Raw genomic sequence first — 144179 nt, forward strand, 5'->3', positions numbered from 1 at the left:
TTCTGAGTAACCTTTCAAGTAAAGTCACTTAACTAATTCTATATCAATTGTCCAAAGAGTAATATCCAAAATCATTAAAAAAGTGAAGGATAGAGTTTTGTTAACCTAAGTTGCATAAATTGTCTTGGTAGTAATTACCAAGCCAACTCACAGAAATTGAGAGAGTATTTGCTTTGTAGAATCACCTAGAATGATCAGAAATAGTAATATTCAAAATTAAGTTTAAATTCAACTCAAGCCGTTTCACTTTGAAACGAGGCAAAAATTGATTTATTCTTTTGCTCCTTCAGAGCTGGCGACCGTAGTTATAAGTATTTTCAGGAGGATTCGATGGTAAGTCTGCTGCTCTCGTCGTGCTGATAGGATTATCCACTGCTGCTAGCAGTGGTGATTGGATACATAGGCTCACTACCAAGTTAAGTGGGTCAGGTAGGCAGTGTTACCGTATGAACTGTAGGGCACTGTAGGCCGTGGATCGAACCCGTTCAATCATCACAGCTCTTTCGGAAATAGTCCGGTTAGGAGTGTACTAATCATTAGGTAAATACTAGCGAGTAACGGTCAAAAATGTATACGCAAGTGAATTTAGCAAGGTCCATGTCGCACCTACTTAATGTGGTGCAATGGCGAGGGTAGGAGTGGAGTAAAAGTGAGCTGAGCTTGTGGCAGCTGCGCTGTATTCGAAGATTAATAACGTGAATTCACTACTACCTCTTACCATTAGGACTGAGCTATTTACGGTTAAAATACGTAGCAGTAAGCGCAAAGGCGTGACAGCTACAAGTCCGTATTGGCTTTATATATACGGAAGTAGGAAGCGGGTCATTCCGTCAGTGGAGGGGGTTAAAACAACCGAGTCAGTTGAGAACTGATGGAAAGATTCGGCGGTTCGGTCGCAACTTCTTCTCCTAGCAGTAGCCTCGTCCCAGTAATAAAAGTATCCTACGTTATTGGAGCAATCATGAATGCTGAGGTTGCAGCAAAACAGTTTTCTTTTGTGAAATGCAGGTCCAGTAGATGATTATGGAATGGGCAACGCCTGTTGGAGATCAAATGTTAGAACAAGGGCTTCTTTGTCCTTTGGGGCAACTTGCAAAAATTTTTGGCCGGCAGCAGCATGTAGGATAAGTCTCTCGATTTTGTGTCCAAATTGGACTTTGGCGTCATTTTTATCGTTTTCGGCTTGTCGCAGTTCAATTGTCACTGAGTCGCAGTCCTTACATGTGTCTGTCTTAGGGGACTTGAATCCTATATTAAATTCTTCCGTAAATATTCTTCTAAACTTGTCTGAAGATACAGGATCGCTACTACTTTCTGAACAGAACTGAGTATATTCTTCAAAACAACGTTCAACTGTGTATTCCATGGACATAAATATCTTATAAGGATTTTTGCACTTGGTGTAGTGACTTTCGTATTTGGGAAGTTTTGATATAAAAGCATGAACATTTTTTATATCGTCTTCTGAATACTTTTTCTTGTGGTGCCCATGTGCACCTCTTTTATCTGATGGTGGAGTATGAGCGCCATTGGTGTTGTTTTTTAAACCAAAATTTCGACTCTCCCCCCACGTTTTTGCAGTCGGTGGATGTTGAGGAAAGCAGTTTTACATACTTCTACTTTTTGCCCTTCAACCAGGATATTGTAAGTAATGGTAAATTTTCTTCGAGAGGGACTTCCACTCTTTTTCGTACTTCTGGTAGTTTTTTTAACATCTGTTAGACCAAATAGATAAGCGTTTTGGATGTTGTAGTTTCCCATTCTATTGAACTCTTCAAACACCGAGTGTGCTTCGTGAGCATCAATCTTTGAAAAACATTTTTTTCTTACAAAGGCAATCTGGGCCTGCTTCTCGAGGTGCTTTACCCCACGTTTCCTTTTTCTACCTTTTTTGTTTGATTTTTACTGATCATCTACAGTATCCTTTTGTTCAAGAGGTACCGACGATCCTGCATAACAGACTCTACTAGGCGGATTAGATTTTCTAGAAGCAGTAGGTGACCTTGTTTTCATCATGACTGTTGGTTGTAGACCTACTGGTACATGGTTCCGATTCACAATCCTGGTTGATATTGAGCGCGGTCGATTTCTGAAACAAAACAAGGAATACTTGTATCGAAAAGCTCAAGGGATAATAATAAAAATCTCGTGTGTCTCCCGATTCTGTTGCTAGTCTATCGGGGAAGCCGAACCGCGGCTTTATCTGGCGTAATTCGTATCTTATTGAAAACGATCGGTCCGAAGATTAACTGAAAACGCTTCGTGATCCAACCAGGATTCAATCTCGTGACCTTTGGCTTGGTAGTCAAGCGCTTAAGTCGCTACACTACAGGACGTAAGGTAAAAGTGTTGTGTTTACGTTTCAGGTGGACATTTCTTCTGAAGAGCTGAGTTACACCATGGTAATAAAAAAAATCCTGAGTGATTTAACCTAGTGAGTGTAAAACATGGTAGCTCTAGTAGATACCGTGGTCACCTTCGCACATATTTATAATTTGCGAGTCAAAATGAAACCTGTTTCGGTTATTTCTATATAATGCATTGTGTTTATGTTTTACGAAGTTTTGTTACCACGTACTCAGTTCATATTTGATGAAAGGAACGTTCAGAATTTCCGTTTTTGAAAACTTTCAATACGGAACAGGCAGTAAAACTTGGTAAGTGCGGCCGCGGTGGTCTCGCGGTTCTAGGCGCGCAGTCCCAAACCGTGCGACTGCTACGGTCGCAGGTTCGAATCCTGCCTCGGGCATGGTTAGTTAGGTTTAAGTAGTTCTAAGTTCTAGGGGACTGTTGACCACAGCTGTTAAGTCCCATAGTGCTCAGAGCCATTTTTTTTGGTAAGTGCAGTACATACCATCTTTTACTTCAAACAGATTAAGAAATAAAGGCATCTGTTCTTACCTTTTTAAGGAGTAATTTGCATCCGATTTGTTTGCACTCACAAACAGGATAATACTCTGGGCTTTCATCTTCGTCATTACAGGAAGAACTGTAGTCAGAATTATTGTTAGCGCTCGAAACTTTCGATTCAAGTTCCTCATCACTACGGAACAGACTGTGTCGGGCCGCCATGTTTGTTACTTGCAATGTTTTACCTGCAGCCAGCTGTCACTTTCCATAACATAATACCAACATAATTTCTTACAATGTACACATTTCCCGCAGATTCCTTCACCAACCTATGAAATCAGCTCTAAGGAGTCCGACGTTGCCAAAAACGCCAATTGGCAAAAATTGTTAGATACCATGTTTTACGACCGAGTGCCTCATTTGTCTCTGCTCCGCTAACGTATTTTCCGTGCCGCGTCATATGCCTGCAGCGCCACTAAGCGACATTGAGTCTCGGGTTGACGGTGGTAATAATGTTTTGGCTGATCCGTTTATTCCTGTACAACACTTGGCAGCCAATGAAGGTATCCATCAAGGATGGGCGTAACAAAAAATGGTTCAAATGGCTCTGAGCACTATGGGACTCAACTGCTGAGGTCATTAGTCCCCTAGAACTTAGAACTAGTTAAACCTAACTAACCTAAGGACATCACAAACATCCATGCCCGAGGCAGGATTCGAACCTGCGACCGTAGCGGTCTTGCGGTTCCAGACTGCAGCGCCTTTAACCGCACGGCCACTTCGGCCGGCCATGGGCGTAACAAGACTACAATAAACAGAATACGTCTGTCGCAAGCAGAGCATTTATCAACTGTGCACTGCCCTTCACGCGATGGTGTACTGCTGCGTGGAGCTGTTATTTTTCTCCTTCATTAGTTCTATGACGGACTAGTCGGCGGTGACTGTTTGTTGCTATATTCTGTTGATGTTTATAGGGGCGTACAGCTATGATTGGTATTGCAACATAATCATTCTCTTTCGTTCAGTGATTCAGCAATGTCCATCAAACTGTTTTTTGATGGTCCCAAGTCGTAAATGGCAAAACAAATCTTGTAATTTTATGCGATCAGAATCGTAGTTACATAAGCTCGGATGGCTTTTTAACTTTCCAGTGATACGGAATCGATGTCATTATCACTGAGATTACAATATCTAACGAAATAATTGTAGTGCAAAATATTTAAAAATGAATACTTTTGCTATTGAATGGGTGATTTTTAATTCCTTATTTTGCTCACTGAAACTTCATTACTGTTGCTTAAGATAATATCAAGTGAATGGAACTAGCAGCAATCGATGTTTTTCTTATTAGGAGTCACAGTCATTTATGCGACAGTCGACGCCGGGTTATACATATAAATTGATGTTTCAGCATCTTTTGTGTACTTCATGAGAGCAATTTGATGAATATGTTGAAGAGATTCAATATATATCTGCCTGCGTAGCTTTACGGATGTTTGGCTAAATGGCTAGCTTGAACTGCGGAAGAAAAGTTTTCTAGATCATTTTCTGTCAGTCTGAACAGACTGAGTATGTATTTATGTATTTAGCATCTCGCCTCTTTTCTCTTTATTTCTTTTCGGAACTTCCCTACTCTTTCCCATCATCCTCGTTTATCCTTTTTTGACGATAATGAAACAATCTCTGCAGCGTACTCTTAATTTTCCATCTCTATTACAGGGTGTTCATTTTAACTCAAGACATAGAAAACTGCACATCCGATCAAAAAAGTAACAATTCCAATTGGTTTGTCTCGGAGTGGGACATCCAGTAATACCATACTCGACCCCCACCTCAACCTGTGCGTGGATAGTGGGTGGCAACTTAAATGGATACCCTAATAATAACTTAACGACATGCTTATTACTCGATGGTCCGTGAATATCCAATGGCACGTGGGACCTCACCTCCCTTCTGCGAGGTTAGGGCCGGCTAGTGGTTCATAACGTCTAATTGGAAACTCTATTCGCAAGACTATTCCTCCAATATATCAACGTGCCACTGTTGCCGTGTAGCGAACTACGACGTATCATAACAGGCAGTACACTGCCACCCGAGCTCACGTGTCGTGCAGACGTAGAGAAAATAGCCGCTCTAAACATTACAAAACGTGCGCAGAGTTTATTGCTTTCATACGTACCTATCATTTGGGGAACAAACGCGCAGGTGGACGATAAATTCTATCAACAGAAGAAAATATTGAAATGATCCTGATTTACGGAGAATGTAAGAGAAATGGTTCAAATGGCTCTGAGCACTATGGGACTTAACATCTGAGGTCATCAGTCCCTTCACTTAGAACTACCTAAACCTAACTAACCTAAGGACATCATAGACATCCATGCCCGAGGCAGGATTCGAACCTGCGACCGTAGCAGCAGCGCGGTTCCGCACTGAACCGCCTAGAACCACTCGGCCACAGCGGCCGGAGTAAGAGAAATAGTCTCAACATTTCTCTTTTGCCTTGTACGCCGAGCGTTCTCCAGAGAAAACTCGCTCTCGTTCATTCTTTTACAAGTTTTGTGAACGCCTTTATATCTGATAGTAGCGAACAGACCGGAAAAAGGAAATGGAGGTGATGTACGAGAAGCTAATGAAATACCTATACTAGCGGCAGTGTATCACAACCCACGGATAAGCATCCGGGAATTACAGTGCGATTCCGATATTTCCGTAGGTAGTATTGTCACAATATTGTATCGTCATGAGTATCATCCTTGCCACGTGTCACTGCATCAAAAGCTTCATGGCGCCTATTTCCATAACCGGATAGTGTTTTGTGAATGGGCACGTCAACAAATGCAAACAACCCCCACGGAAATTGCCGAGATACTATTTTCCGTTAAGTCTATGTTCACAAACAATGGTAGCGTTAACAGGTAAAAAATGCATTACTGGAGCGTAGAAAATCCCAACTGGCTGCGGCAAGCCATCAACGTTAACGTATGGTGTGCCACGATGGGGAACAAATTAATTGGTGTGTATTTTATAGATAGTACGTTGAACGGACGCAAATATTGAACGTTTCTGGAGCAGGAACTACCGGTACTACTGCAGGATGTTGCCCTGAATGATCGACAGCGTACGTGGTTTTAGCATGGCGGTTGCCCAGCATATTACGCGAGAAGCACTGGAGGTATTAGACCGTCTTTGGCAGTTCAAATGGTTCAAATGGCTGTAAGACTTAACATCTGAGGTCATCAGTCCCCTAGACTTGGAACTACCTAATCCTAACTAACCTAAGGACATTACACACATCCATGCCCGAGGCAGGATTCGAACCTGCGACCGTAGCAGCAGAGCGCTCTGTAGCGCCTAGAACCGCTCGGCCACAGCAGCCGGCGTCTTTGGCAGTGGATCGGCAGAGGTGGCCCAATTAATTGGCCCGCATGGTCGCGGATTTGCCGTCGTCGGACTTCTTTTCTGTGGGGATATTTAAAACAATAGGCAAAAGCAAGTGCCAAAAAGCTGAGAAGACGTTGTCGACAGCATCAGAAACGCCTGTGCTGACGTTCCCGGAGATGCTTATATCCTGTGTATGGTCATTTGAAAAGCGGATGGCTAAGTGTATTGAAGTTGACGACACTACGTTTGAACATCTACTCAAATTGGAAAAGTAGAACAGCGCTCACTTAGAGCCAAAAAATACATATTCAACTAAACAACTACTAAAAAAATCTGTGCAGACCATTTAGTCTTCACGAGCGAAGCAGTGGGCGCTAAGTTAGAGCTTTATAACCTTTAATAGAAATATGTTGGCCTCGGAAAAGCTATGGCTGTCCAGGTCTACAAGTTATTAGCGTATAATCCAGAGCTTAAAAATGTCTGGCTTACTAAAACAGATTACTTTAGCTATTCCTACTATTCCATCAGGGAATAAAGATTCTGTTTCCTGTTCGTAAACCTGTGACAATTAGTGAAATTCCTATGCCACATATCTTGTTACAGGCAATAAAAACCTAACTGCCAAAGACGTAATTTACTTATGATGCCATTATATAATTGTCTTCCGTCCTTAGATATAACTGTTGACAAGCTAAATGATACTTTCACAAATCAACAATTCATGGTAGACCAGTAATTAGTTGGACCAGTTAGTTTGCACCGATCAGTACTGTATAAAGTAAATTAAAATGCTACGCAGATGAAGATAGCAAAACCTCAAGTGTGTAGTAACAAAGCCCCGTAGTACCACAGTGTTACGTTATTTACGTCCTTTCTGTCTCCCTCGCTCAAAATTCGTGCTGTCACAGCAACTACAAATCTGGAGTTCAGTCACACAGAATATGTTCTACTAGAAGTTTGTGGACCTTAGATGGCTATAGAAGTACAGCGTAAAATGCCTACATCTACATTTTTCTACATTTATTCATCAATTTACATTTATATGCCTGACAAGGGACTCATCGAATCACCTTCAAGCTATTTCTCTACCATTCCACTCTCGAACGGCGCGAGGGAAATCAAGAACTTAAATCTTTCCGTGGGCTCTCTGATTTCTCTTATTTTATTATGATGATCATTTCCACCTATCATTTCTACTTATGTGGGTGGACACCAACGAAATATTTGCACCCTCTGAGGAAAGAGTCAGCGACTGAAATTTCATGAGAAGGTCCTGCCATAGCGAAAAACGCCTTTGTTTTAATGACTGCCACCCTAATTCACGTATCATATCCGTAGAACTCTCTCCCCTATTTTGCAATAATACTAAACGAGCTGCCCTTCTTTGAACTTTATCGATGTCCTCCGTCAGTCCAATCTATTGCGCATCCCACGCCGCCCAGAAATACTCTAGCAGAGGACGAACAAGCGTGGCGTAAGCAGTCTCTGTAATAGATTTCTTGCATTTTCTAAGTGTTCTGCCAATAAATCTCTGTCTCTGGCTTGCTTTCCCCACTGCATTATCTATGTAATTATAATCCCTAAGTAGTTTTTCAAATTTACGGCTATGGGATTTGTGTGATTTATAGTGAGACCGAAATTTAGTGGTTTCTTTTAGTACTCATGTGGATGTCTTCACACTTTTCATTATTTAGAATCGACTGCCACTCTTCGCACCACACAGATATCTAGCATAAATCAAGTTGCAATTGGTTTCGCTTATCTGATGACTTCACAAGATGATAAGTGACAGGATCAACATTTCCCTTGGGCAACGCCAGTTACAACTTCGGTTTTACTCGATGACTTTCCGTCAGTTAACATGAACTGCGACTGCTAGGAACTCGCGAATCCAATCACACGTTTGAGGCGATGCTCCATAGGCACTCAATTCCATTAGTAGATATTTTTGAGGAACGGTGTCAAAAGGCCTCTGGAAACCTAAAAATATGGAATCAATTTGAGATCCCCTATCGATAGCAATCATTACTTTGTGAGAATAAATAACTATTTGTGTTTCACAAGAACGATATTTTCTGAATCCGTGCTGACTATTTGTCAATAAATCGCTTTCTTCGAGGGAATTCATAACGTTAGAACACAGCACATGTTACAAAATCTTAGTGCAAATCGACGTCAGTTATATAGGTCCGTAATTCAAGGGAATACACCCGTTTCCTTTTGTTGGTCGCTGGGTATGACATAGTCAACTTTCCAGTATTTAGGTACGGATCTTTCGACGAGCGAATGGTTGTATATAATTGCTAAATATGGAGCTGTTATATCAGCATACTCTGAAAGGAACCTGACTGGTATACAGTCTGTACTGGAGGCCTTGTCACACCTAGGTTATCTATTTCTGTGTTACTCATCGTGGTGTTTTGAGTCGAATTTAAAATATTTACTTCTGCAAACGGTGTTTATTAACTCTGCATAGTGGTATTGTTTAGTGACATCATCATTGATATCGCGCATTGTGATTGCGTCTTGTTGCTGGTGTGGTTTACATATTGCCAGAATCTCTTTCGGTTTTCTGCCATATTTCGAGACAGAGTTTCGTTATGGAAACTATTAAAAGCACTTCGCAGTGAAGTTCTCGCTAAATTTCGAGTTTCTGTAAAACTTCCCCAATCTCGGGGTTTTTGCGTTCTTTTAAATCTGGAAATCTTTTTTCATTGCTTCTGAATCAGTGTTCCAACCTGCTTGTGTACCGGGGGTGATCAGTACCATTGCTTATTGATTTACTTGCTATACACACTGAAGAGCTAAAGAAACTGGTACACCTGCTTAATATCGTGTAGTAACCCCGCGAGCACGCAGTAGTGCCGCAACACGTCATGGCATGGACTCGACTAATATCTGAAATAGTTCAGGAACGAACTGACACCATGAATCCTGCAGGGCTGTCCATAAATCTGTAAGAGTACGAGTGGGTGGAGATCTCTTCCGAACAGCACGTTGCAAGGCATCCAGAATTGCTCAATAATGTTCATGTCTGGGGAATTTGGCGGCCAGCGGAAGTGTTTAAACTCAGAAGAGTGCTCTTGGAACCACTCTGTAGCAATTCTGGGCGTGTGGGTTGTCGCATTGCCCCGCTGCAATTACCCAAGTACGTCGGAATGCACAATGAACACGAATCAATGAAGATGATCCTACAGGATGCTTACGTGTGTGTCACTTGTCAGAGTCGAATCTAGACTATCAAGGGTTCCATATCACTTCAACTGCACACGGCCCACACAATTACAGAGCCTCCACCAGCTTGAACATTCACCTACTGACATGCAGGATCCATGGATTCATAAGGTTGTCTCCACACCCGTAAACGTCCATCCGCTCAATACAATGTGCAACGAGACTCGTCCGAACAGGCAACATGTTTCCAGCCATCAACAGTCCAATGTCGATGTTGACGGGCCCAGGTGAGGCGTAAAGCTTTGTGTCGTGCTGTCTTCAAGTGTACACGAGCGAGCCTTCGGGTCCGAAAGCCCATATCGATGATGTTTCGTTGAATTGATCGCACGCTGACACTTGCTGATGGTCCAGCATTGAAATATTTAGCAATTTGCGGAAGGGGTTCACTTCTGTCTCGTTCAATGATTCTCTTCAGTCGTCGTTGATCCCGTTCTTGCAGGATCTTTTTCCAGTCGCAGCGATGTCGGGTATTTGATGTTTTACCGAATCCCTGATATTCACGGTACACTCGTGAAATGGTCGTACGGAAAATCCCCCCTTCATCGCTACCTCGGAAAAGCTGTGTCCCATCGCACTTGCACCGACTGTAATACCACATTCAAACTCAATTAAATCTTGATAACTTGCCATTGTTGCAGCAGTAACCGATCTAACAACTGCGCCAGACACTTGTTGTCTTATGCAAGCGTTGCCGACCGGAGCACCGTGTCCTACCTGTCTACAAATCTCTGAATACGTATGTCTATACAAGTTTCTTTGGCGCTTCAGTGTATCCCGCCGATACAATGTCTTTGAATTTAAACCATATCTATATACGCCTACACAGCCAGATCGGAAGATAGAAAGGCGTCAAGAGAATTTTTACCTGCTCTTTTAAACGGATATACACTCCTGGAAATGGAAAAAAGAACACATTGACACCGGTGTGTCAGACCCACCATACTTGCTCCGGACACTGCGAGAGGGCTGTACAAGCAATGATCACACGCACGGCACAGCGGACACACCAGGAACCGCGGTGTTGGCCGTCGAATGGCGCTAGCTGCGCAGCATTTGTGCACCGCCGCCGTCAGTGTCAGCCAGTTTGCCGTGGCATACGGAGCTCCATCGCAGTCTTTAACACTGGTAGCATGCCGCGACAGCGTGGACGTGAACCGTATGTGCAGTTGACGGACTTTGAGCGAGGGCGTATAGTGGGCATGCGGGAGGCCGGGTGGACGTACCGCCGAATTGCTCAACACGTGGGGCGTGAGGTCTCCACAGTACATCGATGTTGTCGCCAGTGGTCGGCGGAAGGTGCACGTGCCCGTCGACCTGGGACCGGACCGCAGCGACGCACGGATGCACGCCAAGACCGTAGGATCCTACGCAGTGCCGTAGGGGACCGCACCGCCACTTCCCAGCAAATTAGGGACACTGTTGCTCCTGGGGTATCGGCGAGGACCATTCGCAACCGTCTCCATGAAGCTGGGCTACCGTCCCGCACACCGTTAGGCCGTCTTCCGCTCACGCCCCAACATCGTGCAGCCCGCCTCCAGTGGTGTCGCGACAGGCGTGAATGGAGGGACGAATGGAGACGTGTCGTCTTCAGCGATGAGAGTCGCTTCTGCCTTGGTGCCAATGATGGTCGTATGCGTGTTTGGCGCCGTGCAGGTGAGCGCCACAATCAGGACTGCATACGACCGAGGCACACAGGGCCAACACCCGGCATCATGGTGTGGGGAGCGATCTCCTACACTGGCCGTACACCACTGGTGATCGTCGAGGGGACACTGAATAGTGCACGGTACATCCAAACCGTCATCGAACCCATCGTTCTACCATTCCTAGACTGGCAAGGGAACTTGCTGTTCCAACAGGACAATGCACGTCCGCATGTATCCCGTGCCACCCAACGTGCTCTAGAAGGTGTAAGTCAACTACCCTGGCCAGCAAGATCTCCGGATCTGTCCCCCATTGAGCATGTTTGGGACTGGATGAAGCGTCGTCTCACGCGGTCTGCACGTCCAGCACGAACGCTGGTCCAACTGAGGCGCCAGGTGGAAATGGCATGGCAAGCCATTCCACAGGACTACATCCAGCATCTCTACGATCGTCTCCATGGGAGAATAGCAGCCTGCATTGCTGCGAAAGGTGGATATACACTGTACTAGTGCCGACATTGTGCATGCTCTGTTGCCTGTGTCTATGTGCCTGTGGTTCTGTCAGTGTGATCATGTGATGTATCTGACCCCAGGAATGTGTCAATAAAGTTTCCCCTTCCTGGGACAATGAATTCACGGTGTTCTTATTTCAATTTCCAGGAGTGTACTTTGCGTTTAATTTTGGTGAGTTTGGATATTACGGTATTCAGTCTCGCTACAACTGTTTTGTGGTCACTAATACCTGTGCTCTCTATTAGCTCAAGATTGTTTGAAGGTAATAGGTCAAGTATGTTTTCCCAATCCCTTAATCTTCGAGTGGGCTCCTAAACTAATGTTCTAAATAATTTTCTGTGAAATCTTTCAGGATAATTTCGGATATTTTATGCCTACCACAGGTTTTAAACATACAGGGTGTACATTGCATGGGGGCTTAATTAAATATATGAAAATAATATTTTTTTTTTTGTAGCTGTATGTCCGATTACGCTGTGACTCGTAAACGGTTGGCCCTGACTAGTATTATTACGCAATCTGACTGCATAGAACAACAACAAAGAATGAAATGAAAATTTTCGTTAACACAATTAATTACTTAAGTCCCCAGCAACTATAAAACCTACAAACCCAAGGCACAAGTATAACTGTTCTGTGTGTGGAAGTATGACTCAACGTACACATCTGGCACGGTTCTTCTTCAATAGGACAAGAAATTTCAAATACCATCTATACTGACGTGATAAAAAAAATTAGAAATACTATAATTGCGCAAGAAACCCAGAATTACACTCTAATACAAGAACACACGCCAGATGCTTTGTTGACTGAACCTGTAATGACGCATTATTCAGGACACTGAAATAATGAGAGAGAAAACAAAATTTTCTTTTTTTTTTACCTTCGTTTATATTGATGAAAAGCACTCTAAACATTACAATCTCTTCACACCGACTCGCTACTACCACATCTCAACAAGAACTTTTCAGTATCACATCTCAGCAAGCACTCTTCACTACGACATCTCAGCAAGCACTTACTACCACGAGTTCTCAACAAGCACTGCCAGTGGAGGCGGCTGAATAATACTCTTTGGCGCAATCTCTGGCGCTGTGGCTCAGTGTAGCCACCTTTCATATGCCCCTCCTCCACAGGCCAGAATTTGATGGTATTTTTGCCAGCATTGGTGGTGAAAATACCACCAAATTCGTCCACAAAAATACAGACAAAAATAAAAGATAATATTAATACCTAAATATCACATAATTAGTTAAAATTTTGGCTTTGCACTGACCTTTCAATAACCTAATATATAAAATACAGTAAGCAATACAACTTCTTTTCATACATGTGACTTTACATAATAGTTCACACAATACACAAAAAATCAGTTTATGCAAATGTTCACAAAAAATGCTTTTAATTATACAAAAAAAAAACAAGTAGTTGATAGTTCCAGCTGTAGCACCCAGCAATGGTCAACAGGTGCAAATACCAACAAGTGACATCATTTTAGTAGAATCAGTCCATTAGTGGCACCTAGCAATGTTGAACAGGTGCAGACACCAACAAGTGACATTATTTCAGTAGAATCAGTCCATTAGTGGCACCTAGCAATGTTGAACAGGTGTAGACACCAACAAGTGACATCATTTCAGTAGAATCAGTAGAATCAGTCCGTCAGTGGCACCCAGTAATGTTGAACGGGTGCAGACACCAACAAGTGACATTATCTCAGTAGAAGCAGTTCATCAGTGGCACCCAGCAATGTTGAACAGGTGCAGAAACCAACAAGCGACATTATTTCAGTGCAAGCAGTCCATCAGTGGCACCCAGCAATGTTGAGTAGGTGCAGACACCAACAAGTGACATTATCTCAGTAGAAGCAGTTCATCAGTGGCACCCAGTAATGTTGACAAGGTGCAGACACCAACAAGTCATTATTTCAGTAGAAGCAGTCCATCAGTGGCACCCAGTAATGTTGAACAGATGCAGACACCAACAAGTGACATTATGTCAGTAGAAGCAGTCCATAAGTGTTCCAGCAATGTTGAACAGGTGCAGACACCAACAAGTGACATCATTCAGCAGAAGCAGTTCCATTAGTGGCACCCAGCAATGTTGAACAGGTGCAGACACCAACAAGTGACATTATGTCAGTAGAAGCAGTTCATTAGTGGCACCCAGTAATGTTGAGCAGGTGCAGACAGCAAGAAGTAACATCATTTCAGTAGAAGCAGTTCCAACAGTGGCACCCAGCAATGTTGAGTAGGTGCAGGCAGCAAGAAGTAACATCATTTCAGTAGAAACAGTTCTAACAGTGGCACCCAGCAATGTTGAGTAGGTGCAGACACCGACAAGTGACATCACTCAGCAGAAACAGTTCCATTAGTGGCACCCAGCATTGTTGAACAGGTGCAGACACCAACAAGTGACATCATTTCAGTAGAAGCAGTTCCATCTGTGGCACCCAGCAATGTTGAATAGGTACACACAGCAACAAGTCACATTATTTTAGTAGAAACAGTCCATCAGTGACACCCAGCAATGTTGAGCAGGTGCAGACAGCAGTCCATAATATTCCCTATCACTGATCACACTGTTCATCAGAGTTTATAAGCAGAAATTAAACATGTCCTAGTGGAACCAACCATGTAGAAAAAGTACAAGTAACGGTCCATAATATTCACTATCACTGATCACACTGCTCATCAGAGTTTATAAGCAGAAATTAAACATGTCCTAGTGGCACCAATCATGTAGAAAAAGTACAAGTAACAGTCCATAATATTCACTATCACTAATCACACAGTTCATCAGCAGAAATTAAACATTTCTAAGTGGCACCCATCAATGTTGAACAAGTGCAGGTAACAGTTCATAATATTCACCATCACTAATCAGACAATTCAGGCATGAACAATAGTTTGAATACACACACAAATGCTTTTACACACTAAACATATAAATTCTAATAAACACACAAATGATATCAGATAATTGTCATATTAACTATTACAAATACTCAAATATCAGTAAACCTATAATATTTATGGGTGTCAGTGCAAGCCACTACAAACAAATAAAATAATATTTAGGAGATAGGTGAGTAGGATTAGGAAAGGAAAACACACAAAACACACTCACTCATCTTTCATCCACATTAAGTACTACTGTGTAATTGATTAGTGTTAACTGTGTAAATGCAATTCTGTCAAAATTTGATGTTCATCATGTGTATCAAGTAGTAGTGGCAGCAATGTATAACAGTCAATAATAGTTAGTCAACGTCATAGTCATCATGTCAAGACCAATGTTTGCCAAGCCAAATCAAAGTGTACGGTTGCTGAACAACTGTCAGTGAGCCAAGATATGCAATTACTTCCTCTCTCCAAAAAAAAAAAAAAAAAAAAAAAAAGTATATACTGCTTAGTGATTTAACAAAGTGTGTGTAGACAATCTTCCTTCCACTTCAGTGTTCTAGTCTGCTATCTTCATCCTCCTTGTTCCATATAGACCAACAAAAGAAAAATGCACCTCACTTACTTTACCTCTTATACACCAAAACTCCAATAATCATCAGCATCACATAATCTCAATACTTCAATAATACCTCTTACGTCGATACATATAAATCTTATCATCAATATCATTTACCTTACCTCTTGTCCACAAAAACTCCAATAATCATCAACTTCACATAATCTCAATAATACATCAATAGTACCTCTTCAATACGTCGATACATATAAACCTTATTACCAATATCATTTCACTTCCATAACAACTCTTTCCACTAGTCAGTCTCCTCGAACAAGTACAGATAAAATCCTAATACAAACCTCATCATCCCATACAATCCGAAGACACACTGTCAACACACTCCCTCTGTGTAATCCATCTGACGCAAATCTTCTATTCATTATGAATTATAAACAAAAGAAATGCATACATGACCTCTAACAGTCTTTAGTTCGAATAACTCTCAGTAATTAAGTACGATTACGGAGTGTGAATGATCATAATATTTCACAGTGTGTACACCACTTCAAGAATTATGGCAAACAGAAGCAAACATGTGGAGTATTTCTGTGTCAAGTGTCACTATTTCAGTTGCTCACGAAGAATGCAGTGTAATAACTGTCAATGGTCTAAACCTAGTGTTGGTATGTCATGTCGTTAGCTTCCTTTCTATTAGCACAAATTTATACAGATTCCATAAAACCTCCAGCTCATGTGACTTCTATGAAGTTTCTTGTATTAATGTCGTTCGTCGAATTATAGCAGTTCATTTTCTTATCTTAAAATATAAGGCACTAAGCGTAAGCAAAACATGCAATAGCGAGTAAATATACCAGTAGAGAACAGAATGTCAACAAGTGGATGCAGCACAATTCTTACAACGAGGCTCTGCCAAGCGAATAATCTATAATTAATACAATAGTGTGACCTAAACTCTATGTTTGTACACAGTATATCAGCATTTCTATACACCAAATTAAAGAGTAGTTATGACAACAAACAGAAATGTATAAATATGCAATCCATACGCATAGCAGTAAACATATATCTTACGTAATAAACAGGTCATTAGCATCATATCAGCATAAGCAAATAAATGTTCATATGTAATCTTAATAAGTAAACATGAAGGCGCAAGCAGATAAATGACAAAGTGTAACCTACATACATAACAGCAGAACTAATCAGGTGACAATTATAATTTAAATAAATAAGCACAGCAGGCACATAATAAAAAAAATATGACATCAGTGAAAAAGCAGTGCAGCCAAGCGATGCATAATATATACAAATAACAACCCTATTCAATCATCAATCATTGTCAAAATTAGTTAATGTACGCAAGCACGTCGCTTCACAAGTAAATTCATAGAACATGAAATTAGCACAAAGTATGAATCACGTAATTGCGAGCAGCAAATTACGTCTAAAGTACGTACCTAAGTGGAAATATGTTACCTGAAAAATAAACTCAATTAATAGTTACCTTTTTTAGTTTATTAGTTTCTTCTTCGAAATTACATTCTTCCTGAAAATTTCTCGATAGCAAGTCATCTTAACGTCAGACACGCACAGAATTTACCTGAAGTTCTTAAATATTTTATAGAACCGTATCCTGAAAAATACTGAATGTTAACAACATAATTCATGAAGTCACTATGGCTTTATACTGAATTTAATCGGAGAAATTAGACTGTGTATTTGTTTACGGCTGTCAGTGCATTCGCACTGAGCGCTCGATCAGCTGTAGGCGCGTGACGTAGGAAGCAATTGTTTGCGGTCAACGACTGCCTTGTGCAGCGCGCAGACTTGACTGTTGCTTTGAGTATATGCCGCCGCCAAAACACAGCGCGGTATCCTTGTATTCTCTGCATGTTTACATCTAGCTGTTAGTTTCTCAAAAGTATATCATTCTACAAAAATTTTAACGTTAGATATATGATGTATTCCCTTAGAGCGTCGTGATTTAAGAGTTTCTACTTCAACAGTGTTATCATGAATAATCTTGCGAATTCTATATGGACCGTTATAAAGCAGAAAAAATTTGCGACACAAGCCCTTTCCTTTGTGAGACAAACGGTGAGACTTAATTAACACTTTTTGGCCAACTGAAAAAGTTTTTAAACGACCAGGACGTTTTGCTGATTTCTCTCTTCTAGCAGCCGCAGATGCAATATTTTGTACAGCCAGGTTGACAACTTCAGAATGCCGCAGTTTCCGTGAAGGCGGAAAAGGAACGATTTCAGATATGCGATTTGTCGGTGCTTTGTTTTTTAATATCAGTATAGGCGGTAAAGAAGTTGAGTCATTAGGAAGTTCATTCAGAATGTTTTGAAAAATATGAAGATACTGATCCCAAGTTCTGTGATTCTGATGACAATAAAGACGACACAAGTTATTGATTTCCTTCATCCATCTCTCTGAAGCGTTAGATTGAGGGTGAAAAAGTGAAATGAAGATTGGTTTAATTTTACGACGCCGTAGAGTACGAAGCCAAATTTTAGAACGAAACTGTGATCCATTATCTGATATAACCTTATTAACATGACCAACTTCTTTAAGAAAATGGTTAATGAAAGCATTAGATACTGAACGAGCTGTTGCTTTGCGTAAAGGTGTAAAACACACATATTTTGATGTCAACTCCACTGCTACGAAAATGTACGCAAAACCATTAGTAGAACGAACCACTGGACCGAACAAATCGACTGCAGCCATCTCCTTTAATTTCGCTGGAATGATAGGAAACAACGGTGCTCTGTGAGAAATTGTTGGCGGCTTAGCCTTTTGACATAATTTGCATTTGGCAAGAACAAATCGAATACGTTTTTCCATATTACTGAAGTAGCAATTTTCTCGTAATTTATGAAAGCATTTTCTGGGACCAAAGTGTGCGTAACTGAAATGCGTATACCAAATCAGCTTATTAACCCACTCATCAGGAATACAAACTAACCAAACAGAGTTTTCGACCGATTTTCGTTTAAAAAGAATGTCATTGCGAACTGAATAGCATCTAGTTTCTCTGGATCAGGAAGAATACCTTCTGTGGAAATAATGTGACCGAGAAATTTCACCTGAGAACGACCAAATTCAGATTTTTCTAAGTTCACTGTAATGCCAACTCTTGCAAAAATACGTAATAATGAATCCAAAATTTTGTTGTGCTCACTCCAAGAACGTTTAGCAATAAGAATGTCGTCAACATATGAAGTAATATTGTCATGAAGATAAACAGGTAAAATTTCGTTTAAACTACGAATGAATGCTGCTGAAGATACAGTAAGTCCAAACGGTAATTTCCGAAACTGGTAACAGTTACCAAAGGCTAAAAAGGCAGTATATTTTCTACAATCAGGGTGGAGTTCTATTTGCCAAAAACTTGCGCGCATATCAATCGTGGATAAAACTTTAATTCCATGGAAATGTTGAAGAAGTTCATCTAAATTTTGTGGACGGTCAGTTTCAGGAATGATGATATTATTTATCTGTCTGGAATCCAGAACCAAACGAATTGACCCATCCTTTTTAAGAACAACGTGTAATGGGCCGGTATAAGGACTGACTGCTGGCTCAATAATGCCCTGATCTAACATGTACTGAAGTTCATTCTTAACCTTGTCTCTGTAAGCCAAAGGAATAGCGTACGTTTTCCCGCGAAATGGTGTGTGTTCTTTTACTTTAAATAAATATTGTAAGCCTTGTATAGTTCCTGTGTGATGACTGAACACTGTAGTATGTGAAGTCAAAATTTGGTGCAGCTCTTCTCTTGCAACGTCATCTGGCACTTCAGCTTTCTTAACCTTTTCATTAATTAATTCTTCGCTATTAATTATATCATCCATCGCGTCTCTGTATCTATTGTCATTGTCATGAATAAACACACCGTCGTCATAATGCTCAACGAAAACATCAGAAGTAAGAAACCTTAAACATTTTGTATCTGATTCAGATCTTGTTAAACACTCGAAAAATTTCAAACATTTCGGCATTCCGGCAACAGTCAAATTCACACTTCCTTCTTTAAAGTTCAAAATTGCCTTATGTGCGTTAAGAAACTCCATACCTAATATAATTTGTGTACTGAGTAATGGAACAATAATAAAATTAGCAGAAAATTCGTATCCTTGACAAATGAAATTTAAGTTGGTCTGTTGTTTAACTTCCACACTTTTTCCAGAAATAGCGCCCCGAATTGTAGTTTTAGAAACAAGTAACACAGGACAGGCAATAGTTCTTTCACATATACGAAAAACTGGTTCACTAATGACATTCAGTGGGCTCCCAGAATCTAAAACTGCAGTGAACTTATTCTTACCCACACATACTTCAATAACAGGATGTAAAAATGCGTCTACATTATTTTCCTTTTCGTCTAGCAAAATGTCTCTCATGTCTTCCAGGCGTACGTAGTGTAAGGTCGTAGTGTCATTACTTTCTGAACCGTCTATATTGCTGCCAGAAGCCGAAGTTACAAGTCATTGTCGATTGTTTGCGTCACGTCTTTGAGTATTCGCGTCATTTCGCGGATCAATTTCTACGATTTGCACTTGTCTCTCTGAAGTTCTGTCACGTGGAGGATGCCAATTAGGTCCCTCCTGTCTGTTAGATGCAAATTCTTGGTTGTGTCTGTTATTAAAATTTCTATTTTCCTGTCTGTCTGCATGACTACTTCTTGTGTAATTTCGACTGTCACTTCTGAAATTATTGTTGTATCTACTACCCTGGTTATTTCTGTAGTAAGAATTTCTATTACTGTATGAATAATTTCTGTCTTGATGATACCGATTACTGTTTCCGTATGATTGATCATTCCGATACGAATTACCGTTATTATAATTGTCTGTGTAATTTCTGTTAGAACGTCTGTTATTGTCATAAGGCTGGTATCTATTGTCCTGTCTGTTACGTCTGTCATTCTCAAAGTTACCCATATAACGCCCGTTCCGATCACTATCTCTTTTCTCTGAAAATCTATTGTAAATACTGTTACTGAAAAAATTACAAGAAATCCCGTCGTCGTTGTCATACTCAAGTTCTTGTAGCAACGTCTTAAAAGTCTCAATGTCGTCTTTACATCTTCCGGCTAAAGCAATTTGTCTTATGGATTGTGGCAGCTTAGTTAAACAAATGCGAATTAATTCAGTCGGGCTATAAGGGTTGGACAGGAACTGATTCTTTCGAATCATGTCTTCAAAGTATTCTGCCGGCGTGCGGAACTCAGACTGTTTAAAATTACGCTGCATAATGAGACTGTGTTTGACTCTGTCTTGCGTGTTTTCGGACCAATATGCCGATAGAAATGCATGATAAAAATCATTTAGATTATTACAATCTCTAATAAGTGCACGCATGCGCGTCGCCGGTTCGTTTTCTAAATTTCCACACATAAATTCCAGTTTGTGACTTAGTGGCCAATTTGGTGGAAGTGCGTACATAAATTGATCTAGCCATGAACATGGATGTATGTCATTCTTAGAATTACGAAAGATCTTAAATTTCCGAACAGTCAAAAAGTGTTTATAGTCAAAGTTTTCGCCTCGTGGCGACAAAGACCTACCGCGTCTGTCCCAGTCACAATGACGATTATTGTTAAATTCACACGCCTGGCGCTCTCTTGTTGCATCCCGTAAATGAAACAAATTATTTTCTTCAAACCCCTCTGGTATCTGTGATTCTAAATTTCTTTTGCCGTCTTTTCCTACGATTTCGCCTTCAATTTGTTTGACTTGCTTTTTTAATGCCTCAAATTCCCTTTTCACGCGTTCATTAAATTTTCCTTGATTTTCAACATGCTTATTTATGTTCTGGTACTCTTCGGTTTCTGCAAATGGCAATGGTGCTGTATCATCTGAATCTCTGTCCCCATTTAAACTAAGACTTGTCAATTTATCTGAAATCTCCTCAACTCTTTCCGCTAAGTCACCTATTTTTTCTTTCTGTTTATTTACGTCTTCCGTAAGTGTCACGACTCGGGTTTCAGTATTAACACATTTGGTAGTTAACTGTTCATATTGTTGTGTTAGGTTATTTATTCTGTCATTTGGTACGGATTCCTCGATTCTCTCAAATATTTCTTCCTTATCGTGTGCGCCTTGTAAATTTAACTCTGAAAATTTCTGTACTATCACGCGATCTCTTTCCTCCTGTTCTCTATCCTGTTCCTTTTGTCTGATTTCTACTGCAATTAATCTATTATTATGAGCATTCAAAATCGGTTGTACTTCTTCTCTGATTTCTTTCTTTAATTCATCTTTCATATTTTTGAAACTCGTCCCTATTCGTGAATCCAACCGCATTTCTATTGTTTCCATCTCTATTTTAATTGTTCCTATTTGTGATCCCAGTGAGTCTAACCGTGTTTCCATTGTTCCCATATCAGTTTTAATTTCAGATCCCAAGTTCCCATCTATGTTTTAATTGTTCCTATCTCTGTTTTAAATTCAGATCGAAACTGTTCCATTGTTCCCCTATCTGTTTTCAATTCAGATCGTAACTGTGATCCCAAATTTAATATTGCACTCATCAGCTGCTCCATATTAACTTGCTCGAAATTCCTTTCGCCCCTAACATTTCCCGCAAAACCAGTTTCCTTCGTCATAGCTGTAAAGCTATCTGTGTTCGATACTATTCCAGAATCTTCTATCGTTAATCTCGCATTCTGTGAATTTTCTGATTGAGAAAAATTTTGAAATGGTTCCGGACTATCTTCCCGACTTATTACATTGTTTTCCACTTCATTATCCATCATACTGTTTTCCTCTGTTGGCGAGTTCGCCATGTTAACAATTTCGTCATTCTCACTATTCATCATTTTCGCCTTTTTCATCGATCGCGTAATCATTTACAAAACATACAAAACTCGTCACTGTACGAAAATTACACACAATGCCTCCTTATCTCCAACAATACCATTCACACGAAATGTTTCCCTCAAACACGATTAACGATCAATTGAAATAATTGCACTAAATTGTCAAACGCATATACAAGACAACAAAATTAAATTCTGAAAAAAAAATACCATTAGAAGAATGACAATTACCAAATCTACACATGCAATATAGACTACAATTACTAAACTACAAATTACTACAACAATACTACTGTCTACTATTTTTACAATCAGAAGATTCCAAGGGACGATCCGAAGCAGCGGTCGCCACGTGCATGGGGGCTTAATTAAATATATGAATATAATTTTTTTTTTTGTAGCTGTATGTCCGATTACGCTGTGTCTCGTAAACGGTTGGCCCTGACTAGTATTATTACGCAATCTGACTGCATAGAACAACAACAAAGAATGAAATGAAAATTTTCGTTAACACAATTAATTAATTAAGTCCCCAGCAACTATAAAACCTACAAACCCAAGGCACAAGTATAACTGTTCTGTGTGTGGAAGTATGACTCAACGTACACATCTGGCACGGTTCTTCTTCAATAAGACAAGAAATTTCAAATACCATTTATACTGACGTGATAAAAAAAATTAAAAATACTATAATTGCGCAAGAAACCCAGAATTACACTCTAATACAAGAACACACGCCAGATGCTTTGTTGACTGAACCTGTAATGACGCATTATTCAGGACACTGAAATAATGAGAGAGAAAACAAAATTTTCTTTTTTTTTTACCTTCGTTTATATTGATGAAAAGCACTCTAAACATTACAATCTCTCCACACCGACTCGCTTCTACCACATCTCAACAAGAACTTTTCAGTATCACATCTCAGCAAGCACTCTTCACTACGACATCTCAGCAAGCACTTACTACCACGAGTTCTCAACAAGCACTGCCAGTGGAGGCGGCTGAATAATACTCTTTGGCGCAATCTCTGGCGCTGTGGCTCAGTGTAGCCACCTTTCAACATAAAGTCCGGGAACACTTTCAATTATTTATTTCACAAGAACTGAACATTGTACAGATGTCATATGTATTGCATTTTGAATAGAATCCCCGAAAGTTTTTTTTTTTTTTTTTTTTTTTTTTTTCAAACGTTCGATATGCGAACCACTAGTGACCCGGCAGACGTCAATGCGGTAATCGAATTCTTGCCATACCCGTTCCAGCACGGCATCGCCGACTGTGGCAGTCGCTTCCCGGCTTCCCGTATTCTCTCCCGGAGCTCTGCTACATCACGTGGTAGAGGCGGTGCATACACCAGGTCTTTAATGTGTCCCCACAGAAAAAAGTCACACGGAGTGAGATCTGGTGATCGGCGAGGCCATTTCATGAAACAACTGTCCCCTTCTGTAGCACTGCCGATCCATCAATGCGGCAGCTCCGTGTACCCACGAACTTCACGATGAAAATGGGGTGGAGCCCCATCCTGCTGAAAGATGAACGGAAAGTCCGATTGCATTTGAGACATCAGCCATTGCTGCAACATGTCCAAGTAGGAATATCCAGTGACAGTGCTGTCGGCGAAGAAGGATGGTTCGTACATTTTTCGACGTGACAAGGCACAAAAAACGTTTACCTTTGGGGAATCACCCTCAAATTCAATGCATTCGTGTGGATGCTTTGTACCCCGAATTCGACAGTTATGCCTGTTCATTTTCCCATTACTGTGAAAAGTGGCTTCGTCGCTAAAAATTAAGCGATCAGCAATGTCATCCCCATTCTCATTCACTTGTTGCAACTGCGAAAAAACTCAAAACGCTTGTCTTTGTCGTCGTCATTGTACTTCTGCACTAGCTACAATTTGAATGGTTTCATAAACAGCTTCTGTCGTAGGACTTTCCACTCTATCATTGGAGCCATTTCGAGTTCACGGGATACACGACGCTCCCATATCTTTGGACTCCTTATGAATGTCTCCACATTCACTTCACGCACACTGGAACGTCCGCTTCTCTTTGCCGGGCACAAGCAACCCGTCGTAACGAATTTGTTGTGCCAGTGGTAAATGGCCTTCCTTGTAGGTGGCTTCTTACCGTACTTTGATCTAAACATCCGCTGAACAGATGTAGCACACTTGTTTGTGTCGAACGCCAACACTCAGAAAGCTCGCTCCGCACCTGAACTCGCCATGTTTGTGACTATCGCTGACTATCGGCAAATTATCGAACTACGCTGTGGCGGTATACATGGAAAAAACTTTCAGGGTTTCTCTTCAAAATGAAATATGTATGATGTCTGTGCAATGTTTGGTTGTTCTGCAATAAATTATTGGAAGTGTTCCCGAACATTATGGACACCCTGTATATTATTGCCGACATATGGGGATAGATGGAAATTATCACTAACTTTAATTGTATCAGTGGGGCACCTATTTGAAATGAGACTTAAGTTTTCTTTGAACTGTTCAGCGACTGAATCATTTGAGCCAGGGGGTCGGTAAAACGAACCAATCATTAATTTATTCCGGTTGTCAAGTACAGCCACTACCCATACTAACTCACGGGAACTATATACCACTGTTTCATTTCTGCAATTTTTAAAAGACGGAATCGCAGTAAGTAATTAATTAACGGGAAACTTAAAGGCGTTATTTTAAATGAAAGGCAGGAAGTTCCGCCAGAAAGACGGACATCACGTCAAAATAATTGTAGGAGGTATACAAAAGAGAAGAAGATATAGAACGAAGGATGGAAGGTCACTGTCAATGATCATTACGATCTTTGGAGATGTCTGTGTCTACCCAACGCGTAGGCATTGCGAGGAGGGCGTTGGAAGGCGAGTCCTGCGGCCATCAGTGAGACGCAAATATCTGACGGTAGTATTCATTCCGCCGCGTGTGCTATCGCTGTTTTCTGGCATCAGCGTCACCAGTTCTGCGGCTGTCACTGCCGCTGTTGCCCGCCACGCTTGCCGCGTGAAGGCGATAATTACGGAACATGCGCCTAACGTCCCGTGCATCGACCTCACTGCCCTTAGTTTGCTGCGTGACTTCCAGCCATTCTTCCACGCGCACATGGTTGCCTACACGCACGGCGCTCTTCGTGAAACGTAAGGCGTCTTACAAACGCTACCCGACAGACTACAGCGTCTGCTCTATGGCTTTGTCAGTGATAGGGGTATCGCTTCTTCTCCATCTGTTGTTTTGGTATTTACCCGTCACATTTTCTATATTTTTTGCCCTCTGTCATTGGCTTTTTGCGCAAATGAGTCACTATCTGCTAACTGGAAGATACAATTGCCGTGTAGACTGTGCATAGATAAGTTGTTGTTCCAAAGAATTTTCCTAAAATCATGCGTCGTTGCTCACATAAAAGACATTTTGTTGTAAACAATCGGGACAAGCTGCTAAAAAGTATTGTTTTACGAATTTGTAACCAGTTTCAATTTTGAGATCACCATCAAAACGATTCCAATGGTTGAAACTGGTTGCAGAAAGGTAAAACATTAACTTTAAACAGCTTGTGCCGCTTATTTACAACAAAATATAAGTTATCGTTCCATACAAATGACTACTTCGCTCCTTTTCTGTATGTGATTTATAATGTTACGAACGTGTCGTGGAAACCATGGATGAAGAGCAACAGACAGGTTCCATATTACTAGGTTTCCGGAAAGCGTTTGACAAGGTGTCCCTCTGAAAACTGTTAACGCAGGTAAGTGAGTGGTTCTAAGACTTCGTAAGTAGCAGTACGCAGTACTTTGTTCGCGAGGGCGAGTGTTCATCACAGAAAAGGGAATCGTCAGAAGCACGCCAGTGACGCGTGATAGGACTGTTCTTGTCCTCTATGTAAATAAGACGTGATCTGACGGATGGAATGCTATCTGCGGCTGTTTGCTAATGACGCTGTGGTGTACGGGGAAGTGCATCGTTGAGTGACTGTGGGAGGACACAAGATGATTTAGACAATGTTTCTGGTTGTTGTGACGAGCGGCAGCTTGCTCTAAATGTAGAAGAACGTAAGGTAGTACAGATGAATAGCAAGATCAATCCCATAATGTTCGAATACAACATTAGCAGTTTGCTGCTTCACACAGACAAGTCGATTAAATAGCTAGGCATGCCATTGCAGAGCGTTACGAAATGGAACGAGCACATGAGGAAGGTGAATGGGAGGTTTCAGTTTATTCGGAGAATTTTAGGAAATTGTATTTCATCTTTAATGGAGACCGCATATAGGAAACTAGTGCGACCCATTCTTGACTACTGCTCAGGTGTTTTCAATCCCCACCACGTCACATTAAAGGAAGACTTTGAAGCAGTTGAGAGGTAGGCTGCTAGATTTGTTATCCGGAGTTTCGATCAACATGCGAATATTAAGGAGATGAATTGTGAACTCAAATGCAAATCCCTGGAGGGAAGACGACGTTCTTTTCGCGAAGCACTAGTGAGAAAATTTGGAGAAATGGCATTTGAAATTGACTGTAGAACAATTCTAACGCCGCCAACGTACATTTCGTGTAAGAACAGGAAGGTGACAGAAATTATGGCACGTACGGAGGCATATAGACAGTCGTTTTTGTATCGCTCTGTTTGCGGTTGGAACAGCGAAAGAAATGCTACGAGTGATACAAGGAAACCTACGCTTTTTTGCGAAGTACGTGTATAGATGTAGATGCAGATGTACACATATAAATGAAAATTTGTGCCAGACCAGGGCTCAAAATCAAGACTGCTGGTTTTCATGAGTTGTTGTCTTAATCATTAGGCTATCCGAGAATGCCTCCACGCCGGACTCCTCCGCTGATGTTTCCAGCTATGAGTTGGAAACATCTAGTGTGTGGGAATAGCAAAACTAAGGGAAAGTAATTCAACTGATTTACGGCGAATGTAGAAAGGTCATGGGAGGCATTGGATGTGATGTCGGTCGTCTGCTGCTGAAATTTATGCGTTTCATCTGTCTCCACACAGTCCTGGTGGAAATACACTCCTGACACCCCACAATGAGACGGGCGGCTATCTGAGTCACAGTAGACCGTCGTACGTCCATTAGGCTCTGTGGTGGCGACGTGATGTCCCGTACGTGCGGCGGTTTATGTGAGAAGCAACATTCTCTCTGCGATGTTGTAGATCCACCGTGAACAGTGTTGACCTGTACAATCCTAATTCCACAAGCACTGGCCTTTGCGACACGCACCAATTATCATCACACGTTCAAAGTCGATTAGCTCACAACCTACTGCCGCGTTCACTAAACATCGATTTGTAGCGAACTGTTCAGATGTCGTGTCTGCCTCACACGCCGCAGCAAGGTCTCACCACCACTTTAATGTGTCTGTGAAAGTGTTCACCATGCTCCTCGCTGACATCACTTGATCTTCAGGTAATAAATCGAAGGTAGCTGTTTAAGTGTGTATCTCGAAGCTCATTAGACTGTCTGTTGACTACAGCAGAAATATAACATGGGTCCCTTTTGCGTCCTAAGAACTTCACCTCCTTGAATGATACCAAAGACCCCTGTGTCACTGCCATCTTTTATTATAATTTTGAATTGAACTATTTTTTTTAAATTCAGGTCCAACAAACACGCCCTCTTTCAATTTCACTTCTGACAGAACAGCACAGGATAACTTCAAATATTCTCTCTCTTAACAGATTTTTTTGTATTTCGCAAGCCGGTTTTCTCTAAACCAATGTTGATCCTTACTATCTCATTTTTTTTGCAACAAAGGAAGGCAGTTAATATAGCCACTTTTCTGGTCAAGGAGTAAACAGGGCAATTTTAAATTACCGGAAACATTCCAAGTGTGAGCGGACTAATTTATTTTAACTATAAATAGATTTTAGTAATTTTCCTTCATATTTGCAGCATGTGCAATACTACTAATTCATACTCGTATATATTACCATTGTGAAATATAACAGCCTTTAGACAACATTTAGAAGAATCCAGAAACAGTCCCCATTCCTTTGATTATATTCAGTTGCAAAGTCATTCATTAAACCGATAATATCTGAGCTATGCACCAAATCCTCTTTGAAACATTGACAAAAGTCTGCTTTTTTTCTGTGAATATAAATGTTCCAACAACAAATATTTTTCTTTGAGTCTGGAACCGAGTTGTCGTGCTTTTCCCCTCATTACGTCCGAATTCCTTAGTCTAGGATAGTTAAATGTATACAGCTTTGGTTTTAAAATGTCAGAAGTGGAAGTCAACTACTTATGAGCTTGTTCACGTGTATGAAGTTTGATGCCGCTATAGTTACACAAGCTATCACTGTCAAGAACTTGTAGTGCTTTAGGAACAGGATTACGTGTACCATTACCCGCAAGCCAAATGGCAGTCGAGAGATTTGGGTACCTTGTTACTTTCTCTTTGTTTTCTGAGTTGTAAAACCAGTATCATTAACGCTGCAAAAGTAGTTAATCACTGGTATGGTTTTTCTGTTTCTCTCCATATTATTGGAGCAGTAAATCAAAAGGTTTGTTTCCTTCATCATTTTCTGCGATCTTCAGTACACACGTCGCGATCTGGTACCCACAGCTTATCCCGATCACTAAGTTTATTTCTAAAGTGACGAAATTATACTTTCTATACCAAATATGTAATATTCCTCTGTCTTTTCTTAACAGGAAACTCACTGTAAACTTAACAAACTGTGAGGACAACCACGACTAGCCATTGTGCTAAATACATGCAACAAAAGATAGGAAGTAGAGTTATATTGTTAAAAAATAAACAGTTGTAAATAAACTACAAAAAAGAAGGGGCTTGTCATAGTCGTTACAGTCGCTACGAATCAGTGTACTCCATGCCACTGTAAATTACCATTACTAACTGAAATATGTACCATTAAAATAGATCACAATGGTTTTTTGAAACATTAGATGTTGATTAAAAATGGTGTGTAGTAGATCAGGAAGTGTCAGCAAGTCGACTGTTTCTACTAACATGCAATACCCAACTTGCAGCCGGCCGATTTGGCCGTGTGGTTCTAGGCGCTACAGTCTGGAACCGCGCGACCACTACGGTCGCAGGTTCGAATCCTGCCTCGGGCATGGATGTGTGTGATGTCCTTATGATAATTAGGTTTAAGTAGTTCTAAGTTCTAGGGGACTGATGACAGCAGTTAAGTCCCATAGTGCTCAGAGCCATTTTGAACCCAACTTGCATCTGGAAGGGCGCTGTCAACGCCAGCTGCTAAGTTGTTGCAGCATAATTTAATCATTGCTACCTAGCTACTGATAGCACCTAGTTCGCAGCCATCTACCTCACTTATGGGAGCATCGAATGATAAAGAATGTTGTTGTTGAGTAAGCATTTTTGACCCAGTTCTTGCCGCAATACCCACAGCTTCCCGCACACGCCACTCTGGAGTCAGAAGTGACCATCATGAAACACTTAGGCGCTGCTGCTCCCCACTCCCTCCCCCTTTCCGCCTGCCGTAGCATTGTACACATGTTGGACAGTGTGCAATGATAGGCCAACAAGCTAAGCAGCTTTATTTGCTGTGTAGCCATGGACACGTTCAAGCAGAATAGTTCTTTTCTGGCATTCTATCATGTCTCCAGGTTGATCCATCTTACTGTACTGATTCCATGTAATCGGCTGGCACATTCAAACCATTTCACAGCTGTTTTTCCAGCAGTGTAAGGTCACACGAACGATTCTACATAATCTACGGCGCTCCAAAATGACCAGTGTTCTGTTTTAAGGGGGTGTCATGTTTTATGGTGTGAAGTGACTATACATGTATCTTTCTAGAGTACACAGTTGGGTGTAACATGTTTGCGTCTGCCGTGTTGCAGCCTGGCCGGCATGTCGCGGTCTGTGACGGTGGCCGTGGCGTACATCATGAGCGTGACGTCACTCTCCTGGAAGGAGGCGCTCAAGGTGGTGCGCGTCGGGCGCGCCGTCGCCAACCCCAACTTCGGCTTCCAGCACCAGCTGCAGGAGTTCGAGTCCTACCGGCTGGCCGAGGTAAGCGCAGTCCGGCCTCGTCTCGACCGGCTGAGGGTGCGTTTGGTCCGTCACTATACTGGGTTCCCAACACACACAGTAAGTCCGCAGTCCGGCACCAGTGCTAGCCTAAAGTTGGCGACTTTTTATTCCTTCTCTGAACTAAATAGTTTCATGCTTGTGTTATGTTGTGTGAAAGTTTCACTCTGTAGACTTGAAATTCCTTTTTTTCGCGAATATTTGTGTTTGATAGACACTGCCAGCACAGTTTAAAAACAAAATAGTACAATGTCACCTAAAAGTCTTTTAAAACTGGAAAATTCAATACTTCACGGAAATGATGTGAGGTTTTATTGAAATAAAAAAAAGTGCACAACATTACAGAAGTAATAATTATCATAAGAGTATAACAGTTGATTTTTAACAAAGACAATGTTCTTGATAACAAATGTTCAACGTGTCGGCAGTCATTCATGACAACACCGTCCGCCCCTGGTAGCTGAGTGGTCAGCGTGACGGAATGTCATACCTAACGGCCCGGGTTCGGGTCCCGGCTGTGTCGGAGATTTTCTCCTCTCAGGGAGTGGGTGTTGTGTTGTCCTTATCATCGTCATTTCGTCCTCATCTACACGCAAGTCGCCGAAGTGGCGTCAACTCGAAAGACTTGCATCAGGCTAACGGTCTACCTGACGGGAGGACCTCGCCACACAGATATATATCAACAACACCTGCAGTCGAGGGACAATGTTGTGAGTAGCACTGTAGGTATGGTGAGAAATTGCCGTGGGATTTTGTCTTTTCGCATCCCTAATGAAGTCGGACGTTCGCGGTAGACTTGCTACTTCACATAACCCCACAGCCAATAATCGCACAGACTGAGGTCTAGGGACCTGGGAGGCCAGGCACAAAGAAAGTGGCGACTCAGCATGTGATCCTCACCAAACGATGTGCGCAAGATACCTTGTACACGTGTAGCAATATGAGGTGGAGAGCCATCCTACGTTAAGGTCATACCTTCCAGCAGGTGTTTATCAGCCAGGCTAGGGACAATGTAATTCTGTAACATTTCGGCGGACCTCGCACCAGCCACACTGACAGTTTGAAAAACACCACGCCGCATTCCTTCGAAGAAAAGGTGTTCTGTCACAATTGATTTGATAATTCTGCGCTACACCGTGACTTTCTCGTCATGCAATGGCGTTTCCACGACAGTACTAGGATTTTCGGTACCCCAAATCCTGCAGTTGTTGGTGTTGACTGACCATCGGAGTGTGAATGGCTATTCGGGCCACAACGCATTAGACAAACAATCGTCATCTTCCCCAATTTTTTGAAGTGCCACGCTGCAAATGCTCTCCGCTTCACAAGATCGGTGGCTAATGGTTCAAGATGACGCTGGATTTTGTACGGATATCGTTCGAGGCAATGTCTTAGCGCTCTCCAAACAATAGTGCGTGGAATGCCGCTGACGTCACCACGCTACGCTGCACTGCTCCATTGCTTCCTGAACTGTCCGAGCAGAAGTAGCACTTGTGTCTGGTCACTCAGTAAGGAGCCAATCGACTAAACAACCCTTGGCTTCGAACCTTGTAATCATTTCCTTTACAGTGACGGTTGTCACAAGACCTTTATGCGTTCGAATACCCTTTTTATGGCGATATCGTAAAGGTGCAGTATCGGACTGTCGATTCTGATAGTAAAGCTTCGCTAATAGAGCTTTTTTTTGGTAAAATCAACATGCCACGATTGCTGGTGCATCTGACTCCCTCTCTCACTGCAGGTGACTTTATACGCGATTCTCATACAGCATGATTGAACTGTTGCTGTCCAGCACCACCTGTTGGCCGGTTTTGCACTCGATTTTGGTTTCAATAAAACCTCATATCGTTTCAGGCATGTTTTTCAACTTTTACCTCTCTACGTACATTATTCCGTGAATTAGAACATTTTCAAATGTTAACAGACTTTTGGGTCACACTGTGCATAGGAATCTAGAATCGTGTGTTGTTGAAGACGATACAAAAAAACGGTTTACAAATGAATGCAGCTTCTAATTCTAAAGTCTTTATTTCATTTCTCACAAAACAGTCACACACAAAATTTGAAATCTGTCATTTCTCTATGTAGTCTTCCTGCAACCGTGTACAATATTCACAACATCGACACCACGATTCAGTTGGCACTGAGATCGCTTCCCGAGAAGTCTGTCTTGACCACCACTAGAATATCGTTGATGGAATAGCAGCACGACTGGAGGATGTTCCACCACAGAATGTGTCAGTCATCATCCGATAAAGTCATAAATCTATGTGAGCCAGGTCAGGTTGAACAAGGAGCGTGAGAGACAGTTCCAGAGTTGTTTTCACGAAGAAACTCCTGCGTCGCGTCCGCCTGATGCGTCAGTGCGTTGTCTTGACCAAAGATCACATTTGCAGCCTTTTTACGCAGTGCCGGCAAAGTCCTTGTTCATAAAATCATCGTGGGAATCGCACCTGTCACTGCATGCCCTTTGAAGCACAGTTGACTAAGGATTACGCCAGTGTTCCAACCCTTTTTTGGGCATTAGTGTTAGCCCGAAATTTTTTTGGTGGTGGTGCTATAGGTGTAATACGCTGGCGCCTATGTTCAGGTTTCAGAAACGGCATCCATGTCTCATACATAGTCACAATTGTTGAAAAGAAAATCACATTCACGGTCAACATCATCTCGCAAATTTACACACATGCAGCCGTCAGGTTGTCCATCAGGATTCCTGGCCCACATTTGTAGTACCCTTTCAGTGTTTTCGGGTCGACATGCAGGATTTTGTGTTACTAAAACGTACACCTACACTCTTCATGGTGAAGCACCCTGGTCACACATTTCAGCAAGATAATGCCCGCCCACACACGGTGAGAGTTTCTACTGGTTGTCTTCGTGCTTGTCAAACACTACTTTGGCTAGCAAGGTCGCCGGATCTTTCCCCGATTGAGAGCGTTTGGAGCATTATAGACAGGGCCCACAAACCAGCTTGGGATTTTGACAATCTAACGTGCCAATTGGACAGAATTTGATGTTTTAATCTTCAGGAGGACATCCAAAAACTCTGTCAATCAATGCCAGACCGAATAATTGCTTGCATAAGGGCCAGAGGTGGAGCAACGCGTTACTGATTTGCTTAACTGGTGAAGCTCTTTCTCTTGAATAAACCATCAAATTTTTCTAAAGTTCTTTTTTTTTTTTTTTTTACAGCGTGTGTCGTCAGACTTGATGGTGTTTGATGGGGACTGGGAGATTGTTTTGATTCGTTGTCTCATTACGTTCGGCCTCCTTTGAATTGTCGCACCCACGAACGCACGCTTTCACGTTAATAACGCCATCACAACGCAACTTGCAACGAATGTAGAGAAGACTAACGTTTACTCTTGTACTGAAACGGTCATCATTCGTGGTATCAAAATCACTCATCACTCTCCCCAGAGTTGCTACAGTTCTCAATGAGTAAGGCTTTGCCTCAGTGTCACGCGTATACAAAGAATGCCCGCATATTTTAAGCCATATCGCATGTTTCTAGCTGCTCCTTGTTTTCAGGAAGGAAACCGGATATCTTAGAAACAGTTCAGAGGTGGATTATGACTAAGCACTGTGCAGAATTCAGAGACTGGAGGGACACCAGGGGTGACCACAGAATGGTAGGCTGGTGGGGTAGTTGCACAAGTAGTACAGAGTGGGAGAGAGTAAGAGGAATATGCGCAGGAATTATGACCTCTGACCTCACGTATTTAAGACCCCGCCAGCACGTGTGTTGTGTGTTCAGTTGGCATTTTGCATGTGCTACTAGAGCGCATGCGTTTCTACTGCAGATCTGTGAGCTGCACTGGGCGCCATCCGTGGGCAACTATTGCCGTATCGATACCAGCTCGATTGTCTTCGTACGATAAAATCACAGAACGACGGTGGTAACTCAGAGCATGACATGAACCCATGCAGAATTTAACAGTAAGTCGCCGTCCCGATTGATAAGGCACTCAGACAGTCGTATTTCCCCTGATTCATTGATGATGGAGCTCCAAAAGTTTGACATATGGCCAGACTTTCTGTTGCATTGTATTTCTTCAAATGATCAGTGGAAATGCAATGTTTGGTAATGGCGGACTTGTTGAATTGAAGGAGACGAGTATGCCGTTGATGATCTACAAAGCGGCCCTGCACGGTGCGCGCCGTGTTTTCTATAAATGATGTGCCTCATTCGCACGGAATACTGTAAATGCGTGCCTTGTGCAACTCTTTTAAATCGTATTTGACGGTGCCAAAAAGTGGCAATATTTTGGAAGGAGGACGAAAGATTACTTTAACTTTACGTCTTCTTAACACCTATTTGGCACTTGGGTTTTGAAATGAGGAAATATACTAATTTTGCCCTAAAATAATAGACGCGATCAGGAAAAGACGTGTTACAAAATGGCCATCTAGATAGAATGAAGGAAGACAGATCAACAAAGGAGATCCACACCCTCATCCAAAACAGGCAAAGATAGTGGGTGGGGAAGGAAGACGAAAAGGACGTAGAGGAAGTGTAGATTGTATGGGAGACCTTAGTCAACACAGACACATTCAGATTAGAAGCAAAGATATTCAAAAGTTTTCATTACGATAAAACAAACAGAAAAGTAGCTGGCGTCAGATGGTTAGATGAAAGGAAAAGAGCTGAGGCTGAGAAAATGAGACAGCGTTGTAGCAGGATGGCGTAAAATAGAAAAAATAGTTATCTTTTTGAGGTCCTTAGTTGGCCTGTAACGAAATAAAAAAAAAATAAATTACGTCTCTGCTTAGAAAAAAAAAACTTGCCTCAATATTACTGCAAGTGTTTCTTCTGCACCAACATAATCACATAACTTAGTTTTCTTTCTTTTGTTACTTTTAATATTGGATAACAGTAAGCCGAAAGGTGCTACAGACATACATTGATATCAAAGAATTTATGCGCTTAGTCCCTAACATTCTTCTCTGGCAACACATACTTTCCTTTACTCAGACGATTCATAACAAAATCTATGAATCCAAAGTTTTCGTAGACGATTATGTCTTCTGCAACGGCGAACAACGTATAAAGCTACTGTAGGTAAGTATTTAAGTCGAGAGCCGGCCGGAGTGGCCGTGCGGTTCTAGGCGCTACAGTCTGGAATCGAGCGACCGCTACGGTCGCAGGTTCGAATCCTGCCTCGGGCAGGGATGTGTGTGATGTCCTTAGGTTAGTTAGGTTTAATTAGTTCTAAGTTATAGGCGACTGATGACCTTAGAAGTTAAATCGCATAGTGCTCAGAGCCATTTAAGTCGAGAATGGCGCTCAAATTGCAAGATGTGTGTCGTACATTGATTATAGCACAACTGCTAAAGGCTCAAACTTTTGTCGCAAGTGTGACGTCCAATTTTCAATTTAGCGCTACCCTACCAGCCGCAATTTTGCAATTATAATACTTTCAAGTATGGCACTTTTCAATTTAGGCCGCAAATATTGTCTAACCGTTAAAATCGCCTAATGTGGCATTAACTGGCCTTGACAGTGTGTATTCCGGGACCGGATTATGGACGTGTAGGCGCGTGGTCATGTTAAAGACGTGCAAGTAGAAGTAATACAGTTCGTTAACAGGCGAAAGACGAAATGATATTGAGCGTCATAGATGTATCTTGCGTTACTATTATTATTATTATTTTACTATTATCCAATCGCAAATACAGAAGCAGTATCATTCTTAGTGATGTCCTCATACTTTTGATCAGAGAGCATCTGCAAAATATATGGAAAAAAGTGTTAGGGGTGTGCGATCTGTTGCAGTTAAACGTCGTAATTAAGCTGGGTGCCACAGGGCCGAGGAACGACAACAATGCACCTGCTTCGGGCAGAGAGGCAGGAGGCACGACTTCATGTCACATAAACTCGTCATAACGGCGTCAATTGGCAGCAGCAGAAGCAGCGCTGTGAGACTACAGCCGCCATCGGAACTCCACGGTTCAAAATGTTTCAAATGACTCTGAGCACTATGGGACTTAACTGCTGAGGTCATCAGTCCCCTAGAACTTAGAACTACTTAAACCTAACTAACCTGAGGACATCACACACATGCATGCCCGAGGCAGGATTCGAACTTGCGACCGTAGCGGTCGCGCGGTTCCAGACTGTAGCGCCTAGAACCGCTCGGCCACTCCGGCCGGCGAACTCCACGGTGTGGTGTTTGATTAAATAAAGACGTTGCTATTACTCCTATGTTATCCGAACAGTAAGGGAAATTGTTAAAAAATTTAAAATAAATATCACAAGTGCAAGTAATGTTTTCTAGCGCGCACAGTCGTTCCTACCATTTTAAAAAATTCTTGCTTCATCACTAAAAAGTGTGTAGTTGTATGACGCTGAAAAAGCAGCCGAAAATTATGTTTAGATGTAAACTGCTCTGGTCTCTATTGGAGATGGGAGTAGGCTGTGAACTGTTTGAACGTAGGATACCAGTGTAAATTCTTAAAATAATGCAGTGTGATAACCATTAAACATTTAAACTGCTACATTTACGATCTACGGAAGTTTGTACACTACTGGCCATTAAAACTGCTACACCACGAAGATGACGTGCTACAGGCGCGAAAATTAGCCGACAAGAAGAAGATGCTGTGATATGCAAATGATTAGCTTTTCAGAGCATTCACACAAGGTTGGCGCCGGTGGCGACATCTACAGCGTGCTGCCATGTGGAAAGTTTCCAACCGATTTCTCATACACAAACAGCAATTGACCGGCGTTGCCTGTAGAAACGTTGTTGTGATGCCTCGTGTAAGGAGGAGAAATGCGTACCATCACGTTTCCGACTTTGATAAAGGTCGGATTGTAGCGTATCGCGATTGCGGTTTATCGTATCGCGACATTGCTGCTCGCGTTGGTCGAGAACCTATGACTGTTAGCAGAATATGGAATCGGTGGGTTCAGGAGGGTAATACGGAACGCCGTGCTGCATCCTAACGGCCTCGTATCACTAATAGTCGACATGACAAGCATCTTATCCGCATGGCTGTAACGGATCGTGCAGCCACGTCTCGATCCCTGAGTCAACAGATGGGGACGTTTGCAAGACAACAACCATCTGCACGAACAGTTCGACGACGTTTGCACCAGGCATGGACTATCAGTTCGGAGACCATGGCTGCGGTTACCCTTGACGTTGCATCACAGACAGGAGCGCCTGCGATAGTGTACTCAACGACGAACCTGGGTGCACGAATGGCAAATCGTCATTTTTTCGGATGAATCCAGGTTCCGTTTACAGCATTATGAAGGTCGCATCCGTGTTTGGCGACATCGCAGTGAACGCACATCGGAAGCGTGTATTCGCCATCGCCATACTGGCGTATCACCCGGCGTGGTGGTATGGGGTGCCACTGGTTACACGTCTCAGTCACCTCTTGTTCGCATTGACGGCAGTTTGAACAATGGACGCTACATTTCAGATGTGTTACGAGCCGTGGTTCTACCCTTCATCGATCCCTGCGAAACCCTACATTTCAGCAGGATAATGCACGACCGCATGTTGCAGGTCCTGTACGGACGTTTCTGGATACAGAAAATGTTCGACTGCTGCCCTGGCCAGCACATTCTCCAGATCTCTCGCCAATTGAAAACGCCTGGTCAGTGGTGGCCGAGCAACTGGCTCGTCACAATACGCCAGTTACTACTCTTGATGAGCTGTGGTATCGTGTTGAAGCTGCATGGGTAGCTTTACCTGTACACGCCATCCAAGCTCTGTTTTGCCTCAATGCCCAGGCGTATCACGGCCGTTATTACGGCCAGAGGTGGTTGTTCTGGGTACCGATTTCTCAGGATCTATGCACCCAAACTGCGTGAAAATGTAATCACATGTCAGTTCTAGTATAATATATTTGTTCATTGAATACCCGTTTGTCATCTGCATTTCTTCTTGGTGTAGCAGTTTTAATGGCCAGTAGTGTATTTTGAAAAAAAGTTAACAAAACTGTAAGAGACTCCAATAAGGCTGCCAACTGTTCAAACCTAGATTGTCAGAGTAAATTGTTCAACAACGCACCGAGGTAATTCGTAAACATTTAAACTCTCGTATTTAAGACCTCAAAACGTCTGCACTTTGGAAAAAAAACAGCAAAGTTATAACAAACAGCCCCAAAAACTGTAAATAGCAAGATCATAAGTTGGAACGCGTGCAGAAATGCTTTTGGACACAATCATCAGCTTTAAAGAAAAAAAAACAGTGAGAGAGAAGAAAAGGAAAAAACTGGAAGAGGGGCAGCACCCATTTTCAAGGTCTAAATAATGGGAGTGCAGATGGGTTTGTAGACACAACAAGAGAGGGAAGGAATTGTAAACGTTGCATTTGCGATTTCAAAAAATTTTATTTTTGGTAACATCAGTGAAGCTGTAACAAATAGCTCCGAAACAGTAGCTAGCAACGAAAGGAAGCTGTGAGGTGCTTGTACAAATGTCACGGGGAACGACACTCTGATGAAAAAAAGTGAAACAAATATCCAGATAGAACATTAGAGGGGAGTCCATCTGAAGGTTAGTCGGAAACCCGGCGCTATGGTGGACAGAATACAAGTGATGAGATTAAGACAACTGGTCTAAAATTATAGGTGTGCGTTTTTGGATGAAAAATCGATGTAATTGGGTAATAAATAACGCTGATAAACGTGATATGTCATTAATTACACTAATTAGACAATAAATTATGACAGGGAGTTAAAAAAGTTATAGGTCAAGTGAGTCGGTTGCAGAGAACAGTGGACCCCTGTGCGTTGGAGGACGCCGACAGAGGAGAACATTGACACCTGATCTTGAAGATAAGTCACGCATCTGCCACAGAGAGGATGGCATTGAAGCCCGTCCTTTAAAAAATGGCTCTGAGCACTACGGGACTTAATATCTGAGGTCATCAGTCCCCTGGAACTTAGAATTACTTAAACCTAACTAACCTAAGAACATCACACACATCCATGCCCGAGGCAGGATTCGAACCTGCGACCGTAGCAGTCGCGCGGTTCCAGACTGAAGCGCCTAGAACCGCTCGGCCACACCGGCCGGCCCTGTCCATTACCTTTGATCTTGCTGATAATGGGAACAAGAAGCCCTTTATTCTCAGAGGAACATTTCTGCACTGCTTTAATTTTCCAGTGGAGAGCTGTATTACAACTGTTTGAATGTTACGTATTAAGCAAATCTCATAAAACTGGTGAAATGAAGCAGTTTATTATGGCAAAAACGCATGAATAATATTCAGTAGCTTAAATTGAATTTTTGAAAAATGTCGTCACTAGCTTCACTGCAGTTTACAATCCTCTTGGGGAGATTACCATAAGCACTTCAGATAATTACATGCAGTCGATCTGTCGGATAGAGAATGTAAAATTTAAATGATGTGTTATTTGACGAATAGGATAGACGGATTCTTGTTATCTGAACATATAGTATATACAGGAATCTTGTATCCTGTCTCTAATAGTCATAGCTACAGCCTATTATAACTTAGCAGTAATAGCACAGTTTGCAGTAAATCTCCATATATGAGAGCCCTTTTGGAGCATTCGATAAGGCAGTAGGTCAAATGATCTGTCTATCGGTTAGTCCGTACTACACATATAAGGGGCAGCCAAATGAAAAGGAGACACATGGAAAAAAGTAAGTAAACCGTTTATTACATTAAACGTAATCCCCTTAATTTTACATACATTTATCCAACTGTGAGACAAGATGGAAAAATGTTTTGCGGCTGCATGGGGAACCATGACTGTACCCAGGTATTAACCGTTATGGTGATTACTTTAGATGGAAGAAACAGTTTCCTTGTTTCTTTTCCACCTCTTTCATTTTCATTTGACACCCCTTTATACTCACAGAGACGCTTTGCGTCTTGTTGCCGCCTAGAGCGAAAGTAGTTTGATAAGTGCATAGCATGAATGAAATTCATGGACGATTAGTGAGTTACTTACAAAGTTACTATCGTCGAGCTTCGTGACATACAAAAAGGTGTTTTAACAGCCAAAGATGCAAGGATACAATTACTGTTAACCAATCCTTGCCATATTTTTCATCGTGAACATTGATTGTGGCCCAATTCCTCGTATGCAATGCTTTAAATGGTTCCATTGCTGCAGAAAATTAATTTAATTTGCAGGTTCGAGAAAGTCAGGGAGCTGTGCCAATGTTTTTTATCAGTCTTATGCATGGCCATGCTGTTTTCTTGTCATTTGATCAATTTAGCCACACCACTACGTCTCAAAGTTTTAGTTTTTAACGCTTTGGAAAATCATGAAAAAGTTGTCTCGGCCCCTTTAACAAATACCAGCACCTCAAGAATATACATGAAGTATGGAGGAAAGCGGAAATTGTAGCTTCCCGACAACCTAAGAGACTTGGCTGATCCTGGGACCTACGGCCAATTTCGTTGCTTTGTCATCCACATACATCCTTCAACAGAATAACTGCTAGAAATTATGCACTTCTTATTTGAGAACAGATGAATTTAGGCCAGGGAACTGGTGTGCATCACAGGCACTGAGTTTAGCCTAGTATTCGAAAATGGATTGAAAAACAAAAATATAGGAGGAGCTGTCTTCGTTGACATACCGACCGCATACGGTATAGTACATTATTACATTTACTTTTTGTTGCTTTGAAAAACCAGTGCGAATACTGTAAAAAGAATCAACTTCTAGTGAACTCCACACAGGAGCTTGTTTTTGCCTCCCATCTGAAAAACGGGTATGTTGTAAGGAGACTGGAAAATAATTCGTATTAAGGTGAGTCAGAACATAATTTTTCCCCAAAGTATCTGGGCATATTCCTGGCCTACAAGACATTCTACCTGAACACAAAGAAAAGGTTGCAATTAAAAAAATTCATCTAGTGCTGTCGGTGACCATTTGGGGTGCACATCCTCAGAGTTTGGAAATATATTTATCCTTACGCTATTCAGCAAGTAAACATCTCAACCCTATGAGGCATCAGCTTGTACACGCACACCAGGATAATTTTGCATCATATGATTCACGCGGATTTATAAATGGATGTCTGAAAGCTAAATCCGCATACAAACTTTGTTATAAGGCCAGCATAGTGCCATCTTGTGTGTGTTATAATCTTACGTCTCAATATGAGTATAGCAAGGCAATGAACAGTCAGGCACATCTTTTTAGACACGAACATCTAAGGACACAACTATAATCCCAGAAGAGCTTTAAGAAGACTTCTCAACAACCATTAGCCAAAGAGTGGCCAGACTGCATCTTGGACAATTTACAGCACACAGTGAATGTTTCAAATTTAAGGAAAATCTCCCTTCTGGTATAGATACGAACTGGGAGCGTTGGAGGGCTCTCAATGAACTCTTTTGTGGCGTTGGAAGATGCATTGCATATCTTCGAAACTGCCTGTTTTCAGAATAAGATGGTTTCTGTGAAAGCAGGAAACGTAGACAATGGAACACCTCTGTAAGTGCCCATGAACGTACTTTGCAGAAGATCTGATACAGTGTCACAACAACGATGATGATTGGGTTAAACACATATGACCTTTGGTGTACTTCTTAACTGCAGTTTAAAATTAATTGTTGAGATTTCGTTATTATGTAGACTTCGACTGAATAGGCTAGTCTTTCTTTTGTATTCAGTTTTGTTTCCTTATTGTGATTTCAGCCAAAGATATTACAATGGTAAAACAGAGAAGACACAAAAGACACATGAGTTGGAACAAAACGGCGGGGAAAAAACAGTAGACACACGAACATAAAAAACATGAAGCCGTTCACACTCGATGACAATCCACGCTACAAACTGTTGACACGACGCACAAGCACTGATGACTTTGATGGTACACGTGAACGATGGAGCGTGACGGTGAATTTGTATTCAGTAATGCCTACTGATCTTTGTATCGGTACACAAGTCGCTTCCGATACAAATACAGAAGCATTTACTGTATATGATGTCAGATCAGTCCACATCAGGACTGAATACATTAAATTCAAACAGCTGTACCATTACACCCATTGTAAATTGGACACATATTTACACGAACTTGTCGTTGAATTCTGATTCCTGAAATACTTTTTACTAAAGCCCGCTAGTATGCTCGTAACAGCCTCGCACTCCGTATCTCTCGCTTGTTACACCGTGTAGTTCAGCCGGCCGCCGCCGAGCGCTGCCTGCCGATTGTTCTTACAGGCTCTCTAACTGTTCCCAGCTTCTACTGTGTGGACTGTGGAGCGTCTATGACTCTATGTGTTAAACACGCCGCACATTTCGAGTCAGATGTTTTAGCAGAAGAAGGTACCTGCTTCAGTGAAACTGGCACACATCCATTTACACACTGGAGCACAAAGAAGTAACGGATGGTTTCGCCAATTCTGTTTATTGGCGAAAAAAATTACAACTTCTCTATAAAACAGTTTAAATCAGTTTTTACTGGTATTCTACATATATGTGTGTGACACTAATTTTCTACATGTCATATTGTATGGTGCTATACACACAGCACCTTTCGGTTAAGTGGTTTGGAATTCAAGAACTTTGGTTTTTCGTATGCTTCTGTGGTAAATGAAGCTATCTGCTTCAGCACAATTGGTAAAAAATATTTACACATAAAGTTTCGAATGATTTTCCCTACTGTCACGACATAAACAAGCTGCTTTTTCCTAGTTGTGGCACTTTATACATTTCCAAATGTTTTCTCACACCATTAGATCCCAAGTACGGTAGAGCACTTGCCACAAAATCTGACACAGTATTTAGCAGAGTCACTAAGAATTCCTGTGACGTCACGGGAATATATTAAAGCGAATAAGGAAGATTTGTGCGAACTCGCTGAAATACAAAGTTCGCAGGACGTACAGAATATTTCATTTAATACTTTCTTTACGACATGTCCACCTATGTCCACACGCCATTTATGATAATTTAACAGTATTAAGCTGTGTATCTGGAAAAATATAAAACTCATTATTAGCAAGCTTAGGTAAAAAATCAATCTTAGCAAAAGTGATCGCAGGCAGGAAATTTTACTTTCTAAGAAGGTTGTGCTAGATTCCTCTAATGACGGTAGGAGCATAAGAGAATTTTAATACACACAAAGACTTACGTTGCATTTCGCGCGTGGCAGCTAGTATCTGGATAATATGACCACGCAGCTGTTCTTTCTCCTTGTCTCTCTCTGGACTATTGGAAAATGGTTCAAGTGGCTCTGAGCACTATGGGACTTAACATCTGAGGTCATCAGTCCCCTAGAACTTAGAACTACTTAAACCTAACTAACCTAAGGACATCACGCACATCCATGCCAGAGGCAGGATTCGGGCCTGCGACCGTAGCGGTCGCGCGGTTCCACACTGAAGCGCCTCCGCTCGGTCACACAAGCCGGCGACTGTTGGATGTTGATGGTTTTGCTCGTGAATTTCTCCATACTGGTAGTGCTTTTTTGTCCGTGTCTGTGTTGGTACACGAATGTACCGATAACACCGCTGTTTTGCTCTGCAATCCAACATGTCGTTATTGTCGGCTGTTAGTTGCAGCCCACTGAAGAACATTTCCACACAGTCGCTGTTAAAACTGCGACTGAGGACAAGTGAAAGCCATTATTTAATAAATATTTGATGCATTCGACTGTTGAGATGGTCGTTAGTTTTACTGCTTCATATGTTTCATTACTTAGGCATTGCTTCTCAGTTCTAGGGCTTTCGTTTTTAAGTGTCTAGATACGGCAGAAATTGATTTTGTAGCCATTCTAGCGTTTCATCGTCAATTGCAACGTATTTCATTCCGTCATCATTACGAGTAAGTGTATGATGTGATGTACTGCTAACATCTTGAAGTGTATGCCATTTCAACACGTGCTCCACGTATTTTATCATAGATCTCGAAGAAATGAAATCCGAAGCTTTCTCGTAAATGTGACTATTGTCTTTAAGAAGCTTTAGTGCAGAAGCTATTTCTGGCGAAAATATCTGCTTGGCACGCTTAACGTTCATTTTTTCGAAGTTAGTAGGATCAACGTGCTTCCTAGAAAGAAAACTGACAGGTTTTGTAATTTCTGTAGTTCGTACAACTGTTTCACGTATTTCCCAGAAATCACTCCCTCACCATCAGACACAGCTCTTTCGAAAGAAAGAGCTCTCAGATTCTTAAAACTTGACACTGATCGAAAGCTAGAAACAGCGGCCGTTCACAGTTTTCTGGATGTGGCACTCTACGAGACAATGATTTACTTCCACACAACTTTTCCATCATTGTGACGTTTGTTTTACGATTATCTGTTACGATGCGAAGCACAAAAAAGCCACATTGAATCACAGACAACGTAGGTTTATGCAGCTGTGCACCAGAAAGCTGTTTGGTGAAAAAATACGCTGCTGGAAACCTGAATTTAGTTGTAAGTCCACTTATTATGAAACATAACAAGCGATTAGCCAGAACTGGTCATTTTCTTTGCCCACATTATTTTGACTCGCTACCATTTTCAAGCCGCTGCGCCTGCATTGCATTTCGTTCTCAGTAAAATGCATCTAATTCTCTGTCGTGCTGGAGTTGTTGCTTAATTGACATTTCATCAACTACTAAGCTACACAGCAACTCCGCCTTGTTTAGGCAGGTAGCTTCTGCTTCCAACCTCGAATTTATCAGAGTCGTAACTCCTGTCTCCTGTGAAATGCCACCAAGAAACCGAGAAAGAGTGCGGTTACTGGGCAATTTCAGCACAAAATCTCTGCATATTTGTAACCTTTAGGAGAGCAGTATTGACAAATGACGCACTGTATTACTACATTCTCGCCCCAGCGCGACTACTTTTCACCTGCATTGCTCTAGCAAAAATTCTGTTTTAAAAGTCTTACTTTCTTGTGATATTAACGACCCCAGGGTTTTATGATACTCATTATTTTCATAGTGTGAAAGTCGTTCTGACAGCACGCGGATGTTAGGTTCCTGCCTCTTCAGTCTGCTCGTTAGTCTCCATGCTTTAGTTTTCTGTGACCTTAGTTCTTTTTCTAACAGGTTCAGTCTGGAAAGCGCGTCGTCTTCTGTCTGAACTCCAGCTGACGTGGCTTCATTTGATGGAACATTTGTGCAGGTTGCTTGCCCAGAGTCTGAATTTCTTTTGCGTTTACGGGATAGCTCACTATTTGGACGCTCCTTTTCAGTTTATCGTCTCGATATTACTGCTACGGGAATTTTATGGGAAGGATAATCAGGAAATCAGCTAGGAATGCTACCTGTTTTGAGAATCTTTGTCTTGGAGCTTGATTTATAATCTGCCTCCGTAAAATGTTCATTGCAAACTACTGATGAGTTTGACAGTGTATTAGGTATGAAGTTATCTCGAGAAATCAGTCTCAACCACGTTTGAAACTCGTGGTAACTTATGCCAACCGTTTTTCCTCCTTCGTTTTTGCAGAACGGTACACAGCAGTATGGCATCTGTAAGAAATTAGTGCTTTTCAGACTATTATACGTCGCAGAAGCGTAGTAGGTACGTACTTTTATTTCACATATTTCTGCCTATCAGCAACATGTACAACTGCGGTACGAGTGGAAATACTACAACATTTTAAATAGTATATGCTTTCTGTATCAGTTACTGTATCTTCGTTGAAAGATGACTTCAGGTAGATCATAATCCTCGAAAACAAATATGCAGCAAATCACTGTTCACAGACAGATAAGATCACCCACTGTTCACGTCCTGCACAAGCACAAGTAATTCCAACAATAACAATTCCTCAATGCGGTCCGATAATGCCTTCGTGTAGCATACTATTAGGCTGGGAACAGTTAGAGAGCCTATATATATATAGAGAGAGAGAGAGTGGCCAATGGTGATTGCGTCGTTGATTGGCTGAGAGCCGAGGACGCCATGTTTTTACCAAACTGACGCTGACTTGGTACGAGTATAAATAGATACTGTGTGTGGTTCTGTACTACTGGTTCTCTTCAACGCTTAGAACGCCAATTCCATTGTACAGTTATGTACAGGTTGTAATACGGTAGGTATTGAAGGACTTTAGCATGTCCTCTGTCGGTTCTATTAACGTAAATTACCTTACAGTCACTCTGTTGGTCTCGGATCTATGACGATACTTTTAGAACTTCACAGCAATTTTAGAGGCAAAATTTTTATTTAAAGTGATTTACTTAGCGTCACTAATAGTATGAATTACAAAATCATCAAGGACAGTCAAGAGGGATGCCTGGTTGCTACGTTGTTGGTTGCAAAAACTCTGGCGATTCGCACTGGCTCTGTAGTCTTGGTTGTTCACATTCCTGTAAATTATAATTATCGTGTGGATATTCAATTAACTATTTTCAATTACTTTCTGGGTTCGAATCCTGCCTCGGGCATGGATGTGTGTGATGTCCTTAGGTTAGTTAGGTTTAATTAGTTCTAAGTTCTAGGGGACTGATGACCACAGCAGTTGAGTCCCATAGTGCTCAAAGCCATTTGAACCAATTACTTTCTGCTGTTTCAGTATAGTACCTAATTGTCGACATTTTTCCAGTTTTCTGTGGTATAGAGTTCCTAAAAGCGTGTACAGAATGACGTTTTATGCCAGCATAAGAAAATAAGATCGACACACACTTAAAATGCATTATGTGGGGACGGAAAGAGACAAGAGTTTACCAATTTCAGCAATGAATATCCGCACGGAAAAATCTGAAATAGCACCATGTACTCTGAGATACATTAAATGAAACTTCTCTTTCTTATTAATCAGTTGTCAATGTTTATATGGCATCATAAAATACAGCTGTTGAAATTCGGAAGACATACACATTGCTTCACGATACTTCCATTTGCTCACAAATTTATTAGGCATATATAAACATAGACGAATGGCATTTGTTTTAATCGTGTACCGACTATTAAGCTAGAAGATCTGCTTAGGTCTCATGCGTCAAAGACATGCCTTATTTTTCTCGTGAAGTGGCTAGCTTTCTGCTTGCATCGTTACCTAATTGCACGTCCCGCGCAATCTGGTAAAAACATGGCGGCCATGGGCTAATTGGCCACTCTCTCCCTACACAGGCTCTCCACGAACAGTCGGCCAGTGGCGCCGCTTGCGGCAACAGTGGAAACTTCCACAGACACCTTAAATCCCATTAGATTCTGTTGAGCTGTTAAGAGCATACTAGCGGCTGTGTTTTAATGACACTGCAATTACCATGTATATTTTTTTATGCTGATTCATTGGTATGAATATTTACCGCTCCATGTCTCATGATGGGCTTCGAAATAAAAAATAAAGTTTGGAAGGTAGGAGATGCGAGTGAAAATTCATGCTGGAAATAAATGCAGCAGTTTTATTCATTGCTATTCCCAAAGAGCACATGCTGCAACGTATTTCATTGTTAGGATGGAAAAGACACTTCGTCACTTAAGGGGATTAAATTCTTTAAGTTACGTAGTTTGCAAACAAAATGGTTCAAATGGCTCTAAGCACTGTGGGACTTAACATCCGAGGTCATCAGTCCCCTAGACTTAGAACAAATTAAACCTAACTAGCCTAAGGACAACACACACATCCATGGCCGAGGCAGGATTCAAACCTGCGACTTAGCGCCGCGCGGTTCCGGATTAAAGCGCCTACAACCGCTTTCTTTAATTCTTTGTTGATCTCATTTTATTCTATTTTGATCGTTGTATATGTCCGGGGCGGACGCCTCATGATACCCGTTCATGTTGATCGTTGATCCGTTCACTCAGTTTTTTTATTACAGAGGGTAGTGAACCCTCTGAGTGAACACGCTGAGCTACGGTGCAGGCGTGAACCGCTCGACCACAGCGGCCGCCTAGTTTGCCAACACCACCTCCCATGGTAACATACACTATTTCCTGATACTTTTAATTAGATACTGGAAAGTGGCGATGGTACAATGTATCTCGTACTGAGATGCTATTTGTTGTGCTGAGATAATCTGTGCTGTGCTGAGACACTGGATGTCGTGCTGAGAGCTGTATGTACAGTACTGACCATTAAAATTGCTACAAAAAGAAGGAATGCAGATGATAAACGGGTATTAATTGGACAGATATAATATACTAGAACTGACATGAGATTACATTTTCACGCAATTTGGGTGCATAGATCGTGAGAAATCAGTACCCAGAATAACCACCTCCGGCCGTAATAACGGTCTTGATACGACTGGGTATTGAGTCAAACACAGCTTGGATAACGTTTACAGGTACAGCTGGCCACGCAGCTTCAACACGATACCGCAGTTCATCAAGTTAAGTGACTGGCGTATGGTAACGAGCCAGTTGTTCGGCCACCATTGCCCAGACGTTTTCAGTTGGTGAGAGATCTGGAGAATGTGCTAGCCAGGGCAGCAGTCGAACATTTTCTGTATCCAGAAAGGTCCGTGCAGAACCTGCAACATGCGGTCGTGCATTATCCTGTTGAAATGTAGCGTTTCGCAGGGATCGCATGAAGAGTAGAGCCACGGGTCGTAACACATCTGAAATGTAACGTCCACTGTTCAAAGTGCCGTCAATGCGAACAAGAGGTGACCGAGACGTGTAACCAATGCCACCCCATACCATCACGCTGGGTGATACACCAGTATGGCGATGACGAATACACGCTTCCAATGTGCGTTCACTGCGATGTCGCCAAACACGGATGCGACCATCATGATGCTGTAAACAGAACCTGGATTCATTCGCAAAAATGACGTTTTGCCATTCGTGCACCCAGGTTCGTCGTTGAGTACACCATCGCAGGCGCTCCTGTCTGTGATGCAGCTTCAAGGGTAACCGCAGCCATGGTCTCCGAGCTGATAGTCCATGCTGCTGTAAACGTCGTCGAACTGTTCGTGCAGATGGTTGTTGTCTTGCAAACGTCCCGATTTGTTGACTCAGGGATCGAGACGTGGCTGCCCGATCCGTTAGAGCCATGCGGATGCCTGTCATGTCGACTGCTAGTGATACGAAGCCGTTGGGCTCCAGCACGGCGTTCCGTATTACCCTCCTAAACCCACGATTCTGCTAACAGTCATTGGATCTCGACGAACGCGAGCAGCAATGTCGCGATACGATAAACCGCAATCGCGGTAGGCTACAATCCGACCTTTGTCAAAGTCGGAATCGTGATGGTACCCATTTCTCCTCCTTACACAAGGCATCACAATAACGTTTCACCAGGCAACGCCGGTTAACTGCTGTTTCTGCATGAGAAATCGGTTGGGAACTTTCCTCATGTCAGCACGCTGTAGGTGTCGCCACCGGCCCCAACCTTGTGTGAATGCTCTGAAAAGCTAATCATTTGCAAACCACAGCATCTTCTTCCTGTCGGTAAAATTTCGCAGCTGTAGCACGGCACCTTCGTGATGTAGCAATTATAATGGCCAGTAGTGTAATATGGCGCGCTGTATGTTTATTTATTTATTTATTTATCAGGTTGCGCGGGACCATGAGATCTCCAGCTACTTGGTCATGGAACGAGTCAGTACATAGTTTACGGAATGTTAATTAGAAAATTTATAAACAAAAGAATTAAAATTAATGAAACACAAAAAATTGTGAGAGACTGTAGAAATTAAAACGACATTACTGCGATAATTTCTCAACTACTGCAAGGGACTCATGTACAGAATAGAAGGAATGTGTCACAAGAACATCTTCCAACCTGGATTTGAACGCTTGTGGTTTGCCACTCAGGTTTTTCAGTTCTATTGGAAGCCTATTGAAAATGAAAACCGCTGAACAGTGCACAGCTTTTGTGTACAAAGCGTAACAAACTGTTATCCAGGTGAATTTTCTCCATCTAGAGTGCACTGAATGAATGTTGCTGCTACTTCTTAATGACTCTTGAATGTGAAAAATATTCCCATGATTGGAAGCGGGTGTTAGCGGGTATAATTACAAATATTTTGATTGGTGGCTGAGGACAGTGTACTGAACAACGGTACATCAGTATTTACTTCTTTTGCAGACTAATAATTACAGATATTAGGAATAATATGTTCTGAGGTTAGTTAGTACCTACAAGCACGTGTGGCAAGAGCAAGGCATTAATACTTATTTACTCCTGGGAAGGAGGAAACGTCTTAAAGTGTAGACGCAAAACGATGAATCTGTACTGACTTAGTGGTGTAGTTATGTCCATGAAGAAAACATCAGGTAGTAAATTATGTGAAATGTTTGCAGCAAGAGCCGGCCGGAGTTGCCGAGCGGTTCTGGGCGCTACAGTTTGGAACCGCGCGAGCGCTACGGTCGCAGGTTCGAATCCTGCCTCGGGCATGGATGTGTGTGATGTCCTTAGATTAGTTAGGTTTAAGTAGTTCTAAGTTCTAGGGGACTGATGACCTCAGAAGTTAAGTCCCATAGTGCTCAGAGCCATTTGAACCTTTTTTTTCTTGGTTTTTTTTTTTTTTTTTTTTTTTTTTTTTTGCAGCAAGACTCTTAAGCGCAGAGAATAAATAATTATCACATTGACGTGGGTACATATTCAGGTACCAAGATCACTATTTCAGCTCTTACACCTCTAACACCCCTATGTACAAGGGAGCTAGAATTCTGAGACACCTAACTAAAGCCCTGCACAAGGTTCGCGAAAGGTAAAAGCAGATCTGACTGACCGCCCATTTCTGGATTAAAAATATTCTTTTTGGACACACAGAGATACCTCCAAATATGATATCACACGAGATAATAGAGAGAAAGTAATCAAAGACTTCTCACTCCAGTTTCAGAGACGATATAATTTTATTGTGAAGATAGCAGCATCCAGTTCCTGCACAACGTCTTGTACACGATACTTCAAAGAAAGCCTTCCATCTACCCTCAGTCCTAGACATTCAAAATGATCGATTTCACCAAAAATTTTTTGTTATTTGTATGTGTGTTTAGCGGCAGAGTATTAATATGTATCAAGAAAATCAGTGGACCCAGAACAGAACCCTATGGTAATCCACACTTTACATGACTGCAGTCACATTCAAACCTCTTCCCTAATGACTGATACTGGAGGACAACCCTCTGCTTCATCCTTTCCACATATGACGTAAACTATTGTTGAGCTTTTTCGACAATCCAACACTGTTAAAACTTATGGGGACGTATTGTGTGGTCTGCACAGTCAATGCTTTTATTAAATCAAAGGAAACACCTGCTGCCCTCAAGCTATCGTTTAGACCAGCTAATGCCACACACACAAAAGAAAACATAGCGTTTTCTGTGGATACTTCTTTCCTCGAGTCAACCTGCGTGCCTGACAGCAAACTGCGTGTATTAGGATGTGCCCCTACACTCCTATATACTTTTGTTCGCCACGATTTTTGAAAACACTGGTAGCAAGAAATTATCCGGCCTCTTGGCGTGCTGTTCCAGGAGCGCCGCCGGCTGAAGGAGCGCTTTCCCAGCCTGGCGTTGGTGGCGCAGGACGAGCAGCAGTGCCGGGCCATGCTGCGCTCCTACCAGTCGCTGGTGCTCTCCAGGGACATCTGCGAGGGCGACTGCCCGCGCGGAACCGTCTGTCCCACCGGCCTCTGCAACACGCCCACCAAGAGGTAACGCCGAGCCGTACTTTTATTTTACTTTATTTGGTTTCAGGCAGAGCCCTTTCCACCAGGTACAATTATTCCACATAATGCTACAAACAGGACATTGGTCTGATTTCCTTACAAAATATAGTATACAATTCATAAGAAGTCAACACCTTGCCGCAGTGGATACACCGGTTCCCGTCAGATTACCGAAGTTAAGCGCTGTCGGGCGTGGCCGGCACTTGGATGGGTGACCATCCGGGCCGCCATGCGCTGTTGCCATTTTTCGGGGTGCACTCAGCCTCGTGATGCTAATTGAGGAGCTACTCGACCGAATAGTAGCGGCTCCGGTCAAAGACAACCATCATAACGACCGGGAGAGCAGTAGGCTCACCACACGTCCCTCCTATCCGCATCCTCAGCTGAGGATGGCACGGCGGTCGGATGATCCCGGTGGGTCACTTGTGGCCTGGAGACGGAGTGCTTTTAAGGAGTCAACACAGTACATTAGTTTGATTGCATCATTACAATAAAAATGCAAGAAATTTTATCATAAAACCCAATTTTATACGTACATAATGAAACATTAAAGACATCATCAAAATTTAAAGTTCCCTTTCACAAAGATGAATGAAATGTCAAATGTTTTTGGTTGCGGATCTATTTGTGTAACCAAGAGTTACCCTGACAGAAAAACAGTTCTTAATTTTTAAAATATTGTACTGAGTAATTGTTCTTGGATAATGGTATTTATCGCATTGTATGAATACATGTACAACAGCATCGTCAATGAGGCAGCAATCACAGTTTGAAGAAGGAATGAATTTTAAACACTTGTCTCGTTTTATTGGTATTCATATGACCTGCTCTTAGTCTGTTAAGATCAATAGTTTCTCTTTTCGTGAGAGCTAAGTTGAGAAGTCAAGAGTAGCTTGGAATCTGTTGTTGAATCACCTAACAGCATGTGGCTTTGATGTTGTAAGTGTTTTCTAACTTTGTCCAATCCGCTTTTGCTCGTCTGGTGAATCTACTACGAAAATCACTTTATGGTAGGCCTATGTCGATGGGAAGTAGATGCTGCACCACTTTCTCCAGTTGATCTAATTCCAACATGTCTCAAGATGAACCCATTGACGCAATTCCATTCCTCGACTGAGACTTAGCAGTATATCGTGTGCCAAAGGATTAACACCTTTTTCTTCGACTGCCCTCATAAGAAACTATAGGGCACTCATCGATTCAGTACGTACTAGCACCTTGTCGTCTTGTAAGTCGACTATGTAAAATACAGCTAGATGGATGGCCTACACCTCCGCGGTTAATATCGACAGCTATACCTCAATATTAAATGACACCTCTGAAAAAAAGGTGCTGCTACAAAGTAGTGGATATGAAATCTGTATTGCCAAATTGCAGATTCCTAAGATTTGGTGCAAAGTCAAAGTAGTAGCACTTCGAAAACCTGGGAAAGGGCCAACGGACATACTCAGCATTCAGGAAAATCAAAACGACCTTCGGTGGCGTTAAAAGCAACGGTGGTAACATTAAGAATCTAACGGGAATTCCACTGTTAAATGCAGAGGAGAGAGCGGATATATGGAAAGAGTAAACTGAAGGCCTCTATGAGGAAGAAGGTTTGTCTGATGGGAAAGAAGAAGAAACAGGAGTCGATTTAGAGGAGATAGGGGATCCAGTATTGGAATCAGATTTTAAAAGAGCTTTTCCATCAGAATTTCTAAAATCATTAGGAAAAGTGGCAACAAATCGACTATTCACGATGGTGCGTAGAATGTGTGAGTTTGGCAACATATCATCTGACTTTCGAAAAAATATCATCACCCAATTCCGAAGACCGCAAGAGTTGACAAGTGCGAGAATTATCGTACAGTCAGTTTAACAGTTCATGCATCCAAGTCGTTGACAAGAATAATATACAGGAGAAGCGAGTAGGAGCAGGAGAGGTGAAGCACTTCGGTACTGCATGTAACTTTAACACGTTTAATAAAGTAAAAAAACACAAGTAAATATCAAATGCATACATAACTTTGGCTAGGACGAGCACGTAGGCGTGAAGCCGTAGTCCATGTCTAATCCTGTGAAGTTAGGATGACTGTTCTGTCTTATCTCAAAACTAACAAATACTCGTTGCTGTCCAAACTTTAACTGAACGTAACTAATACAAAGTCTCAATATCAAGCTAGCCACTCGGTAGAGAAGCGATATTTCCAGGCCGTCTTCTCTTGACGAAATGGGCCGAAATCAAGACGGCACTCCCTGAGCTCCACAGCGTCGGCCAGAGGGCGCTGTGGTCGGCGTAGTTAGTCTTTTCTCGTAGTGCCAACTTACGAGAGCGTGCACCTACGTTGTGGCATCGTAACTGTTGACGCCACAGGTAATATACAATATGTACCAGAGCCAAGAGGGAATAATAAGAGTGGACGACCAAGAACGAAGCACTTGGATTAAACAGGGTTAAGACAGGGATTTAGCCTATCCCCCCTACTGTTCAATCGGTACATCGAAGAAGCAATGATGGAAATAAAAGAAAGGTTCAGGAGTGGAATTAAAATTCATGGTAAAAGAATCTCAGTGACACGATTCGCTGATGACATTGCTATCCTGAGTGACATTGAAGAAAAATTATATGATCTACTGAATGGAACGAAGAATCCAATGAGTACAGAAAATAAACTGAGAGTAAGTCAAAGAAAGATGATAGTAATGAGAAGTAGCAGAATAAGCGAGATATTTAACATCGCGATTGATGGTCACGAAGTAGATGAAGTTAAGGAATCCTGCTACCTAGGCAGCAAAATAATCAACGATGGACGGACATCAAAAGCAGACTAGCTGTGGCAAAAAGGGCATTTCTGGCCAAGAGAAGTCCACTAGTATCAACATAGGCCTTAATTTGAGGAAGAAATTTCTAAAAATGTACGTCTGGAGCACAACATTGTATGGTAGTGAAACATGGACTGTGGGAAAACCGGAACAGAAGAGAATCGAAGCATTTGAGATGTGGTGCTACAGGCGTATGTTGAAAATTAGGTGGACTAATAAGGTAGGCAATGAGGAGGTTCTGTGCAGAATCTGAGAGGAAAGGAATATGTGGAAAACAATACATCTAACATGTACTCGTAATATCCAGGCTTATGCGTAAATGCTTTTCAACAGACCTAGTGAACACATGGCAAGGGTTCTAGGGTCATCGCGAGGGTTCTAAAATCAACAAACTATCTTTTTAGTCATCATTTCTTCACCAATAAAACTGTAACTCGCTGTTTCTTTATTATGGGTACTTCACGCCTATACAAATATGCCCAAAGTGGTACTGCAGTGACAAAATTGGCTAAAAAGGGTCTTAATATGCATGAAAAGAACATAAAATGAATGCCAAAAAAGATGTAAAATTGGAAACACTGCAATTTTAGTAAAATATTGCTAATAACTTTTCACTCTTTTAAAATAAAAAATCATAAGCCGGGCGTTCTCGATGAACTGCGATCAAGGAGCAAAAGTATCCCGGAAAAATCTAAAGCAAACGATTTTGTGTCAGCTTGATATTATGCGTACTTTTTGTTGTTTCTTTGTGTCAAAGTATGTAAATGTCTCGAAATATATAAATAAACCGTCAAATCTTTGCTGACCTACAGAATTTTTTTTACGTAAGCAGCACACCATGCTGTAGCAGGGAAAAGCAGGGAATCGGCGGACAAATGCTGCTGTCGGAGCACAAAAAAGGGTGGATATGTCCCTCCTTAAAAGATTCTGGAAGACTAGTGGGAACGTTTGGCCAGCGAACATATTCTCGCTTTTTTGTGCTGAGAGACAGTAGCAGTAGAAGAGAGGCTGAGGGCGAAAGAGAGAGGAGACGGTGATGGTGGGAGAGAAAAAGGGACAGTAAAAAATAAAGGGAAACATATGAAGACAGTAGCAGTGCAAATCACAAAGAGAAAGAGAGAGAGAGATGAACGGAGATAGGAACAGTGGGAGCAAAAGAGGAAGGAGACGAGAGAGAAATGAAAAATTCGTATAATAGGAGACCAAACATAGGAGGGGTAGGGGATGTACAATCTAAGACCGGCAAACTTTAACACGCTGGTACATGAAAACCCGTGGTCTAGGGTTGCCGGCACGGTAGCTCAGCGTGTTCGGTCAGAGGGTAACGTGCCCTTTGTAATAAAAAATCTGAGTTAACAGATCAACAACGAACTGAAATGGATGTCTTACGACGTCCGCCCCGAGCAGATACAACGAACTAAAGCGAACAAAATGAAAACTAAAAAAAAAAAGGGGTAGCGTATTGGATTCATAATCAAAACGTCTTCGGTCATGGGTTCGATCCACGCTACTGCCTAAATTTTAATAAGTAATCAGCAATGGCGGCCGAAGACTTCCGGCATAAGAAGTCAGCCTCATTATGCCAACGGCCTTGGCAAAGAGGGCGGAGGAGCGGATAGAGGTTCAGGGCACTCTCTTGTCCTAGGGGTGGGAAATTGCCCCTAAAGGCGAAAGGATCAGCAATGATCAACGACATGAGGATGCAGAAGGCAATGGAAACCACTGCATTAAAGACACGTAACGTGTATCTACAGGACATGTGGCCTGTAATTGAAGAAGTATCATGATGATCTCTCCATTGGCAAAAGATTCCAGAATAGTCCCCCATTCGGATCTCCGGGAGGGGACTGCCAAGGGGGAGGTTACCACGAGAAAAAGATTGAATAATCAACGAAAGGATGACGTTCTACGAGTCGGGGCGTGGAATGTCAGAAGCTTGAACGTGGTAGGGAAACTAGAAAATCTGAAAAGGAAAATGCAAAGGCTCAATCTAGATACAGTAGGGGTCAGTGAAGTGAAGTGGAAGGAAGACAAGGATTTCTGGTCAGATGAGTAGCGGGTAATATCAACAGCAGCAGAAAAAGGTATAACAGGTGTAGGATTCGTTATGAATAGGAAGGTAGGGCAGAGGGTGTGTTACTGTGAACAGTTCAGTGACCGGGTTGTTCTAATCAGAATCGACAGCAGACCAACACCGACAACGATAGTTCAGGTATACATGCCGACGTCGCAAGCTGAAGATGAACAGATAGAGAAAGTGTATGAGGATATTGAAAGGGTAATGCAGTGTGTAAAGGGGGAAGAAAATCTAATAGTCATGGGCGACTGGACTGCAGTTGTAGGGGAAGGAGTTGATGAAAAGGTTACAGGAGAATGTGGGCTTGGGACAAGGAATGAAAGAGGAGAAAGACTAATTGAGTTCTGTAACAAGTTTCAGCTAGTAATAGCGAATACCCTGTTCAAGAATCACAAGAGGAGGAGGTATACTTGGAAAAGGCCGGGAGTTACGGGAAGATTTCAATTAGATTACATCATGGTCAGACAGAGATTCCGAAATCAGATACAGGATTGTAAGGCGTACCCAGGAGCAGATATAGACTCAGATCACAATATAGTAGTGATGAAGAGTAGGCTGAAGTTCAAGACATTAGTCAGGAAGAATCAATACGCAAAGAAGTGGGATACCGAAGTACTAAGGAATGACGAGATACGTTTGAAGTTCTCTAACGCTATAGATACAGCAATAAGGAATAGCGCAGTAGGCAGTACAGTTGAAGAGGAATGGACATCTCTAAAAAGGGCCATCACAGAAGTTGGCAAGGAAAACATAGGTACAAAGAAGGTAGCTGCGGAGAAACCATGGGTAACAGAAGAAATACTTCAGTTGATTGATGAAAAGAGGAAGTACAAACATGTTCCGGGAAAATCAGGAATACAGAAATACAAGTCGCTGAGGAATGAAATAAACAGGAAGTGCAGGGAAGCTAAGACGAAACGGCTGCAGGAAAAATGTGAAGACATCGAAAAAGATATGATTGTCGGAAGGACAGACCCAGCATACAGGAAAGTCAAAACAACCTTTGGTGACATTAAAAGCAACGGTGGTAACATTAAGAGTGCAACGGGAATTCCACTGTTAAATGCAGAGGAGAGAGCAGATAGGTGGGAAGAATACATTGAAAGCCTCTATGAGGGTGAAGATTTGTCTGATGTGATAGAAGAAGAAACAGGAGTCGATTTAGAAGAGATAGGGGATCCAGTATCAGAATCGGAATTTAAAAGAGCTTTGGAGGACTTACGGTCAAATAAGGCAGAAGGGATAGATAACATTCCATCAGAATTTCTAAAATCATTGGGGGAAGTGGCAACAAAACGACTATTCACGTTGGTGTGTAGAATATATGAGCCTGGCGACATACCATCTGACTTTCGGAAAAGCATCATCCACACAATTCCGAAGACGGCAAGAGCTGACAAGTGCGAGAATTATCGCACAATCAGCTTAACAGCTCATGCATCGAAGCTGCTTACAAGAATAATATACAGAAGAATGGAAAAGAAAATTGAGAATGCGCTAGGTGACGATCAGTTTGGCTTTAAGAAAAGTAAAGGGACGAGAGAGGCAATTCTGACATTACGGCTAATAATGGAAGCAAGGCTAAAGAAAATCAAGACACTTTTATAGGATTTGTCGACCTGGAAAAAGCGTTCGACAATATAAAATGCTGCAAGCTGTTCGAGATTCTGAAAAAAGTAGGGGTAAGCTATAGGGAGAGACGGGTCATATACAATATGTACAACAACCAAGAGGGAATAATAAGAGTGGACGATCAAGAACGAAGTGCTCGTATTAAGAAGGGTGTACGACAAGGCTGTAGCCTTTCGCCCCTACTCTTCAATCTGTACATCGCGGAAGCAATGATGGAAATAAAAGAAAGGTTCAGGAGTGGAATTAAAATACAAGGTGAAAGGATATCAATGATACGATTCCTGATGACATTGCTATCCTGAGTGAAAGTGAAGAAGAATTAAATGATCTGCTGAACGGAATGAACAGTCTAATGAGTACACAGTATGGTTTGAGAGTAAATCGGAGAAAGACGAAGGTAATGAGAAATAGTAGAAATGAGAACAGCGAGGAACTTAACATCAGGATTGATGGTCACGAAGTCAATGAAGTTAAGGAATTCTGCTACCTAGGCAGTAAAATAACCAATGACGGACGGAGCAAGGAGGACATCAAAAGCAGACTCGCTATGGCAAAAAAGGCATTTCTGGCCAAGAGAAGTCTACTAATATCAAATATCGGCCTTAATTTGAGGAAGAAATTTCTGAGGATGTACGTCTGGAGTACAGCATTGTATGGTAGTGAAACATGGACTGTGGGAAAACCGGAACAGAAGAGAATCGAAGCATTTGAGATGTGGTGCTATAGACGAATGTTGAAAATTAGGTGGACTGATAAGGTAAGGAATGAGGAGGTTCTACGCAGAATCGGAGAGGAAAGGAATATGTGGAAAACACTGATAAGGAGAAGGGACAGGATGATAGGACATCTGCTAAGACATGAGGGAATGACTTCCATGGTACTAGAGGGAGCTGTAGAGGGCAAAAACTGTAGAGGAAGACAGAGATTGGAATACGTCAAGCAAATAATTGAGGACGTAGATTGCAAGTGCTACTCTGAGATGAAGAGGTTAGCACAGGAAAGGAATTCGTGGCGGCCCGCATCAAACCAGTCAGTAGACTGATGACAAAAAAAAAAAAAAGAAAGGTGGGAGGGCGCATTTTAAACACCTGGCTATAGAGGCAAAAGTAAGTTGGACATCCCAGAATTTTTGAGCTGCCGAAGTATGGTGGAGACAGTGGCACTGGGAAAGAAAAACAAAAAGAGAATGAGAGTGAGAGAGGGGACAATGGTAATGGGATATACTGCAAATCAATGGGAAAAAAGGTGACGGTGGAATAGAGACGTACACTAATCAGACATAACATTATGTCCACCTATCTAATAGCCGGTTTGTCCATCTCTGGCACGGATAACATTGGAGACGCGTCGTGGTATGGAGGCAATGAGGCCCTGGTAGGTCGCCACATTCAACCACATCCGACATTTGTTAGATCAGATTCAGATCTGGCGAGGTGTGTGTGTGTGGGGGGGGGGGGGGAAGGGGTCTTGTGACATGGTGCATTATTTCGATGAAAAATGACACTGCCGCCAGGAAACATGATCGTCATGAAGGGGTGTACGTGGTGTGCAACCAGTGTACGACACACCTTGGCCGTCGCAGTGCCTTCCACGAGCTCCACTGGACCCACGGATGCGCACGCGAATGTTCCCCAGAGCATACCGGAGCTCTCACCAGCTGGTCTCCGTCCCGCAGTAGAGGTGTCAAAGAGCTGTTCCCCAGGGAGATGAGGGATTCGCGCCCTCCCATCGGCGTGATGAAGAAGATATCGGGATTCATCAGATCTTGCTTCGCTCCGCCACCGTTCCAACGTCCACTGCCCATGGTCACGTGCCCATTTTAGTCATAGGTGTCGATGTCGTGGTATTAACATTGGCACATGCATTGGTAGCTGGTAGCAGAGAACCGTCGTTAGGAGTGCTCGACGTACTCTGCCCAGCATTAAAGTCTGATGTTAGTTCAGCCACAGTTCTCCGCCTGTTCTGTTTCACCAGTCTCCCAGCCCACGACGGTCGACATCTATAATGAGGGGTGGCGCACAACCCGACGACGTTGGACATGGTTTCACCTTGGTTTCGACACGCGTTGAAGACAATTACCACAGGTCTCCTAGCACATCTGACGAATCGTGCAGTTTCCGAAATGCTCGTGCCAAGCCTCCGGGCCATCACAATCTGCCCTCGGTCAAACTCAGATAGACCGCTCGCCTTTCCAATTCTACATATGGATAGCTCGCTCACTGATACTACACTACATGCATCGTGCGTGTTTCTGACCAGCAATCATTCCTATCCATGTGACACTGCTATCGCCTGGACGGGTTTGTATCGACACTACGTTGGTGATCGTAATGTTTCAGCTGCTCAGTGTATATAGAAATTGGCATTGAGTGGAAGATAGTGAGAAGCCTTTACTATGAAGAGAGACTGTGTAGATGGATTTAGAATGTTCTGTGTTAAAAGAGCGCGAGTACGTTCGCTCGGTAACCTTTTTAGTGAGGAAGGCGGAATGAGGATTGGAACAGTTTGGCATTGAGGATCGGTATGAAAGAGGTCAAGTTATCGATGTGGCTGTCATTGATCCCATAGTAGCTTATGATACAGTCATATGCTAAAATCTGTTTATAAAAGTATCTCCAGTCACAAAGGAGAGCCTCTTAACCCAGTTCACCTAGTGTCCGATGCAAAATAGCAGGTACTTTGTCAGCCTGCAAATTAAGAAAAGCCGGTGGAGGACTTGCAAAGATGGCCTCCATCAGGGAACTGTGCTTTCCCCTCTGTTGTATAACATTTACACAAACGACCAAGGAATTAATAGTGGAACAGAAGCGTTTATTTGTGCTGATTATACAGCGACTGATGCCCGAGGTAAAATCTTTGAGAAGGTAGAAATGGATGTGGCGATAGCTCTCGAAGACCTGGCCAAGAATTACGATGATAAATATCTTAAGGCTGGCTCTGAGCACTATGGAACTTAATGTTGTGGACTGGCAAGACTGCCAATCCACTATCACAGGAAGCCGGAAGGCACGCGTTTAAGCTCACGCAGGCTGGCGTGAGGTCTGGAACAGGACACGGAAATGAGGCTAGTAAAAAAGGTACGTAGCTTCTGGAATACTTAACTTTAATCCATAATTGGTGAACATCGCTCTTGACGGTACATGTTTTACAGCATCAATAGTAACTGGTAATGGGGCCTTGCTAGGTCGTAGCAAATGACGTAGCTGAAGGCTATGCTAACTATCGTCTCGGCAAATGACAGCGTAATTTGTCAGTGAACCATCGCTAGCAAAGTCGGCTGTACAACTGGGGCGAGTGCTAGGAAGTCTCTCTAGACCTGCCGTGTGGCGGCGCTCGGTCTGCAATCACTGACAGTGGCGACACGCGGGTCCGACGTATACTAACGGACCGCGGCCGATTTAAAGGCTACCACCTAGCAAGTGTGGTGTCTGGCGGTGACACCACACTTAACATCTGAGGTCATCAGTCCCCTAGAACTTAGAACTACTTAAACCTAACTAACCTAAGGACATCGCACACATCCATGCCCGAGGCAGGATTCAAACCTGCTACCGTAGCAGTCGCGCAGTTCCAGTGTGTAGCTCCTAGAACCACTCGGCCACTGTGACCGGCTAAATATCTTAAGGAAAATCCTCGAAAGACACAGACTTTTGCATTTCATCTAAAGAAATAGGAAAGCTAAATGGAAGCTGGACATCACTAGAAGAGGAGAACAACTGTTCCACTGCAATACTTCCAAATACCTTGGATTAAGATGGGTCGTTTCCTTATATTCAAAACGACTGTGAGGAAACAAATTCAATCTACATGGAAATCCACTAGCCGCAGACTTACAGGAACCATCTGGGGCACTCAAACAAAAGTGTTTCGTATGTCTGCTCTGACACTGTTTCTCCGCAGCAGAATATTCTGCACCAGCTTCTCAAAATTCTGTACATGCCACACTGATTGCTACAGCTTTGAACGAGACTGGGTGCGTCGTGACAGGCTGTCTGCAACTAACTCCAGTCAGTAACCTGTACCAAATTACGGGTATAGCACCACCAAATATTCGTAATAAGTAGAGAAGAATAAACAGGAAACTGATCGCAGACATCCATTGTTAGGGCACAAGCACCAACGACCGAGACTGAGATCGAAAAAGAACTTCACGTAGATATGTACAATAGGTACTTCATCTCGTGGAAAGTTCCGAGTGGCACATTAGCGAGATTCTTTGCTTGACGCACAGCGCACGGATCGCGGAAAGGAACCAGCCGCAGGTTCACACTCGCCTTACATAAAATGGAGGACGCTGAACAGACTGCGCACTGAGGTGTCCTGATGCAAAGTCAAACTCAGGAAACAGGGCTTCCCAGTAATGGTGACGAAATTTATCAGTGTGATGACCTGCAGGACCAACAACAACTGCTAATCTGCAGGAACATTCAGGATACCTCTACTACTATTATTCTTGCTGCAGATACAAAACAGCAGTCAAAACCACCGAATACTGGGATTTTCGTAAAAAAATGGATAGAGTTATTTTACTGTTTATTTTTTTTTACTTTCCTCTCCGTATTTTATAAACTCTTGCTGTAAATATTAATCCTAGTACTATTATTGTTATTACTTTCTCTCTGCGTTTGGCTGAACTTTTTCTCTAACTCATGCTTTGTGTGTAATTAATCTTCGTGTTTACATTATTAATGGTCTACCAGTATTGTAATCCCAATACTCATCCCTTTTTTGCCACTGCGCTAACAAGAGAGCACATACAAAGTGTATCCTGAATAATAGCGAAAAATGACATGGGTGTAATTATACGATAATATACTGACAGAAAAAAATCGCAATACCAAAAAATAATTAATGTACAGTAATGAAATTTTGGAAATACGTTTGCCTAGGTAACATATTCAAGTGAAAAACATTTCAAGATCACCGTTTTACGTAAGTGAAAGATATGTCATTGCAAATTTAAAATGCTGGTACATTAATAACCGGCGCAACCGCCGGAATGTTGAACGCAAACGTGCAAACGTGCATCCGTTGTGTTGTACAGGTGCCGGATGTGAGTTTGTGGGATGTGGTTCTATGCTTGTTGCACTTGCTCGCTCAACACAGCGACGGTTAAAGCTGTTTGTGGATAACGCTGGAGTCGTCGTCCTTTGATGTCCCATATGGACTCAATTGGAGACACATTTGGTGTCTGAGGCCAAGGCAACATGTCGGCACTCAGTAGAGCGTGTTGGGTTACAACAGCGGTTTTTGGGCGAGTGTTATCCTGTTGGAAAATACCCTCAGGATGCTGTACATGAGTGGAAGCACAACAGATCGAATCACCAGACTGACATACAGATTTGCGCTCAGGGTACACTCGATAACCACGAGATTGCACCTGCTGTCATACTAAATCGCACCACAGACGATAGTTCCTGGTGGGACCTGCGTGTCTAGCAAGCAGATAGGTCGATTCCAGGCTCTCAGCTGACTTCCCTCTAAGAAACGTGCCATCACTGGCACCGAGGCAGACCCGGTTTTCATCAGAAAACGCAACCGACCCCCACCCTGTTCTCCAGTGAGCTCTCGCTTGATACTACTCATACTCATAAATTAATGATAATTGCAGAATGTGGTGCCACACAACGTGGCACTACACAAAACTGGCGCTAATAGCATAGGCACATAGGGAACACACACGACACAGATCTGTAAGTCCACGGTATTAGTGATAAGTTGAGAAAACCGTCCCGAAACACATGTGCTACAAAACACCACTGTTTCTTGCGCATGTACTCCGACATCAATATGAGATATGATCACCATGCACACGTACACAGGCCGCACAACGGGTTGGCATACTCTGGATCAGGTGGTCGAGCAGCTGCTGGAGTATAGCCTCCCATTCTTGCACCAGTGCCTGTCGGAGCTCCTGAAGTGTCGTAGGGGTTTGAAAAAGTGCAGCGATACGTCGACCGAGAGCGTCCAGACGTGCTCGATGGGGTTTAGGTCTGGAGAACAGGCAGGCCACTCCATTCGCCTGATATCTTCTGCTTCAAGGTATTCCTCCACGACGGCAGCTCGGTGGGGCCGTGCGTTATCATCCATCAGAAGGAAGTTGGCACCCCTGAAAAGGCAGACATACTGGTGCAAAACCACGTCCCGATACACCTGACCTGTTACAGTTCCTTTGTCAAAGACATGCAGAAGTGTACGTGCATCAATCATAATCCCCCCCCACGCCATCAAACCACGACCTCCATACAGGTCTCTTTCAAGGATATTAAGGGGGTTGGTATCTGGTTCCCGGTTCACGCCAGATGAACACCCGGCGAGAACAGACTATATCTGGACTCGTCCGTGAACATAACCTGGGACCACTGTTCCAATGAAAATGTACTGTGTTCTTGACACCAGGCTTTACGAGCTCTCCTGTGACCAGGGGTCAGTGGAATGCACCTTGCAGTCGTCTGTAGAGTGCGTGTCTGGAAACAACTGTTCCAGTGGCTGCGAAAGGTCCCGAGCAAGGCTACCTGCAGTACTCCGTGGCCGTCTGCGGGCACTGATGGTGAGATATCGGTCTTCATGTGGTGTTGTACACTGTGTACGTCCTGAACTGTAGCGCCTGGACACGTTTCCCGTCTGCTGGAATCGTTGCCATAATCTTGAGACCACACTTTGTGGCACACGGAGGGCCCGTGCTACCACCTGCTGCCTGCTGTGTTTGACCAGCCTCCAGTCGCCCTAGTATTCCACCCCTCATAACGTCATCAATATGTGTTCTTTGAGCCATTTTCAACACACAGTCACCATTAGCACATCTGGAAACGTCTGCACACTTACTCGCTGCACCGTACTCTGAGATGCACGAACACACCTCTGCGAATGTGGATTGCTGCAGCGCCACGGTGCGACGACCGCAGGTCAAATGCACCGTCTGGTCATACCCCGAGGTGATTTAAACCCGCAAACCGCACACCACGTATCAACTTTCTCCTTAATTTATGAGCATGAGTGTACTTACGTCGTATATGGCGGCGGTTTGGGGTCGGTGGAATACACACTACACGGGATCTGTATTGGAGCCGTCTTTGAAGTAACCGATTTGTAACAGTTGGCTGTGCCGTTGTGGTGCCAACTGCTGCTCGAACTGCAGCTGCAGACGAAGTAAGATGCGCCAGAACCATACGCCAGGCACGATGGCCTTCCCTTTCGGTGGTGCCACGTGGCCGTCAGTAGCCCGGTCCTCTTGCGCCCTTCTGATTCTCGTGATCAGCGCTACCAGAAATTATGTACAATGGCTACATTCTTGTCAAGTCTTTCTGCAATATCGAAGAAGCAACATCCAGCTTCTCGTAGCCCTGTTACCGGTGATAATAGCGCCATTGTCGCCTTAAAAGCATTCTTGCCTAACACAAATCACCACGTCCGCTCTCAAACGCAACTAACGCTCACGACCGTTACGGCAAGCAAACCTGACTTATATCCTCGTAGTGGCGCTACCAACACCAGTTTTAGGCGTCTGGCGAGAAATCTGAATAGACATCACCTTTCGGATGTAGGAAGATGCCTATCCTTCTCGGTATTATGATTTTTTTCCCGGCAGCGTTTGAGCAAAAACGTTCCAGTAAACACAGACCCACAGACGAGCCGCTCAAGATTTATTTACGAAAGCGTGGTTTCGAGCAGCCCGTGACTTCACTCTGAAATAGTGTTCTAGTTAGTGCAAATATACACAAAATGTGAAATTTTAGATTGAAACCGGACACTATTAAGCTTTAGTTTACTGATGGACTATCTTAGTAAGAAATATAATATTGTTTCAGCGCCATCCCGTGTTGTAATTTACTATTAATGGAAGCATTTCACATGTCGTTCTCACATTTAGATGCACTCGTCTCTCCACTGAGTTTCGAATTCTTTCAGACACCCCCAGATCATCGCGTAGATTCTGACAAGCCAATAAACTTCGCTACTTCAGTTCTTCAACTGTATCAACGAGCGTGATGCACAGTACACTTTTAAACTGATTCGAGAGAGAAAAATGTTGAGGATCCATATCAAGTGATCTTGGAGTCTAACGCACATCAGCAACAACATGTTCTATCATGCATCTGCATTATTTCCCTACCGAGGGCCCAGGATACAATTTGGCACCCAGGATACAATTTGGCACAAATTAGATGGGGACTAAAACGGGAAGCTTATATTTCACATACGTCTGTACTAACTAGGACACTATTTCGTACTACAGCATATTCGTAGTTATCTCGAGAATGCCTCCTTTAATAATTTTACTGGATTTTTTATTTTGCTTCCGTTAACATATTCTTTGAGCTGTGTTCATGTTCTCTATTAATCATGATATACAGTATAACGCATAAATTACGACACACATGCACACACACACACACAAACACTCTCTCTCTCTCTCTCTCTCTCTCTCTCTCTCTTTCACACACACACACACACACACACACACACATACACATACACACATATATACAGGGTGGTCCATTGATCGTGACCGGGCCAAATATCTCACAAAATAAGCGTCAAACGAAAAAACTACAAAGAACGAAACTTGTCTAGATTGAAGGAGGAAACCAGATGGCGCTATGATTGGCCCGCTAGATGGCGCTCCCATAGGTCACACGGATATCAACTGCGTTTTTTTTTAATAGGAACCCCCATTTTTTATTACATATTCGTGTAGTACGTGAAGAAATATGAATGTTTTAGTTGGACCACTTTTTTCGCTTTGTGATAGATGGCGCTGTAATAGTCAAAAACATATGGCTCACAATTTTAGACGAAAAGTTGGTAACAGGTAGGTTTTCTAAATTAAAATACAGAACGTAGGTACGTTTTTAACATTTTATTTCGGTTGTTCCAATGCGATACATGTACCTTTGTGAACTTATCATTTCTGAGAATGCATGCTGTTACAGTGTGATTGCCTGTAAATACCACATTAATGCAATAAATGCTCAAGATGATGTCCGTCAACCTCAATGCATTTCGCAATACGTGTAACGACATTCCTCTCAACAGCGAGTAGTTTGCCTTCGGTAATGTTCGCACATGCATTGACAATGCGCTGACGCATGTTGTCAGGCGTTGTCGGTCGATCAAGATAGCAAATATCCTTCAACTTTCCCCACAGAAAGAAATCCGGGGATGTCAGATCCGGTGAACGTGCGGGCCAATGTATGGTGCTTCGATGACCAATCCACCAGTCATGAAATATGCAATTCAATACCGCTTCAACCGCAAGCGATCTATGTGCCGGACATCCGTCATGTTGGAAGTACATAGCCATTCTGTCATGCAGTGAAACATCTTGAAGTAACATCGGTAGAACATTACGTAGGAAATCAGCACACATTCCACCATTTAGATTGCCATCGATAAAATAGGGGCCAATTATCGTTCCTCCCATAATGCCGCACCATACATTAACCCGCCAGGGTCGCTGATGTTCCACTTGTCGCAGCCATCGCGGATTTTCCGTTGCCTAATAGTGCATATTATGCCGTTTTGCGTTACCGCTGTTGGTGAATGACGCTTCGTCGCTAAACAGAACGCGTGCAAAAAATCTCTCATTGTCCCGTAATTTCGGGCATGGATGTGCGTGATGTCCTTAAGTTAGTTAGGTTTAAGTAGTTCTAAGTTCTAGGGGACTAATGATCTCAGAAATTAAGTCCCATGGTGCTCAGAGCCATTTTTTGAACGTCCGGTAATTTCTCTTGTGCCCAGTGGCAGAACTGTACACGACGTTCAAAGTCGCCGCCATGCAATTCCTGGTGCATAGAAATATGGTACGGGTGCAATCGATGTTGATGTAGCATCTCAACACCGACGTTTTTGAGATTCCCGATTCTCGCGCAAGTTTTCTGCTACTGATGTGCGGAATAGCCGCGACTGCAGCTAAAACACCTACTTGGGCATCATCATTTGTTGCAGGTCGTGGTTGACGTTTCGCATGTGGCTGAACACTTCCTGTTTCCTTAAATAACGTAACTATCCGGCGAACTATCCGGACGCTTGGATGATGTCGCCCAGGATACCGAGCAGCATACATAGCAAACGCCCGTTAGGCATTTTGATCACAATAGGCATACATCAACACGATATCGACCTTTTCCGCAATTGGTAAACGGTCCATTTTAACACAGGTAGTGTATCACGAAGCAAATACCGTCCGCACTGGCAGAATGTTACGTGATACCACGTACTTATACGTTTGTGACTATTACAGCGCCATCTATCACAAAGCGAAAAAAGTGGTCCAACTAAAACATTCATATTTCTTTACGTACTACACGAATATGTAATAAAAAATGGGGGTTCCTATTTTAAAAAACGCAGTTGATATCCGTTTGACCTATGGTAGTGCCATCTGTCGGGCCAACCATAGCGCCATCTGGTTTCCCCCTTCAAGCTAGACGAGTTTCGTTCTTTGTAGTTTTTTCGTTTGATGCTTATTTCGTAAGATATTTGGCCCGTCGCAATCAATGGACCACCCTGTATATTATCTGATTGTTCGAGACTGTCCCTGTCATCTTATTCTTTTCTTCCCATTTCTGCATGCGCACTACGAACAAATAGCTCCTCAGTCAGATCAGAGATACTGTGCTGTGTCGACTAAACATAGTTTCTGCCATTTGAAATGTTACTACTCGTCTGTTTCTCGAAGCTTCCGTGGCATCGCGAAAAGCCTCCCTTGCGGTTGTGGCCGGGATCAACGCGTTCCAGGAATCTGTAAGGCGCGCGGAACTAATTAGACTACGTGTTGCTCAGGAGACATAAAAGGAAAGGTTTATTGGCGGATCTGTATTAATTCTCAACACGGCAATATTACTGAAACCTAAATAAAAGTAGGCTGCATCCCTTAAACTTATGACTGCTGAAAAACCAATAATTAACTATCGGGACTAGCGAACTTCATCCAGTGAGATTCTGAGAAAAGACCACTGGACTAGAAAATAAACCCCCTGCACATGTATGCAAAAGTGTATAAAAAATTTCAGTGATTTAAATAACGCACACGTTTCTCCACCAGTGGCACATGATACACAACTTCCCTGCCGCAACGAATTCAACGACGAGAAAAATAAAATAATCCACCTGCATATGATGGCACAATCATCGACACGCGTAGTGGTGTTAAAATTAAAGCGAGTGAAGCATTGTACATCAATAATTGTTTGTATCTAATCAGCTACAGTCCATTATGGACGACATGTAAGTTAGCAATGTTTGTTGCTCTTGATTAAACAGCTATTTCCCATAGCTAAAAAAAATCGCACACATTCTCCAAGAAGAACGTTTCTTCTAAATCATTCTGGAATAACGCTTATTTTATTGGCGGATCTGTATCGACGTCTAACCCAGAATCTGCAAGCTTAGTGCGTAGTAGATCACAAGACGTCTTGTTCTAAAGCTTTTCCATCGTCCATCATCGCTGAACCTGCCGCACCTAGGATGGCTTTAAGCGCTGTCTATAATCAGACCTGTTCTTCTAGCGACTCACTACATTTATCACACAACCTGATCATTCCAGTCGGCACTCCTCTTAAGCTTTCTTTGTACCATTTCCTTTTCAGTTTCATTGCTGTTCTTGAAATATATTTATCTTCGTATGATTCAGACAAGCTAAAAACGATCCACTAAAAACATGTCGTCATAAAGCAGTGTCACTGACTCCACAAAAATCCATCTTTTTGTTCCGATAGCATAGCAGTAATTTCGAAGTAGTCCCATTCTTTCCAATATTTTGATACTAAAATACTGAGCTGGTAATACATTCTCCAGTTATCAGGAGTAGTTCTATTACCACAACAAACCTCTGTCAAATCCTGTCAGCTGGCTTCTGTGAACGAGCGTTTCTAGGCGCTTCAGTCCGGAACCGCGCTGCTGCTACGGTCTCAGGTTCGAATCCTGTCTCGGGCATGGATGCGTGTCATGTCCTTAGGGTACTTAGGTTTAAGTAGATCTAAGTGTAGGGGACTGAAGGCCTCAGATATTAAGTCCGATAGTGCTTAGAGTCATTTGAATCATTTTCAAATCCTGTCACTTTCAATGTCAATTATTATTTCCCTTGATTTCCTTGCCAAGTCCTTAAGGTTAACTGATCTCCCAAAGTACACAGGCAGTCTTTGTTTGAATATGCTCATATCATAGCCTGATTTCACAGTCGTAGATTCCAGAAGTTCGTGTTTTATTTACCTCAGTTCTCACGGTAAAATTATTAGGACGAATAGAGTAAGTTACATGCATTGATTCACTGTTCCGCCGGTTCTTCGTACAATATTTTATACATTTGGAATGAAAACACACACAACACTGGTGTAATATTCAACAATATTTATTATTTGTTTCACAAACCGGTTTTCGGCTGTTACGCCATATCAGGTACAAAGATAAATATATGGTGCAGTGAAATTTTTTAGGATCAAAATTATAACTAGTGCATTTACAGAGTATCTCCGATACCAGATATGAAGAACGTTAATGTTAGATTTAGGAATAAAACGAGAGGAATTATTTCAGTGTAGATGCAATGAGAGATCATTTAACTAAGATACAATATGTGGCAAATTAACTAATGAGCTAAACACAAGTTACAGCAATAGTCCATAGAAGAACATAACTTGAACTATAAACTTTGGTGACATGTTCCAAGGATGTGGCTGAACAAAATAATCTCGTATTTAATAGGACATAAATTACAAACAGATAAGATATACTAGTGAGATTAAACAGGTAAGTGAAGCAGCTGTGATTAAATAAAGTAAATTTTTTCATCACAAGAGAAATTATAGTAAGTTAAATAACTGAAAAATGGGTCATATCAGTAAGAGGTGTAATTTACAACATGGGGCCTAGATGGAATTATGACTAGTACCTGCCGTTAGAAGTGGCGAGTAAAGGAACAGAGTCTGGTCAGTCAATACTAAGATTGGGCAGATGGACATACGTTTATTAATTCCCATTATTTCTAAATACTTCATCTCGCTTGCTTTGTGGATGTGAAGTAATAGTTGATGTTGCACCTTTCAACTATGAGCTTCTTTAAGCAGATAGTCTGCAAAAGCAGAATATTCATTTCTAAGTTTCCAACTTCTGTGGTGTTCCTTCAGGAGGGTACATATTGCCATGCCAGACTGACCTACACAGAGTTGGCCGCAATTACAAGTGACTTTATATATTCCACTCTTTTCTAACACTGGAGTGCTGTCGTTACCACTGGGCAAAATGTGTCCAACAGTGTCGTGCACAGAAAATGATGTTTTTAAGTTCCTGGATTTAAGCTTCCTGGCTACATTCAATGAAACTTTTTTTTAAATAGGGAACTGTGCACCATTTATTGCCCGCCTGATCAGGAGTGTCTAAACATTCTCACAGACCTAGCTGATAAATCGGGCATCTCAGATGACACTTGGTTAACTGCACAAACGTGCCTAACACAAAATTATTTCCGTTTCAATGGCAGTTGCATGATCTACCTATCTGATCTCAGTCCTGTCCTAGCTGAAATATTCATGGACAACCCCCTACGTATCGCTCCCGTAGGAATAGCGTTTACAAGGTCAGACAAAAATGTGCACACCACAATACGAAAAAACCATAGTAACCTGCAACTACAATATCAAAGAGTCACACTTGGAATAAGCCAACTCATAATGCTACCTGGGTGTAACTGTTTGTAGGAATATGAAATGCTGCTAGTACACAGCCTTAGTAGTATTAAAGCAGGTGGCAAACAGATTTATTGGTAGAATAATAGGGAAACGCATTAAGTTTATAAGGGAGATTGCTCACAAATCACTCGTGCGACACATCCTAGAATATTGACGGTGCGTGTGCAACCATTACCTAATATAACTAAAAGGTGATGGAAGCGCAGCACGAGTGGTCACAGGTTTGTTTGATGCGTGTGAGAGCCTCACGGAGGTGCTGAAGAAACTAAATTGGGAGACACCTGAGGATAGAAGCCATATATCTCACAAAAGCCTAGTTAAAAAGTTTCAAAAACCAGTATTAAGTGCGGAATCGGGTAATATCCCACAAAAAGCGGAAACTACACGTGCACTCTCTTCTTGGTCCTGTACTTGACTCACCACTTCAAGAGCACAACAAATGGGGCTCAAGTCTATATTTAGGAAAATAATCCACTCTCTTCCAAGAATGGTTATTAGTTTAGTTATGTTGATGATGTGTTGTGGTTATGGACTGGTACTCGTACTACCAGACAACTTAAAATAATTCCTGAAGCAGCTAAATTCTAAACACAACTGTATAAAATTCACCATAGAATTTGGGGGGGGTAACTGCATAAATTATTTAGATCTAACCATAGACATCAGTGATAACATGATAATATTTTGTAGGAAACATATTACCACAGATATTGTAATACTTGCCAATTCTCAACATTCATTGATCCATAAACATGCTGCCTTTCATTCAACGATACATCACCTAATATCCACCCCCATCAGTGAAAACAACTTCCAAATGGAATGAAATGTTGTGCGCATAAAATTATGTTTCTAAGTTCCTGGATTTAACTTTATATAGATCACTAGAGGACAAATGTAAGGATGTAGAGGCTTGTCTCACTAGGGGTAAGATAGATACTGCCTACAGGAAAATTAAAGAGACCTTTGGAGAGAAGAGAACCACTTGTATGAATATCAAGAGCTCAGACAGCAACCCAGTTCTAACCAAAGAAGGGAAGGCAGAAAGGTGGAAGGAGTATATAGAGGGTTTATACAAGGGCGATGTACTTGAGGACAATATTATGGAAATGGAAGAGGATGTAGATGAAGATGAAATGGGAGATAAGATACTGCGTGAAGAGTTTGACAGAGCACTGAAAGACCTGAGTCGAAACAAGGCCCCGGGAGTAGACAACATTCCATTAGAACTACTGATGGCCTTGGGAGAGCCAGTCATGACAAAACTCTACCATCTGGTGAGCAAGATGTACGAGACAGGCGAAATACCCTCAGACTTCAAGAAGAATATAATAATTCCAATCCCAAAGAAAGCGGGTGTTGACAGATGTGAAAATTACCGAACTATCAGTTTAATAAGTCACAGCTGCAAAATACTAACGCGAATTCTTTACAGACGAATGGAAAAACTAGTAGAAGCGGACCTCGGGGAAGATCAGTTTGGATTCCGTAGAAATGTTGGAACACGTGAGGCAATACTAACCTTACGACTTATCTTAGAAGAAAGATTAAGAAAAGGCAAACCTACGTTTCTAGCATTTGTAGACTTAGAGAAAGCTTTTGACAACGTTAACTGGAATACTCTCTTTCAAATTCTGAAGGTGGCAGGGGTAAAATACAGGGAGCGAAAGGCTATTTACAATTTGTACAGAAACCAGATGGCAGTTATAAGAGTCGAGGGGCATGAAAGGGAAGCAGTGGTTGGGAAAGGAGTGAGACAGGGTTGTAGCCTCTCCCCGATGTTATTCAATCTGTATATTGAGCAAGCAGTAAAGGAAACAAAAGAAAATTTCGGAGTAGGTATTAAAATTCATGGAGAAGAAGTAAAAACTTTGAGGTTCGCCGATGACATTGTAATTCTGTCAGAGACAGCAAAGGACTTGGAAGAGCAGTTGCACGGAAGGAGGATGTAAGATGAACATCAACAAAAGCAAAACGAGGATAATGGAATGTAGTCAAATTAAATCGGGTGATGCTGAGGGGATTAGATTAGGAAATGAGACACTTAAAGTAGTAAAGGAGTTTTGCTATTTAGGGAGTAAAATAACTGATGATGGTCGATGTAGAGAGGATATAAAATGTAGACTGACAATGGCAAGGAAATCGTTTCTGAAGAAGAGAAATTTGTTAACATCGAGTATAGATTTAAGTGTCAGGAAGTCGTTTCTGAAAGTATTTGTATGGAGTGTAGCCATGTATGGAAGTGAAACATGGACGATAACCAGTTTGGACAAGAAGAGAATAGAAGCTTTCCAAATGTGGTGCTACATAAGAATGCTGAAGATAAGGTGGGTAGATCACGTAACTAATGAGGAGGTATTGAATAGGATTGGGGAGAAGAGAAGTTTGTGGCACAACTTGACCAGAAGAAGGGATCGGTTGGTAGGACATGTTTTGAGGCATCAAGGGATCACAAATTTAGCATTGGAGGGCAGCGTGGGGGGTAAAAATCTTAGAGGGAGACCAAGAGATCAATACGCTAAGCAGATTCAGAAGGATGTAGATTGCAGTAGGTTCTGGGAGATGAAGAAGCTTGCACAGGATAGAGTAGCATGGAGAGCTGCATCAAACCAGTCTCAGGACTGAAGAACACAACAACAACAACAGATCACTTTCGTAAGTCTACAAATACTGAATCCACGAAACTGCCTTGAAGCCTTTTTAGGATGTCATGTCAGAATAGGGCGAGATGGGTTTCTCAGGAACCATGTTTTCGGAATCCATGCTGGCTGGCATGGAGGAGACCATTCCGATCTACCTCATTACATCTAATCTCAGAATACGTGGTGGAGTCAAATGGAAACCTTAAATACTTTTTGCTTTTTTATTGAACAAAAGTGGAACACAGGTGTATCATTTCTCGACTTAGTCTTCCCGTCGTTCAACACACTGTCTTTACTATGAAGAAAGTGTACAGGTTCCTCTGAAAAAAAAAAAAAAAATCTTTTGGTCGTGTGCGCAGCCAGTCGTGCACCGCCTTCTGAACCATTTCATCGAAACGAAATTTCCGTCATCGCCTTGTCGGTTGTTCAGACATGTGATAATCACTCGGTGAGAGGTCTGATGAGCATGGCGAATGCGGCAGATTATCAAGAGTGTAGGTCATCGATCGTTGCTAGTGTTGCACGGGCAGAATGAGACCGAGCAGTCCAATGTTGCAAAATTACACCTGTTGTCAGAAGGCCACGTCGCTTTGATCTTACTGCAGGCCGAAGTTGACTTTTTAACATATTGCAATATGTCGCATTGCTGATGGTATTTCTTCTAGCTGTGTGGTGTTCGAAGATAACGCCTTGTTCATCCCAAAAGCGACTCAGCAAAACTTTCCCCGCAACTGGCTGCGTCCGGAACTTCTTGGGTTCTGTTGATGAGGAATGGCGCCATTCCCTGCTTGCTCTTTTTGTTTCGGATTCGTCATAGTGTGCTCAGGTGTCATCTCCTGTAACGATTCTCGCAAAAAAGTCACCACCTTCTGGTTCAAAGTCACACAGAAGTTCCTCAGAGGTGTCAGTTCTAGAGGGAGTCGTTGTGGCGCCCATCTTGCAGACAATTTGCGAAACTGAGGCACTTCATGAATGACGCGATGTGCTGAGCTATGACTAATGTTCAGATTTGTGGCTATTTCATCCACTACCGCTCGACGATTTTTCACGACATTGGTTTCAACTACTGCGGCAGATTCTGGTGCCACAACGCAGTGTGCCTGATACGTGCGCTCACCGTCTGTCACAGAAGACACGCCGTTTCCGAACTTCCTACTCCACTCATACACTTGCAGCAGTCATAGACAAGCATCACCGTACTGAAAATCCATTCGCTGATGTATTTCAATAGGTTTCGCACCTTTACTGCTCAGAAAACGTGTGACAGATCACTGTTCTTCCTTGGTGCATATTGCAAGCGGGGCAGCCAATTTGAGCTGGTATTGGCACTGAGTTTCGCTTGTATGTTGTATATTTCCGCCTGTAGGGCATACCTTACATCATTGGTAACAGTACTACTAACTTATAGAGCATTGGCGTGACATGTCTATTTTTAATTACACTTTTGAAATTTTCATTTGACTTCCCCTCGTATGTTCCAAAGTTCTGCAACAAATAAATGTCAAGGTTATTGGACGGTAGTTTTACGGTTCACTTCTGCTACACTTCTTGTAGACGGGCGTGACCTATATTTTCTTCCGACTGCTGGGCATTGTTTTTTGTTCGCGGCATCTACGGTACATTATGGTTAAAAAAGGAGCAACCGACAAGAATGTTATTGGATATAATGCACTAACACAGCTTTCATGAATGTAATTAAGATTTTGTGCACGCCATTGTTGAAAGAACCATCCCATGGCTTCCAGATTTCATATTTCACGTGGGTTATTGTCACATGCTTTCTACCAAATGCAATTACTTACGCTGTTAAAAAAAAAGTCTTCCACATCGCGCTGTCCTCTCTGTGGTGTGACGACGCGTAAGACCCGTCGTCGTTACGAGCACGTTAGCAAGTTAGATTTTGATTTTAGTTTCCTTAATCGGTGAAGGCGCACAGAATGATGGTTTCTGAAAACTGGCTAGCGTCATATTGAGCACAAATGCTCAATCCATGACCTGACTTTCTGAAAGACTATGTCTGTGTTGAGCATTATCTTGGATATCTCTCGACGCGATTCCTCTCACACACCACATGGTGTAGCGTAAGACGCAACTGAAGGAATTAAATGAGAATACACTGCTCGCCTAGTGGATCCTGATGAGTCCGTTGCCAATTTGAGTACGAACTGTTAAAAAATTGCTTTCCGCTTTTAAAATTTAATTTACATTATTTTTTTTTTTTACTGTAGAAGATTCTTTTGCTGCTACGGTCTTGAATAGATTTACTACATCAAAGGATATAAATTGACCATGCGCAGGCTTGAAAGCTGTTTCGAACAAATTCATGGACATATGGATCGTGCAGAACTGAGTTTAGTAATGAGAGTATACTTTTCCTGTCATCGATACCTGAACGCCGGTATTGGGAGAGTGGCATCTACCTTTGTGTCTCAAGCGGAAGCGTACAGGAAGAACCCGTTCATCATGTTGTGGGATTTCATAGCCTATAATGACCGTACAGATAAGATATTTGTTTTGGAAACGCTAAACAGTGCAGGATACTTAGTTGCTGATGAGTCTTCCGGGCTGTATGGCCGTGGTCGAAGAAACTTTTCGGTTCCTGACGTTTCGTCCAGAGCTGCCCTGGACATCTTCGGAGGTGCTTGTCGGCAAGATTGTGCGTCGCTCTTTTTTCCAAATGCTGAAGTGGTCATACTACGTCAGCATTTGTTTTCAGCGTTCTTAGGAAAGACTTCATTATCGCTTCGAAATGTTGACTGCCAATATCTTCTCTACTTGGAGGAGGATAAGCAGCGCTGCAGAATTTTCTTCAGATCTCTTGGTTCTTAACCTTTTTTCAGTAAATAATACTATTATATTTACACCTCCAGGGGCTGGAAGAACATACGGGAAAATCTAAAACTCAACACATTACCGTTCCTAACACGGTGTAGGAAAACCATTGGCATTCAAAACGGCTTCCAGTCGTCTCAGAATTGATAAGTACAGCTCCTGTATCCATTCTTCCCGCAAAATAATTCCACTTTAAGTTAACGATGATGGAGGAGGGTAGCGATCATGCACCCTTCATTCCAAATTAGACTCCAAAGATTCGACCATACTGAGATCTGTCGACTGTGGTGGCCACGGAAGATGCGACGGTTCATCCTCGTGCTCAGTAAACCATTCGTGGACGATGTGATCTCCGTCAACAGGGACCGTGCCGTCTTGGAAGATACCATCACCATTGCGAAACAAACATTCTACTATGGTATGGAGCTGATAAGCCAAAATGGTCACATACTCCTTGGCAGTAATGCGACATTTCACAGTAACCATGAGGCCTGTGGAATACCAATGTACGGCTGCCCTAACCATCACCGAACCCCACCATGTTTCACTCGTGGGACGGAAACTCGGCCAAGGTTGGAAACAGCGTGAAAGAAGACTCATCCGATCAAATTACTTTCTCCCACTGCTACAGCGTCCAGATTTTATGGCTTCAACACCAAGTTTTCCTGTTACGGGCATTTGCATCACTGATGAGTGGTTTTTAAATTCAAGGTCGACCTGCAGTTCCCTATTCCTGGAGCTCGCCTCGTATTGGTTTGGTGCTGACACAGTGAGCGAGTTCGACATTCAGTTCCGCAGTGAGTTTTAGGCTGTCATCCACTTATTTTTCGTCAAAATCCTCTTCAATTACCATACATCACTGTCACTTTGCACACACTTTCGTTCGTGTTGTGGCGTAGATGATGTTTTTCCGATTTCCTTGTATGCAGCATAAATTTTGGTTACAATGGGTCTTGAAACACCAAACACTTCAGATACCTTGGTTACGGAAACACCCATCATACCTGCACCAACAATTTGCCCACATTCGAATGCACTCAGCCCCAACATAATGAATGCACTCACGGCTACACAGAACACTGCTCTGACACGACTACCATTAGTAACGTACTGAGGACACTATGTAGGCGCCGTTCGTGGTCAAACACAACAGCATAACCTGCGGGCTTAGCCAACACCTTCTGATACACAGGCCTCACGGCGGAACTATGACGTCATCAGCGCTAGGCTAACATCTACCGCTGCAAGACAGCCTGTGCGCTAGAGCCGATGAACGTGTATTTCTTTCGTGAAACCATAGCAAATTCACTGATCGTTAAATTTGCCCTTTACAGAGAAATTGTGCCGCCCTTGTATGGTATCGCGCGCAATGTGGCACACTGATCACAACACAGTGTGATCTCCTTCTGTTGTGTTTAAAATCGTATGCAAAATCTGACTTACTTGTTAAGAAAAACGTCGCTACAGAAACCTAGATCCATTAGTCAGTAAATGACACTAACGGAGATACTTCGTAACAGTTAACAGACAGGATGACGAAATTATTGTAGTGATCATAAGTTTATTACTGGGGCAAAAATGTAATTCACTGCGGCATGAATGGCTCATCAATGATCGCATAGATATTGGAGATATTGTCACAGTGAGAAGTTTAATTACAAACGCTCATTTAACCAATGCAAAAGCGTGAAATAACTCATTTGTGGTGTACATTCAAGAACATAATGTATAAACCTACTCAAAGAACTGGTTATTTTAACCACTACTTCCCAGTATATTTATTCCTTAATGCAATTTGTTGCAAACAATATGTCTCTACTTCCAACCAATAGCTCAATACATGGTACCAATACTAGGAATAAGAACAATCTACATAAAGACCTAAAATCACTTACCTTGGTCCAATATTCAGGAATACACATTTTCAATAAATTACCAGCAACCATTAAAAACTTGATTTAAGATAAAGCACAGGTTGAAAAGCTTCTTGGTAGGTAACTCCTTTTGTACTCTATAGATGAATTTTTTAACAGGGACTGTTAGAACAGCTGAAGTAAAAATGTCTGTTAGATTTAAGCTCTGACAGCACTTGGCCACAACAGTCAAGATTAGGTAATTTGTGTATGAGATATTTAGTAAAAGTGTATAATTATGTTTCGTTCCGACTGTGTACATTCTGTAGAAAATGATTCAAATGGCTCTGAGCACTATGGGACTTAACTTCTGAGGTCATCAGTCCCCCAGAACTTAGAACTATTTAAACCTAACTAACCTAAGGACATCACACACATCCATGCCTGAGGCAATAGCAAGTGGTCTTTTTCAGTGCTACCATTGTTTTTCCTAGTAAAGTTCTCCAAGTTATCAATAGTGTTAATTAAGGCATTTAAATGGTTTATAGTTAAAGGGAACTTTCTTGTACCAAGTTTTGAGATTACACTTTTACCCTCATATAAATACATGCTCAGGTCAGTAGTCACCACAACAGAACACAAAAGTGTAGGAATATCTTTGACGTCTATTAGAACAAAAGTTATGGAACTTTCTGACTTTATCAGATGCTAGTCATTAGGCAGCTTGATACCCTCTAAACACTTAACAAAACCATTAAAGTCCACAAAATGTCTTTCCTGTTCATACTGAGCATGAGTTGCTACACTCGCTGCAATAGCTATTTCTAAGTCTCTATTTTCTAGACGCTTTCGTCTCTCATCTCCACTTTCCCTCGAACAAGAAGCTGACGAAAGATACTTCGGACAGTTAGGCAGAATGGATGGTATGGCTCCTGTTTTAAGGCGAGTGGCACAGAATATTTCTTCCTTGTGGAACTGTCGAAATATTCACTGTGTTTCAGAATGAGGTCTTCAGTGAAGTGGAGCTCGCAGACCTTGAAATAATGAGAAAATCTTTTATCAGCTACATGTAATAATCCCGAGGGGTACTAATGCTAACACATGGGATTAGTGTCAGTTATCTTCAGATCAAATCGATTATTGTTCACTCGGTATTTCAGGTTAAAAGGCTAAAGCTATTCTTGCATAAGTAAATCACAGTTTTCCGGTGACTCAGTAATGTATGTAATGCAGTTGATCTTCTAGAGAAGGGCATCAAGTCAATCGAATTCAGCTGTTAATGAACATCTAAAGAGCGTGCTACTTAAATATGTGATTAGTTGCTCCCGCTCTCTAAATTAAAGAACACACACCCTGAGACAATCTAACTGAATTGTAAAGAACCTGAGCTTACCTTCGAATTCTGTGTAACCTGGAAATTTTCACGATGTATTGCAGATATCCATTTCTGCTGTAGTTCAGTGCTTTTAGGAAAAGAAAACACCGCTGCCCGTGGCTCATTTTCATAATTTCCTCTACAACGTGGAACACAACACTTATACACCATTTCGAACGATTAAATCAAATCTCAGAGTTAAACGGAGATGTAATTTCGACGAATCAACCACTATACTTTGAAAGTAAACAGAACACAAGTTTTGTTTCCCGGGTAGGTTAGCCAACATAAACACAGAATTTCGAATTGCTTATAAAGGTAAATCCATACAAATTAAGCACAGCATCTCACGGTGCAGATTTCTTATTGCATATTGCTTTGTAGACGGTGCTACTTTTTCTTGCAGTGCTTCATATACTCATTTTCAATTAAACGAACAATGTATTCTACCGGTGCCTTTTGTTGCATGGTTGGTATGGCTATTAGATCCAGTTTTGGCCACCAGCAGCGCTAGTTGTAGCAAAATCTGTCTTTCCACCACTGGCCTAGTGAAAGTGACGTCACATGGCCTACTCGTCTTGGCTGGGAGGCCTGTATGTTAGAAGGTGTTGGCTTAGCTGGCATCTGCTTCTATGTTCAAGCACGCATTTCTCGCCGTGTTTCCAAATTGTCCAACCTCTGCACGTGTACACTCCACTAATCACCTCAGGTCGTAGGGCGTAGGAGATTTCTGATTTCGCGTGTGCGGGTACAACGACTATCAGTAAAATTCAAGTCGGAAATCGAATTTTTCTAAAACATCTATAAATGTTATCAATGTTTCTTGATATTTGTCTGCCCAGTTGTTGTCAGGTAATGCGCCTGTTTCATGGAATTTTCTAAGATATTGATGCAAGTGAAAAAAGAGCGGTGGCATTCTATCAAGTAGTCACCATCCCATTCTCACCACAGTAATTACAAGCATGTAGAGTGCTTTTAAATGCTTTACTTGCCTCTAATCGTAAACAGCAACCTTGCAATATATTTGTCATGGAATTCAGGTGCTCTCTTATGACGCATATCTAACGCACTCTTTGCGTAGCACATGCTTTGACATTTTCGAGCGACCAGACGATTTATGCCACTTGACCTTTTACATGTATCACTTATAATACCCTTTAAATAGCTCCATCACTGTAAGTTTCTTACAGTCACGGCCTCTGGCGAGATTTCTCCTACACTGCTGGCCATTAAAATTGCTAAACCACGAAGATGACGTGCTACAGGCGCCAAATTTAACCGACCGGAAGAAGATGCTGTGATTTGCAAATGACTAGCTTTTCAGAGCACTCACACAAGGTTGGCGCCGGTGGTGACACCTACAACGTGCTGACATGAGGAAAGTTTCCAGCTGATTTTCTCGTATACAAACAGCAGTTGACCGGCGTTACCTGGTGAAACGCTGTTGTGATGCCACGTATAAGGAGGAGAAATGCGTAACATCACGTTTCCAACTTTGATAAAGGTCGAATTTTAGCCTATCGCGATTGCGGTTTTTCGTACCGCGACATTGCTGCTCGCGTTCGTCGAGATCCAATGACTGTTAGCAGAATATGGAATCAGTGGGTTCAGGAGGGTAATACGGAACGCCGCACAGGGTCCCAACGGCCTCGTATCACTAGCAGTCGAGATGACAGGCATCTTATCCGCATGGATGTAACGGATCGTGCAGCCACGTCTCGATCCTTGAGTCAACAGATGGGGACGTTAGCAAGACAACTACCAACTGCACGAACAGTTCGAGGACACTTGCAGCAGGATGGACTATCAGCTCGGAGACCATGGCTGCGGTTACCCTTGACGCTGCATCACAGACAGGAGCGCCTGCGATGGTGTACTCAACGACGAACCTGGATGCACGAATGGCAAAACGCCATTTTTTCGGATGAATCCACGTTCTGTTTACACCATCATGATGGTCGCAACCGTGTTTGGCGACAACGCGGTGAACGCACATTGGAAACGTGTATTCGTCATCGCCATACTGGCGTATCACCCAGCGTGATGGTATGGGGTGCCATTGGTTACACGTCTCGGTCACCTCTTGTTCGCATTGACGGCACTTTGAACAGTGGACGTTACATTTCAGAAGTGTTACGACCCGTGGCTCTACCATTCATTCGATCCCTGCAAAACTCTACATTTCAGCAGGATAATGCACGACCTCACGTTGCAGGTCCTGTACGGGCATTTCTGGATACAGAAAATGTTCGACTGCTGCTCTGGCTAGCACTTTCTTCAGATCTCTCACCAATTGAAAACGTCTGGTCAATGGTGGCCGAGCCACTGGCTCGTCACAATACGCCAGTCACTACCCTTGATGAACTGTGATATCATGTTGAAGCTGCATGGGCAGCTGTACCTGTACACTCGATCCAAGCTCTGCTTGACTCAATGCTCTGGCCTATCAAGGCCATTATTACGGCCAGAGGTGGTAGTTCTGGGTACAGATTTCTAAGGATCTATGCACCCAAATTGCGTGAAAATGTAATCACATGCCAGTTGTAGTATAATACAGGGCGTTACAAAAAGGTACGGCCAAAGTTTCAGGAAACATTCCTCACACACAAAGAAAGAAAATATGTTATGTGGACATGTGTCCGGAAACGCTTACTTTCCATTTTAGAGCTCATTTTATTACTTCTCTTCACATTAATCATGGAGTGGAAACACACAGCAACAGAACGTACCAGCGTGACTTCAAACACTTTGTTACAGGAAATGTTCAAAATGTCCTCCGTTAGCGAGGATACATGCATCCACCCTCCGTCGCATGGAATCCCTGATGTACTGATGCAGCCCTGGAGAATGGCGTAATGTATCACAGCCGTCCACAATACGAGTTCGAAGAGTCTCTACATTTGGTACCGGGGTTGCGTAGACAAGAGCTTTCAAATGCCCCCATAAATGAAAGTCAAGAGGGTTGAGGTCAGGAGAGCGTGGAGGCCATGGAATTAGTCCGCCTCTACCAATCCAACGGTCACCGAATCTGTTGTTGAGAAGCGTACGAACACTTCGACTGAAATGTGCAGGAGCTCCATCGAGCGTGAACCACATGTTGTGTCGTACTTGTAAAGGCACATGTTCTAGCAGCACAGGTAGGGTATCCCGTATGAAATCATGATAACGTGCTCCATTGAGCGTAGGTGGAAGAACATGGGGCCCAATCAAGACATCACCAACAACGCCTGCCCAAACATTCACAGAAAATCTGTGTTGATGACGTGATTGCACAATTGCGTGCGGATTCTCGTCAGCCCACACATGTTGATTGTGAAAATTTACAATTTGATTACGTTTGAATGAAGCCTCATCCGTGAAGAGAACATTTGCACTGAAATGAGGATTGACACATTGTTGGATGAACCATTCGCAGAAGTGTACCCGTGGAGGTCAATCAGCTGCTGATAGTGCCTGCACGCGCTGTACATGGTACGGAAACAACTGGTTCTCCCGTAGCACTCTCCATACAGTGACGTGGTCAACGTTACCTTATACAGCAGCAACTTCTCTGACGCTGACATTAGGGTTATCGTCAACTGCACGAAGAATTGCCTCGTCCATTGCAGGTGTCCTCGTCGTTCTAGGTCTTCCCCAGTCGCGAGTCATAGGCTGGAATGTTCCGTGCTCCCTAAGACGCCGATCAATTGCTTCGAACATCTTCCTGTAGGGACACCTTCGTTCTGGAAATCTGTCTCGATACAAACGTACCGCGCCACGGCTATTGCCCCGTGCTAATCCATACATCAAATGGGCATCTGCCAACTCCGCATTTGTAAACATTGCCTGACTGCATAACCACGTTCGTGATGAACACTAACCTGTTGATGCTACGTACTGATGTGCTTGATGCTAGTACTGTAGAGCAATGAGTCGCATGTCAACACAAGCACCGAAGTCAACATTACCTTCCTTCAATTGGGCCAACCGGCGGTGAATCGAGGAAGAACAGGACATACTGACGAAACTAAAATGAGCTCTAACATGGAAATTAAGCGTTTCCGGACACGTGTCCACATAACATCTTTTCTTTATTTGTGTGTGAGGAATGTTTCCTGAAAGTTTGGCCGTACCTTTTTGTAACATCCTGTATATTTGTCAAATGAATACCCGTTTATCATCTGCATTTCTCCTTGGTGTAGCAATTTTAATGACCAGTAGTGTATATCTGCATGTTTCGCGCAATAAAAAACTATGAGACTATGACAAAAACGTTTTTAAGGCGATAGATATTAGTACAGTTTATACGATTGTAAACTATACACACAGTTCAGATTCAAGCACAAATTTGTGCCGTATTGGTCCCTTCTGTTCTTAGTGACATTATTCCTCCGCTAGATAAATTTTGTAGCTTAATACGCTTTCTTATTCAAGTTTCTCTCTCATTTACGCAATATTATGTAAAGAAGTTCACATACGGCAGCAGTGAAGGGTAGCGTGGACAGGAAGCCGGTTATACTGTTGAGTACAGAAATGTCTAGCGACTGGGAATGCCGTACTTACTTACAGGTGTGTGCTTTGTATGTGCATTAAGGAGCTTAAACAGTTATTTATGGAGAAATTTTAGTCATCAGTTGGCGTTGGCGTTAAATTTAGTCACTGGGGCAAAAGCGCAGATCGGAAAAAATTATGGTGGGTATAATACAATAAGGAAAAAAACTGCATCAGAGTGACGTAAAAGTGTTTCATTAAGCTCTTTTGCTGCATATACAATCACAGACAGACGTGATCAGCAATCAGTAGCACTTCACGGTAAAGCGAGAGAGTAGTTTCCCGTTGATGAGCCGCTCGGCGCGACTGACGGACATTTTTACTGCGTCGAGCCGGCAGGAGGGACTGCGCAGCGGACAAATCAATCGCCAGACAATAGCAGAATTGGCGCCTCACGCACTGCTGTGGCGTCATGAAACACCTCATCCATAAACAAGAGCCACTTGCATTTCGAAAGACACGGTAACGTCAGTCGACACCCGGTCCCATAACTTTGCTTTCCAATAACAGATGGGAACTCTCTTACCTGGACATTATCAACAAGCTTGAGAACTTAGCAACTGCAAAAAGTTCATTTCAGAGATCAGAACAAATTTCGGATGAAGAAGTTACTGTTCGTGCGCGTCAGTTCCATCATAAGTAATAGAAGATTGTCTACACTGTTAATACCTACATTTGTACACTTTGTTAGATACGTGCCATGTTATGTGTCCAATAAAAGCTAATAATATTGTACCGATTAGAGTAGTACTAGCCACTAGAGAAGCATAAAACCAAAGAACACTTTATGTGGAGAGTATTTCTAATTTTTCGACTATGTAGGGGAGGAAAATTCGTCGAGATTTAAGGGCAGATTTTTTTCTCGGTTTAAACTAATTTTTATTGCTTACATTTAAAAAATTGATGTAACGACATATTACTATAATGTCCTTTCGTATACCAGAACATACTTAAAATAGTGTGGTACAAGACAAAAACAACTACTTAGGTGTACGTTAGTGATGTATTTCTAGACAACAACTTCCCGTAATTTCCAGTTCATTCACAAAAGCTCGGATTTGACTTTTCGACGTACCTTGAGTAGTTTGAATTTGTGGTTATTCCTAAACCACAACGTTTGCTGTATGTAGTCCCTAATTTATTCCATTCAAGACGTTCATATGAGTTGGAAACATTCGACCCTCATTGACGGAATTTAATTTGATAAGTTTTCGGAATACGCATTTCCAGAGTGCAAAAGCATATCTTGCAAGTACTTACGTGAAGAGTACTGTTATCATATAGTTATTAGTATTGTTATCATATAGCATGACGTCCAGGTATTTAATTTATCATTTTCAGCTCACAGTGAGTCCCAACGTGTGGCACCCTACTTCGCCCGCGTATTTTCCGTATCCCCATAAATACTCAACCTATTTTATTACTCTAACACTGTAATACCGGTACCTGTGATAAGTAACAATTTCGAATCCCCTGTTCGTCCTGAAATGATTGCCATTTAAATGTTTCTTTATGTAACAATTATTAATCTAAAGTAATCCATCTTAGATACTTGCGCCAGTTTATTGAGAAAATTTCTGCTTTGAACAATTTATTTATTTTCATAGTTCAAGTTTTAAGCGGAGGACATCTTAGTTTCTGATTGTTCCTTTTTGTGTAAATCAGCGCAGTTAACTATGATTACATTTTGACACAACGTTGACAAACACGAGTGCTGGGTGGAAACATTTTCTGGATTTTGTCTTATATTGATCTTGCAGCAGGTTTATTGAGATATTGAGTTCCTGATGTACTGTACCATCATCTGCATTCTTCTGTATGTGCTGTAGCCAATATCTTGGGATTTGTCAGCGCAAAACATCGCCTTCGCTGCATATTTTACATTCAAATGGTTCCACCGAATATCGAATAACCTACTACTGAACGTCTTACGTTACGCACAACTTCTTATACCAACAACATTTTACATAGTAAAATTAACAGCAATAGCAGCCCTCGGTCGTAAAAAAGGAGTCTTTTGACCCAGGTTTCGGCACTGCTGTGAGTGTCCTCATCAGAAATAAAACTCCCAAAACAGCATGTCACGTATTTTTAGTTTAATACGTGGCATGTCAATTTGAGAGTTTTATTTCTTATGAAGGAACTCATAGCAGAGCCGAAATCTGTGTCAAAAGGCTCCTTTTTTACGTCCAAGGGCTGATATTGCTGTTAATTTTACTTTGTAAATTGTCGCTGACCACGCAGCCTTGTTCAAAACATAAAAAACTCTAACATTGTACGTTTTTTTGTCAGATCTGTCTGTATCCGTTTCTTCCATTTTCTGCATCCTTTTGTTTTGTAGATCAAACATTAAAAAAACTTGAACATTTTACGTGTTTTTTTCGTCAATTCTGTCTGTATCCGTTTCTTCTATTTTCTGAATCCTCTTGTTTAGTAGATTAAACATTAAAAAAGCTTTAACATTTTACGTGTTTTTTTTCGTCAGTTCTGTCTGTATCCATTTCTTCTATTTTCTGGATCCTCTTGTTTTGTAGATTACTTGAATAGAAATATGCTTCAACTTTTCTCATGCCTATGGTCTTTCCTATTGTTAGTGCTTATTGCCAGATAGTGTTACCCCAACGTCTAAAATTATATCTATCATTTTTTAAACAATCCACGCTTTTTTCATCCGTCTCTCTTTCTGTTTTCACCCTTCCATTTTCTCGGTCTTCCTCTGACCAGTCAGATCCTTTTCCGCATTGATTCCTTTTGTTAGATGTTACATTCGCCGAGAACGTTAGAAGGAAATTACTTAATACAATTTTAATACAACTGACATTTTATAAATCCTGTACAGCCACACAACAGTCTTGACCAATGAGTGTACCATGTTAGGTTTGAACGTCAGTACGCCCATGCAAATTATGCCTCCCCTCACGATAACATCTGGATCACCAGAACGATCATATTCGACAATGTTCCTGGATGCATACCTCTCGCAGTATGAGCGTACATCCAGAATAACTACTCAGACTGAAACTACTCTGATTCGAGAAGAGCACACGACCATCCTCTTCGGTAGCAACATTGTGAACGGTGCCGCCGAAGTGTCGACGGAACGTAACATACTGATCGTCGGGCAAAGAGACCGCAGCCATGCAGTCGCCGTGCTACTATGGAGTAGGAGATTGAGCGCGCTGTAGTCCTGTTAGAAGTGACTGCAAGCTACGAGGTGCATACAAGTTCTAAGGCCTCCGATTTTTTTTCTAATTAACTACTCACCCGAAATCGATGAAACTGGCGTTACTTCTCGACGTAATCGCCCTGCAGACGTACACATTTTTCACAACGCTGACGCCATGATTCCATGGCAGCGCGAAGGCTTCTTTAGGAGTCTGTTTTGACCACTGGAATATCGCTGAGGCAATAGCAGCACGGCTGGTGAATGTGCGGCCACGGAGAGTGTCTTTCATTGTTGGAAAAAGCCAAAAGTCACTAGGAGCCAGGTCAGGTGAGTAGGGAGCATGAGGAATCACTTCAAAGTTATCACGAAGAAACTGTTGCGTAACGTTAGCTCGATGTGCGGGTGCGTTGTCTTGGTGAAACAGCACACGCACAGACCTTCCCGGACGTTTTTGTTGCAGTGCAGGAAGGAATTTGTTCTTCAAAACATTTTCGTAGGATGCACCTGTTACCGTAGTGCCCTTTGGAACGCAATGGGTAAGGATTACGCCCTTGCTGTCCCAGAACATGGACACCATCATTTTTTCAGCACTGGCGGTTACCCGAAATTTTTTTGGTGGCGGTGAATCTGTGTGCTTCCATTGAGCTGACTGGCGCTTTGTTTCTGGATTGAAAAATGGCATCCACGTCTCATCCATTGTCACAACCGACGAAAAGAAAGTCCCATTCATGCTGTTACTGCACGTCAACATTGCTTGGCAACATGCCACACGGGCAGCCATGTGGTCATCCGTCAGCATTCGTGGCACCCACCTGGATGCCACTTTTCGCATTTTCAGGTCGTCATGCAGGATTGTGTGCACAGAACCCACAGAAGTGCCAACTCTGGAGGCGATCTGTTCAACAGTCATTCGGCGATCCCCCAAAACAATTCTCTCCACTTTCTCGATCATGTCGTCAGACCGGCTTGTGCGAGCCCGAGGTTGTTTCGGTTTGTTGTCACATGATGTTCTGCCTTCATTAAACTGTCGCACCCACGAACGCACTTTCGACACATCCATAACTCCATCACCACATGTCTCCTTCAACTGTCGATGAATTTCAATTGGTTTCACACCACTCAAATTCAGAAAACGAATGGTTGCACGCTGTTCAAGTAAGGAAAGCGTCGCCATTTTAAGTATTTAAAACAGTTCTCATTCTCGCCGCTGGCGGTAAAATTACATCTGCCATACGGTACTGTCATCTCTGAGACGTATTGACGATGAACGCGGCCTCATTTTAAAACAATGCGCATGTTTCTATCTCTTTCCGGTCCGGAGAAAAAAAATCGGAGGCCTTAGAACTTGAATGCACCTCGTATTTGACTTGGGTCCTTTCTTGCCTGCTGCACAGCGCAGCGGTCGTCTGCTGCTGTAGTAAACCGTGGCCAACCACCTCCTCTTCTTCGGGCATCAGTGCCTTTTGTTCGAATTATTGTAATGGAGCGCACAGAATGCTATGAACAACACCAAACTCTTGGGCTACACTCGTCACACTTCGTCCTTCTTCCATCTTTCCAATCATTCTTCACCGTGTGTAGTCATCCAAATGTTGTCACCGAACCCAGATGTAATGGAGAACGCCATTGCAGTGCACTGTAACCGTTCCGTGATTGACACATACTATCATCTTCCGTTCCTTCAACTGCCGTGAGTTGTAGGACCAGCCCCATTTTGCGTTATAGTCACGCTGTCCTCATATTGGTCCAACTTTCAGTGCACGATTGGGAGACTTCGGCCAACGTACTCCCGCAGTTTCATCCTTTTCCACCGAGTAGTTTATATGTTACGTTACATTATCAGCCTCATCCCTATGTTTTGCGCACCAGTTTATATTGCTATACATATTGTGAATAACTTCCGAAGTAAACGAATAAAACATTATAACTTTCATCATTAACAAGTCAATTTTTCTGGAACTTATGCCTTATTTCATGAATAAAGTGATCATTTCTAATATATATTCAGCCACTGCAGGATTTCCGTTTGTTGCCTTCTGTGTTGTCTTTCCTGGAGCGAGATGGCAATGTTCACAGAACGTTTGATCGGGAAGACAACCACTTCTTCACAGCAATAAGGGATGACGTACATTTCCGACAAAGTGAATAAATTTTGCTTGTCTTTTAGGCCATCTGCGCCTGAGAGTTACTGTATCTGTTCACATACTTAGGTTACTGCAAGTCATACACATGTGAATAATTTCCACAAGAAACAAGCAAATCTGAAAATAAACGTGGATGGCGCTGTTATCGAAACTCTTCATGCCCCATATAATTCAACGTAAACACAAATGGAACGTACGGCGTTTTCAAATAGACAGGATCGTCTTGTCTCGGCAAACAGAGGTTCGGAATTACTTTTATCTGGAGTGAAGATACACCCTGTAAGCTAGCAAGTATTCAGCAAAGATACATAAAATTGTGAGAACAAAGAGGCAGCAAATTCAGGTACTGGTGATAGACTCAGAACGGCCTTTTACACTGAGGCGAGAAATGTCGTGGGATACCTCCCGATATCGCCTCTGACCTTTTTCTTGGCGTAGTGCAGAAACTCGACGTGGCATGGACTCAGCAAGTCGTTGGATGTCCCCTGCAGAAATACTAAGTCATGCTACCTCTATAACCGTTCGTAATTTCTAAAGAGTTGCCAATGCAATCTTGGCGTCCTGTATGATATATTCAACAATGTCAGGACTGACACTGCCTTAATACTTGAGTGTATTTGTAATCGGTTCTGAACTGCAGGATGTATTTGCATACAAAGACGACCAGAGAAATCGTATAATATGGACTGTCTTCATGTTGTATGAATAGTTTGAGCAGTAACGATATGCTATTTTGTGAGGGGTATCGACTCTGGAAGAAAACATAACTGGTAATGTGTATGAAACTGTTGGATCTTGCCCACTTGTCACGTACAGGGTGCCTAAGGGATGCAGCGTCCTTGGAATGCTATACAACAGTTCAAGGAAATAACATTAGTAGTTTTATTAGTATAAAGCAGAATTGACAATACTTAACTTTGGAGTTACATCGGTGTCGCAAGTGACATGCAAACAGTAACAGTCTTCACTATAGACAAAGTCCAAGTAAGCACTTAATACGGATCGCTACAATCTGTTCTGCGAGTGCTGGTCTACAACCGTCCACTGATGTCCGTATACGGAGCCGATCTGAGCGGCCGAGGCTGGCAGCACCGGCGCTTATATTCACTTCTTGCTGAGGGCGCTCCTGGTGCATCGCGGTCCTTCTCAGCGGGCTATTGGCTGACGTTTACTCGCCGCCTTCTCTGGTCTTGCGTCCGTCATCTTCGTCCCGGCACTTGTGGCTACGCCAGAACAGAAACGATATTATTGACTTGGCTGTTTCAGTGGCACAACAAGGAATTGCATTTTTCAAGATCACAATGCACCATTCATACGACTGTAAACGTGCAATGCTGGATCCATTACCATGAAAATAAAATAGCACATCTTCCCTGGATATTATTAAGCAGTTGTGATATGGGTTATTGAATAGTGTTACCCTCCTGCAGCATCTGTAGGTGCAAAGATTGGCAGCTGACTCTCCACATAAACAAACTTAACGTATTGCTCGTAAAGAAATGAAAGTGCTGTTTTTTAATTATCACATTGTGGCCTCACCCAAAGGTTGTGGTGGCACACCAATGCCGGCAACGCAAATCGTTACCACAGACATTAACGAGGGCTCGCTGCAGTCCGCAACAACCAATAGGAGGCACTCCAGAAGACCACGCCTCCTTTTCAGCATAGCACCGCCCTCTAGCTGATGTCAGTATAGTGCAAAGCATGCGAGAACTCACTCCAGTTTCTGACATCAGCGGAAGCAGCCAATATCATCAAGTAGAACTAACGAGTGATTTAAAGTTTCTGATGTGCTTTAGTAAATATTGAGTATTGTACCTTAAGAGAACATTTTGCTAATTAGTTCATCAAGTGATGCTTTACTGGTAAATGACAGCTGTAAATTATCCAGTACATCTGTACCAAAGCAGTGTGTCACAGTTACGTGAAACTTTTTCTCATTTATATAATAAAGTGGATTGACATTTCTTGACTTACAGTTCTGACGTGCCAACTCACTGAGCAATCAAAGAACTCACGGTTATTGCTAGACGAGAGTAGTTTCGTCTAGTCACAACATATACGATTCCGAATAATCACTGAGAGCAGTTGCAACCATGAAATATCTGGGAGTATTCTTACGGAGCGATTTAGAGTGGAACGACGACATAAAACTAATCGTAATTCTGGACTGAGATTCACTGAAAGAAATCCAATGAACTGTAATCCACGTAACTTTCATACAGGCAATGATTCAGTATTGCTCGTCACTGTGAGATCTTCACCAAATAAAACTGGTACAGGAAATAAAGAAGATCCTAAGAAGAGCAGCGTGTTTCGTCACAGGTTCGTTTAGCAGACGCAAAAGCTTCACAGAGACACCAGGAAACTGCAGTGGTAGACGCAAAAAGAGGTCCGTGGTGCTTCACGATGTGGTTTACTGTTAAAATTCTGAGAGTGTACTTTCCTAGAAGATTAGTCGATATATTGCAGCATCCTACGTATATCGCGCGAAGAGACCATGAAGGCAAAATTAAAGAGCTTCGAACCCACGAATGCCGAACATTTGCCACGCCGGACATTTGCCACGCCGGACATTTGCCACACTTGCCCCTTCGCCAGGTAGCTTGAATAGCGATCCCTCAGGTAAGGGACGCCCTTCCTCGTATTTCTTCTGTCCGCTTTCAAACCGCAGTCTCCACATTTTACTCGATACAACCAGTACGTAAGGGACCTTCTTCTTCGACATCTTGGCGAAATACAGAGCTTCTTTTCCGAAATCGAAATATTTATAACTTTTAGGAAACGAAAGCAATATCGACGATTATGTCAGTACGTAATTAGTTCTCCCAATTAAAAATATAGATCCCGATGTCTGTACGGTAGCTTCCTTTCACGCTTACTGATTGCGATAGAAATAGTCCATCGGCAGGGGAACAACAAGAAAGGGACGATGTAAAGAGAGTGCGAATGTACGCTAATCATTCCTTTTTTATCACTGCATTTGTGCCTACTTTAATTACTAAAACTGCATGCCCAAAAGACAATAAGGAAAGAAGAACGACATACTCCATATTAATTTACTCTCTAAAATCCGATATCCCTTGCGGCCAAACATTAGTTAATAAAGTGTAGCGGGACAATGTTCAAAACACGACTGAAAATACGTTCACTAAATAGAGATAAAAACATCTATGACTGACACGTCATCTAAAGTCGACGTACAATTTTAAAATGTTAGAAATAAGGAAATGAAGTAATACAGAATGCTGTGCTTGTAACGTACGTTGTTGTTCTACATCGTTTAGCTCTGGTATTTACAGGGTTGCAGAGAAAGCATCCTAGGTTTTGGAGGGAAAAGCTGTAATTGTAATGATCTGCACTACAACAGAAACAAGAAGCACAACTTAAGGAAAAATAATGTAATGTGTGTTTGAACTCACAAGCGACATTGAAACAGATACTTCCTGTGGCTTTATATTCGACAACGAAATAAATTAATAACTGGCTCCTTTAACCGACCCCCGGTCTCAGATGAAACAGTTGCTGAACAGTTCAAAGAAAACTTGAGTCTCATCACAAATAGGTACGCTACTCATACAATGACAGTTGGCAGTGAATTCAATCTACCTTCCGTATGTTGACAAAAATACATTTTCAGACCCTATTGTAGATAGAAAACAACTTCCGTAATTGTTCTAAATGCTTTTTTAAAATTATTTTTAACAATTAGTTCACGAGGACATTGAAATTGTAAATGGTTACGAAAACACACTTGACCTCTTAGCCACAAATAATCCTAAGCATCACGACGGATACAGGGATTAGTGAACACACAATCGAGCGAGGCCCAATTCCGTAACAAACAAATTCACCAAAACTAAACGCGAAATATATCTATTTATAAAAGCAGCTAAAAATTCGGTTGATGTCTTTCTAAGAGTCTCCAATCCTTCCAAACTATGTAAGTGAAGACCATATGTGGCTTAAGTTCAAAGAAATAGTATCAAGAGCACTCGAAAGATTCATATCAAATAAATTAATAAGAGACGGAACTGATCCCCCCGCTGCCGCAGGAGCACCGAAAAAGGCACGTATAATTTAGACGAACGCAAAATCTCCAAGATTGGCGAAGTTCTACTGAGACCCGAAATTTGGTGCGGATTTCAATTCGAGATGCATTTAATAGTTTCCACAACGAAAGTCTCTCTAGAAATGTGGCGGAAAATCCAAAGAGATTCTGGTCCTATGTTAAGTAAACCAGCGGAAAGGCTCAGTGAGCGATGGGGCGGAGGGGGAAGGAGGGGGAGACAAGGGACCCAACCCTTCGGAGCAGGTAAAATCGTGGCAAATGTCCGCCGTGGCAAATGTCTGCACACCGAGCCCACACGGAGGCTTACCTCTGTCGTTTTACAGGGCGCCACTCATCACTGGGACAAGAAGGGGGTCAGTGAGACTGGTACACAAAGTATCATGCGCCGCAGCCGTGAGGTGTGAGATGTGAATATAAATGCCAAGAAACTATTGCACTTTCATTCGAGCAATTGTGTTATATCGCACCGGTCTGCTTCAGGACTCAGACTGTTTCCGCTACCAGGCATGCCTCATGCCTCTGGGCCTGTGATTCCAAGACTTTCTGAGACCATTATCTCAGAGTACAATCAGATATTAGCTAGTACCTCCTCGCCTCTCCCCACCTTATCAATATTATAGCCTAACTAAGCTTTAAAATGAACAAAAATGGACAATAATTTTCTCCAAAAAATTTTATTTTTAAAATGACGAAAGTTAAATGTTATTACATTTATAAGATGTTTTATTCAACCACGAATTACCTTGGCAGTGAGACAATTGGTACTGCTTATTTCCCACAACTCTTTTTTACAGAATGATGAAGTAATTCTCAATGCATCGCCAATGCTACCTACAACCCCTCTCAGAGAAGAAATCTAACGAACCACACTGAGGGCAGACACGTGTTACAAAACGTGCTTCCTCTGCATCATTCCTCTCCTTAGCGACCCTTACTTCACCCACACCCTCGCAGTCCCATTTGAAATCAATCAAGTGAAAATGTGTGTACTATACTTACTGTTCGTAAATCACTTGATTGCTGAACTGTTTCCTTCTGAACTGATAGAAATTGGAAGACTCCCTGCTGCAAATGTTTTGCGTATGGCCACTGCCACTAATAATGATAATAATAATACAGTGTAGGCCCTACAGCAGTGTAGTTGCCAATATTTAGTTATTTGTTACGCTGTGCTGTCAATTAATTCGTTAATCTGTTGTGAAGTGAATAATGTATAAGGTATTTGACTGGTCAGGATGATGGCGGGTGGGCGTGAGGGTCTTAGGGCGAGCCGGTGATCAGCATTTGAACACGGTCGAATAATTTACTTTAACTTTTATTAAAAACTCGTTACATACATACTCAGAAGCGGTCAGTGTCCTCGCAGCCTACCGACCCGAAAGCGACGCGGAAGCCCGGTGTCTGCCGACGCAGCAGCGTGTCTGATGACAACAGCCGCCCGGCCGACAGAAAGACCCACTTTTATTTTGCGTTGCTAGCTGACACGCGCGGCAGCGACCCGGCAAAGCGGAATCAGCAGTGGCGGAAATATGTGTACCGCGCTGGAGGGTGAACGATCGCTTGCCTACTTCACCCGTTCCCTTACAAATGAATCTATTTCTGATCCATTGCCGGAACTACCTACAACTCGGAGCAGGCACTTTCTTTAGATACTTTTTTGTTTATTTAACCTGATCTGATTAGGTCCATCATGCCCTCTCTTACATCAGACCAGGGTTTCACATATACAGTACCTTTTTACGCCAACCTAAGAAATAACAATTTTAATATGACAAATATTATTAAAATAATTTGAGTATCTGTATTGAGAGTGTCAGTAAAAATATTAAAATATTTGCTATGAACTTATAGAGTTAATACTGGCAGTACTTCTACTGCTGCTGCTAATAATAATGATAATGACAGTAATAATAACAACAATAATTTATACAAACAAAAACGTAAATGTTCGTTTGTTCAGAATCGTGTATCTCCAAAATTTCTTAACTGAGTCCTTTGAAATTTTGGCACAACGTTGCGTTCCAATACAGGCGCGTTTTTGCTATCTATTTCTTTAATATATAAAGGGAAAACGTGGTTATCGAAAATCTCAAAATGTACCTTTCCGATTTACTTCAAATTTTTGCTCGTTACTGTAATAAACGCTTAGACTCCTTTCAATATATAAATACATTTATAAAAAGTACAATAGTGAAACATTGCTAGCACACACGAAAGTTGTTTTTTCAGCTTTTTGGTTTATGATCAGAATATTACTACAAAATCTGTCTTTGCATAACAATGGAAATGGAAATGAGCGTTTGGCATCATTGGCCGGGAGGCAGGCCCCTTGCGGGGCAGGTCCGGCCGCCTTGGTGCAGGTCTTATTACATTCGACGCCGCATTGGGCGACCTGCGCGCCGGATGGGGATGCAATGACGATAAAAACAACACAACACCCAGTCCCTGAACGGAGAAAATCCCCGACCCAGCCGGGAATAAACAATTATATGAATATATGGTGTCTCTTCTTTTGGACATGTCTGATATTACAGACACTATGCATTCATGTAATTGATACGCCTCAATTGGCTATGAATCTACAGCTGCCAGAGCAGATACACATCTACGTTCCACCTCTAGTCGGAATCTAAAATTAACAAGCATGGAGGACGCGGTCGGCGACTGTGGATATGTGGTGACGCTAGTTGGGAATGTGGGTCGGCCGAAAAGCATGCCGAAAGAGTCCGTGCATTAAGATTAACATTGTGTCCGGGAGGGGGGGGGGGCAAAGTGGTTAATGCAACTGCCTAATAAACAGGAGATCCCAAGTTCGAGTTCGGGTCTGGCGCACATTTTCACTCATAGCCACTGATTCCGTATAAAGTCCCGTTGCAGCTGATCTCATTTGATTCATTTCCTTTCCATGCCTTTCTCCCCCCCCCCCCTCCATCTTCAATATACGTAACAGAAACAAGGCTCCTGTACAGAGGGGGGGAGGGGGGGTGGACGGTGGGGTGAGAGGAAATGGACATAGAAAACGAGAAGGATAGAGAAAGGGAGCAGGAGGAGATAGAGAAAGACGGGAGGGGGGATGGAGCAGATGGACAGGAAAGGGGGAAGGAAGTGATGGACAGAGAGCGTGGAGAGAGAGGAGGCAGCAGGAGACGGAGAGAGACAGGGGAGAGAAGGAGATTAGGACGTACGTCCAGTTCCCATATATATTAGAAACGTGTGCTTTCTCTCTTGTTTCTTCTCTATTTAAGCAGACTGAGCTACAGCAAAGCATCGCCTGCTACAGCTGATAATAATAACAATAATAATAATAGCAATAGTAATGGTAGTGGCAGATACAAAAAGAATTTATTGGTGTACAGAATAGATGTTTTCTGATATAGTTGGTTCTGGTGAAAGGGAATTTCAGAAGACTGGACCAGCTAAGAATACTGAAAAGCGAGGAAGGTCTGGTTGGAAAGAATGGTGTAAAAGGATAACAACTGCGTACAAGGACAATGGTAATCTCTATTGTTGCTTTAGTAAATACGCAGTTAACTGTAATTCTGAACCTGGAGATTCGGGCTAATGAGCCTAGAATGATCAACCAACACCGCTCAAGTTTCGAATGGGATGAGCTTTAAACCTACACTCTGCGCATATTTTGTTAATGCACACATGTCGGTACTGAGATTCTTGATAGCTGTCTTCAGGTTTATTGGTTTTTTACTTAGATACAACTGAAGGTCATCAGCATACATGTGGTATTTGCAGTAGGAAGAAACTGATGACGCATCATAGACATCCAATGAAAAGAGTATAGGACCTAATATCGAACCCTGGGGGAAGCCAGATACTACCTGTCAGCATTGTGACTTTACGGTGTCGGATTGCTGGCGAGAGGTCAGGTATGGGCGAGAAATTTAGGCTGCTAAGTTTGGCAAGTAAAATTTCGAAACCTTTTCTTTACTGATTACCGATTTCGACTGATTACCAAGCCATTTTCAGCTCAATCTAAAATTTCCATAACCAACTATGATTTTTACTTTAGTACTTTATTTACATAGGCTGACTTAGCACTAAAAATACGACGTATAATGAATGTCACACACTGAACAACATTTTAGATCGATCTGAAGATGTCTCGGCCAAGAGCCGAAACCGGTAATCAGTACAGAAAATTTGCGGTCTTGACATGGCATTTTATCCACATGTTTTAAATCAACATATCCTATATTTCCCCCGTCAAAGAATAACACAAAATGTCGAAGTCGACAACGTCAAAGGCTGTGCTGAAGTCTAGGAAGCACATGGTGTTTACCTCTTGTGCATCCATGGCAAGCTTCAGGTCGACACCTTTATTAAGGCAGAAGTTGCGCTGTGATGTTTATGGAACCCTGAACGGTATTCATCTAGTAGGTTGTTTGTGGTTAGGTAGCTATTAGCTGGTTCAGGACTATATATTCTAAGACCTGACAATGTAAGAAGAATGCAAATAGGTCTGAAATCAGAGGGTGCTGTGACTTAAATAGTCAGTTTCCAGCCTCAGAAAAAACACTTGCGCTTAAGGAGTAGTTCAAGATATCTGTTGTATTGGGCAGTAGTTGGTCGTAACTAAAGGGAAGTTTGTATGATGTAGCAGCTTTGGGAGTTGAAATAATTCAACAGCTACATTTGAAAATTTGTGACCAGACCGGAACACGAACTTGGACGTTCTACTTCTCTAGAACGGTTGCCTTAACTTCCTTCGTCAGCCGGGCACGAGTCTCGTCCACATTAGATTACCAAGAGCTGCTCACCAATATCGTTGTGACTTTGCACACTCTCTCCCTTGCTCGCTGCCTCACTACATCCCTGCAAGGAGACGAATGATAGTATCCATCCACATTGAAATAATCGTATGCCCCTCAAGGCGTATCTATACAATTACATGTTTGATGTCTGTTTTCTTGGACAGTCCAAATGAACAGACGCCACACGTGTAATTGAGAAGAGGGTCAAAAATGGTTCAAATGGCTCTGAGCACTATGGGACTTAACATCTTAGGTCATCAGTCCCCTAGAACTTAGAACTACTTAAGCCTAACTAACCTAAGCACATCACACACATCCATGCACGAGGCAGGAGTCGAACCTGCGACCGTAGCGGTCGCGCGGTTCCAGACTGAAGCGCCTAGAACCGCTCGGCCATTTCGGCCGGCAGAAGAGGGTCAATAATAGGTTTCATCATTTGGACCGTGATGCTATCATGTCCAGTAGATGCTAATACGCTTGATGCGTTTTCTGGCTATATTGCAAGAACATGCTGTGCATGTTTCTCAGTTTTACTATCATAGACGTGTCGTACAAAGTATGCATGTGATAGGCGGGCTATGTGAAGAAGATGTCCATACATTCATTTCACAAGCTATAACCTCCACCATATAGCGTCGCCCTTTAATACTAGTATTTGAAAAAATATATATAGTTATTGATAACGTATGTTAACAGTATAAAAGTCTTAGAGAGCAGGGATAATCTTAACGCTCTGTTAAAAGTAATTTAGATTTGTGACAAAAAAGAACAATCAAACCCTTTTGTTTTACCGCTCAGCAAGTAATCAACCTCAATCGAGTAAATGCGAAACGATAGCTGCTTACTACTGCGGCGTGAAATGGACGCTCGTACGAAACGGAAGTAATCTAACCGACTAAATGAAAACTTTTACGAAAGGAAAGGCTAATGAAACGAATTTAATTATGATAAATCTCTAATTAAAAATTTATCAGACAAGCTTTTACGTATATTCATTACTGTTCACATGTGCAAGCTGTGAACTGCCACTGCTTTCGGCTTCGGATGACAATTAAGCTTCTTTGTTTTGTAAATATCGGTTTTATCCTTGCAGCAATATTATTTTACTTTCTAATTTTTCTTTCCTGGCACTTTGAGCTGATAAATCAACTTCGCTTCCAACGGAGACAGCTTCTGTGGGAAACTTGGAAGGAGTTTCAGTGTTCCTATCTGTTCCGGAGTTTTTCTTCGTGTTTACAGCCCAGTGTTACTTAATTGCATGTCTGGATCAACAGTCATTAATGATGACTGACAAAAAGAATTAATTCGAAATGACGTGCACGAATAGCCGTAGTGGTTAAGGCGGCCGCTTGCGATAAGCGGGAAATCTGGCGTGAAGTTCCACCTAAACAAAAATTTTCATACATCGCTAACTGGTAGTACATCTATACCTAATACAGCAGATGCCAAGATATTCGCAGTCAGCGAATTCATTTCGATTTAACATAGGCATTACTTTAAACGGAGACAGTAGAGTGCATTAAAATTTAATTTACAGTCAGTTCCACAAGAAAGTGTACGCCGTTATCTGCATGAAATAAAAGACACTGTTATAAATATATCTTTGCATGAAAATACATGTTATTACTAATTGCACAGTCACCACATAGTTAATCTAATCGCCACCATTATTGATTGAACTTGTCACCTTAGCCCTCTCTCCGGTAAATCATCCACGCTTCCAAGCTCTAATAATCGTTTGACGCACTTTGCAACAAATGTCTTCGAATTTCTATAAGAAAGCTTTGGTTCTTTTGAACGATTTACAAGGAACACTGCCTCGTGACGCTTCAGATATTTTGCACCCATTTTAAACTGCAATCGACAAAACGAAACGTTCAACTCTCACACTGTTTATCTGTTGACCGTGCAAAGGCACATTGGTTACAGATTCGAGACCACTACCACTGCTGTCGCTGCGGACGTTATATTTAAAATGATGGCGTATACTTTCTTGTGGGACTGATTGTATACAAATGTTCAGAATTGGGTCAAAACCTGTAAGTTCGCACTAACGTATTATGTAATATGAATCATATTTGTACAATAAATGACGATTGATAAGTGTCGCAAAGACACTTTTATCAAGTTATGTCAGAATTATGAGATATGTTTCAGCTTCTTCATTATGTAACTGTTGGTCTGAAATGTCTTTTTCTTCATCATTCTTTTCCAGCAATAAACACGACAATAATTTGCAACTATTAATTTGAGAAACGTGCATTACTTGCACAAACTGTTCATGACTCAGTTACAGGCTACTTGCATGTGGCACCATTAAGCTGTGTGCTCTAGCGATGGGCAAAACTGTTCTTTTCAAAGATCAGATCAGAATCTGTCACTCATTGGAATGAACTAGTTCTTTTTCATGACTCACCACTCACTCATAAAAATAAGTAACAGGTAGGCATACTGCCTTTTTAATTCAGGTCGCTAGATCTGTATTTTTGTCTGGTCTGATCCTATTTTGGAAGAATATACAGGATGTTACAAAAAGGTACGGCCAAACTTTCAGGAAACATTCCTCACACACACATAAAGAAAAGATGTTATGTGAACATGTGTCCGGAAACGCTTACTTTCCATGTTAGAGCTCATTTTAGTTTCGTCAGTATGTACTGTACTTCCTCGATTCACGGCCAGTTGGCCCAATTGAAGGAAGATAATGTTGACTTCGGTGCTTGTGTTGACATGCGACTCATTTGCTCTAGAGTACTAGCATGAAGCACATCAACAGGTTAGTGTTCATCACGAACGTGGTTTTGCAGTCAGTGCAATGTTTACAAATGCGGAGTTGGCAGATGCCCATTTGATGTATGGATTAGCACGGGGCAATAGCCGTGGCGCGGTACGTTTGTATCGAGACAGATTTCCAGAACGAAGGTGTCCCTACAGGAAGATGTTCGAAGCAATTGATCGGCGTCTTAGGGAGCACGGAACATTCCAGCCTATGACTCGCGACTGGGGAAGACCTAGAACGACGAGGACACCTGCAATGGACGAGGCAATTCTTCGTGCAGTTGACGATAACCCTAATGTCAGCGTCAGAGAAGCTGCTGCTGTACAAGGTAACGTTGACCACGTCACTGTATGGAGAGTGCTACGGGAGAACCAGTTGTTTACGTACCATGTACAGCGTGTGAATGCACTATCAGCAGCTGATTGGCCTTCATGGGTACACTTCTGCGAATGGTTCATCCAACAATGTGTCAATCCTCATTTCAGTGCAAATGTTCTCTTTATGGATGAGGCTTCATTCCAACGTCATCAAATAGTAAATTTTCATAATCAACATGTGTGGGCTGACGAGAATCCGCACGCAATTGGGCAATCACGTAATCAACACAGATTTTCTGTGAACGTTTGGGCAGGCATTGTTGGTGATGTCTTGATTGGGCCCCATGTTCTTCCACCTACGCTCAACGGAGCACGTTATCATGATTTCATACGGGATACTCTACCTGTGCTGCTAGAACATGTGCCTTTACAGGTACGACACAACATGTGGTTCATGCACGATGGAGCTCCTGCACATTTCAGTCGAAGTGTTCGTACGGTTCTCCACAACAGATTCGGTGACCGTTGGATTGGTAGAGGCGGACCAATTCCATGGCCTCCACGCTCTCCTGACCTCAACGCTCCTGACTTTCATTTATGGGGGCATTTGAAAGCTCTTGTCTACGCAACCCCGGTACCAAATGTAGAGACTCTTCGTGCTCGTATTGTGGACGGTTGTGATACAGTACGCCATTCTCCAGGGCTGCATCAGCACATCAGGGATTCCATGCGACGGAGGGTGGATGCATGTGTACTCGCTAACGGAGGACATTTTGAACATTTCCTGTAACAAAGTGTTTGAAGTCACGCTGGTACGTTCTGTTGCTGTGTGTTTCCATTCCATGATTAATGTGATTTGAAGAGAAGTAGTAAAATGAGGTCTAACATGGAAAGTAAGCGTTTCCGGACACATGTCCACATCACATATTTTCTTTCTTTGTGTGTGAGGAATGTTTCCTGAAAGTGTGGCCGTACCTTTTTGTAACACCCTGTATAAAGAGGAGTAATAATTTTGCGTTATGTCCCAAGTAATTTTGAAATACAAAAATTTAAAATATCTTTTGCTGTAAAAATTATAAACATTACAACAACATCCTAAATATTTATTTGAAGCGGAAAAATTTTAAGCGTAAAGACTGATTCTTGCTATATTTTGATAATTTTGCTGGAAAAAATACAATAGAAGAATTGTAACATAACTTTAATTGAAGTTTGAAGAGGAAAAAATTAATCAGTATTGTCATTTATCAATAACATTTGATCCATTTGGGCCTATGTGAGTCCGTTTCTCTTCTCAGTGCATCTTTGTCCTGCTCGTAAAAATATTCGTTCACAGGGCACTGATGTTGCTGTGATACATGATACTTTTAGATCCAATTGATACAACGTTGCCCACAGTTATTTTCTTGTTTCACACTAGTTAAAGTGTCGTTGTTTCTAGGAAAATACGCGTCCTCTGAATATCTGTCCAATTCGACATTTGCGACACTTTCTAGGCCGAGAGTTGCTTGAAGCTGACCAATAGTTTCATAAACTCTTCCCAAGTTGAAGAAGTCTCTTACATTATGGTGTTAACTGGTTGAAAAATGAGCTGTCTTTGTTCTGTTGAACAACAAACGCTTTCATTTCTGCAATAGACTTCATATAGCAATCCTGAAATGTTTCGTGTGCTGAAAATCCTTGCCTTTTGAATCGGGGTTCCGGTAACGTTGCCTGACCAATCAATCCGTTCGTAGACATAATACCAAACCACGCTGATAACCCTTTAAGCGAAATATAGACCAACGACTATTTCTTGAGGAAATTCTTTATTTTTCTCTTTAAAAGATTTATTTGCCATTCCATTAATTTTGGAAAGATGTTCATTTTTGAAAGTGAGACTGTTCTCTCTGAGGCCACCACTTGATTATCTCTTCAATAACTTTCAAAATCTGTAAAGCCTGTTGCGTTATCTTCCAGTCTGTGTCATTTAAATTTAATTTGATCGATTTTCCACCTAAAATAGCGAGGCATGAAGTTATGGCATCTTTAAAGTAAATCTTTGCAACATTTCGTAAATGGAGTTCGATCTGATTGGGATATCTTGTTTCAGTTTCAGTCGGTCCTTTTTTAAATTTTCTTGCATTTCAGCAAATCTGCTTAAAGCAAAGAGTCTCTCCTTAAAGAACACAACTCTTCTGACCTCGTCAACAGTTTTGTGTATAGACTTCTGAATTGTGTGTTGCACAGTGAGGTTTAAAGAATGAGTAAAGCATGGGATATGTGGGAGTTTGAGAAGAATGGCAGATAATTTCATATCTGACGCATTATCTGTTATTACGGAAGTTATTTAAACATTTATATCGTATTTGCCAATAAAAGACTTCACCCACTTTGAGATGTTATCTCCAGTACGTCTGTCCTCGAATTGTGAGCACTGTAAAAGGTATGACTTTAGTTCACTCCTCTCATCTATGAAATGTGAAGTGAGAACATAGAAACTAATGTTACTATTACACTCGTCCACGAATCAGACATAAGACAGACTACCTTTGCAGTGAACGATTCATTTTTAATTTTATCGAATACCTCATGATACAAACTATGAATCAGAGACTTTGACAATGTTTTTCGACTTGGTAAATCGTAATTTGGGCAAGGAGGAATGTCTCTGCAAATTATTTTTAAAGGCTGTACATATAATGCCACACTTTTATTTAATGCAAAAGGCTTTATAATATCAAAATATTTAGTTATTGGTTGTTATGACTGGAAAGAAGTTGGAAGTCAGGGCATCACAAAAGGAAATAAAACAGAATTTATTCCTGAACCTGACGACACTGATGTGCTGTATGCAGCTTGAGACTCAATTTTTCTTCCTGAGAGGATATCTCCACCTGAGGTGAAATCAGACGTGATTGAGGACGGTTCACGAAAAATGATTTCTCTAATTCCTGCATCAATTGATGGCGATCTTGATCGGCTTTCTGAACCACATCGGTCCAGAGGTACCGTAGGATGCTTCGATTTTAGATGTCTCTTCAGGTTTGATGCTGAGCCAGAAGTCATAGAAATTATCTGCTGATTTTTCTTCCATTTTAGTGAAACGGTACCGTACATCACTCGTAATTCTTCTAGTCAAAGCCCAATGTGGTTAACATATTGTGCTGAATTGAAAAGTATGCTGGAAAAATTAAAATATTCACTCTTAACATAGAAATTTTAAATTGTGAAAGCCAAAGTGAAAATAAATATACATGCAGCACATTCTACAAACAGAAGTTATAGAGTAGGAAGTAGGGCGTTATGATCTGCGAAACCTAGACTCTCAAGCGTGAAGTCTGTATAATATACGAAAAGATCTGAAACAGTCATAGTCACTGAGGAACTCGCGAAGACAAGTCTGATAATACGCGAAAAGATAGAAATTTTGGATGTGATATCCGAATTATGGCTCCATAGCTCTGCAGATGACGAAGAAATTGAAGAAATGTATGATTAAATAAAAGAAATTATTCAGATTGTGAAGGTACACGAAAATTTAATTGTCATGGGTGACTGGAATTCGAATGTAGGAAAAGGGAGAGAAGGAAACGTAGTAGGTGAATATGGATTGGGGCTAAGAAATGAAAGAGGAAGCCGCCTGGTAGAATTTTGCACAGAGCACAACATAATCATAGCTAATACTTGGTTTAAGAATCATGGAAGAAGGTTGTATACATGTAAGAACCCTGGGGAGATACTAAAAGGTATCAGATAGATTATATAATGGTAAGACAGAGATTTAGGAACCAGGTTTTAAATTGTAAGACATTTCCAGGGGCAGATGTGGACTCTGACCACAATCTATTGGTTATGACCTGTAGATTAAAACTGAAGAAACTGCAAAAAGGTGGGAATTTAAGGAGATGGGACCTGGATAAACTGAGAGAACCAGAGGTTGTACAGAGTTTCAGGGAGAGCATAAGGGAACAATTGACAGGAATGGGGGAAAGAAATACAGTAGAAGAAGAATGGGTAGCTTTGAGGGATGAAGTAGCGAAGGCAGCAGAGGATCGAGTAGGTAAAAAGACGAGGGCTAGTAGAAATCCTTGAGTAACAGAAGAAATATTGAATTTAATTGATGAAAGGAGAAAACATAAAAATGCAGTAAATGAAGCAGGCAAGAAGGAATACAAACGTCTCAGAAATGAGATCGACAGGAAGTGCAAAATGGCTAAGCAGGTATGGCTAGAGGACAAATGTAAGGATGTAGAGGCCTATCTCACTAGGGGTAAGATAGATACTGCCTACAGGAAAATTAAAGAGACCTTTGGAGATAAGAGAACGACTTGTATGAATATCAAAGGCTCAGATGGAAACACAGTTCTAAGCAAAGAGGGGAAAGCAGAAGGTGGAAGGAGTATATAGAGGGTCTATACAAGGGCGATGTACTTGAGGACAATATTATGGAAATGGAAGAGGATGTAGATGAAGATGAAATGGGAGATATGATACTGCGTGAAGAGTTTGACGGAGCACTGAAAGACCTGAGTCGAAACAAGGCCCCCGGAATAGACAACATTCCATTGGAACTACTGACGGCCTTGGGAGAGCCAGTCCTGACAAAACTCTACCATCTGGTGAGCAAGATGTATGAAACAAGCGAAATACCCTCAGACTTCAAGAAGAATATAATAATTCCAATCCCAAAGAAAGCAGGTGTTGACAGATGTGAAAATTACCGAACTATCAGTTTAATAAGTGACAGCTGCAAAATACTAACACGAATTCTTTACAGACGAATGGAAAAACTAGTAGAAGCCAACCTCGGGGAAGATCAGTTTGGATTCCGTAGAAACACTGGAACACGTGAGGCAATACTGACCTGACGACTTATCTTAGAAGAAAGGTTAAGGAAAGGCAAACCTACGTTTCTAGCATTTGTAGACTTAGAGAAAGCTTATGACAATGTTGACTGGAATACTCTCTTTCAAATTCTTAAGGTGGCAGGGGTAAAATACAGGGAGCGAAAGGCTATTTACAATTTGTACAGAAACCAGATGGCAGTTATAAGAGTCGAGGGACATGAAAGGGAACCAGTGGTTGGGAAGGGAGTAAGACAGGGTTGTAGCCTCTCCCCGATGTTTTTCAATCTGTATATTGAGCAAGCAGTAAAGGAAACAAAAGAAAAATTCGGAGTAGGTATTAAAATTCATGGAAAAGAAATAAAAACTTTGAGGTTCGCCGATGACATTGTAATTCTGTCAGAGACAGCAAAGGACTTGGAAGAGCAGTTGAATGGAATGATCAGTGTCTTGAAAGGAGGATATAAGATGAACATCAACAAAAGCAAAACAAGTATAATGGAATGTAGTCTAATTAAGTCGGGTGATGCTGAGGGAATTAGATTAGGAAATGAGACACTTAAAGTAGTAAAGGAGTTTTGCTATTTGGGGAGCAAAATAACTGATGATGGTCGAAGTAGAGAGGATATAAAATGTAGACTGGCAATGGCAAGGAAAGCGTTTCTGAAGTAGAGAAATTTGTTAACATCGAGTATAGATTTAAGTGTCAGGAAGTCGTTTCTGAAAGTATTTGTATGGAGTGTAGCCATGTATGGAAGTGAAACATGGACGATAACCAGTCTGGACAAGAAGAGAATAGAAGCTTTCGAAATGTGGTGCTACAGAAGAATGCTGAAGATTAGATGGGTAGATCACATAACTAATGAGGAAGTATTGAATAGGATTGGGGAGAAGAGAAGTTTGTGGCACAACTTGACCAGAAGAAGGGATCGGTAGGTAGGACATGTTCTGAGGCATCAAGGGATCACCTATTTAGTATTGGAGGGCAGCGTGGAGGGTAAAAGTCGTAGAGGGAGACCAAGAGATGAATACACTAAGCAGATTCAGAAGGATGTAGGTTGCAGTACGTACTGGGAGATGAAAAAGCTTGCACAGGATAGAGTAGCATGGAGAGCTGCATCAAACCAGTCTCAAGACTGAAGACCACAACAACAACAACAGCGTATGAGTAAGAGATGACAGGACAATGGTGCGGAAAAAGGCTGAAAAAAAACAGTGCAAATGAATTCTAAAGCCTGTGCTTTAGGAGCTGGGAACTTGCCTACTCATGAAGCGACAAGCTCTACCAGTGTGCCTGTATTGTTATGTAGAACATAATTGGTCATCACTTTCAACTCATTTCGACGAACTCCGCCATATATTTCAGCGTATCTTTCTTCTAATGAACGTGGACACTTTGCTCAAACCAAGCATGCTCTCCAGTTCCGTAAATATAGACTCCATTCTGCTAAGACACCACAGAAGTAACAGATGAGGAGGTGGAGTAGCGGCATACAAAAGCTTTGGCTTAATACCGGCTTGTGCTACTTACACCCAATAGTAATGAAGACAAACAAGTAGAATATATGTTCGTAAATACCACATCCCTTAACAAAATCTGCCTAATCTGCGTCCTCTATAGCCTCCGAAGGGAGGCGGGATAGCCTGTTTCAAAACTGACCTTTAAAAATTCGGTTCGACTCACGAGCATACAAATAATGCAAGTCGTAAATATTCTTCCCCTTCACTTTGAAATTCAAGCGTGTAGGTTCTTTTTCAAATGTGACAGTATTTCAGTTTGCGTCTGCCCATAATGCAGCCTGTATTCACAATGTCATACGTATATTTGCCACAAAATCCACAAGCAAAGAAATTCGTACCTGGAACCAGCTCACAACATCATTGTCGTAACTTACTCTCTAAAATATCCTAGTAATAAGCTATAACTGACAACATACAGAGACTTTAAGTGTATCATTGTACGTGAACTTGTAGTGGGGGCACAGGAGGTAATTTGGGAGACGACTTACATTCCGTTTCATTCCTGGGCTTGAAAGACAAACTCCATGGATTTACTATCAAACTAACTCGATAACACACTAAATGTGCTACCCCAAAGACCGGGAACCTGAACGGAAAACCTACTCCTTGCTTAACGGAAGAGCAAAAGCAGTTCACGAATATCGGAGACATTGCATATCGGACTTACAAACGACCTCCTACCACTGAAAATGAAACTGATTACAAGCAGAAAGCAAACAGACTCAATCAATCTGAGAGAAACGATAACTAAGGCATGCCAATACATTAATCTAAAATATGAAGACCAGATGCTCCATGGAAAAGCTTTTGTGATCTAGAGAACTATAGGCGAAGTAGAGGCTATAGCTGATCCCTTTGTCCCAACCAAGGAACTAGACCAGTACTTGACTTCAGTGATAACCGTCATTGAATCGTAAATAAAACATAGACTTACTGATTATTTCACGGAAGTACACTACTGGCCATTAAAATTGCTACACCAAGAAGAAATGCAGATGATAAACGGGTATTCATTGGACAAATGTATTATACTAGAACTGACATGTGATTACTTTTTCACGCAGTTTGGGTGTATAGATCCTGAGAAATAAGTACCCAGAACAACCTCCTCTGGTCGTAATAACGGCCTTGATACGCCTGGGCATTGAGTCAAACAGAGCTTGGATGGCGTGTACAGGTACAGCTGCCCATGCACCTTCAACACAATACCACAACACCACAGTTGATCAAGAGTAGTGGCTGGCGTATTGTGACGAGCCAGTTGCTCGGCCACCATTGACCAGACGTTTTCAATTGGTGACAGATCTGGAGAATGTACTGGCCAGGGCAGCAGTCGAACATTTTCTGTATCCAGAAATGCCCGTACAGGACCTGCAACATGCGGTCGTGCATTATCTTGCTGAAATGTAGGGTTTCACAGGGATCGAATGAAGGGTAGAGCCACGGGTCGTAACACATCTGAAATGTAACGTCCACTGTACAAAGTGCCGTCAGTGCGAACAAGAGGTGACCGAAACGTGTAACCAATGGCACCCCATACCATCACGCCAGGTGATACGCCAATATGGCGATGACGAATACACGCTTCCATGTGCGTTCACCGTGATGCGACTATCATGATGCTATAAACAGAACATGGATTCATCCGAAAAAATGGCGTTTTGCCATTCGTGCACACAGGTTCGTCGTTGAGTACACCATCGCAGGCGCTCCTGTCTGTGATGCAACGTCAAGTGTAGCCACAGCCATGGTCTCCAAGCTGATAGTCCATGCTGCTGCAAACGTCGTCGAACTGTTCGTGCAGATGGTTGTTGTCTTAAAACGTCCCAATCTGTTGACTCAGGGATCGAGACGTGGCTGCACGATCCGTTACAGCCATGTGGATAAGATGCGTGTCATCTTGACTGCTAGTGATACGAGGCCGTTGGGATCCAGCACGGCGTTCCGTATTACCCCCCTGAACCCACCGATTCCATGTTCTGCTAACAGTCATTGGATCTCGACTAACGCGAGCAGCAGTGTCGCGATACGATAAACCGCAATAGCGATAGGCTACAATCCGACCTTTATCAAAGTCGCAAACGTGACGGCACGCATTTCTCCTCCTTACACGAGGCATCACAACAACGTTTCACCAGGCAACGCCGGTGAACAGCTGTTTGTGTATGAGTAATCGGTTGGAAACATTCCTCATGTCAGCACGTTGTAGGTGTAGGCACCCGATCAAGCTATAACTGCTGCTCCCTGCATCTTAAAGCTCTTGCCTGGACAATACAGCAAAAACAGTCATTCCCATAGGAATACAAGCACTAGAGCTCCCATTGCTAAGAAGAGTAAGAGGGTACATTCTTGATATTATCACCCATAGCGCAGGATGTATATAGGAAGATTGAAGAAATTCAACAGTTTCAACCAAGAGGGCATAACAGACAAATACATCATAGATGCAGAGAGAAGAAGAAGAGATATCATATTAAAAGTATTACGACTTTTTACTTAACTGTGATTTTAAAAAGTCTTGTAATTACATATAAAACACTGGTCTGATCCTAAAGGCATTAATCTGTCCAGGTTAAATGAATATTTAAGAAATTATACATAACATACAAGTTGTCTCAGGATGAAAGGTCAATATTCGGGGATGACAGGTAGGAGCACTTGAAGCACAAGACTTCATGTGGACATATGCACTATTCTGGTTGGTTTCACGGACAGAATACATTTAATTTACATTGTTATTTATTTTCTTTATTGTTCAGTGCATTGTCAGTGTTTACAACGTATCACTGTAATGTACACAAAGTCTAGATGAATAATTTGATATAGGACATGGTCTATCACGTCAGAAAACTACCTCAATCTGACTTACAAAACCCACCTACATCTCAGCGCTTGCGCGTCGCGGAGGATTTTTTTTTATTTTCTCGTTTCCTTGACACAAACTAGCAGTATTAGAGACAAAGTGATTGGGCCTTTTTATGGGAAATTTAATGTCGTTTAATTTTGTAGCGCGACATGTTTTCGCTTGGGGCCGTGGATTTAGTGTTATTCAAGAAAAACATACAAAAGTAACTTTAAATGTGTTCCATCTGAGAAAGAATTTGGGATAGGGCTAATGACAGTATCTAGTTTTCTGCTTGAAATTATCGTTCCTGTCATATCCCTGAATATTGATCATTTTTCCTGAGGCACCTGTGTATATGGACATATATGTTAAAATAAAATTATTTGTTACACATAACATTATTCAGGAAAGTGAGCTGCAAGCTGTATCGTTAGGCCAAGAGTGCAGAGAACAAACTGACACCTCGAGTCGCCATGTCATCTGCTCTGTGTGATCTCATCCGTGAGAGTGGTGGGAGAAGCGAGCTACCTTGCAGTTCGATCCATAAAAGTGGTGGGGAGCAGTGAGCTAGTGAGCTGCCTTCTGATCCGATTCCTCAAGGTGGCAGGGATCAGTGAGCTAGTGAGATGGCTCATGGTCCGATCGGTGAGAGTGGTGGGAGCACCAAGCTATTGGGAGGGGAGTGACGGCTGGGTCACTTTGCTATATGCTCCAGCCACGCAGTGACTGAAGATCGCAGCTTATATGAGCGCTGACAACACATTCTGTGTACGATGCTAAATCAAAGAATAAGAAATGAAAACTTTCTCTAAATTATGTAAACGGTTATTGAGCCCTGAAATTTGAGGTTTTCTTTTCATATGAAGAGCGGAAACATGATGCTGGAAGTGTTTTCTAAGCTACTGCAACGTTATAAACCGACAATTACTCGTTAGCCTACGTAGCTGTGTGTTCAACGTGGCAGATTACGAAGTAAAATGGTCCTCAGTTCGATTGTTAGCTGGGTTGAAGTTCTTGAAGTTCTTTTTTTCACTTGAAGACTGGGTGTTGTGTTGTGCTTACTTCCGTACCATCGTAAGTGGCATTACTATTGAGATGACTGAGTGGAAGCGGCCTGATATCAAATAAATTGAAAAAAAGGGAACTTTCTTTATTTTCTGCTGTTTTCATGGAAGAGATATGCTTGAAGTACTTCTAAAGTGTTCAAATCCACATGTGCACATGGTTTATAAAACATTTTTTGTAGTTTGGGAAACGTTTTCTTAAGGATGTGGCGCCAAGCGCCGTTGCAGCAGCCTACTCCAGAATTTTCATTCCACTCAGTACAGCCACCAGAGACACATTTTTAAAGCAGATGAACTACCATTCATTTTTTCTGTATCACCCATCACCCATTGCTTAGAAGGATCTGGTTCTATGAATCAATTGAGGAGCAGACTGCTTAATTCTAGTGTACTCAAACAAAATACTTTAACTTCTATTTTCTCCATACTGTAGTGAGCTGTGGATTGCCTTCCAACTCTAAAAACGATATCTGTATGTTAGCTACATTTAATACACAGCAATTAAATGAACCCAACGTAAAGAAGCCAACGATCACATTTTGCACAGCAAAACCTTCAAATTTTATGCTGCAGAGCCCTAGTAAATTATGTATGACAATAACTATCAGAAATATCGAAAAAATAAAAACTTCGTCATTCAGTTGTGATACGAAAAATCGAACGAGAGATATATACAGTAGTGAAGAAAATGCACAAACACGAAACAAGTCGCTTTTAATTTTTAAAAAGAAAAGTAAAATCTCTACCGAAAAACTAACTACGGGAGTTGACGTAGCTTCGCTTCTTTTACATACTGTATTTTTTACAGGTTAATGCGCTTTTATTGTTTCCAGCAAGAAAATCGGAAAACTCGGCTATGAGCCGCTTCGTGGGAACCGCTCGCTACTTGTAACTTCCTGGCAGATTAAAACTGTGTGCCGGACCGAGACTCGAACTCGGGACCTTTGCTTTTCGCAGGCAAGTGCTCTACAAACTGAGCTACCCAAGCACGACTCATGCCCCGTCCTCACAGCCTTACATCTGCCAGTACTTCGTCTCCTACCTTCCAAACTTTACAGAAGCTCTTCTGCGAACCTTGCAGAAGTAGCACTGCTGAAAGAAAGGATATTGCGGAGACACTACTTTCGTTTATGGGCATTTGTCTTCCTACTGCTCATTATATATTTCTAACTTTTAATAGTACATCAAACAGCTCTTTACTTGTAGTTAATCCCAGCGGCTGAAATGCACAATTAATAAAAAAAAAAAAAAAAAAAAAACGAAACGTATCCGTTAGCCTTTGGCTTTAGATACAGCCGTCGGTTTCAATGCGGCAGACACCGCGCATGCGCACTAAATTTTGGCGCACGGATTGCAGCCGAGTTTCCTTTCCGTACACTCTCTATTCTGTGACCATATCACGTGAACATTTATTTTGTTTCGTGTAGCTCCCGCCTTTTCCAACGCAGTTCCCGCTCCCTGCGCAGGAGCGTGCTGCGGCGGAAGTCGGCAGGCCCGGGCCCGGTGAGCGGGTCGCGCGGACCCACGCCGCCGCCCTCGCCGCGCATGCTGCCGCCCACGCCGGCCGCCGTCACGCGCAGTACGTCTTCGCTGTCTGGCTGCGGCCGGCGGCCGCGCTCGGGCCCGGCCGGCCTGCACTCGTACACGTCGGCGCCCGCGTCGCGCGCCGGCTCGCGCCTCGACATCTCGGCCATGGGCGGCACCGTCGTGCTGTCGGCGCCCGCCTCGCCGCACCACTGGCCTCGCCGCTCGTCGCCGCCGTCGCCCGTCGCCAGCCACGCGTCTCCGCCGCCGACGCCGACGCCCGCCCTGCCCGCTGCGGCCACCGCCGCCTCCGCCGCTGCCGCCGCCGTGCACAGTAGGACTGCGTAGTACAGCTGGCGGCCACGGCGCGGCGCTGCCGTCCCGTCACCTCCGCTCGCCACTGCACGCTGCGACATCTCTCGTCGCCGCCCGTCTCTTCCCCGCTGCCGTGGGGAACCCCCGCTGCAGTCCTTGCTCACTTAGCTTTTTATACGCGTTTTGAGAACTCGTTACTGGAAATATTTCTACATAGATGATCATTCCGAAAAGAATAGTTCCATCAGCAACAAAGAGTGTTTATTTCCTTTCTTCCGTAATGTTTCTCATAAGAGAATTTAATATAATCTGGATCCTGTCGTCTACGGTCCCGCGCTTTTTCCTTTGTTTCTCGACACCATCGTCCACAATCAGCTAAGATAGAACCAATATGGGCAACCTTTACATTACGCGCATCATTTTACCATTCCCACTAACCAATACCGATACATTAACAACCACCCAGTCACTGACATAGACGTTTCCTGAATACTGTAACCCGTAATAATATAAAAAAACTTTACTGGAGAAACCAACGTTGCGGCCACGGTTACAGTGAACTTCTTCTGGATCTACTGAACATCAGTACACCCAGAAGAAGGTCACTGTAACCGTGTCCGAAACGTTGGTTTCTCTAGTATAATTTTTTACATTACGACGCGGGGCACTACTCAGAAAACTTTGTCGACTAACACCCCCGTCTTCCTCCCCCCCTCCCCGCCTCTCATCCTCTCGTGCATATCACATCACATTCCGTCAAAAGTCACAAAGAAAAATACTAATTTTGATTAATGTTGTTACATATAAAATACATATCCTGATTTACGTGATTTACCTAAATCGCTCCAGGCAAATGCAAGGATGTTCCCTTCGAAAGGGCACGCTCGATTTCTTTCCCCATCCGTGACATAATCCGATCTTTTGCTCTGTCTCTAATGACTTCGATGTCAACGGAATGTTAAAGCCAATCTTCATTCCTTCCTTAATAGTGATCACAAGCCCTGCAAATCACGCGCTGCTTCCACAAACTGCCTCCATTCCTTTCTGTTTCCTGCTCGCTTCCTCCAGATGTCTACAGTCCCCAGCACTGCCTGGTCCTTCGCCCGCAGTGCCTTCCATCCAGCAAGTGCTTTCTTCACCAGTCATGACACGCCCACTGGTTTCTTTTGCTCTTCAACGTCTATAGGATTGTTGGTTGTTGCATCAAGAGGTAGATTTACTCATTCTTCCACCTCCATCATTCTTCTTTATCTGAGATCGGTTCTCATATGTTCCGCATCACTCTTCTTTCAAATACTAATAGTTTTTACCTTTGGTCGATTATTCATGCTCCAGGTTTCTGATCTTTGCATGACTGCTGGGCTTATATATGTGTTATATATTTTCATCTTAGCGTTCGCTAATATTGTTTTTGAGCTGAGTGTTTCCCTCAGGGAATACATGCACTTCGTTCCCGTTACTATTCTTTCCTTGATGTTTATTTCTATGTTGTTGTTGCTTATAAACCAAGATCCCAACTATTTGAAGTGGTGAACTTTGTTGAAACTCACGCCATTTATCTGGTGCTGTTGTCTTCATCCTAATTGCATGAAGTCCGTTTTGTCTTGATGCATCTTTAGCCCAACCTTCTGTGCATAGCTGTCCATTTTCTGGTACATTTTTTTCATTCATGGTTTGATTCGTTTAGCAGTACTGTATCATCCGCTTATGCGAGATAGTTGACGTTACCGTTCGTCTGCACTCCAGTCCATCCCTGTTTCCTACATTCCCTTATTACTTTCTCCAAGATGACATTGAACTGAACACATGAGAGAGTATCCCGTTGTCTGAGACCTGTGTCAGTCTGGAACGTTTCTGCTGTGACTTGACCCGTCCACACAACTTTCCACCATTCTCACTAGCGTCTCGGGGACTCTGAAGTCACGTAGTGCGTTGTATAGGCTATTCGTGTGGATCATTTCATATGCACGCTGATAGTCAGCTAATAGACTATAGATATCTTTAACATATTCCCAGTGTTTTGCAAATAATTGTTTTAGGATGAAAATGCGATCTATTATCGAGCAGTTTGAAAGAATACCATTTTGACATTCCTGTATGTATTTTTTTTTTTATTTTTCTAAGGCTAATGACAGAGAGTATATTGCAGGTTTCATTCAGCAAGCTAAGTCTCTGTTGTTAACACATTCAATTATGCTTCCCTGCTTGTATGAGGGATATTCGTAAAGTAAGTTCCGATCGGTCAAGAAATGGAAACCACTGTGAAAATCTAATAAAGCTTTGCACATATGTGTTCGACAGTGTCTCTAGTATGCCTGTCGGTTATATCACTTCGTTCTTTTCAGTTCCGAGCGCATGGTGAGCACATAAAGATGTGTAGAAAATAGTGTCTCCCGCCAAGCATGAGGTCCTGGTGAGAGATTTCGCCTGATGTTATGCAGCCCGCGTTACAGAACTGCCATACGGTTCCTACTTTGCAACAATTCTCGGTCGCAATCTGCAGAGGCAATGAAAATGCTCCTGCAGCTTTTTCGATAGGAGGTGTTTGATCACCCGCACTACAGCCCATAATTGGCTACCTCTGTGTTTCATCTCTGTTCACATTAACTATTGGCTATGAAGACAACATTTTCTCACAGACAACTAGCTATAGATGAGCGTAGAGAATTGGCGGGAAGCACAGGCGGCTGTCTTCTATGACGAAGGTATTGGAAAATTGGTACAACATTAACGACAAATGTCTAAGTCGCAGTGATGACTATGTAGAGCAGTGGCTAGAAGCTGTAGATAACTGTTGCACATAAAATATTTCTGATTTTCAAACCATTTCGCGATCAATCGGAACTTACTTTCCGGATAGCCCTAGTATATAGGACATATTGCGGCCGATTTCCGTTCTTCTGCCAATGTCTCACTTGTTCTTAGCTATTAAAATATTTTCTTGTGATGTTTGACACCTTTTCCCTCTGTTTCCCATCATTCCTTTTTCTTATTTAGTCTGTTGCTTTAAGATGGATAAAAAAACGCTACAATGGCTGAAGTGTGTTTTGCTGGTAGCTGGTTGCCTATCAGAAATATTATTTTGTCAGTTCTCATCGTAAAGGCTTCTATTACTCCCCTCTTTTACACACAGTAGTACAGGGTGTTTCACATACTACGCCAGTACTTTGTCAGCCGTTGTGCAGGAACTAATACCACAGAGGCAGGCTCCGATCGCCGCATTCGCTCCGGTCCGTTTCGCGGATTGCTGCAGGTTCTGCATTTATTTTAGCAGCAACTCTTGACCTAACTGATGAGGATTTTCAGAACTCCAACATCGATAGCTCTGTGGGGTCACATACTTCAATAAATACAGCCGTTCTTTTGCAAAACAATAGTACAGTATGGACAACAACAAAACTGGCCGATAGAATATTCATGCACCTTAAGATAGTCAATCAAACTTACGTCATCTCCACACGGGGCGAATGTTAGTCATTCGCCCCGGGTGGAGATGACGTAAGTTAGACTGCCTAACTTAAGGTGCATGAATATTCTATCGGCCATTCGGCCATCCTGTAAAACATTTCAGATGCAGCTCAGAATAGACGCGAAAAGCCCTCTCAGGGGGTGGCATGAAGGGCTTCAATAAAACTTCCCCTTTCCTTTAGGCGTTGTTTCTAACGCATTTCGAGCTCATTAACGACAGTTCGCAGAGGGATGAGCAACAGTACGACATTCTTGACAACCTTTGACATTGCTGAAACCCCCGTGGCGATCCCTTTCGAGTGTATTGAATCTGCAGTCTTCGCTCTGATGTACAAGCCGGAACCACTAGGAACTGTGATCCGAAGCAGCAAACGGTGCTTACGCCTTTCCAGCCGTATTGTTTTGCGCACTCTTGTGGTGTGATCACGAGGGGAAAGGGGGGGGGGGGGTTCGACATTGACACATGCGTCTATAAAACAATGAAGTGCCACTCTAACATCCGCCAGTTCGGCATCATGCTCAGTGTCACCTGTGCTCCTTTGTTGAGCAGTTTGAAAGTGCGCCTGTACAGAGACAAACCGTGATAGGGTCCTAGGCACCTGCTAACATGTATTTGGTATCGGAGGGGATGTCGAGGGGTCGCCTGCTTGCAGGCGCCTAGGACTACTTAACAGGCTGTCTCATTAAAGGCACATTTTTAAAATTCTCAATAAATGTGGGCAGGTGCCACCAAAGGTGTTAGCGAGCAAGTGGGTGGGGAGGGGGAGGGGTGATTGGAATCTTATCTAATGCCATTTTGTTAACGCCTGTGTCAATGTCACAGCCCTTCTCCCTCCCCAGTGATTACGCCACAGGACAGCCTGAAACAGGAGCATTGCTAAGCATAAGTACCCTTTGCTGCTTCATATCATGTTCAAACTTCATCAAATAGTTTAAATGGTCCCTAGTGGTTCCACACTGTACACCAGAGCAAAAATTGTACTGGCGCCGTACTCCATAGATATGTGATAACATTCAATGGAGTTGCAGGCCCACGATGTTCTTAGACATGGGTTTAATCGACCTGGGGGATGTCAGGTTGTCAAGAAAATTGTGCTGTTGCTCTTCACACTGCTAATTGACGTATCAACGCCTGAAGGAAACGGTCGGTTTCACTGACGCCCTTTGCGCCATTCCTGAGGCGGTGTATCTGAAATTTTTTCCATGGTCGTTCATAAGAAAACCACGTGATTCTACGTTGGGCTCGTGGTTCTCACCATCGCAGAGGCGTCAAAAAGAGAGGCGAAATGTGGGTAAGACGGGGAACGTCCCAACGTACGATACGTTCATAGTGGAGTTGAGAAGATTTGTAGCGAAATTTGGTGCCAATGCGACATCATTGACTCACCCTGCACGCTACAAGAACTTCTGAGCTCTGGCTTTTTCTTTCTTGGATCGACACTTTCCGGTTTGATGCGTCGACGAGACCGAGGTTGACGTTCCAGGGCGCCTTGCTTTTGCTCCATTACGAAGGTAGGTCGTAGGTATCTCTGCGCCAAATGTCAAACTTCTACGTTGCAATGGGAGACAATTACTGAATTTCGAAAAACTGACCCTTTAATCGCGTTGCGGAGTTTAGAATTCGAGGTCACGGCCATTCAACCTTTTTTCTGTTTTACAGAAGTTGCCCATTTTAGTTTCAAAATACTGTGACTTACGAACGTAATTTCGAAGAAAAAAACTGTATCAGATTTGCAGTTACAGTCGCAAACAACTTCAACAAGTGTTATCGAGTACGGTGGTTATATCATCTTTCGATATCCCATCTTCATAACCAACTGTTGTGGTTCTTGATCTCTCTGGGGATGTGGTCTTCAGTAACCTTACCCAATTGAACACGTTGATGCTGGTCAGCTGCAGAAGATTACTGAAGACGACATACTTAAACGGTTCTTGAGGTCCAAGAGGTGAATATTAAGGCAGGCATTCTGACATAACTATCGAAACCAGCAACGAGTGTTGAATTTGTTTGCAACGTTGACTGCAAATAAAACTGACAATTTCTGGTGCTCTGCGATCATACAGACATTTTAAATAATGTAATTTCAAATTTTCTTCCTAATTTCCAACTCTTCTCACTAAAATTAACCTTCTGGTGACACTAGTCCCTTTTACTTTCTTACGACTCTATTTTAATGCGCGTTGACCAACATTTGCTCTGCTTCACAAATTTGTTCGCTCTAGCATTGACAGATTTATTGTCCTCGATCTGGCTTTTTACCGACATTTCCAATCTTCTCATATGGCTTCTTTGATTCTGATTCACTCCTTAGTGCCATTTTTCTCTGAATCGTGTACTACTTAATGTGTTTAGTTCTATAATTCTTGTAAGCCCTTCAGGTGCTCAGCTAAAGTAACAGTACTGTCCACAAATCTTAGAATTTTTGTTTCAGAAACACATATGTAGGCCATTCACTAGTTGCAAGCAGTTGGTTCAAATGGTTCAAATGGCTCTGAGCACTATGGGACTCAACTGCTGAGGTCATTAGTCCCCTAGAACTTAGAACTAGTTAAACCTAACTAACCTAAGGACATCACAGACATCCACGCCCGAGGCAGGATTCGAACCTGCGACCGTAGCGGTCTTGCGGTTCCAGACTGCAGCGCCTTTAACTACACGGCCACTTCGGCCGGCGCAAGCAATTGCACGTTTGCAGTAGTTAAAGTGATGTTGTGATAAACTGTGATACTTTGTTGCCCCTCTTGTATGACGTTGTCAGTCGACTTCAGTGCACCAGCTATCGTATTCCACTGTACAAAAGCTTTATAGATAAAAACGAATGTTGTAAATTTACAGCATTTTTAAATAGCAGTTCATTTAGTAACATAAGGACAGATTTGATGCTCCTGTTAATGTGAATGCCGGCTCGAGGAAATTTAAAGCAAGATTGCTGATGTAACTATCCTTTTCAATTTAATTCATACTTACTCTCATTTTTCTGTCAAGCGGTCTGTTTGCACACAGTTGCACTTTCACAGTATTACACCACATTCTGGAGAACCTCAGAGAAGAGTAAGCCAGCTATATCTGACTCTTCAGCTTTGGCAGAGCACGTCAAACTTAATAAAACGTCATATTACTTTTTAACAGATCATTCTCGTGTTTCCGTCGAAGGTAGCGGATTGTAATGCAATCTGTAGCGTAAGCTGCAACATCAGTGTTCTTTGGTTATCCTACAGCTCGTTAGATCACATGTATATTACAAACCTTACAAACCATGTTATCGACTTGTCGCGCCATTAGAAAAGTTATTCTTTAAAGCTCAGCGCTCACTTTCGTAAAGGATCTCCACTTAACAAAAGAGATGATTTTAATCAGCAGATAAGCCCCTAGATGCCGAAGCTGTTTTGATCCAAGCAATTTCAAACAAATACTCGGGTGTAACATTAATAGAAACCCTGTAAATAAATAACTCCCGTGCTTGAATGGGTTTTTTGGCGTCCGTCCAGACTCTTAGTGCCAAATAAATAAAATGTTATTCAGGCTGTATCAGTCATGCCTGCATAAGCCTGGCTGCTCCAAGAAGAAAGCCCATACCACTCAACTGAAGAAATTATTTATAAAATTTTAACATGTGTAGCTGCCAAACTTTAGTTTTGCATGATGTATCTTCACTATTATAAATCTCTGGGAGATATCCCACAACGTTTTCTGATTAAATCGTAAACTAATAATTGATCTACGACAGTCTGACGTTCTACTGGTGTAATCAGTAGAACTAACTGGAATAACAGACTGCATTGTTAAAAACGTTAGGCTATCCTTATGTTCTTTTGTGTGCAGCAAATTCCAGATACTGATGAAGCAGTTCATCACATATATCCGTATTTCTTTTGCAGACTTAACAACTTGTAGTGCTATGTAGCCACCAAAGCTACAAATTTGACCTCTTAGAATCAAATGTAGATAAAGATTTAACAGTCATCAGTCCAGAAAGAAAACGTAAGGAAGACAGTTGGATTTTGAACCAAAATTTATGTTTAAACAGAAATGGTACATCCTTATTTTTATAAATGTTGCGTCCCTTTACTAAATATTCTGTTGGTGCTGAAAAAACATATTGATGACGATAAATGGAAACACAAGACTGGTGAAATTCCATGAATTCAGACTATTCTGCTCTGGTTTTCAGCTTTGTCAACAATCTGATAAATTCTTATGATATATGGTAGCAAAGTTGGCAGCAGGAACAGACAAAAATGTGCATAAAAAGACAGATATTAGATCAAAGCTGAAATAAAACTCCTGCCTAATAGGTGCCATCGCAAATGATTGAATACTCCTTTATGGTAAAGAAATTCAAGTTCTCCACTGGTTACACAGTATGGACCATCCATGATCACTATATACCCAGTTTCACAAAATGTTCTGGGATAAATAAATGACTCATATGAAAAGCATATATAACATGCTCCTTAAGAATGTTGTATAGCAATCAAAAAATTCTTTTGCTACTTTTTTGGGATATGAAAGTCATTGAACCTTTCTTTGCAACACTTTGATGAAACACCTTTTCTCCTGAGTCACTATGTGTTCAAATTTTCCAGTATCATTGAACAGGTGTTGTTTCGTTGATTTATCATACTTTTGAACACTGATCATACAATACATAAAATTTATTACTCTTACATGATTTTTAGTGAATAAAAGAATTCTAAAATTGAGACTATTAGTGCAAAAAGATTCAAAAATTGCACTCAGACCACAATAAATTTAATTCAAAATTTTAATACATTAAAGTATATGGTTTTTGACTACCTCTGTTAGACACTATGCCTTGAGTAATATGATAAATTCAGAATGAAGATTGAATTCCATATTCTTTCAGGAGATGTTATCACAAGAAAAAAATAAAGAAGATGGATCTCTGAAACATCCAGCTCCATCATTTGAATGCCATTAAATATAAAGAAGAATAAAATGTTGATGACAAAGAAAGGTATTGAGGGAAAGGAATATTAAATATATAGTACCTGAACTGCATCTGAACATTCTATTACTAATGGGAGGAATCATTGTGATAAACTGTTAAAGTGAAAGCTTTTTGCATGACAGAAGGAAAATGTAGAAAATTTCTTCTCGAAAAGCCATTCAGGATTAATTGGTAGTGCTATCCTTTTATAAAAGCATGTTAAGTGGTTATGACAGATTTGTTATGATATTTAATCATTTTAATAGAAACGTTTATTTAAATCCAAAATTTTATCGTTGAAGACCTGGTAACCTGTGATGAAATAAAAGTTTCCATAGAATGTATTGAAATAACTTCACAAATCTGATTTAAAACTATTGTACTACCAAACATCATTAACAGACATTCAAATCTATAATATTGTGTATTTTTGTACCATATCAAATAGTGATATATATTTGATATCATAATACGGTGAAATTAATCAAAGCTACAGTGCAAAAAGAAAAAGAAAATGAAATGTATGATCAGAGGGAGCAAAAGAAAACATTTGAAGAAAAATATAAAATGGTGTTACAGTAATGATGTTAGCTTACAGAGAGGTAGATACTGTATTGTTACTGATGGTGTAAATTATATAGAATAGAGAAAATCTGAATCTGTATACAAGAAAGTGTATCTTACATTATGGAAGCTATTGTTGGAAATGAACATAACTGGCTGCTCCAGAGTTGTGCAGGACAAGATATTTGCTCTAATGTGATACTGAACTAGAATTGTTATCAACTCACGTTCTTACAAACACTATGCTTCGCCTGACTGAGTTTGTGACCATCTTCTATGAAGTGGTCCATGTTTAGTCAATATTACATGTATAACTTGAATTATTTTGCAGTTGTATGATAGAAGATTCATAATATACACAAAAAATTTTGGTTACTACTTGGGGATTTGTTTACATGAATAATAAATCCCATGTCCACGGAATAGAAGTTAGATCGTCTTGCTGGCAATTGCCACTATTCCTTTTCAGTATGTGATGAGAACATCTTTTGTCTGATTGACAAAACAAGAAGTAAGCAGGAATTTCCAGAGCTTTTGTATTTTGCTATATCTATTTGAACCTCAAAAAACTAAGCAAATGTAACTGCCCTACAGTTAAATCATGGGGAAAAATCAACTACTGATACTAATCACAATTCCTTGTTTACTCGATTTTGCTATAATCCAATATTTTTCTACATCTCAACAATTAAACCACCATACAGCAATATTTTCATTGTGCATAGACACCACTGAATATCAGTATGTATTCAAATATTCTTTTATCTCTAGTTATTTGGCTACAGCTACAACTTAAGTGGGAAGAAATGTCAAACTGACCCCTACAGATATTTTTTTTCTATCTGGGGGTTAGGAATATACTCAAACTGTGCTTATATTCAGGGACTACTGTATTGCAGATAGCATGATGGTAAACTAATGTTCTGATGAGAGGCAAGAAACATTTATCAAACACTTTTTTTTACTTTTATATTGATTTTTTGCATACATTGTTGTAATAATACTGGCATTTTCTGTCTCATTTTTCAGTAGTTCATTTGTCTTCTTTCCTGAGTTTGCAAGAATACAATTTTTTTAATTTTGATCATTGCAAAATGTTTAATGTGATAAGCTCCAAACTCCTTCACAGTGTTGCCTCCACTGTGTGTCAGGTATTACAAATACTTTCTTCAAAGCGGTATCTGAATTTCCCTCATAAAGATCTACTGATGCAATAAATTTGCTAATAATCAATACTATTTTATACAATATTTAATTTGGTATCAAGAATTTTGTTAACAATGCTTTATATTTAAAACTTTTATTAACTTTTAATTCCAAGATTCAGATTAATATACGTTCCTGTGGAAAGCAATGATACAAAATCACAAATGTTATTACTGTTACACACTGCTACATAACAAAATATCTCCTTTAATGTTGATACCTGTTCAGAACACAGAGCCTTCTAATGACTAGCTTCCCTGTTATTAAGCTAATCCCTCTCATATAAAACATGAGTTAGTTTCAAATACTATATATAACAAAATATTCTAACGTTCTCATAGTAACAAAAGAGTGCATCAGTCTACTAACTGAAATGTTTCAGTTGCAATCTATAATTGGCACAAGATAGTCAGCTAATGTACAGTTGATAGAGCTATTCAGTTTTACACTAATGTTTTCATGTAATGACAAACATAATCCTAAACTCACAGTGGTACTCAATTATTAGGCAGAAAGCAGTAATCTGCTGTTTATCAGATATTTCAGCACTAATTAAAGAAATGGTATTATGTATGCAAATGTCATTTATACAATGATACACTTACCCTTAAATGGTGACTGATATAATTTTATGAAACTTACATTTTATTCATAATTATTGGATATGAAGTCCACCTGTTACGCAAAGCGCTGTTTTTTTCATATAAAGCCAAACATGTTTCATCACCACATTTTTGCTGACTACAGTGGGGTTTTCTTTATTTACATCTCTAAAACCTGAAGATGTTTTAGCTGATAATTAATCCACAAAAACTAAATCTAAAACTTTTTTGTTTGTTGTTATCATTAGTATAATTTTTCGAACTTCCTACCTGATTAAAACTGTGTGCCAGACTGAGATTCAAATTCAAGAGCTTTGTCTTTTCAAAGGTACTGATTTCAAGTCTGTTCATGGCACACAATTTTATTGTGTGAGGTGCTCCTCTGCAGAGTGAATATTTCATTTTGGAAAACATAAATTTTTATTTACACAGCCAGATCTTACATCCAGCACTTTTTATCTGTAAACATGGCCAATACAAGAACAACTAAACCAAATAATGAATATTAAATTTTATAGCTGTAATGAGCTTAATCTCTTTGCCTTCTTAGTCATCAGTTACTCGCTGACAATTTGTTTTCCTTAGGAATGTAAGGAAAATAAACATATAATACCTATCATGTCAGTAGGAAACATCTAACTTACATGTTCAAACAGATTTCCACATATTCTTGAAAAACTTCCAGTTACATATCTTCTATGGTTGCTTAAAGAAAATCAGATCAACTAACAAATAGCAACCTACCATAAAAAGGATTACTTCCATTACTATAATTAATTATTGACTGTTGTCATGTTTATGAGGTTATGGGAAACATCTGAAATTCGTGTAATGAAAGCTCCCTCTACCTAGTTCCTTCAATAATGTTATCTGCTACTGTTATTAACTAAATACTCCTCATCTCTATTAAATGAAAAGGAAAGAAGAAAGTGCAACATTAAATGTTATATGATATAACTGTCAAGACCTTGGAGACATGTCAATAATCCAGGATGGATCTTTCACTATGAAGTCGACTGTGGACAGTTCTTAAAACTACCTGGAAGATTAAACCTGTCTGCATGACCATGACTCAAAACCAAAACCCTGTCTATAATAGAAAATGCTCTTACTAATAGAACTATCCAGACATGAATCGCAGCCTGCCCTCACAGCTTTAGTTCCACTTGGAATGTAGGAGAGATGTACTAGTGGAAGCAATGCTGTTAGAACAGGTTATAAGTAATGTGTGGATGACAACTTTCCCACAGAAATGCGAGGTTCCGAGTTCGAATCCCACTCCACCGAACTCTTTTAACCTACCAACAAGTTTCATGTAAATGAAGTTTCGCTATATGATCCTAGGATGGTTCATGAACTTATAGAGTCCAGATAATTTATTTTTGATTTCCACATTGCTTGGAGAATTATTGTATGACTAATTTAATAAATATAATTATTTGTGTTTTGTATTAAAGTGTTTATATAATTAGGGATAAATTACTTTTTAAATTTTTTAGTCAACAATTTGTACAGCAACTGCAAACTTCTGTTGACCTTCTCTCCTATCTTTATTTGCATATGTAGAATACACTGAACCAAGACAGAGGTTATTTTAAATATAATATAAATTTTTATGTGGCAAACAGAAAAGATTTTGAAACACTAAGAAAATTAGTTCTATTTTTATCAATATTCTTAAAATTTAAGCATAGCTGTAGCTGTGGTCACAGCATGATACAAAGTGAAAGCTATTTTTCTGATTTCATCATAATACTATTAGCTTGTGACTGGCTTAAGACACAAAAAAATACACATACAAGTACATCATCTAATAGAGAGACAGTCTTAAACATAGTACAAATTGGAAAATACCTTCTCTCATTTTCTATTTTTCTGTGAAGCTTAAAGAATTGAGGTTAGAATAATTTATTAGAGGATGACAGCTTGCACCACAAATAAAAATAGCTGTGTGAAATTATATGGACTATCTATGGTTTGATTATAATGTCCTTGTAAACATTTTCACACATCTCACAAACAGTATTCTATCCTGTTATAGAATTTTTGTCATCCTCAGTACTTGTGTGTGACAAACTCTCCTATTAATTACAAGAAAATAATATAATAAACAATCAGGTTTACTCGCCTTTAATTGTTTCTACTAAAACGTAATTCTGCATAAGATGAAGGACTATGTGATTAAAATATGCAGTGCATCATTTGCAGCATCACAAGATCCACTATTATGCTGTACCATAAACTATATCTTTCTCTGTCACATTTACATATTAAAATTTATATGTCCATGCAGTTGAAATTGGATAATATATGACCACTGCACAAAAACTTTTTCTGTGTAGTGTGTGAATAAATTGTGAGATACCTGAACATTAAACCTTCTTTAGATATTTTTTACTAATTAAAAATTCATAAAAACAGCGTCTTTGATGCATTTGTCAGACATATCGTAAGAAATTATTACAAGTATTAAATATCTCTGATTGTGCACTGTCCATGTGATATTAGTCAGATAAATTATTGACACAAGACATAGTTAATCTTTCATTTCTATCTTGAATTCTAGCCACTTAATGACATATGAGCATCAAGAGGATGTAAAAGGTGATTGGAAAAGTAAGTTTTGCAGATTGTTGTTAAAGAGAGATCTGATGGGGCAATAATGGCGAAGAAGAGTCTGATGATTGATGACACAATAGTGTACATATTTGTTGAAAGTATTGTTATCCACAGAGTTTATGAATGTATGTTGAAATATAAAATGTATAAATGGTGTAGTTATGTTGATTTTAATAAAACCAAATGCATTTTTTAACCCACAGCATGCAGCACATTTCTTTACTCCTTATGGTCAACAAAAAAACTCTCAGTTATTTTTTAATATTGATGATATTGTCAAACAGAACCAGAATACCTTATGAAATTTTTACATGAATAATCTTCTAAAAGATATTTACACTTGCACCCACTTAGGACATACACAGTCCAGAAAGAAAATAAAATACTACTAATTTCATAATTTCACAAAGCAAAAGTTCAGTCATCATTCTCACTAGAAAAATGCTTGATATGTCAATTCAAAACAAGGGTTCTTTATTCCTACTAATAAAATGTACCTTGATATATAAGTTCAAAAGCAAGTAAACTGATTATGTACAAAAGGCTAGATAATGGATCATATATCAATGTCTTATGTTTACATATATATGTTTACATACACTGTAAAAGATGTGTTTACTGGCACTGTATATTATCCTTTGATTTCATTATAGTATAGAAGAGAAACTAACAAAACTTAATAGTCAGAAAAGATAGCCAAATTTTACTTTAAATTAACTGCTGTATAGTAATTGTTATGGTCATTCACAACAGCATTCAAGAGATTAGATAAACACACTAAGTTTCAATGTGTCTCTGAAAATGTTAACCTGTGTCATTATACAAAAATTGGTCGGCAGAGAGAACTATGCTTCTCTGTAAATGAATTATATCATTAAGATGATCATTATGCAAAATTTAACACAGAATTACTATTAGTTGTGTGTGCTCAAATCATCATCCTCATCTGGATCATATTATAAGGAAAAACACATAAAAACAGATAACAAAGCAAATAATTAAATTCGTTGATTTAACCTAAAAAGAAAACATTATGAAATCAATGCAATTTCCAAAGGCATTCTGATCATATTTATTTTCTAGTCTTTTTATATCACATCACCTTTCACATGCCTATCACAGAACTGGAATGTGGTAGGGCACTGAGAACGTTCATAAAGGTTGACCTCTCTTCTTACAGTGAATAACTGGGAGGTTTCACGCAGTCTCATTTGGCCCATATAAAATCAGTTCCAGGCCACCACAGATTGAAAGCTTTCTTTTGTAAACCAGCTGTTTCTACCACTACATGACATTGTCGCATTAATAAATGGTCAAAAAAGTCTTCAGTTTTGCAGTTTACAGTGGGCCACCCCCATCTTCTGTAGGAAGAATGTCCTTGGAGGCTACACGCTGCCACCACTCGATAAAATCGTGTCCATGACTCCCACGGTTCGAAAGTTCATTAACTGTCTAAACACTACTCCCTCGTGATAGGCATTGGATTACATTCATTAACATTCTCGATTTGTGCGAACGTCTTTTTAATGAAGCAAGGTCACAGTCAGTCAGTGTTCTTATTATCAACGTCAGTGTGCGTTTACATAAAGTTCATAACTCGACACCAGTGCACTGTCCCATCACAACAAATCACTTGTAGGCTAGTTTTTCTCAGTGCGACTAGCATCGCAGATCCATCTGCATTTGCAGACAACGACATTTGATTGTGACTCTAATGGACCACGACGTTATAATTTGTTCTGTTAGGGAGAGTGCCCATTGTGAGGTGCGCCTGTGGTGATGGGAACGGGAGGGGGGGGGGGGGGAAGGGGTAGGGCTTCAGCATGTCAAAGCTGCAAGCATTGGCCTCGGGCAGTTGGCAGGTTGCCAGCTAGGACTGCCCAGAGTCAGTTGACTGCAACTAGGCCCGCCCTCATAGCGTTAAGAACAGCAAAAGCGACTCAGGGGCGGAGTGTGAGTAGCCTCCTCTACAGGAGCCTCTATTTCTCCCATATACTGGCGTCACTTACCCATCGCATCATGAAACACATCTTAACATAAAAATTCAATACCTAGTCTACATATAAAAAAGCTCTGTCTACACATGATATTGAAACCAGTCTGCATCGTTACAAAAATTTTCACAATCTGTTTCTTAGTGCCCTCGTATCTCTTCTTCCATATTTACTTCAGAAGTGCAGCTTTCAATTATATTCCTGAACTCTATTTGTATATAAAAAACATTCAGTACTCAGAATGGTGGGGCCTCTCTTAGGACAAAGGATCGGAAATTTAAACTTATAAAACCACAACCGTAACACCACTAACATGCAACTTATCATTAAAAAAATCCAGATGTCACAAGCACCTACATATTGTGTAACTGCATTGTACCCGACTTTCAGTGGTACAGGAGTGTGTCATCATTTTGCTTGTACCTTTCACACTAAACTATAATCACAGACTACACTACCAACTTTACAATACGCTACGTGGTCGTCGCTATTGTTATTCATTCCTTTCCCTCTAATAGCTGCACAAAATCAATAACTAAGACGTTTACCTAATTATACACATGATGAGTCAAATCTACAAATTACTCAAAAACAATCAAAGCTACTGGTACTGAGTAGTACTAAAAATTACACCAAAAAATGTAAGAAAAATATTCTATCCATTGTCGAGAGACTTCCTGGCTTGATCTATAATTACCAGGCATATTTTTGCTCTCAGATCTGTGAGCACTCATAGAAAACTGCACTCAATTCCACAACTGATACAAGCATTGTTAACATGCATCTTCTTTACTTGTATTATACTTTTTCCTTTAATAGATATTCGTTTCCCTTCTTGATCCCTTCTCAAAAGATCGGCGTATGCTCACATTTTGCGAGTTTCTCATCATTAAAATGGCTCTGAGCACTATGGGACTTAACTTCTGAGGTAATCAGTCCACTAGAACTTAGAACTACTTAAACCTAACTAACCTAAGAACAACACACACATCCATGCCCGAGGCAGGATCGAACCTGCGACCGTAGCGGTCTCGCGGGTCCAGACTGCAGCGCCTAGAACCGCTCGGCCACTCCGGCCGGCTCTCATCATCATTTCAGGGATTAATTCTGTTTCTTGATTATTACCGAATCTCTTATCTTCGACGTTGTGGTGCCGGTGATCTTTTCATGGGTTCTATCGCACATGGTCACTCTATATAGCACTAGAAAAAGCATGAATATTAGTCACAAGTTTTCAGTGTCTGCTTCGGTCGTATGATTCATCCCTGCTCTGCCCGGAAATTTGTTACTACATCTAAGCAATTCTGCTCACCTCTGCACCTATTAGCAGGCATTCACCTCAAATATTTAGCACAATGGTCTCGTTTGTAACTGCCACTTAAAATCAATGGAACGTTTTCTTCACGTCTATAGACTAGTTCATATCTTCGTTTCAGGTGTCCTTCTTGTACCTTTAACAAAATCCTCTTCATGACCGAATCAATCCATCACAAAGATGAAAACGACGAATCCCTGGGATCAAGCCAAATTAGTGTTCACGTGTTTAAAAAAGACAACTAATAACTTTCCAACAGGTCATGAAAGGGCGATGGACACTGCATCAATAGAATGTAAATGATGTACACATCTTAGATATTTACCTACCAGATTCTAGCTCGTCAGGATACTCATGGGACTTGATGCATGATATATGCCACGTGTCTCCAATTCAACCACATTTTGGTGAAGGACTCTGCGGATCTGAAAGATCCACTATAAGAAATTATTACATAAGAACTTTTGCTTCCTGGATAAATGTTGAGCTTTAACTAACACCTTGTCCCCTTCGTCAAATGTACGAGCAGATCAAGAAGTGTACCCTTCTCATTTGCTTTCCGTCTCTCTGTGGCTTTTCGTATTCGCTCAGTCGCCATCCATACAATTACAGTATGTCTATGTCTTCCTGTGTCGATACCGCTGCCCACATATTCTCTACCGGATAGGTCGGGCGAACGTGGAACGAACACCGTTAAGTTTACTGTGTCTTGGACCTGAAACCAATACTGAAGAGTTCTGCTTTGATAAATGGAACTGTGGGCCTGTAAATAAATTGTTGTCTATTTATTTCATCTATTTGTATTTTAAAAAACATATTTGTAACTGGCACAATGTATATATATCTCCTATAGCATTTGGGAATTCAAGTCCTGTCATAGTTGAGACACCTAGTTGAACGAGTCCGATTAGGAACGTGACTTACCGAGTCAATTACATGATGAGAATCGTAGCCTACTGGGAGCCACATTAACACCAATCTGCTGAATCAGATACGAATGGTCTGCTACTTAGTTGGAAGAAAATGTCCAGTGGTTCCTGATCCGTTCTTGCCAACTAAGTAGCAGAATGCTGCGAGACGACTGGGACAAGATCGACAGCATCACTCACAGGAGCATGCAGAACGAACTCGAGCGCTGCACCGAGCGACGGAAGAAAAAGTTTGAAAGGTGCCGGAAGCAGACCGACAAGGCGATTCCCGACATGTCACACACAGTGATCAACCTCACTGAACGACAACTGACCGAAGAGGAAGTGTCTGTTCTTCAAAAAGGAGGGAATTTCGCTATCATCCCGAGAACTATACCTATGGAGGACATCATTGCCAACATCGAAGCAGCCATTCGGACCCTTCCCTGTGAAAAGGCAGAGGAAATACGCACTGAAAAAGCCAGAATACTGCGCCGAGCAAAACCACCAGCTTGCAACCTGAAGAGAGAAGAGGTACAAGCCATTAAGAATCTCAACGCCGACAAGAGTATATTGGTACTGCCTGCCGATAAGGGGAATGCGACCGTCGTAATGAAGACCGAAGATTACGAGCAAAAGATCCGAGACCTATTAGATCCGACGACGTACCGAAAACTAAGCGCAGATCCGACGCAGCGTATCACACGGAATACGAATCGATTAATCAAGGCGTCTTCTCTGCCGGCGGACATACAGAGAAACCTGCGCAACGCAGAAGCCCTACCACCTCGGCTGTATGGATTACCCAAGATCCATAAGAACAACGTTCCACTGAGACCGATCGTTAGCGCTCCTGGATCACCGTCATATAAAACTGGCAAAACACTTGGCCTCTCTGCTCCAGCCACACGTGGGGAAGACCGACACATACATTAAGGACTCAGGACATTTCATTGAGAAGCTTAAGAAACTGAAACTTGCACCAAACGACATCCTGGTCAGCTTTGATGTTGTTTCGTTATTTACGAAAGTGCCACTCAGTGACGCTCTGGAGCACCTCGGTTCCATTTTCCCGCAAGACATCAGAAAGCTCTTCCATGCATGTCTCACCACGAGCTATTTTACGTGGAATGGCGATTTCTACGAACAGCTGGAAGGCGTCGCCATGGGTAGTCCTTTCAGTCCAGTGGTGGCCAACTTCTTCATGGAACAATTCGAAGCACAGGCACTGGACTCGGCGACTTGCAAACCTAAGGTGTGGTACAGGTACGTCGATGATACTTTCGTGGTGTGGAGCCATGGTGAAGAACAGCTCGGTGACTTCCTAAGACACTCCAACAGCCTCCATGCCAACATAACATTTACCATGGAAGTAGAAAAGGACAAGAAACTGCCATTTATAGATGTGTTGGTCACAAGGGACGGCGAAAACCTGGGACACAGTGTGTATCGAAAACCGACACACACGGACCGATACCTGCACAAACTGTCAAACCACCACCCGAGCCAGAAAAGAGGCATGATTAGTACGCTCGTAACGAGAGCAGGACGAATATGTGAGCCGCAACACCTCAAACGAGAAATGCAACACCTGGAAACTGTCCTGAGGAGCAATGGGTACTCCACAAATTATATTAGAAGTGCAACAGAGCCAAACACTCGGCGAAGTAAGGAACCAGAAAAAGAAATGTTGGGTACGGCCTTTCTGCCCTACATTCCCAGAGTGACGGACAGAATCGTCCGTATATTGCGCAAACGTGGCGTAAAGACGATTTTCAAACCGACAGGGAAGGTCAAAGAGTGTCTTAGATCGGCGAAGGAGAAAAGAGAGCCACTTGCAATGTCGGGAATATACCGTATACCATGCACATGCGGAAAAGTTTATGTCGGAATGACTGGACGATCCATTAACACCAGGATCAAAGAGCATAAGCGACATTGCAAGTTGGGGCAGGTGGAGAAATCGGCCGTGGCAGAGCACGCACTGAATGAGACCGACCACGTAATAAAATTCGCCGACACGGAAGTTCTGGCTGTAGAGAAGCACTATCACACGCGCTTGTTCAGAGAAGCTGTGGAAATACAAAAACACGCGAACAGTTTGAACAAGAAAGAGGAAAGCCTTAGGTAAACGGATCCTGGCTGCCCGTACTGCAGCGAACGACCGTCGCAGGTAGCGAGAGGAGAACCACACCGGAAATGACCGCGGAGAAACCCTCGGACGTTGGCGCTGCAGGTACATATAGTCTGCGCCCGCGAGCTCGGCTCCAGACAATACCCTTCACCTCACACATTCTCACATAGGTGAGAAATTATATATGCAAGGAGAGAGCTCGGCTCCAGTTCACCACCGGCAATGGAGGGTGAAGCTTTGACAATGCCAGCCACGCGTGCTGGCGAAACGTCAGAAAAATCATTAGATGAACGTCGGCCGAAGAACCCGAGACAGAAGCCAGTAGGCAGTTTGTCAAGATTGCATTTCATGGGCTTTTATTTAAGTGATCATTTTAGTATACAAAGTTGCCACCCTTTCAACGTAAAACTTTTCTTAGAAGTTAAAATCAAGTTGCAACTTCGATGGCAAGGTTAATTTTTTAATTGTTAGTGTTTTGTACCATTTCCATCCCTCCTACGGGGGATGCATAGTTTGTGTGCTTGTGTAAAGTGTTAAAACTCTTCGTTTAAAGTTATCTGGTGTGTTGCAGATTTGCACTAGTCTGGTCTTTCAGAGGCTGTTGTGAGCGGACGTAACTACGGCCGTGTCAAAAGGGAGCGGCAAGGTTCTGTTCCCGAAATCTCATACAGTCAAAACTTGTTTCTTTCTGCCTCTGAATAAATAGTAACTTTGATATTTAGAGGGTGCTTTCTGATTATAATTTTAAATCTGTTTCTTTTAAAAAATGCTTTTAGGCACTATTAAAGTGAATAAAATTCCCATTTGTTAAAAGGAATTTGGTTATGATTTCATCAGTTACTCCCTGGCAACTACTTCCATGCTTCCATAGTGTGATTAAATGTGTTAATGTTCTTGATGAATCACTAGTAAATAAAATAAATTCTTAAGAATATTCTTTGAAAATAAATCACGGTTCATACGTAAATACCGTCCTCCGTCCGATAGTGCGACCACATCGGCAGCATATTGGCGAGGCACCCTCGTTCATGGACTACAGTCGCGCCCCCATCGTGCACATCTTGTGAATGACTTCCTTCAGGATAACGACATCGCTCGACTAGAGTGGCCACCATGTTCTCCAGACATGAACCCTATCGAACATGCCTGGGATAGATTGAAAAGGGCTGTTTATGGAGGACGTAACCCACCAACCACTCTGAGGGATCTACACCTAATCGCTGTTGAGGAGTGGGACAATCTGGACCAACAGTGCCTTGATGAACTTGTGGATAGCATGCCACGACGAATACAGGCATGCATCGTTGCTAGAGGACGTGCTATTGGGTATTTGAGGTACTGGTGTGTACAGCAATCTGGACCACCACCTCTGAAGGTCTCGCTGTATGGTGGTACAACATGCAATGTGTGGTTTTCGTGAGCAATAAAAAGGGCGTAAATGATGTTTATGTTGATCTATATTACAATTTTCTCTACAGGTTCCGGAACTCTGGGAACCGAGGTGATACAAAACTTTTTTTAATGTGTGTAGTAGCGATGAAAAAGTCACTCAGCTCCAAGATTTGATCCTACTAGCTCCGAGTCGAGCCTCATCTCATAGTTGTCTGTTAGCGACAAAAACTGTGGAGACGAATGGGGAAATCACAGAAAATCAGGTTGGCTGGATGGGGAGTTGTGTCCCATTCCTCCGGAATGTCACAATTATTTCTCAGCTATTGACTGTGTGAGGACAAGAATGTGAAACATAAGAGAATGTAAGGAATGGAATTCTTATTGTTGGAGGGTCTTGAGTAATATGTTGATCGAACAGTCCACTTGTGTACTGCCGGTTCATAGTGTCCAACAGGCACAATACTTCGGACACTGTGAACCGACAGTGCAACAGTGGACTGGCGAAAAACAAATCCGCCGGGAGAAACTGAAGAATCACATGTGAGTAATACGTGTGTAGTATTCCATCACGTGATTCTGCTGTCTCCGACATGGCGTCATACGAGACAAAAGACAGCCGGTTTCTTTCGATTCGCACCACGCACATTTGCAAAGAATAGCACTGTGTCCGCAGGGAGTCCACCGCGTCCTCTGGGACAGAAAAAGCTGAGTGAGACAAAGTAATATCTGGCAGTGTTATAGGCTCTCTGCTGTTCCTAATGTACGTAAACGATTTAGGAGACAATTTAAGGAACTCTCTTAGATTGTTTGCAAAAAATGGCTCTAAGCACTACGGGACTTAACATTTGAGGTCATCAGTCCCCTAGACTTAGAACTACTTAAACCTAACTAACCTAAGGACATCACACACATCCATGCCCGAGGCAGGATTCGAACCTGCGACCGTAGCAGCAGCGCGGTTCCAGACTGAAGCGCCTAGAACCGCTCGGCCACAATGGCTGGATGATTGTTTGCAGATGATGCCGTCATTTACAGTCTAGAAAAATCATTCAGAAGAGCAAAACCAATTGCAAAATAATTCACTCAGGATATCTGTACGATGCGAAAATTGGCAATCGCCACTAAATAACGAAATGTGAGTACTAAAAGAAATGAATTAATATTCGGTTACACGATAAATCACACAAATCTTAAGGCTGTCAGTGCAATTTAATACCTGGGAATTACAATTACGAAGTACTTAAACTAGAACAATGAAATAGATAATGTTGCAGGAAAGGCAAACCGAAGTCTGTGTTTTATTGGCAGAACACCTAGAAGATTCAACAGATCTACTATAGACGCTTGTCCGTCGTCTTCTGGAATAGTGCTTCGAGGTATGGGATCGTTAAGAGACAGCACTGACAGAACATGTCGAAAAAGTTCAAAGAAGGGCTCATTTTGTCTGACCGCGCAGTAGGGAAAAGAGCGTCACAGATATGATACGCGAGCTAGGTTGCCAATCATTAAAACAAAGGTGTTTTCACGATATTTCAGTAACCAGTTATCTCCACCGAATATATAAATATTTTGTTGTCGTTCTCCTATATTTGGAGAAATGATCGTTGTATAATAAGAGAAATGGTCATTGTATAATAACGGAAATCAGAGATAGCTCTGACAGATTAAAGGGTTTTTCAAAGCGCTGTTCGAGAATGCAACGCAAGAGAAATTGTTTGAAGGTGATTCGATACTCTCTGCCAAGCACTTACCTGTGAATTTTGGAGTAGTCACGTAGCTGTAGATGAGGCTTCCGTACGTTTCGCGAGATGTATGGACGATTTTGCAGATCTGAGTAATATACTGATGGTGCTTTACACAAACTCATCAGTCTCGTTTCTTGTGGCTGTATATATTTCGCTGCTTATTCAGGTATTTAGGATTAGCCGCAGTTGCTAGTGGTCACGTAACATGTTCACCAACGAACAGTATGAATGTAATGGATTTAGTTTTAGGTTAACCAGATGGAAATAAATAAGTCCTGAATGACACCCGCATAATATCATTCAGTACATACTGCTCGATATCATTTTAAAGGAAATAATCATACATGTGAGGAGTTCAAATGGCTCTGAGCACTATGGGACTTAACTGCTGAGGTCATCAGTCCCCTAGAACTTAGAACTACTTAAACCTAACTAACCTAAGGACATCACACACATCCATGCCCGAGGCAGGATTCGAACCTGCGACTGAAGCGGTCGAGCGGTTCCAGACTGACATGTGAGGAGTGATATGCACACAGGTCCCACCGCCTGTGGTGCCATTTAGTGATCAAACCTGTTTGAAATTATTGCTTGTAATGAGGTAAAAATAATTATACAAAAAAGAGACATGTAAATACTTTAACAATTGGATTTTCTATAAAATTTTATCATTTTTGTTTGCATTTCTGATTAACCCATGTCCATAGATTTCACAAACAAGAAAAGAGACTGCTGAAAGAGTACATAAATCTAAAATGTACTTAAACATGTTCACTTGGTCTTTTAGAAAGTTTCTTTCCCATCTTGAAGATACTCTGGTCTTTTATCTGCCACCTTCTCGACTGATTTACATCACTCTTGCGTTTCGATGCTACAAAAGTGTGTACTGTTTATCTGTATCTCCGAAAACCACTAGTACTTCCAACTGAAACGTGAGCGTGAAAAACTGATGAAAAATGCAGGAGATGGACAAAAATATGGAAGCACCAAAAACGCAACACATTGCTATGTCTCATACGCCTTAGGAAACCGTTGGCATTCGAAACAGCCTCCGGTCGTCTCGGAATGAATACCCGAGGAAATCCTCCTGAAAATAGTGACAAGTTCAGGTGACGGTTAACGAGGTGAATAGCGGTCACACACATTTCTCTCCAAAGTGAACCACAAAGGACCGACAATACGGAGATCTGGTGACTGTGGTGGCCAAGGAAAATGCGACAGTTCATCCTGGTGCTCATACAACCAGTCATGGACGATGCGAGCAGTGTGATCAGGAGCCCTGCCGTCTTGGAACAACATCACCATTGGTGAAGAAACTCTCCACCATCGGATGCACCTGATCAGCCAAAATCGTCACATAATCCTCGGCAGCAATGCAGTCTTGCAGAGCAACCATGAGCTCATGGATTACCACTATATGGCTGCTCAAACATCACCCGACCACCACTATGTTTTGCTCTAGGTACGAAATCTCGGCCATAAGTTGGAAGCAGTGTGAAACAAGACCCATCCGATCAAATGACTTTCTTCCATTGCTCCACATTCCAGATTTATGGCATCTACATCTACATCTATACTCCGCGAGCCACCTGACGGTATGTGGTGAAGGTTACCTTGACTACCTCTATCGGTTCTCCCTTCTATTCCAGTCTCGTATTGTTCGTGGAAAGAAATATTGTCGGTATGCCTCTTGTAGGTTCTAATGTCTCTGATTTTATACTCGTGATCTCCTCGCGAGATATATGAGGAGGGAGCGATATACTGCTTGACTCCTCAGTGAAGGTTTGTTCTCGAAACTTCAACAAAAGCCCATACCGAGCTACTGAGCGTCTCTCTTGCAGAGTCTTCCACTGGAGTCTATCATCTCCGTAACACTTTCGCGATTACCAAATGATCCTGTAACGAAGCGCGCTGCTGTCCGTTGGATCTTCTCTATTTCTTCTATCAACCTTATCTGGTACGGATCCCACACCAGTGAACAGTATTCAAGCAGTGGGCGAAAAAGTGTACTGTAACCTACTTCCTTTGTTTACGGACTGCATTTCCTTAGGATTCTTCCAATGAATCTCAGACTGGCATCTGCTTTACCGACGATTTACTTTATATGGTCATTCCATTTTAGATCACTCCTGATGCCTACTCCCAGATAATTTATGGAATTAACTGCTTCCAGTTGCTCACCTGCTATATTGCAGCTAAATGATAAAGGATCTTTCTTTCTGTGTATTTGCAGCACATTACACTTGTCTATGTTGAGATTAAGTTGCCATTCCCTGCACCATGCGTCAATTCGTTGCTGATCCTAATGCATTTCAGTACAATTTTCCACTGTTACAACCTCTCGATATACTACAGCATCATCCGCAAAAAGCCTCAGTGAACTTCTGATGTTATCCACAAGGTCATTTATATAGATTGTGAATAGCAACGGTCCTACGATACACCCCTGCGGCACACCTGAAATCACTCTTACGTGAGAAGACTTCTCTCCATTGAGAATGACATTCTGCGTTCTGTTATCTAGGAACTCTTCAATCCAATCACACAGTTGGTCTGATAGTCCACATGCTCTTGCTTCGTTCATTAAACGACTGTCCTTTGTCCCGTGATGGTTTTGGAATTCCGGCTCGCCCTGTAATCCCTGCTTATGCAGCTTCCTGCATGTTATTTTGGTGCTGACAGGTTTCGCGAATGTGACATTCAGTTTTGTAATGACGTTTTCAGCTGTCGTCCTCTTATTTTCACAGTCACGACATTACATTTTACAGACCATAGATTTTTCTTATTCGCTATTCTTCTATTACGACGTCCTGAAGGGAATTTTAAGCCCATTTCTCCTGAGTATGTGCTCAATATTATCTGGTGTTTTACATATATCTTTTCGTAGAGCGTACTTAACCGTATCGGATGCAGGTTGTTTATGTGGTTTATTTCTGTTCTTTATATACTTTTTAATTTCGTTATGTACGATGTTAACTATTTCAGGTGATGTGACAATAAAATATATCGAGATATCAGATGGTCCACAGGTCGCTTGTACTATGAATATGATACTGAAATACTGACTTCATATATAACAAAATTAAAAACAATATAAACAAGAGAAATAAACAACAAGTACAGCCTTATAATCCTTCCACGAAGATATTAGCAGTGACAGTACCACATTACCCCTTGCCGCATCAGTTTCTCTATTCAGACAATCACACATATTCCTTCAATAACATATTATAAAACGGTTTAATTGATGACAGTTAATGTCGGATCACAAAATGTATTATTTATTGAAAGTCCTGTGCTTCAGGCCCCTTTCACGAAATTATTACTTGTTATGGATTACCTTGGCTCCATTTAGTTCAGCAGATTGCTTGTCTGCTACTTGCATGACATATAATCATACCTGGGAGAAGGACTGTGCAACTGTACTCGGACTCGTTCACTATTTTTCACGTGGCTCATCTGTAAAGGGAGTTGGTAGTGAACGGTTGCATTTGCGCCATTAATACTGAGTCATATAATGGATAGCCTTTGAACAGCACTGAATTGAATACACAGTTGTCTATACCACAGCCTTGCGCAAAATGAGGGACACTACACAAATCCAGATTGAAACTTATTTATTTAAAAAAAAACACTTATAACTTTGTGGCCATGCAGTTTTAAATTTACAAATAGATCCGATCTGGATAATTAATATTCGGTGCAATTCGTACACATGGTTTACTGTCAGGGACCTACGCACTTTCACGTTGTTCCTTTACAGTTTGTTCACATACACTGGCGTCCATGCTTACACTCGCGGCACTTTGCCGCTCCGAACTTACCACCACAACGGACAACGACCAAAGACCTCAATTTTCCTGCTGATATTCACAGTCCTGAGTCGGGTTACGTGACACTACATTAATCAAAATAATTCCTAAACATGGCCACAATTCGTTTACAATTTTTATAAGATTTAAATACTTAAACCTAAATACATTATATAATTTTACACATAATTTTACACACATTTATCACCACATAATTTTATAATTCGTTGCAATTTAAAAAGAAACACTATGCAACGGAACTACGACGTTCATCAAAACACAAAATTATTTTCATGTCCATTTTGCATTACACTATTTTCACTCTGCATTTAATACATAATTTTATTCTTAAGCACAGAAAATTAAAATCAGAACTACTTTATAACATGCTGTCAGATTTACATAATTAGAAATAACTCCATGTTTTGGCACAGTTTCACCCTCTCCCTTCATTTAATGACGTCTTTGCACGAAATATGAGATATACAAATACTTGTCTGGCACTACAAAGATCGAAAGTGAGTGGTGTCTTCATAATAAAATAACGACTTACTTTGGAGTTGTTCTAAACATCTTTATAACTTCATTCTGCGATGAAATATTTTGATTGAAGTACACCAGCCCAACATATTATTTTTGCTGCTGTGCTTTAAATTATGAACTACTTGGAAGAGCTCCATATTATCTCCCGTTACCTTACAACTGCATAGGGAACCAACTTCATTGGTTTTATTTCCTTTTTATTTCTTATCAGCAATTTATATTTCCCGTTATCCGTAATTCTAAACGTAGATAATTCTGTGATGTATAAATACGTGAATGATTGAGGTCTTGTGCAATCACAGAGTCAGAATAGCTTTCTTGTTTGTCGTTGCAGAGGTATGGGAACGTCTGTTGAGTTTAGTTTTCACAATTGGCTTCTGACGTGACCGGGCTCGACCCAGTAGTTCAACTCTTTTCAAAAAGGTCGTCTTATAGTTGGTCCGATAGAGTGATGCAGAAGCCTTGGAAATTTCCACTGAAATCTTGTCAAATTTTGTACGGTAGACTGGTGGGAAGCTTGAGCAATCGGCACTGGAGATTTTAGCATCCACCCTATGGGACAAAGCACCTGGCGCTGCTGTACATTTCTTGATGACTGGCTGTCCGCCGACCCCACTCAGGGATGTTGCACCAGGCCATAGCGTCTAGGAAATTTTGGAGATTTTCCGAGTTAGTTAACCATGGATTGACAGTGTGGTGAGTAAGTAGTGCTGCTCTTGAACACACTAAACATTTTGTTCCAGATTTAGGTTAGTCGTTTCGTTTCATAATGGGCGTAACCCCTGTAGTAATTAATTTCAGTTATCAATGGAGTTATGTGGCTAAATTTTGGGTGTGTCAGTTTTATCGATTTCAACTCAGTTTTCGGAAGGGGGACTTAATTTCACTATCCACTCATGTTAGGATTTTTTCTTTGTACTATGCAATATTTCTTAAGTATAATGAATTATCACAGCCAGGTTTAACGGCAACAGCTTGAAATTCGTAGGAATTACTAGCATTTTCTTTGTTATAGTGAACGTACCTTCTAGTAACTTTCTGTCCCAGCTGTAGTGAATGTTTCAGTATAAAGCCTTCTCAAGAACACTCGTATCGCATCTTTCGATGACACGATCCTTTGCTAAGAGAATTACGTCGAGAGAATTTGTTGAGAACCTCGCCCTGTCCCCTCTCACCCTTAAGGAACCATATTATCAAGATGACCTTCCTTTACTAAATGATTGCTAAAATCTAGGAGCAGTCACCTTTCTGATAATAAACGTCCTCTCCGTGGAATATAGTTCGTTAGTCTTTTCCCACACCTGCATTCCACCATTCCCTTCCACCTCCTTGATTGCTGACAGTAGCTGTCCTGCTTCAGAGATGTCTTTCCAAATATTTAATGAAATTCTTTTCTTAATCAGTCAAGCTAAAGTCGTTTAGTTAGATACCGTTGCACATTACAAATAAATCACTGTGCCATATTCTATTAAATTCTATGGAGGACTTCAGACAACACTGCACTTAATGGAACTTGCATGTAGAAAGACGTTGCATGCTCATGCTAAGAAGCACAGTGGTTTCATAAAGACGATGGTATGTGGTAAAAGATGCATTCTGTAAATATTACAAAAATATTAATGGGCATCTTTTATATGGCAACACCTGCCTTGAAGTTGAGATATCGAGGAACTTTTGAGCAACTGTTTAATTCAGTGAAGCCTCTAATCCGTAAAATTTTACTCGCGTAAAACAATTTTGAGGTACGACATTGTATAACATGATAGTAGTATTTTCCTTGTGCATTTTGGAGGTTTGTTATACGCGTGTGTAAATTTTTATGCAGCTTGAATCTCAGTAACTGAACATATGGACTAGCGTTAAGTATAGTTTTCGTGAGTGTTAATGTAGTATATTAAAGGCAAACAATTTTACTTGAGTATTCCACGTGAGTTTTATCATTTTCTTATTTTTCTGTTGGGGTATGCACGGATACACTCAGTCTGAAACTAAAAGCTGTTCCAAAATGAACCTTGTGTGCGAGTAGGAGCACTTACTCTGCACTTCAATTTTCCTTCCTAGATTCACGTTCTGTAACTTGGATTTCTGTATAATTAGATTGTTAGGAGTGCTGCAGTCAAACACAGTCCTAATAGCCCAGGCTACTCTCGACGCCGTCCCTGAGTGTGTTTTTTGGTTCATGGAACTCGCCCTGTGCTTGCTCCGTGGGACCGACAGGTGCCGCTACTGTGTGTGGGCCGTCTCCCTCTACATCTATATCTACATGGATACTCTGCAAATCACATTTAAGTGCCTGGCAAAGGGTTCATCGAAGCACCTTCACAACTCTATTATTCCAATCTCGTATAGCGCGCGGAAAGAACGAACACACCTTTCCGTACGAGCTCTGATTTTCCTTATTTTTTCATGGTGATCGTTTCTCCCTATATAGATCGGTTTCAACCAAATACTTTCGCATTCGGAGGAGATAGTTGGTGATTGGAATTTCGTGAGAAGATTCTGCGGCAATGAAAAATGCCTTTGTTTTAATGATGTCCACCCTAAACCTGTATCATTTCAGTGACCACTCTCCCCTATTTCGCGATAATACAAGACGTGCTGCCCTTCTTTGAACTTTTTTATGTACTCCGTCAACCCTATCTGGTAAGGATCCC

The 144179-nt window shown here is 41.6% G+C and overlaps 1 protein-coding gene across 1 annotated transcript; it reads left to right on the forward strand.

The window, feature by feature from the left end:
- Positions 1 to 25054: 25054 nt before the first annotated feature.
- LOC124788779 (atherin) lies at positions 25055 to 114304 on the forward strand. The gene is made up of 4 exons (XM_047256062.1): positions 25055 to 25089; positions 29790 to 29961; positions 51308 to 51486; positions 113899 to 114304. The coding sequence occupies exons 1-4, from the start codon at positions 25055 to 25057 to the stop codon at positions 114302 to 114304; spliced, it is 792 nt and encodes a 263-aa protein (XP_047112018.1).
- The last annotated feature ends 29875 nt before the right edge of the window (positions 114305 to 144179 follow it).

This window comes from Schistocerca piceifrons, chromosome 3 (genome assembly GCF_021461385.2).
Source record: "Schistocerca piceifrons isolate TAMUIC-IGC-003096 chromosome 3, iqSchPice1.1, whole genome shotgun sequence".
Classification (NCBI taxonomy): Eukaryota; Metazoa; Arthropoda; class Insecta; order Orthoptera; family Acrididae; genus Schistocerca; species Schistocerca piceifrons.

What these genes read in the sequence shown, in the direction of transcription:
- LOC124788779 (XM_047256062.1), top strand. Translation starts at nt 25,055, where the DNA reads ATGGTTGCCTACACGCACGGCGCTCTTCGTGAAAC. An exon ending in CACGGCGCTCTTCGTGAAAC is followed by an intron (nt 25,090 to 29,789) that starts GTAAGGCGTCTT and finishes GCCGTGTTGCAG; the next exon opens with CCTGGCCGGCATGTCGCGGT. An exon ending in TGCAACACGCCCACCAAGAG is followed by an intron (nt 51,487 to 113,898) that starts GTAACGCCGAGC and finishes CTCCCTGCGCAG; the next exon opens with GAGCGTGCTGCGGCGGAAGT.